Source organism: Barbus barbus (genome assembly GCF_936440315.1).
Source record: "Barbus barbus genome assembly, chromosome: 7".
NCBI classification, from domain to species: Eukaryota; Metazoa; Chordata; class Actinopteri; order Cypriniformes; family Cyprinidae; genus Barbus; species Barbus barbus.
In genome coordinates, this window is record NC_136735.1 from 34,000,381 (window position 1) to 34,122,276 (window position 121,896).

Genomic DNA, 121,896 nt, shown 5'->3' on the forward strand with positions numbered 1-121,896 from the left:
TGTGTAGGTTCTAGTTCAAGCACCCAGGATTTCTTAAAGAAATGTCAAATGTATGTTAGCATTGGTTAAATGGCTTTTGTTTAAATATTTGTCATATTAACATAGAGATGCTAATTAAAGGTAATAAAAACTAGAACAGTAGCACTGATGACATTTTTGGATTAAGAGAGAAAAATCTAAAAGAATGGACTATAAAAGTTACTGAAATATTCCACTGGGAAAACAACAACAAAAAAGTATTAGGGTGAGTAAATAATGGTTTGAAATATGTATTTGTTCTTTATATTTGTTCCTGTCCTTTTCTTTTCTTGATTGAAGCAGGTATTAAATTGTAACATAATCTGATTACGATGACATTTAAAAACCGACCCTTCAAAAATCATAATTATGTGAAATAATTATGTAATTAAGCTTTCAGAAATCATAAACATATAATAATGATATGATAATTACTATTACCATCAAGAAATATTATAAGTATTTATACACTTATATTAAATTTTTTGTCAAGATTTTATGAAGCCACAACTCTACTTGTATTATTTTAACATTAATATTGTTATACATCTTTACATTTATTTTATTAAATTATATTACTGAATTATATTAACTAACACGAGCACATATATGTGACCCTGGACCACAAAACCAAAGTCGCTGGGGTATATTTGTAGCAATAGCCAAAAATACACTGTATGGGTCAAAATTATAGTTTTTTATGCCAAAAATCATTAGGATATTAAGTAAGGATCATGTTCCATGAAGATATTTTGTAAATGTCTTACCATAAATGTATCAAAAGTTAATTTTAGTAGTAATATGCATTGCTAAGAACTTCATTTGGACAACTTCAACGACAATATTTGGATTTTTTTGCACCCTCAGATTCCAGATTTTCAAATAGTTGTATCTCAGCCAAATATTGCCCAATCCTAACAAACCATACATCAATGGAAAGCTTATTTATTTATTCATGTATAAATCTCAATTTTGAAAAATTGACACTTAAGACTGGTTTTGTGGTCCAGGGTCACATATGGATTTTATATTTTAGAGTAATTTTACTCCATGTCTGTCAACTTTAGCATTTTAAATTATAGAATTTATTTCAAATACACCACCATTGCAAATGTTATATTATTACTATAATAACATATATTACTATTTACTATATTATCACTAATGTTAATTAAAAAAATATTTACTATTATTATTATTATTATTACTACATTATCATTATATATTACATTATCACATAATCAATATCTACATGGTTATAATATTTAAACATTACTTTAAAAAAAAAAGATCAGTGCTATTAATATATTTAGTTTTGTGTATTTTATTTATCTACCAATATACTAACAAGATCGCATTTAAATAATGTCCCTGCATAACTTATATATAACTTTTTTTTTTCCCAGCTAGAATAAAAAAAAAAAAAAACTTTCACTGTCAATTTATTAAAAAATAAAAGTGTCAGAAATGTTTAACTCACATTCGCAGTAGGCCTTTGTAGAAGGGTCGTGTGAAGAAGGCATCCAGCAGGTATTGATGGATAAGAGCAAGACCCAGAATACGACCACTAAACCGAAACCTGACAACAGAACATGTTTAAAACATTAAAACAGACTCGTTCAGTCTATTAAAGAACATCTTATAGGCACAGGCTGATCAAAGCACCATCTAAATCCTCCTTTTAATATTGGATGTGCATCGATCAAAACAAATCAAGCTTCAAATCAGAAGACAATGAGCACTCACCACTCATGATGGTTGTCGACGAAGGCAGACATGGGGCTGATCTGGACGGTGTAGGTGTCATTGGCTGAATACTCAAACAGGCCGTAGTATGGGTTAAAAAGCTCCCGAGACACCAGAAAGAAAAACTCTCGTGAAGGGCCACTGTAGTCCAGTCTGAACGGGAGCAAAATTAAACCAATGTGTTCAAAATCAAAAGAAAAAAAAAATTAATTAACACAAAAAAAGGAACAATTATAATACATAATCATTGAAATGATGATGATAATAATAACAATCTTCTTATTATTATTATTATTACTACTACACAATAATAGGCTTTGAATATAAGACTAACTTATTTTTGACTATTTATTTTTTAATTAAGCATATTTTTATAATGGTTGTTATAAAAGTCTGGTTATGTTTTCAAATTATGGAAACTCTGACCCCTCTTCTCCAACAAAGCTGACGTAGAGTTTACTCCTCTGTAGATCTTTGCGAGAGTAGCACATGATCTGATTGAAGGCGTCCTCCAGTAGATGATCTCTGCGGATTATCAACCTAAACAAGCACAAGTCAGCATGAGTGTGAAAATGTGTTACAAATGAAGACCTCAGGGTACGGTACACAACAGGCTTACTTGACTTTGCCTGGACCCTGTGCGTAGCCTTTAGTCTCCAGTTTACGATAGAAATTCCGAAGCTTGGCTTCAAAGTCCCGTTTGTATGGTGCAGGGGCCCGTGCGTTGGCTCGCTGTGTACCTGAGAGGGAACAAAATCAGTGACTTAAAATTAGCATCTTATCAAACATAGATACATGTGTAGAAAATGTATAGATTATACAGAAAAAATCAGGTTTTATTTGTCAAATCTAATGACAAAATTGAGATGTATATATATCAGATGTTTCTCCTAGAGCCAGACTATTTAATTTAAACAAACAAAATGATTAAATATTGAGATCACCATCAAATATTGCGATACTATACAAGAGCAACCTCTGAACTATGAAAATATCCACTGGGAAAATAAATACATTAATAAATACCACCACTACTACTACTAATAATATTATTACATTATTATAATTATTATTATTATGATTATATGGGACAGGGTTAAAAATGTATTTGTTTTCTTGAGATATTAAAGAACAACCTTTGAACTCTAAAAATATGTGGAGGGATAAATAAATTAAATAAATAAACTAATAAATAAATTAAATAATTAATTAATACCACTACTACTACTACTACTACTAATAATAATAAAAATATTAAAAATATGTGGAGGGATAAATAAATTAAATAAATAAATAAATAAACTAATAAATAAATTAAGTAATTAATTAATACCACTACTAAGACTACTACTAATAATAATAATAAAAATATTAAAAATATGTGGAGGGATAAATAATTATTATTATTATTAAATTGGACATGGTCCAAAGCTACTTCATTCTTTAGTATAAGTCCAGTTAAAAGTTTTCTATTCAAGCAAAAAAAATAATTGAAAAAAAGAGGCAGACTTCGCAGAACTCCCTCTAAGCAGTGAACAGTGTAATCCCTCAGTGTCAGCGGTGACTAAAGTCAGATCATGTTGAGTTAGACCATGATTCCCCTCTGGCACCGTGATGTCCGTCACACTCCAAACAGACTTGTGAAAATCAGAGTGTCAGTATAACGGTTAAAAACCAGCCTGCAGGGATTAACCAGAAACCCTGGACTCCAACTACACATCAAATCCCAAATAGCGGATTTGATGCTTTGGCAGCTAACTGGAAAAAAAATACCCAAGAAATCTGGTCGACTGCAACTCTACAAGCAAACCCAAGCAATGCTGTGGAGCCATTTGCAATTATGATCATCTTTTCAAACACTATTCATAAATGTTTCTTGAACTGTTTTTGATGTGACCGAGAGGAACTGACCAGGAGAGTTCTGAGGGGAGGAGACCGGAGACCCTCGAGGTGACTGACAGTAGCTGGGGTGCAGTAAGGCATGAGGTGGCACATACGACATCACTTCCTCTTCAAACAAGCTACAGCAAGAAAAACAAAGATTGTTAGTGTTTGGGGGCAAAAACCTGTATCCTGAAAAAAACTAAACAAAATGACTAAGATAATTTACCTGAGGAGCCAAATTTGCTTCATTGAACCACCTTGATCATATTTGCTAAATTAAATCTAATACTTGTTTCTTACTAATTTTGGGGTGCTGATTCCAAAAATATTGCCTGTTTTGCTAGAGCATGCCTCACTTGCTCATTAAATATGTGCATTTTGTAGTATTTTTGCTTTTGATACTCATCTTGTATTGTCCCTTTATCACCAGACAAACTGCCACAAAGACACGAGTCCTGTCTGCCTCTGAGCAAGATCACAACTATTTGTTCAATTCTTAGCTCATTCTCACATATATGCATGATTTTATATGACATGAATTTATATCTAATACTGATTTCAAGGTTAGAATTACGACCAGTGACAGAAGAAAATGCAAACATGACCCAAATGTGTTTCACTGCATCCAAACAGCAACAGAATGTGTTTTAGTTTTGCTTATTTTGTAAAGTTCTTTGCCATTAAATGGAGCTTTTAAACACATTTTTTCACTCCTTTGCAGATTACAAGTTAAATCATACATTTTGAATAATTATTTTTCTCATTAAAATGCATTAAAGCTGAAACATACATAATTTGAAAAATCCTCTTACATATGTTATGAAAGAAACTATACGTGATATTTAAAAAAATATATTATTATTGATATTAACCATCAAATTAGGTAATATTAGGATTTTTTTTTTCAAATCAGTAGAAATTCGTTAATAGAAACTGTTAGATTTGATTTCAGAGAATGTATCAAATTTTGTTTTGAGCTTAAACCTTGCTAAATGTATTATTTCATATTTTCTTACAGCCATTGTAGAAATCACTGGAAAAGTACCTGAGCAAAATCACCAAGTCTGCGTCGCTGGAGAGGCGAGCTAAACCCGACGCTCCTTCATTACGAATAAACTGCACCTTCTCCCTGTAGATCAGAAAAGTCATCATTTTCATAATCAATAGCTCAGGACTGAGGTTTGTTTTGTAACATTTCTGAGTCTCACCTGAGTGAGTGATTCCTAATGAGCTCAGGCTGTCTCTCCTGAAGGATCTCAAATATGTTCGGCTGCCGCAAAAATGCCACGATTTTCTCATTATAGGCTATAAAGAGAGGAACAAAGCAATTGGTCAAATGTCAAACGAAGACTCTTCAAAAGTTATAACACCTTTGTGGCACCACATTTTTATAAAACAATGCATTATGAAAGCTTTAACGAGATGAACACATCAAATTCTGTCTAAAAACTTTCCGATGAAGCTTGGCTTGTAAAGACTCACCAACAGGAACTAAATCTTGACACTGGTTGCGATTGGCTGTGAAGGTGTTCGAGGGGCGTGGCAATACAGCGGGTCCACCATGCCGAGGGTCATCGCCCACCTGTAGCACAAAAACAAAACAGGAAGTGTCCATTATGCACTTCACATCCACACCACGTCACAGAAAGAAAAGACCAGCTTACTGCAGAAATACAGTATGTATTGAATCACAGGAATAAATGCCTTTCCATTTGACATGTATATATATATATATATGTAAAGTCATATTAAGTTTTTTAAATTAAATTTAGCTAAATATATATATGCATGTATGTAGGTATTAGTGTGTGTGTTTGTGTATTAATGTATGTGTGTGTTTGTGTGTGTGTATATATATATATATATATATATATATATATATATATATATATATATATGCACACACACACACACATACATACATATTATATATATATATATATATATATATATATATATATATATATATATATATATTAGTGCTCTCAATCGATTAAAAAAATTAACTAATTAATCACACATTTTTCTAAAATTAATCGTGATTAATCACGCTTAACCCCACCTAACATTCAAGTTTTTAAATAAACAATCTTCAAATGTACAATGTACAAACAACATAAAGACAGTATATTTGTAATATTTCTTTAATGGTATCTTTTTCATGATTGAAGGCCAGCATCACTGATATCAATACTACTGATGTCTCTATAAAAAAATTATTTTGGCCCACTGAATATTTAACCATTGACTGTAGCCATTCAGCATTACAGTATAATTGAGAGCTATCAATTTTAACATTTATTAGACTTAACGTCTAATTTAAGTGAACTTAAAACAATCTTCACATTAACCCATTATAATAAATGACATGTTTAGCTACCTGTGCCCTTCAGCAGAAATATACAGAAAATTAATACTTACCAAACACTAAATTCTAGATGAACCCCTTAAAACTATAAAAGTTATTGATTTGCTCTTTTTTCTTTTGTTCTTGGATTAATAGACATCACAGCAGCTGGTTATTAACTTATTTGCCTGCTATTGCTTTAAAAGATGCTGCTGCTGAAGGTGATGGGGATCTGACATGCATCTTATTTTCTCACAAATCTCTTTACATTTTCTGACTCACTTCAGGTCTGAAAGTCTCAACTAATGAGCGGATGAGTTGAATTGGGTATTTTAGATGAGGGAGACAGTGCTAGGGTGCCTCAGGACAGTTTTTAAAACCATTTCAGAGACATGTACTTAAATGTGACGCATATATAACATAGGCTATTGCATGCATGCACACAGTTTAAGGCAGCTTTAATCGCCTTTTTGGTAACTTCATGCCTTAACTGACGGCATAACTACGACATTGCATGCACGTAGTTTCTTTCGCTGTATGATATGAAATGATATAGGCTACAGCGCGCACCGGCACCTAGTGCGTGCATTTGAAGAGTGCGCCCTACGAGCACAGTATCTTTTACGCGCTTGTTTGACTCGCGTCTGGCGTGGAGGCGACATATAGAGCACGTGTCTGAAACTTCTCCCGTTTGATGTGGTCATAAAGACATTCTGCATCTAAATAAACGCAATCCTTTGCAAGAAAAAAGAGACAGAGGCAGCAGTTGCGAATGAGGTGGCCAACCCTAGCCCCGCCCCTGCGTTATTTTGCGTTAATATTTTTAACGCGTTAATCTGAAAATAATTAATAGCATGCGTTAACGCGCTAATTTTGACACCACTAATATATATATATATATATATATATATATATATATATATATATATATATATATATATATATATATATATATATATATATATATGTATATGTATATATATGTATATATATGTATATGTATATATATATATATATATATATATATATATATATATATATATTAGGCCTGTCAATTTAACGTGTTAATTAATTAGTTACTAAAAATAACGCAATTAAAATATTTTAACGCAGTTAACGCACTGGCCCCGCCCCCAGACCTGTACATCATCTTACATTGTTGACAAATATGATGCAGGACAACAACTCCATAAATGCAGTTATGCCCTAGAATTTAAGATATTGGTGCAAAAATGCCCCTGTATGTGTTTCTGTCTAATATTTATATCATCGATATCACAGGAGCGGTGAGAACAATATCACTCGAGTGCTGACTGTCCTGAATATCACGAGTTTAAATGTGATTTTATACAACAGTTCAGTAAATAAGAAGTTGATATTGTGTTGTATTTTACACACAATATTGTCTGTTTTTGCTCAGTTTCACAGAGAACATAATTTCCTTTAAAGCCATAGCAGAATTGTCCGTCTCCGAGCAGCACAGCGGTGTTTAGTTTCTGAATGAATCGTTTTGAACGAATCATGTGAATCAATGATTCAAAGCCCCATTCATAAAGAGAGCCGTTTACTGAATTCCTGAATGAATCAACTGTTTGAACGAATTGAATGAAGACATTTACCACCACCTGCTGGCAGATTTAGTTTCTTATTTAGAGTAGGCCTATCATTTAATTAATAATAATATTAATAACAACAACAATAATAAAAATATTAAAGGTATAGTTCATATAGTTCACCCCAAAAATTCATAAATAAATTCTGTCCTCATTTACTCATTTACTCACTCAAATCTTTCTTTTGTGGAACATAAAAGAAGGTATTTTGAAGACTGTTGGTAACAAAGCTGTTTTAGTTACCAATGAGTTTCATTGTATGAACAAACAATACTGAGATGTTTCTCAAATGATCTTCTTTTGTGTTCCATAGTTTATGTTAGGCTGTTGTAGCCTAAATGCTTATGTGTAGTACATTTTTTGTTGAATCAAATAAAATATTTCTAAAGCTACAATTTGTAATGTCTACTTGATACTTTCTCATTTAACACAAAAATAGCTTTAAATAATATTTTGCGGGTATTTTCACAGTCAAATTTATTTTGTGATTAATTGCGATTAATTCATCGAAACATCATGCAATTAATTAGATTTAAAATTTTAAATAAACTGACAGCCCTAATATGCATATTAAATATGCAACAATGTTTATAAAACATTAACTGAAATATTATACGCACACACACACACATTATCATCTTCAAGGAAAGATCGGTATATTAATTAATTAAGCTGCGACATTGTAATTTTTGTGTAAATACTGAATTACGAGGCTACAGCTGCTTTTGCATAATTCACTGGATATTTGCTCCCTAGTGAGTGTACTTTAAAGATGAAAGCTTCATTAAGGGCCCTCTGACTAAAGATCTGACAGCTCTTTTGCTAAAACTGAGTAGATTGTAAAACTTTCCTGGCCTTTTTCCCGAGGAGTTTATATGAGAAGGGGGACTTTTTTAATTAAGTGGGCTAATTTGCATTTTTATGTTATGAAGGCACAGAGGATTTAAAGATTAGTGGAATAATATTTAGACACAATATTTCTACATGCATTCACATATGGCCCACTGACAAACGCACACACACAGGGGACTGTGGGTGGACTGATGTGAAAATGACACAGTGCATGCTGGGACGCAGCGGAGGCCGACGCTATGAAATTAATCAGCATATCTAAAGAGGCCTGAGAGGGCGATCTGTTCTCCACACGGCCACGACGTGACAGAGGATCAGATTCCCTAATGAGAAACCTGCTGAGAATGTTTTATGATATAAAGATTTATGTGAAACTGCTACAACTAAAAAACCATTCATTAGTATATCTGGTTACTGTCCCACGCTGCTCTTAACATTTTAATTAAATATTAAATATTTTTTGAATGAAGTCTCTTACACTCACCAAGGCTGCATTTATTTGATTAAAACAGTAATATTGTGAATTATTTTTACAATTTAAAATAACTGTTTTCTATTTTAATATATTTTAAATGGTAATTTATTCCAGTGATGTACAGCTGAATTTTCAGCATTATTACTCCAGTCTTCAGTGTCACATAATTCTTCAGAAATCACTCTAATATGCTGATTTGCAGATCAAAAACATTCTTATTATCAATGTTGAAAACAGTTGTGCTGCTTAATATTTTTGTGAAAACCACGATGCATTTTTTGAGGATGTTTTTTTTTTTAAATAGTAAGTTCAGTAACATTTATTTGGAATCAAATCAATCAGTTAATCAGAGATCAATTTAATGCATTCATTTCCTAAAAACAATACAATTTGTAAATGTATTTTACATTTTTGCAAAACTAAATTGGTTTCTAGGGTGTTGTGAGTGTTTGGTCAAATGAAAAGGCTTAGGGTTAGAGGTTTATTCAAATCCCTTCTGCAGTGATAACTGGTGCAAACCATGTGGGAGGAGCTTTCATTCTAATCTGAAGCGTCTGATTGGAGGAGGCCTCTAGTGGCATGTGTCTGGAAGGCTCACCAGGCGTCGTATGCTCACCTCCCCTGCACTGTGGCTGCGCTGGCGGCTGAGGTGCTGGCGGTGGGCGAGGAGGCTGCTGGGTCGGGCACTCTGCAGCGGCAGTCGTGGGTCTATGAAGGAAGTCGCCCTGCAGTTATGGTCCACAAAGAAAGGCTGAGGAGAAGACATAATCATGTCAAGCAAGAAAGTTGAGGGATTTAAAAGAACAAACATGACGCTTATATTCATGCTGAAGCACTTACATGAATGCACCAGTAAAAACACTAACACATAAAATATTTACAGTAAGTGTTACGGTTGTACGTTTAAAACATATTTTAAACATTTATCTGCGGTATATCTGCTTTCCTGCTAAGCTTCCATTATAAGCGTATTACTGTAAAGCACTTCCCGACAGATCAAACTGATTTTACGTGGCAATATATATCTATTACAGGGGACTAAATGTAAAAGGAGTCAAACACAGAAAAGAAAGATATAATTATGTACATTATATACGGATGTTAATATTATACATATATATATATATACACATATATATATATACACATATATATATATATATATATATATATATATATATATATATATATACACACACACACACACAGTATATACAGGTGCATCTCAAAAAATTTTAATATTGTGAAAAAGTTTTTAAAAAATTTTAACTTTTTTCAAAAAGTGAAACTTTCATATATTCTAGATTCGTTACATGTAAAGTAAAACATAAAAAAAAAAAGTATTAATTTTGATGATTAGAGCTTATAGCTCATGAAAGTCAAAAATCCAGTATCTCAAAATATTAGAATATTTCCTAAGATCAATCAAAAAAGGATTTGCAAAACAGAAAGGTTCAAGTTCTTTAAAGTATGTTGATTTCTGCACTCAATACTTGGTCGGGGCTCCTTTAGCACAAACTCCAGCATCAGTGAGGAATGGCATGGAAGCGATCAGCCTGTGGCACTGCTGAGGTATTATTGAGCCTTCAGCTCGTCTGGATTGTTGGATCCACTGTTTCTCGTCTTTCTCTTGAAAATAACCCATAGATTCCATATGGGGTTCAGGTCAGGCATGTTGACTGGCCAATCAAGCACAGTACTATCATGGTCAGCAAAGCACTTGGAAGTGGTTTTGGCAGTGTGAGCAGGTGCTTAAGTCCTGCTGGAAAAGGAAATCAGCATCTCCATAAAGCTTGTCAGCAGATGGAAACATAAAGTGCTCCAAAATCTCCTGGTAGACGGCTGCATTGACTTTGGACTTGATAAAACACAATGGACCAACACCAGCAGACGTCACGGCACCACAAATCATCACTGACTTCAGAGACTTCACACTGGACTTCAAGCAGCTTGGATTCTGTGCCTCTCGAGTCTTTCTCCAGACTCCAGACATTGATTTCCAAATGAAATGCAAAATTTACTTTTATCTGAAAAGAGGACTTTGTAGCACTGAGCAACAGTCCAGTTCTTTTTCTCTGTAGCCCAGGTACGATGCCTCTGACGATGTCTCTGTTTCAGAAGTGGCTTGGTAGCCCTTTTCCTGAAGACGTCTGAGCGTGGAGACTCTTGATGCACTGACTCCAGCTTCAGTTCACTCCTTGTGAAGCTCTCCCAAGTGTCTGAATCAGCTTTGTTTGACATTATTCTCAAGCTTGCGGTCATCCCTGTTGCTTGTGTACCTTTTCCTACCCAATTTCTTCCTTCCAGTCAACTTTGCATTTAATATGCTTTGATACAGCACTCTGTGAACAGCCATACCTTTGAGTAATGACCTTCTGTCACTTAACCTCTTTGTGGAGGGTGTCAATGACTGTCTTCTGGACCATTGCCAGTCTTCCCCATTATAGTGTTTTCAAAGAACAAAAGATACCCAGAAATTATATTGTAAGGATGGTCATTTAATGAAACATTCGAATATTTTGAGATACTGGATTTTTGACTTTCATGAGCTGTAAGCTCTAATCATCAAAATGAAAACAAAAAGCTTTTGAAAGTTTTACTTTACATGTAATGAATCTAGAATATATGAACGTTTCACTTTTTTAAATAAGTTACAAAAAATTACTTTTTCAAGATATTCACATTTTTTAGACGCACCTGCATATAGGATGCATTTATAGAAAAAAATGTATATACTGTATATATTTCAAATAAAAAAATTTACTTCTTAATTAATCAAAAAATCCTTAAAACAAAAATACAAATTGTTTCTTGATTATAACAATAAGTGTTTCATTTAAGTAGAAAACATTTATTTTAATAATATTTCACAATATTACTGTCTTACTGTATTTTTAATTTAAATAAATACAGCCTTGATGAGCATAAGAGCCTTTTTTAAAAAGCATGAAAAAAAAATCTTACCACTTTTTGGCTTTTATGGCCAAAAAATAAATCCCATTTTATTTTATTTAGTCAAATTAAAAGCAGGGGGTAGAAAAAATGGCTGAAAAGAGAGACAGAGACAGCGATACATAACAAAGAATGCAGAGAAGATGTTTCCAGACCTTTCCCGTGTGGTCGTGTTTCATTTCCCAGCCCCGCGGGAGATCCAGCTGTTTGTTGGCGAACATGTTGAGGAAGGCAACCAGGTCTCGATTGTGCTGGTAGCGCTCAAAGTGGTGCGCGTCCCGTCGCACTTTACTGATCATGTGCTTTAGACACGTGTTACTTGTAAACATGCGGTAGGCACTCTGAGAAAGAAAAATCAACAGACAAGAGTGTTTCGTAGTGTTTAAGTAATGCTAATTGCCTTCTAAAACAACAATATAACATGTTACTTTCGAAAGTAACGGTCACCAAATTAATGATGGAACCAGATGATGGCTTTGTGAAAAAACACCACAACCACAAAATTCCTTCAAGGGATGGAAAATTTGCTTGTGGTAAAAAAAAAAAAAAAAGGGTGAATAATTAATGTGTTTGGAGACTAACAGGGTTGGAATGCAGTACGGAGAAGAAATCCGGGCTGGTGAGAAACTTGGCGGTGGGGGACTGGAGCAGCAGAGACAAGCGCGAGCGAGAGCTAGCGGGTCCAGCCGCGCCGTCCCGACGGTACTCTGAAAAAGAGGACAACCATAGTGTGATGTGTATGTTGGCTTAAATCAAAAGATCTGTTTTTCTCTATTGCATATTTCCTTCTATCTAACTAAGCAGACTCATCTGAATGCAGCGCATGTATGTGGTGTGTGAGAGAGTACCAGGTATGGAGGGATGCAGCAGGTCGTTTTCGTCTGTAGGCATCTCTGCAGCTTGTTCGTCTGTCCTCTCATTGGTTATTGTCCTCCGAATACTCTGATACCTGAACAAAACAAAGAGATACATTTATTGGTATTTTTATTCATTTTTTCCACATGATAATATTTTTACATTTATAATTGTACTTTATCATTCATAATTATATTTTGTTGCTTCTTTAATGTATTTATTATTGCTAAATTAGTTATTTCTATTTCAGCCTACTCTACCGTTTTAAATTAATAATGAAAAAGTAATAAAATAAAATAACGAAAAATTAAGAAATCATACATGTTAATCATATATGTAAAATGTTATTTTTAAAATAAAAAAGAAAAAATACTCTATATAATAAATATGGATATTAAGATATAATAATATATGTATATATTAACACTTATTCAACAAGGATGTATTACATTTATAAGAAGTTACAGTAAAGACGTTTGTTACAAAAGATTCAAATTTAAAAATAAATGCTGTTTTTATTATTCTATTCTACTGAAGAATCATGTGGTTAAAATATTACAGTTTAAAATATATATATGTGTGTGTGTGTATTTATATATATTAGGCAGCACATGTTTTTTTTTAAATATATAAATTTATTAAATAAAAAAATTTAAAATATTGATGCAAACTTGATTATAAGAAATGTTTCTTGAGCACCAAAACAGCATAATAATATTATTTCTTCAAGGTAAACACAAGTCATTATAAATATTTTATTTTAATTTAATTTAAAGCAAATAATACTGGCAAATGAAATGAAATGAAATTAAATTAAATTACATTACATTACATTAGTGCCCAACCTGTGATTTAGAAAAATGTATGTCACAAATAGTTCTCGCCAGTCATGACATTGCATTTTGCATTATTTTTCGCTGAGAAGGAAATAGTCCACATACTTTCCTAGACTTACAAAAGCTTGATTTCACTCTCATTTTCACTGACATTTTATGCTTGGCGAACTGTTCACTTTGGATGCTGTACACAGCTATGCTACAATTGCTTTTGCGAGTGAAATGCATGCTAATAAAGCACAATAACTTGAAATCAAGTTGAGGGCGAGAAAGCGGATGAGAGAGCGAGAGAGATGTTTTTAAAGAGCTGTTTTTCCATACAAGCGAGGATTAACAAATGGCATTTCGGACTCCCGAGATAAATCCCGAGATATTGGAACTTAAGGTCACTGTGTTCTCAAAACTTTCCTCCTATCAGAAGTCACTCTAATCAAGGCTGATTTCATGCCATCTTGACAGATATCTGCTGGTGTAAACATACTGACCTTAGGTTGAGCTGCTCCATCTGCTGAATGGAGTTGGATCTCTGTAGGACCTGAGGTGCAGGTGGAGCAGTGGGCCGCTGCCAGGTGGTGGTTCTGTTCACATGATCCACATAGAAAATCCTGCCGTGACTGTCTATACGAGCTTCCCAGTCTACAACATACACATTTAAAGTCCACTTATAATGTTATAATCAAACATAATAATATAATGAGCATCATTTCAAATTATCAAAAAGTGAATCAAATTTTCCATGATTATTTCCCCTTTAGGACAGGCTGGGTGAATCTCAAACAAAGATAAAAATATCCTCTCACTTGGTGGAAGAGGCTCGTCTACTCTCTGATAGCGGCTGATGTCGTGACGGACTGAAGGAAGAGATCTCACTGCCTGATGACCGTTCACTTGAGCACTGGCTCCTTCAGAAGAGCAAAACTGGTTATTTGTGTTGTGAAAGATCAATGAAAACATACTGTACATATATTACACACAAATTATTCATAGAGTCTCATGTTATTCCTATTATATAAAGCCAGCCATAAAGTTAATTATATTTTATTTGAATAGAATTAATATTTGATTAAAAATATGTTGACTTTTAAAAAATGTATATTTTACATAGTTATTTAATATATTATTAAAATATAATATTTTCTTTAATTATTATTATTATTATTCACATAATAATATATTTAACAATAGAATAATTCATTATTATTTCTCTTTATTGTAATATGTATATTTTTCATATATTGTTATTTTTGTAGTGTTGTTGATATACTATTTTATATTTTTATATTATAAATATTATATTATTAATCTTCCTAATATTTAAATAACAATATATTTTAATAATAACAATTATTATTTTAATTTATGGTGACATATTAATTTTGTATATATGTTATTAATATTATTATTATTAACAACAACAAATCAGATATGCTATTTTATATTTTAATATAATAAATATTACTTTTAATACTAATATTATTCGTTATTAATAGTATTATATAATATTTTATTTTAATAATAACATCGTTATTATTTTTATTTATTGTATTTATTACTATTATCATCAGCATTAACAACAACAAATTCATGCTATTTAATACAAAAATCATATTAAAAATGTTCTTAACAGTTATTAACAGTTCATATTTATTTCAATTAATAAAAAAATATATATCAATATATATTACATCCCTTTAATATTATAATATTATTTATTATTATATCAATGCTATCTTTTTTATTTAATGTGCAGAAAAGTTATAACTGATGGTAAAAGCTGATGGAGCACTGTCATAAAATTCCCTTATCCCATCCTATTGCTGATTTAGTATATAAATAACACAGGAAGTTACCTGTTTCTTCATCTGTTACTGTGGCAGCCTGTTCTGCGTCAGCTGCCCTTCTCACTTCATTGGTTAATTCCACCCCTTCAGCCTGTGATGCGTTCCTTGATGCTTGCAGACTCTGCCTCCTCTGCCAGATTCCGGCGTCTTCCTCCTCCTCATTGGCTGTCTCGCTGGAGTTCCCCTGCTCTGGCTGCTTAGCTGCTGTGGCTCCGCCCCCTTCACTAGCTGCATTACTGGCAGATGCTGAGGACTCTGTGACTGTAGCGGCCTCTGATGATCCTTCATCCCCAGTGACCGCCTTGGGTGCAACTGCTTCCTCATCCTGGAAAAAATGGATTAGGTGTAATGATGCAAAGGAAGAACAACATTACAATACAAATTGGGATAATTATGATGATGCCAATTATTATTATTACTTAAAATGATGGCTGAGATATGTAAAAAGATGCAGTTTTATGCTTGAATCAACCAAATAATTTCTACTTAAAATAAATAACTTAATTTATGGAATATATTTTATTTTCCATGCAGGTTTTAAACAGATAGATAGATAGATAGATAGATAGATAGATAGATAGATAGATAGATAGATAGATAGATAGATAGGTTAAATGAATAGAATAGAATAGAATAGAATAGAATAGAATAGAATAGAATAGAATAGAATAGAATAGAGCTGCCAGACCCTACAGACCTGTATTTTAGGAGCTGGCCGCTGAGAGCTGCTGGTGCTCTGTGTCGAGTCTCCAGAGGCAGCAGCTCCTTCCTGACCGTCCTCTGCACCTCCATTTTGGCTCTTTGTGGTGCCACCGCTCGACCCCGATGCCGTGGCCTCCGTATCTGTGGCACTGCTCGCCGCTTCCAACTCAAGCCTCTCTTTGACGGGACCCTCCCCTTTGTCCTGTTCAGAGGAGGTATGTCTCTCAGGCCGCTGAGCGCCATTGGTCAATGCTGGATCCCGGGAGGCATGTCCCTCCTCGTCTTCATCAGAGTCTATATGTAACATAGCATTGAGGCGTGTGTCGGTGGGGAAACTGGAGCGGAGTTTAGGTGAGGCAGCCCCAAGAGGTCTGTCTCCAGGGCCCTTAGGGGCCTCAATAGCATCCAGATAGTCGTTAAGCGAGGCCTGACGATGAGTGTGGCCCGGGGTTCCTTCAGCCAAGTCTGGGGCCCCGTCTCTCAAGAGCCGATCCTCATCAGGGTCCATCGTGCACTCATCAGTCCTAAAGGTATCACCGTGAAGGGACCCTTCAGAGCCGGTGGGCGAGGGGCCCCTGGCCATGTGGGTGGAAGGATGCAGAACATCCTCGTCGTCCGATGGGCTCCCAGGATCTCCATTCATAGAGGAGGCTCCCAACAGAGATCCAATGGCATCTACAAAAGCATAATACTTTTATTCAGCAAGGAGACATTCAATTAATTAAAGACATTTATAATGATACAAAGATTTCAATTTCAATTAAATGCTGTTCTTTCGAACTTTCTATATTTATCAAAGAACCCTGAAAAGGGATCTTGTGAGGCATGACACAAGGGGGACACAATAAACCCCCCTTAATGAAACTGGCAAGGATGTAACTGTAAAAGCTGTACAATGTTAAAGGTTAAATTGTTGTAAAAGAGTTTAGCCTGGACAGGAGGGACAGAAATAGAAAAAAATTGTTTCAAGTTATAAAAAAGTAAAAACTCTGCTACACCATCATTTTTTTTTAAAGACATTAAAAAAGGTGATATGCATCACATTGATCAAAAGTGACAATAAAGACATTTGTAATTTTACAAAATATATAGACATAAAATTTGTAGTTGCAACAAATTTCCATTTCAAATAAACAATATTTGTTCCAAAAAAAAATCTAATATTAAGCATCACAACTGTTTTCAACTTTATAATTATAATAATAATGAATGTTTCTTGAGCAGCAATTCAGCATATCAGAATGATTCATGATGATCATGTGACACTGAAGACTTGAGTAATGATGCTGAAAATTCAGCTTTGATCGCAGGAATACATTTTATTTAATAAAATACATTAAAATAGAAAACAGTTCATTTAAATTGCATTAATATTTCACAATATTTCCATTTGTACTGTATTTTGAATCAAATAAATGCCGCATCAATGAGCATAAGAGGCTTCTTTCAAAATCATTTAAAAAATGTATCAACCCCAAACTTCTGAGTGATACTGATTGTATAAATAAATATACTGTAATCAGTACCTTCATGTCCGTTGGAGGTGATCTCCACCCTAAAGTGAAGCTGTCCACTCACATGTTCTGTGGGCAGACGACGACAAAGCGTATAGCTCACATGCTGTTCCCTTTTTCCCCAAAAAATAAATAAATCACACAGATAAAAATTATTTTCTTGCAATAAAATCAGTTTGTAATATTGTTAATAAAAAAGAATGCATCTGTATAAATAAGTTTATACAAAGGTATTGTTTTGCCAATTAACACATATACAGTATCTAAGTAAATAAATACAGTATCTACCTCATCTTAGGATGTTCTTTTTACAATAATATTTACCTCTTAAAATTATTACACAAGTTATGTTTACATAAACATCTGTGGACAAAAATGAACTGTAAGATACTTGAAGGATTTAACTATAGCTATATTTCATTAGTGAATACTGACCCGGCTGTATGTCTCTCCAGCAGTCTCTGCACTGGCATTGTCAGCTGACCTAAAAAGCGTTTGATGATCGGGCGACTTTTTGCAAATTTGTCCTTGACCTCGATTTCCAAAACGTCCGTCATCAGAGCAACAAAAGTGTACTTCTGCAGACCAGGAGAAAAGAAATGTAGTATGAAAATTAAGGTTTACAGATATGTTTTTGTGCAGGGGAATGAAATAATAATTAATCTTACAGTATATTCAATCTTATATTATACAAAACTTTATTCTTATTTACTTTAAATATACCTTGTGGAAATGTACCATGGTAGAGTTCTTAAAAGTACCTTGTAAATACATTAATATGGTTATCATTTAGTACCTTTCACTATGTTTTTATTAAAAGAAAATAATTTACATTTAGAAGATGTTACCAACATATAGTGCAGTAATTTCTGGAGAAATCTGAGGTTATGGGTTTGCTCAAGGGCACTGTGCTTTTACTGAAAACTTCTGGTTTCATAGTCACCCCTACTTGGTTACATCCCATTAACTTCTCAGCTCCTCACAGTGGACTGACAGCAGGGACGTCACCCTGCAGCATCCAGAGGTGAAGCGCTGAAGAAGTGAACACAAACAGCACACCTCATTAACCACCCCAGTCCATGAATTACCTCTCCGTGCCACACAGGGTTAGTGGTGTTGGATATGATGGAGGTTCGTCTCTCCTGGCCGTGGTGAGTGAATCTAGGGAAGCCGTTCCTCTTGCCTGGATGAATGCTCATCTTCAGATAGGGGTCCGGATTAAAAAACATGCCCTTCTTCAGACCCTGAGCCCTGATATCTGCAATAAACACACACATAAGGTGAGCAAACATGCTTGAAACATGCTCCTCTGCACTAGCAGCTCATTGCCACAAGAGGGCAGATATATAGAGGAGTTTTCATTAAGAAGACAACGCATCAATTTATGTCAGATTGTATATTTCGGTTAGAATGAGATGCATTTCAAATCATTGTAAATTTGTCTTAAAAATTAAAAACATTAAGCCAAATTATCTATATTACTTGGTGCATGAATAGTTTTTTTGTTACTAAAAAAGATTATTATTATTATTATTTACATGTAATGCATCCATTATTACAGCAATATACTATTTGAAGTTGTGCATTGCAATGATTTTACCATGGTTAATGAAGGTTTGGATTGTAAAAAAAAAAATCATCACATTACTGCCTATCAAAGGGCTTTTAGCTTACAGAATTCATAAATGTATAAAAAATATATAAATCGTTCTTACCTGACAGAGTAAAGCTGACCAATTTCCTGCAGTGTTCGGTGACCGACTGTCCATCCACCTGCCCCTCTCCCCCGACCTGTAGAGGACAGCACACATTATGATAGAAAAATATCTCAGTTTATCTCAAATATTGAGTTTGACTGAGATATTAATACTATTACAATTTTTACATATAGTTTTTATTTTTATTTTTTTAATTTCTATTTTTTCTGCTTTCATTTTAATTTTAGCTTAAGCAATTTTGTTGTGTTTCTACATCTATATTATTATTTTTAAAATTTCAGTTTAAATTTTAGTTATTTTAGTACATCCAGTTAACCTAAATGGAAACCACAAATGCTGCTACGGCAAAAATTTTCTTAAATAATATATTAATACTGTATAATATTTTATTTATAAGTAAATTTTTATTTTATTTTATATAAAAAAAAATAATATATATATAAACTCTAAGCAGAAAACTAAAAATAAATAAATAAAAAAAAAATAATAAAAAAAAATAAAAAAAAAAAATAAAAAAATAAAAAAGAAATATATATATATATATATATATATATATATATATATATATATATATATATATATATATACACATATATATAAATATATATATATATATATATATTTATTTATTTATTTATTTTTATTTTTTTTTCTGCTTAGAGTTTATAACGCCCGGAAAAAGCAAGCCAGACCTGGATTAATATCTGAAATCATATCGAATAAATAGTTTCTGGCAAAATATCACACAGAGCTGAAGTGATTACAATAAAACTGTGGTAATCTGGCATTAAACCACCATTTTAATACAATAACTGAATAAATAAATAAATCTTGAAGGAGAGTCCATTTATTTAATAGTTATTCACAATACTCACATATGCATTAAATATTTCTTCCATATATTTCTTCATTTTAATATATTTTACAGCTACGCGTTCTGGTTGAAACTACGGATATCATGTTAAATTTGAAAGAGCTTCAGGAACATGGTCGTGAATAATTCAATGATGTTATAATGTTCCTGCTCATTAACGTGGCAGTGTGTGATTTATGATTACAGACTCTCTCGTTCAGACACAGAGCCCAAACATGACGACTTCTGAATGATGGTGAGACTGAGACATTATAATTTCCATATGTTAAGCCAATGCACATTAAACTCACATTAAGTCAATTGTTTTGGGTGTGTATTCACTCAGAAACGTGTTCTGCATTAATACAAACCATACAAAGTAGCAAGCAGCAAGAGTAATTTTATCAAAACGTCATTTTCAAACTATAAGTTCAGAATTCAGATCATGTTCCATTTGCCTGAGGAATCACAGTTCCTTGTTTTAGTACATCTCAGATCACGGTCACATGATCAGACATATTCAGTCTCTTTTCAATAAGCTCAGTGATGCTCATGTCACAGAGGGTGGAATGTGCCCTTTGCACTAGTTCTGTGGCGTCGTGTCGGCAGCCCGGTGCTAAGCATATCAAAGAACGCTCTCTACTTCCTGTGCATTCCCTGCATGCCTGTGAACATGATACGTCTCTGTGGAGTTCAGTCAAACTCCAGCGCCTGATAATGGAGCTTGCAGACATGCAAGCAGAGAAAGACTGAATTTGTCGGTTCGAAGCATTATAAAATAACCTATATGCACAAACATCAAATGAATTCTGTATTAATGCAATAAGTTAATTTGTTGCTCAAGAACCATAAACAGCCTTTATAATACTGGTTGGACTAAGTAAGTATATTTCTTGTAATTTAATTACACTACTTTTTTTTTTTTTTTTAAAGAAATTAATATTAAATTGATCAAAAGTGACAGTCAAGCCATTTGCAATATTACAAATATTTCTATTTCAAATAAATGCTGTCCTTTTGAACTTTCTAACTATCAAAGAATCCTCAAAAATGGATCACAGTATCTATAAAAATATTAAGCAGCAGTGTTTTCAACTCTAATTTTCAAGACTAGAGTAATGATGCTGAAAGTTCAGCTTTGCCTCATAAATAAATGACATTTTAAAATATATTAAAGTAGAAAACTATTCTTTTAAATTATAATCATATTTAATAATATTACTATTTTTACTGCATTATTTATTTATTTCAAATAAATGCACCATTGGTGAGCAGAAGAGACTTCTTTCAAAAACATTACTGAGTCCAAACTTTGGAATCAACAAAATCTATTTAAAATACAAAATATAAAAAAATTAAATATGCATTGTTTGTTGTTACATTTAACTACATTTTTAAACATCTATTCATTAGTCAATATAAAAATGATTTATTTACATTTTTAGTTTTTGGATTAATAAATTGTCAGTGAAGCCTCCTCCATACTTTCTGTGCTACAACTCGAAAATAAATCTATTTGTTGTCCCTTTTTGTTATTTATAACAAAAATAAATATAATGTAAATATAACAAACATGATTTGAATCTTGGCTCTCCAAGTAAGCACCACAGCTAGTGTGTTGGAACATATCCATTAACCTCTAGGCCAGAGCTCTGACGCATAAAACAACTAAAAGAGGGTTAAAAATGGGGACAAATCTACTGTTATGAAAACATAACAGTATTCCATTTCGATGAGTAATGCTTTCATGTGTTTCTCTCAAGTTCATGTGACAAAATCACTTTTAAAAGATATTGTGAGTGAAAATACTCCTTTTAAGCATAATTCAAAGAGTGCCTGATCAACAGCAGCATTTTGCAGCTCAACTAACACTTTTAAATCCAAAACTCAACACAGACTTACTGTAGCTCCAGGGTTTTTGACGGTGATGCAGGGTGTCGTGGCCCTCAACGCTCCACTCACTCCATGGTAATATTTGAAACTGATTTTGGTCTCAGCTGAGAAATATAAACACAAGATCATGTTTCTCAAATATTTGAAATATAAACAACACATATCGCCATTATTATTCTCATATAATAACATTTTATCATTGTTTCAGTCTCATGTTCATAGACCATCTAATCCATAATGAACACAAAAATGCCAAGAGCTTTCTCAAAAGGCAAGCTGTAATCTGATTGGCTGGTTTTATGTAATTCCCAGGAATCAATGTGCACAGGATTTATCAGTCTGCCGAGAAACAGAATGGTGTTTTCAAGTTCATAGGCTGCTACACTGAAAAAAAGAAAGGTATAGAAACTATTTTCAATCATAAATTGGTTGTAAATAAGATATTTACAAATAAACAGCAAGGAACACATTGAATTGAATTTACAACTATGAAAAAAATTACAGTGGACATTGTGCATTTCAAACAAGATACAATCAGGATTTTTTAAAGTTGTTAAAGTGAATAAGATCACAACTATTTTCCTTATTTCTCAATTTTATATCTGTTTTCAGCTTTACTTGCTCCTAAACATCACAAAAATACAATACAATACAAAAATATATACTGCGGTGCACAGGTGTCCAGGACATGTTTGTGTCCCTAGCATTCAAACATTGTTTTGTTTTTACATAATGTATAGAGGCAGATTTATCTCAAATTATTACTCAGGCAAAACTCTACATATCTACAAAACTGGTCAAAAGTGTGGGGTATTTTTGAAAGAAGCTTCTTATTGTCATCAAAGCTGCAATTATTTGATCAAAAATACAATAAAAAATGATTACAATTTAAAAAAAAGGTTTCTATTTTTGAATATGTAATTTATTCCTGTGATGCAAAGCTGATTCTTCAACATGATCCTTCAGAAATCATTCTAATATGATGATTTGCTGCTCAAGAAACATTTCTTATTATTAATCAATGTTGAAAACATTTGTGCTGCCTAATATTTTGTGTAAAACCATGATATTTTCTTTCTTTCTTTATATATGCTGATTTAATATGGTGATTGGATAATCAAGAACATTATATTTATTACTAACTCCAAACTTTTGAACGGTAGTGCACCAAACATTTGATCCCAACAACTTTACAAACATTGTCAAATCCAAACAGAAGCCCTGCTCCTTGAAAAAGAAAGTGCATATTTTTCAAAACTCTCACGTACGCTCCATGAAGTACGGTCCGGGCTCCAGCCTCCAGACGATCTGGCCCCTCTGAGTGCCGTTCACCCCGCGGTTCTTCGAATCCCAAACGTTCGCAGGACACGTCTCATCTGTGTCGGCACAAAAACTGTGTAAATATTTGTCTTATACATAAATAAATGACTGCGAGGAAAGGCGTCCACCGGGAGTCAATAGATCTCATTATAAATGTGTGGCTGTGAAACAGCATAGGGTTGGCTGATCGATTGTGCCACACCTCAGGCCTATTCTCTCAAGGGCTTAAAGCCTTTTCTAAGGGTCTTGAGAATAAACAAATGGTAAAGTGTTTGTCCTGAAGGTAAGGGACCATGTTCCTAGTTGATGTTTCCTGTTCCTTAACTCCTCAACTCAACATGCCCCTGATCAAACAAACCTCCTACCTACATCTGTTTGGCTCTCTCAAAAATCCTACTCCATACAGAGAACAGTAATATAGCTCAATATAATCATGCATGCATAATAAATAGAAGCACAAATGCACCATAAAATAACTATACACACACACACACCAACAATACTGTTGTTATGCATCAATCAGCATTTGCAACTCATTTTAGAATTAATCTTATTAACGTTACTGTATGTATAGAATTACTATTAATACTATATATAGTGTTAATAACAATGAATGTCAATAATGTTAATATTAATTATACAATATATCTATATATTTATATCTGCCGCTCTATGAATAATAATAACATATTAATAATAATAATAATACAAAAATACAGAGTATAAATGTGTATTATATATTTATATATGAAATCAACACATACAATCTAGCTTTTTTTCAATACAGAAAATTATTTTAAAAAATATTACGTTTAATCAGACGTGTGACAATAAATGTATACTGATTAATCTCGACTACAAGTAGAGCATCTAGTGGCAAAGTATAAAGAGGGCACTAATGAATTGATTGGCAGTGATTCAAAGCAGACAGGATGTATTGTGGGTGAGCTGAGTCCATGAGCACATTAGCTTCAATTTCCAGTCTGAGCCTTATAATCAATACAGCCCCATAAACCAGAGACCCAATGACCCACTGCTGATTATCTCTCTGTGAAACAATCTTTTTCCCCTTTCCGCCCTCTAATTCTGGACAAACAGTATCTGAACAAAAGAGTGAATAACATCTAATGACAAAACTCCCAACTAAGCAATTTGTCCACATGAGGGAGAATTAGGCCTTATTAGGGCAAGTAGCAAAAAATGTGATGACTAAAATAAAATAAAAATAAAAAATAAATAAATAAATAAATAAAATAAAAAATTAAATAAAATAAAATAAAATAAAATAAAATAAATAAATACAATAAAAAATAAATAAAAAAATAAAATAAAAATAAAAAAAAAAATAAAATAAAATAAAATAAAATAAAATAAACACAAGGAATCTGATTTTTGCAAATTTGATTCTTACCCTCATTGTATATGGTTTGAAACTGGATTCAAATAAATATTTTTGGAAAAGTATTTCAGATTTGATTTCAAAATTACAGTCCAGACAGTAAATCCTAAAGATAGGATTTGAAAAGCAAATCCGAATACTGTGGAAAAAAAGCTTCAAGACATGCTATATACACTAAATAAACAATCTGACATTTACATTTAAAAACCTTCCCAAAAATGATTATAATAATAAAAGTGCATGTATGACTCGATTTAAATTTTCTAACTCCAAGCTATATATCTAATGCAGTCAATGTTAAATATAGTCTATAATGTAAGATTTTAGTGAGATGTGAAAATCCTTCTATGCATTCAGGAAAAAAAACAACCAAAAACAAAAACTAGCAAGTAGCACAACATGATCCAGAATCCATTTACACAAACATCCATGTCTATTTAATTGTTGCCATTGACTTCCATAAAAATTTTTCCACACTATGAACAAGAGGCAGACATTCAGAAGTGAGTTTGCCCTGAAGAAAGGTTTACAGCCCCAGTTTCTCTCTAGGTGTGACGGCAGCTAGTGATCAGTAATTGTGGGACACTCTTCATTCTGTCAGTCCCTCAGTGAATAGACCAGCCTTGTCTACTGTGATCTACAGCAGCTCACCTGAAACTATATCACAGCGCTGACACTGGGCCTCTGGTACTGAACGTCTAAAAGAAGCCACAATTCACCCGACTGTGTCACATGACTCGCGTAAAAATCAATCATCTCTGACCTTGCATCATCCAGCTTCCCGGAAAAAACAGTTAAATGCCTTACTGTAAAATCAGGACATATTCTCAGCACACAATCAAAAATAAGACAAATAAACAAAGATAAAGCAGATTAATTAAATGTTTCATGTGTTAAATATAATTTGACATACACAGATGTCTGTGACTCTTGTTTGTCAATAATGTTAAAAAAGACAAATTCATTCATTAATGTAATGGGGGAAGATGCTTTATTTTGGAGGTTTTTTGCAATCCCTATTTTTCTTTAAAAAAAATAAATTTAAAAAAGTACAGAAAAGGAAGTAGAACAAATATTACCATGATAATGATATGATATTAGTTTAGATTTATTTTATCATTTATTTATTTTTCTTTTTTAGTAATGTGAAGATGATGCACTTAATTTGTCACATGACAATAATGTCATAATGCAAAAGATGGTAATAACCACAAAAACAGGATTTAATTTCCTTATGGAAAATATAATTTCATATTTCTTTCATTTCACTTTGGGCTGAGATATAACCAAGTATGCTGTTGTTATAGGTTTTGTGACGAGTTCAATCTTTTCACAAAAATTAATGAATACATTAAAATGTAATGCAGTACATCTGAAGAGGATGTATTACTTTTTACTCACCCTCAGGCCATCCAAATGTTGATGAGTTTTTTTGTTGTTTTTGTTGTTTTCATTTGAACATATTTGGTCAAATTTAGCATTTTTAGAATGGGTGCCGTCAGAATGAGAAACTGTTTTTTATAACAGTTTTTGCTTGTAAAATGTGCATATCTCTCTCCTGATTCAGACTGTATGACTTTTTTATTGGGGGAAGCATTATTATGGACTTTGGTCAGAATCAACTGTTAAAACATCTTAATGATGGATTTGGTTCTTACAAACACACAGCCTTTCGCTTCACAAGATGTTAACTGTTGGACTGCAGTCGTGTGGATTACTTGTGATGTTTCTATCAGCAGTTTTCTGGTCTCTTCTGGTTCTTTTGTGAGCAAGTGACGTAATGATACATTTCTCCAAATCTGTTCAAATGAAGAAGCAACCTCATCTACATTTTGATGGAATGAGGGTGAGTACATTTTCAGCAGATCTAAATTGCTAAATTGCTCTAACTATTGCTTTAAAGGGATATTCTGTCATCATTTACTCACCCTCAAGTAGTTCCAAACCTGTATGAATGTTTTTGTTCTGCTGAACACAAAGGAAGATATTCTGAAGAATGTGAGAAACAGAGCAGTTCTGGGGCACCATTGACTTCCATAGTATTTTTTTTTGTCCACTATGGAAGTCAATGATGCCCCAAAACAGCCTGGTTACACATTTTCTTCAAAATATCTTCCTTTGTGTTCGGGAGAACAAAGAAATTCATACAGGTTTGGAACTACTTGAGGGTGAGTAAATGATGACAGAATTTTCATTTTTGGGTGAACTATCCCTTTAAGGCAGTTGTTCTTTTTGTGTGTAACACAGGTCATAAATCAGGACCTGGTCACTCCCGTGGGGAAAATAAGACTGAATGAAACGGATCGATGGCTGGCACAATCCCTCAGCGGAGGCCTTTCTCTGGGACAGACCACAGAGGAATTGCCCAGTCCTGATCGATGGCCTCATGAAGCATAGTAGTATGAGGGATCGGCTTTCACTGACCATGACCGTCAAACAGATCCTGAACCCTGCGCTCACACTACTGTACATAACACAGATTACAGCAAGAATGAGAATAAAATCTTGTTTACTGACACTTGTACTATATACAGTATAATATACTTTATATTTGAAAAAAAACAAGCAAGTTTTTGTCAACTAATCATGAAATCTTATACAAACAATATTTTTTACTATGCCTGAATAATACACGAGTAATGACTGCATGCTGTTGAGTGGTTTTATGATATTAATATTCAGGTCTCTATATAGGACTTGGGTCTCTTCAAAATACTTTTCACCTGATTTATCATTTGCAAAATGAAAGACAGATCACAGAAAAGTAATAGCACATTGAGATGCCAATTCCAGGTATCATTACCGTTAAATGCTCCACTAAATTCCCACTTCCAAGAAGCTAAATCTATAGAGATTGTATTTCTGAAGCCTTGATCAAGCTTGATTTGATTCAAGCTAATGCTTTACTTAAGCTGAGAAAATTCTATAACGTATCATTTTTCTTATATGCAAGAAGGACAATTTCACTAGTTTACATTAGAACCATAACAAAAATGCATGGGTTTTTATGGGTGCAATTTAAAGAAAAGTGATGCCAAATGGATTAGCCCATCACACAATACTATTTTAATTAATTAACATACAGAGGAAACAGGAAGAAATAGCAAACACAACAATGTGTCCCACTTTACCTGCAATTACTCTAAATGATGTCTCTGAACATAACAAATGTGTGTATAATTCACTGCAAGTCAGTGAATGGTTAATTGTATTGCAGTTGCTCTTATAGTCTGTATCTAGGGATACTGGTGGGTTGAGTTTGTTCATGGTTGGTTGGTGTCTCTCTCATGGGACACATTTTGCTCATCCTCCCACCTCTCCTCTACAAATCAAAACTACGGCAGTTATGGGCTCTCAAAGCCATCAGAAATAGTGCTGAGTAACTAGATTCAACCGCAGGTGCGGAGGAGAGGACCAGATAAAATGTAGCTAATGACACAATGCAATTAAGCCAGAGTCAGCAGTTCATCATTTTCTCATTCACTTTGAATCACTTGCTTCATCAACATATTAAACCCACACAGTAGGTCACAGCTGGGCTGGGTGGCATAACAGTATTTACTGTGCATAGAAATGTCTGCTTTATATTACTTTGTTGAGTATAATGAAAGTGATTTAGTTTAGATGTAGCATGTTGCACATCTAACATTCAGTGTGGACACAGTGTTCACTTTTAGAAATATATTTTGGTTGCATCCATTATATTTTGGTTTAAGTCCAATCAAGTGATAAAAAACACCTTTCACACACCATATATCTGTCAAAACATGATTAAATGATGAATAAATTTTGGATGAATCTGGATTAAATCAACAGTAAAACTCCATAGCAATAATCTATCATCTAAAGAAGAGACTATGTCCTTTTTCGACATTCAAAGCCAATGTTGGGGATGAGTAATGTGCAAAAGTATTTTTCTAGATAAAAGACTTAAAAAAGAAAGAAAGAAACATAAAATCAAAACTGCAGAATTTACTGCCTTGGTGCTTAGTTTCACTCAGAATTACATTCGATTATGCAAGTAAAGTTTGTTGCTAACAACATTTTGTTGACTTCAAAATATACATAACAGTATATTATAAGTAACAGTATTTAAATATACGTTTACCTTCCATTTAAAGGAATTACTTTCAATAGAGAGTTTTCCCAAACCCCAAAACATCTTACCAATGTGGTACAGCCCAATCCAGTCAGTGGCATCCACCTCCTCCTTGATGTCCCATGAGATGACCAGGTTTTGCCCTCGCCCAAGCGTGAACTGGTACGTAGAGGCCGTTAAGGAGGAACGGCTATCCGATGTCACCAGGTCCGTGTCACTGTTGGCCCGCTGCAGGCCCATCGGTTCGGAAGCTCCTCCTCTAGAGCTTCCCCCATTCCCAGTGCCACCCTGCGCCGAAAGGCTGCGGAGGTTTTCCGGGCTCAGCGTGTAGCGCATGTGCGGGGTGCGCCTCCGCACCACCAGGAGATGTTCACGGGCGGTGGTGGTAGTACCGGTGGCCATGGTGACTTGGGTGGAGGGGTGGGATGTGTGGTGTGGGGAAGGGGTTGGGTGATAAGGAGGGGGAGGGTGGGGGCGGGAACGGGGAGGGAGGACTGCCGTGGCCAGTGAGGGGCGAATGGTGGAGGTCGGGATGAGATGGAGGTAAGAAATAGGTGCCAAACGGCCAAAAAAAAAAAAAGGGGGGGGGGGGGGGGGGGTGCTGAGATTTGGGTTCAGTCCCAAGACTGGCCTGTTGACAAAAGCCCTAGTTAGCAGAAGTTTTCTCCTTCCTTAAGTTCTCTGAAAGTGGCATCTAATATCATGAGTATATGTATTTGACTTCTGAAATTCCTAACGAGGTATCTTAAACACAACTAATTCAGAATATTGTGCTGGTTTTTGGGCCTCAAAGAACATCTAGTACCAGTTAGGTCTCTCAAAAGTTCATTTTCAAAGTCTATATCGTGGAAGTCATGCAGAGGTTGTTTTTGGATGCCAAGTGACCTTAAATCAAGGTTGAGATTTGGGTTTAGGCCCAAATAGGCCAACAAAACCCACTCACAGCACTAGCTGATGAGGTTTTCTCCTTTTCTAAGTTCTCTGGAATTGGGGTTTGGCAACTAAACAGACGATTATATAACCCACTTCTGAAATACCCAACAGTCTTGCATTTATGCCTTTGAGGTATCAAATAAGCATCCAATCCAGAAAAGAAAACCCAACTCAAAGGCTATCGGATACCAGTCAGGACTCTCAAAGGTCTCAGATTCTCAGAGGGACTAAAGCATTGCAAGACAAAAATTAACTGAATACAAAAACTTTCTCAGTATCATAACAGTTTCTGTCCAAACCATCTGGTATGGACATTACTGCTTCCTTTTGTTTAATGCAGGCCGGATTGTTCCTATCCATTTGTAGTAGCCATAGTGGAATAAAAATTGGATTTGGGATGTAAGGAATCTGATCTTCACTTTGTCTTCAGGTCCAGGAGATTGTTTGAGACTGTGTGGGATTCCACGCTGGGTTTTGGTCAATGGGGCAGGTACCAGCGGACAGAAAGGCAGGATGAGTGATCCCTAAAAGAAACAGGAAAAAAGGAATGTTGTGAATGGGTAGAAATACAGATTTTATGAATTTACTCAAACCCATTTTGAACCAATTTACAGGGGTGTAAAAATGACTTCAGAAAGCTGGCAGCATCATTATTCTATTTTTACACAGAGATTGGTAGTTCTATTTGTAAAATCTGTTGACTTTAGCCATTTTTGTTTCATTATATACCAACGGTGACACCTCAAAAATGGCAAAAAGCACTTCTTTTGCTTCGTTTGCATGCCTGTAACTCAAAAAGTATTAAAGATATCTTCATACCCATTTAGATTCTGTTTCTTAACAAGATTTCCTTTTGGTATCTTCATTTTAAAGGCCCTCAGTGGTTTAGGCCCAGAGATATGGAGATCTCAATGTGGCTCTATGAGTAAACTGGACAATTGTACACATTTTCAGTGGTAAAAAACCAAATGTGGGTCACTCTGCATACAGCTGATACTTTTTTATTTTAACGAGTAGTATCTGAAGAACAAATAATGTTAAAACTAGAAATGTATCTCGTGATTTTCTATCAACACAATTGCACAGTGCCAAAAATATTATTTTTCTAAAATTTGCATGTCTCTAACATATAAATATATTTTTAAAATATATTTTAAAAGTCAACAATAAATTAATTGTGCTGAATTAACTTCTGCAACACTGAGTTTGAACTTCATAATGAATAATGAATTTGAACACCACCCAGGAGTTTTCCTGGGTGGTGATGGCGCAGTGGATAAGACACATGCCTTTGGTGTGAGAGACCCGGGTTCGAATCCACTGTGAGACACCAATGTGTCCCTGAGCAAGACACTTAACCCCTAGTTGCTCCAGAGGCGTGCGACCTCTGACATATATAGCAATTGTAAGTCGCTTTGGATAAAAGCGTCAGCTAAATGAATAAATGTAAATGTAAATGTAATAATAAAATCCACAGCAACAGCAAAAAAAAAAAAAAAAAAATCTCATAATACTGCCCAGGAGCATCACTGGGTAATCCTTTTTTAAACCCTTTTTTATACTTTGCAGATTACACTACCTTTCTCCTCCCATTTCCCCCTCCCTTTATCTCTCTCACAGTAAGTCCTGTTTTCTAAAAGCGTAGATAAGCGTGCATCTCCCCAGCGGCTCCTAAATTAGATGTTTCTGCTCGAGTTGTCGGCGCAGATTTACAAAAGGGTGTGAAACACAGAGCGAAGCGGCCTGCCCAGCTTACCTCAGCACGTCCTGGCCAACGACCAAACGCAAGAGCCTTCTATACTACTGCCAAAATCATCCACGAGCTGCCTCTCTGTATCTGTAGGCCAGTCTGCAGGCACTGCCTCATCCCAACACCTCGTTCTGAAGTAAATACCATTAAATGTGAATGTGGTGATAAATCAATACCATGGTATATCAAAGGTATTGCATCTAATACCAAAATACGCCACTGCTTTTTTTTTCCCCCGTAAAGGGACTTTTATGCTGCCTATAAAAAGAACCAAAGAAGCTCTGGCTTATTTCTAAACAATGAAAATGTTTAATTTCTTAATTTTGTGTTTTCAAATACACCACAAGTCATTTGTTTTTGACAGAGTGAAGCCATTGTGATAAACCGCTGTGCACTGGTTTAATATGGATCCAATAACCCCGATCTAGAGAAATGAAGAGAAACAGAGACAGATGGAGCAACTAAGAAACAGAAGAGAAAGCAATGAAACTCAGGAGAGAAAGTGTGATCGAGATCAGACGGTGCAGCGGAAGTTACATAACTACAGTGGAGACAGAACAAGAGAGAGAGAAAATGAAAACCATATATCAGATATGACATAAGAACACAAGCAATGCATTAGATCAAAAACATTACACTTTAATGACATCTGGAGCCAAATGCTGTTTGCACAGTGAGGCTGGTGCAGAGAGATAGTTCATCCCCCAAAAATGGCATTATTTACTCATCATTTACTCATGTTGTTTCAAACCTGTATTTTCTGTGAAACAAAAAAGGATGTTTGAACATTTTAGATCTAATGAAAGCGCATGAGGACTGGCAATGTCAAGCTTCAAACACGAAAACTGTCATTATTCACTGAAAATTTACACACTTGCCTTTGCTCTCCTTGGTACATTCATGATTGTTCAAGAAATGTAAGCAAATCATTATTTTAAGACTTGTTCTTGTTGGTAAATTATTCATTAAATGTACAGAACTGGTTATCACGATTTGTTCACAAAAATATTTGTAATACATCATGTGACACTGAAGACTGGAGTGATGATGCTGAAAATTCAGCTTTGAATAACATGAATAATTTACATTTTAAAAATATCTAAAGATAGAAAACAGTTATTTTGAATTGTAATAATATTTCACAATATTACTATTTTCACTGTATGTTTTGATCAAATAAATCAAGTAAATAAACTTCTTTAAAAGACAGTCAAAACATTTTTGAACAGAAGTGTAATACTATTTCTACTGGCAGTTTAGTTAACCATGTGAATACGCTGTTGTAAATGTGACTGAATAAGTGAGCAATAAAAAAAAAAAAGAAAATGGACAAGTGAGGCTGTTGAGCAGGAGTTGAGAAGGTCCCACTGGGCGGTCTGGTGCTTATATAACTGCCATGCTGTTCACTCACTCTCCCACACATCTCTGCTGCATTGTTTAAATGTGTGACAGCAAGGAACTTTCCTGGGAAATGTCACTATCAATGAAAACGGGAAGAAGGGAGGTTGAGGGGTGACAGGTGAAGTATGTTTACCTTTCAGTGAAGCATGCGCGTTTGTACTCTTACTCTCAAGAGCGCAGGATCGCTCATGCTGTCAAACACAACACGCAAGCCAGTCTAAATGTGCTGCAGTACACTTGGCTGGATGTGGTGACATTCAAACGATGGTTAAAGACCTTAAAAATCTCTCTTTTATTTCAATTATATTTTCATGATGACTATCTGTTGTATTTACCTAATCGTCAGTCAACAATGATTCAATTACAAATTTCTTGTATATCAAAAAAGCAGCAAATTTAATTTTAAACAACATTTTCCACCCTCTCCAAGCCTATATGAGCTTCTTTCATCTGCTGAACACAAAAGAAGATACTTTGACCAAACAATTGTTGGTAGTCAACTGTTTGGTTACCCACAATCTTCAGTATATCTTCTTTTATGTTCAACAGAAGTCAGAAACTCATACAGGCTTGGAACAACTTGAGGGTGTGTTAATAATTTTTCATTGTTAATATAGATACATATTACATTCACCACAGCTTTTCAGACGTCACACTAACGCGCTTGCGACGTGTTGCACTCCCCGACAGCATCAGATATTTCAAGTTTTTTTCTGTTCTTACCTTTTTTACAGCTAAAATTAGCCCTCGTCACAGTTATGCAAAGCTTCCAATGAAACTTTTCATCATTACTTCAACAGCTCATCTGTACGCCGCTGTCAGAGCAAATCCTCAGAGGAGCGACTGCTCTATTTTACAACAGCTACAGCAGACAGTGGAATGCATTGTTACACGTAGCTCATGCCCATTCAAATGGCATGTTAAAGATAAATTAATCAAATTATCTGGCCATTGGTTAGTTAAACTGTTGGGAAACCAAATATTAGATATATATGGTTCTGGAAAGCTGGTGTAAACAGAATTTCAGGTCTTGTGAACAGTGGTCAATAACTGCCCGATTAGATGTCCAGTAAGAGTTTCAGACACAATCTGAAATCGATGATACCACAATAATGTACAACAAAGTGATAGCTTATTCAAATGGTGACGCACTCTCTGCAAAGCAATGGGAAGTACTGATACCAATACTAACAAAACATATATGCATGAACTTTTTAAATTCAGCAGCTATTTTATTTTTTCAAAATGCCCATTGTTGCAAGAAGGGATGTGCACTAAATAATTTCAAAATCAACTACACTCACTTTCAGAGGTGGGTAGAGTACCCAAAAACTGTACCCAAGTAAAAGTACTTGAAGAAATATTCATAGTGTGATATTCAAAAATATTGTCATAGTGGTATCATGTACTGTAATCGAATCTATACATGTGGAACCGACAGCACATGCGGTGCTCATCTAATAAAGATCTCCATAGCTACCAAACCATAGGCTTTGCAGATTCAACTGACTGTAGATCCAAAGCCATGTCTTCAACGCTCTTGATGTTCTCAAACTTTCTGTTACAACTCTGAGTGAGAACCGCTTCAGACGACTCCGCGCGTGCGGCAGGGAACTGAACGAATCATTCGAACTGATCGTGAACAGATTCACTGGTTTACCAACTGGTTTGATCAAGCCTTCGAACAGAATTGACTCAGAAGAAAGATTCATTCACGAATGGGCATCGCTCATTGCCCAGAGAAAAGTAGACGGCGCGTTTGGAATAAACTGAAGGATTTTTAATTTGTATTGCATTAAGATAAAGTAACGAGAGGAGCGTCGACCACAGTAACGAAGAAAATCTCAAACCAAGGCCTGTTAGCCACCATACATTTGGCCTGGCATGCCATATCACAAGAGGAAGAAAGAAACAGGGGAATAAAACATGTAATTGAAACATATTTTCATTTATAATTCATATTTTTAAATTATATAATTCATATATTTTAACTTTTTAGTTTATTTTTTGCACTGAAATGTAAAAATATAAATTTTTTAAAATCTTTATTTTCAAATTATTATTAATATTATATATATATATTTTTTTTTTAAGTAATACATTTTATTATAATAGAGCTGACTGTGATGCAACATTTACTTTTGGCCCAGAGCCCTCAAACAAGTTTTATTTTATTTTTAAAGGGGACATTGGATACCCACAAGTTGGTATGACTCTTTAGGCTGGGTCTTCATGAAATGTCTGTAACATACTTTTGTTAACATTGCTAAATCATTTTAAATACCATTTTTACCTTGTCAAAAACCCCTCGGTTCACAGCAAGCCGTTTCGGTGCATGTCTCTTTAAATGATAATGAGCTATTGCACGCCTCGCCCATCTCTTCCGCGGGCATTTCGACACAAGACAAGCAAATTGCTGCCTTGGACTCCATATATGGCTTGAAGGTGGTCTTATTCAAATAGCTAGCTATCTACAGGTGCATCTCAAAAAATTAGAATGCTGTGAATTTTTATTTACAATTTTTTTTTGTAACTTATTTCAAAAAGTGAAACTTTCATATATTTTAGATTCATTACATGTAAAGTAAAACATTTAAAACGTTTTTTATTTTTTTATTTTTTATTTTGATGATTAGAGCTTAAAGCTCATGAAAGTCAAAAATCAGTATCTCAAAATATTAGAATATTTACATTTGAGTTTCAATAAATGACTATCCCTACTGTATAAATTCTGGGTATCTCTTGTTCTTTGAAACCACAATAATGGGGAACACTGCTGACTGGGCAAAGGTCCAGAAGACAATCATTGACACCCTCCACAAAGAGGGCAAGTCACACATTACTGAAAGGGATGGCTGTTTACAGAGTGCTGTATCAAAGCATATTAAATGCAAAGTTGACTGGAAAGAATAAATTGGGTAGGAAAAGGTGCACAAGCAACAGGGATGACAGCAAGCTTGAGAATACTGTCAAGCAAAGCTGATTCAGACACTTGGGAGAGCTTCACAAGGAGTGGACTGAAGCTGGAGTCAGTGCATCAAGAGTCACCACGCTCAGACGTCTTCAGGAAAAGGGCTACCAAGCCACTTCTGAAACAGAGACAACGTCAGAAGCATCTTACCTGGGCTACAGAGAAAAAGAACTGGACTGTTGCTCAGTGCTCCAAAGTCCTCTTTTCAGATAAAAGTAAATTTTGCATTTCATTTGGAAATCAAGGTCTGGAGTCTGTAGGAAGACTCGAGAGGCACAGAATCCAAGCTGCTTGAAGTCCAGTGTGAAGTCTCTGAAGTCAGTGATGATTTGGGGTGCCGTGACGTCTGCTGGTGTTGATCCATTGTGTTTTATCAAGTCCAAAGTCAATGCAGCCGTCTACCAAGAGATTTTGGAGCACTTTATGTTTCCATCTGCTGACAAGCTTTATGGAGATGCTGATTTCCTTTTCCAGCAGGACTTTAGTACCTGCTCACACTGCCAAAACCACTTCCAAGTGGTGTGCTGACCATGATAGTACTGTGCTTGATTGGCCAGTCAACATGCCTGACCTGAACCCCGTATGGAATCTATGGGATATTTTCAAGAGAAAGATGAGAAACAGTGGATCCAACAATCCAGACGAGCTGAAGGCTCAATAATACCTCAGCAGTGCCACAGGCTGATCGCTTCCATGCCATTCCTCACTGATGCTAAAGGAGTCCCGACCAAGTATTGAGTGCAGAAATCAACATACTTTAAAGAATTTGAACTTTTCTGTTTTGCAAATCCTTTTTTTGATTGATTTAGGAAATATTCTAATATTTTGAGATACTGGATTTTTTACTTTCATGAACTATAAGATCTAATCATCAAAATTAATACAAAAACACTTTGGAAATGTTTTACTTTACATGTAATGAATCTAAAATATATGAAGGTTTCACTTTTTGAAATAAGTTACAAGAAAAAAACTTTTTCACAATATTCAAATTTTTTGAGATGCACGTGTATGTAGAAACTGGTTACAAATTGAAACAGTTTCCTGGATGACACAGTTTCAGACTCAGACAGTCCATATCAAACTGGCTGTGTGTTTTCTTTTCAGCTTTTCCGAGCTGGAAGACATGCCAGAAACCTAACTAAAGGCAAAAAAAAGCTAGAAAAGTCTGATGTCCCCTTTAAGAGTGTAGGTAATTGGTGGACTGCATGAAAGACTCAACTATTGGTTATAAGTGAGTCCTGAATAATTAGGCTGGTTTCAGGTTGACCTGACTCAGATCATTTGCGTTTCTTAGAAACCATTTAATTAAGTACCTTCTTGCTTTCAAAGCAGCTTAATGATGCTCTGAATCATTCATACAGAATGCTGTGGTAATTAAACATTTTACTATTTTTACATTGACACAGGATCTTAATGGCATCGTTCACACAAAAATAAAAATTCTGTCATTAATTACTCGCCCTCATGTCGTTCCAAACCTGTAAGACCTTAATTCATCTTCGTAACACAAATTAAGATATTTTTGATGAAATCGCAATGCAACTATCACCAGAAAGGTAGTAAAGACATTGTTAAAATAGCCCATGTGACATCAGTGGTTCAACCATAATTTTGTGTGCAAAGAAAACAAAAATAACAACTTTATTCAACAATTCTTCTCCAAATCACATCTTCCGTCATTATTGAATGCACCTCTGCACTTAAACAACACATGCATGTGATGCTGCTGACGTAGAACGTGCATGCGTTGAGCCTTGTTTACGTGCAAAGGAAAGCAATGCACATGCACAATGGCGGAAGACGTGATGGAGAAGAAGCATTGTTGAATAAAGACGTTATGATATTTGTTTTCTCTGCGCACAAAAGGTATTGTAGCTTCGCAAAATTATGGTTGAACTACTGATTTCACATGGGCTTTTTTATCGATGCCCTTGCTACATTTCTGGGCCTGGAAACATTTCAGTTGTGTTGTTGTCTATGGGGGATCAGAAAGCTCTCGGATTTCATCAAAAATATCTGAATTTGTGTTCTGAATATGAACAAAGGCCTTATGGGTTTGGAACGACATGAGGGTGAGTAATTAATGACAGAATTTTCATTTTTGGGTGAACTAACCCTTTAAAGATGCAACTCTAATTAGAATCCTCTAATTAAATAAACACTTAAATGTGTACACTTAAATGTTTTCTAGTCTGAAAGAAGACGTTAGGGAAGCAAAATAGCCATTATATATATATAATACATAATGAAATAACCAATATATGCATTAAAACACAAAAATACACTTTTCACATACTAATGAGTACTGATGAAATACAGAAAGAAAGCCTTCAAAATTCTGATGCAGTTCCATTGTCCCTCCCGTGGTGCCTTTCCTTTCCTCTTAAACTCATCAATTAGTCTCAGATTGCTCTGAGAGCATCACAGTAGGTGTTGGTAGCAGGTGAAACTAAATAGGATCAAGAGGAGTTTCACACTACCAGAGGAGCTGACAGGAAGTGTTAGACATCTCATTCATTATACTCCTCTGATGTGAGCGCTTTATGTGATGGTCAGCAGGATACCTTCACACCAGAGCACCCCACACTGAGATGGCTGGGATACAATCAGAAGGGTGAAGTTTTAAGGGAAAACTAGGTCAGTCATTTTCCTGATGTCCCACACATAGCAAAACTACACAGAGCAGGACTTTGAATCTATTTAAAAACATGCCACATTTACGAAGTCCCTGGATTTGCTTTAAACACGACAGTCTGTCAGTGAAAAACAAGCAGTGTTGCTACAGATATCAAAGCTATATGATTAAAGGGGTCATCAGATGCCCATTTTACACAAGTTGATATGATTCTTTAGGGTCTTAATGAAAAGTCTATAACACACTTTGGTTAAAATTTCTCAATGGTAGTGTAAAAAACACCTTCTTTACCCTGTCAAAATCAGCTCTGTTTACAGCACGCTGTTCTAGTCCATGTTGCTTTAAATGCTAATGAGCTCTGCTGACTCCGCCCCTCTCTTCCGTGGAGTGACTAGCAGACCATAGATATGTGTAGATTCCCTATTCGACCGCTCCAGATACATTGACGCGACAGCCATCTTGCATTCACCATAATAATCAATGAATATTCAAAGATATACAAGCGTATAACTTGCTGTATAGACACACAGTCAATGCGCTCAAAGATTCGCAGACCATTCCAAAAATGGCAGATGGCTTATGTATCGCGGCCCATAGAAGCAGTCGATAATGAGGAATCTCATTTTTGGTACAAAATATGGTGATTGTTTAATATTGTTTTTAATTTTACTGTGTATCTTAAAGCATAACTACTTTTTTTTTGTAAAATATGCACAAAAGCATCTACCATCAATTAACAATGTCAGAGCTCACAACAACTCTGTCTTTAACAAGTTATAATAAAAAAAAATACCCTATTCCCAATGAAGAAAATTATTATTATTTTTTTAAATTCTAAAACATCACTGCTGGACTTTTCAAGCCATGCAAATATAATACAGATAGGCAAACTTATCAAAATACATATGCACATAGCATAGGTCTATAGGTCACTGCTATTGGTATCTATGCTTACACCTTACCCCTCCATCCATCCACTAAGCATAGTCCATACAATTTCAATTGCACCAACAACCTAAAGTAATGGGGGAGGGCAATATTTGCCTTCAGTAGAAAACAAAAACCATAAAAGCTATGTTTTCACTAGTTTGCCCAATAATGCAAACCAGGACTTCAGATAGTTTGTGATAAACAAATCAGTGTATACTTCAGCTCACTGACAACATGACTGCTTCGACATGCGAAGCTATATGCTAGCATGCTAACTGGCACACATACAGTAGGTGTGCGGCTGATCGCTGGGTGAGGATTAGCGGGTGAATGGGTGGATTTAGCAGTGACAGAACTCTTCTATTAATCCCTGTATTACCACGACAGTCTCATCTCATTTCTGTGGCCTGATCGGCCCTCCCTCCATCTCTCTTCACAAACACAACTGCACAGACTCCAATCTGCAGCCATCTCATATTTTATATCTGTCTGCTCCACCTGTCCTTCTGAGATTTTTCATTACGCTGTAATTTCTTCCTAACATGTTTTTCCTAGACTACACAGCATATGTCTCTCTTATCTTTTTGGATTACAATTCACTTAATCTTTCTCAAATAATAAACAGCATGTCCTCTTTTTTATGCTTTCTTTTGTGCATTACTATTGTAAATTTTAGGAGTATATGTCTAAATATATCATATGCATCCAAATTCTGAGTTGTAATAGCTATAAATTGCTAAAAATAGTTTGTTCTTGCAAAACATGATGCGACGAAGCTAGGGGGAGTGTTGTGACTGTTAACTAAAAACAACTATTAAAATCATTTAAATAATGGAGATCAACCTGAAAGAATATATATATATATATATATATATATATATATATATATATATATATATCATATTGCCATGGCAAGTAACTGAAAAAAAGTACTAAAATGACTAAAAACTGAAATAAAAACATTAGGTAAAGCTATATAGAAATACAAAAACAGAAAATATAGAAAATATAAATATAGAAAAAAAAAAACAGAACTAATAAAATGACAAAAGCTCATGAAAAAAATACTAAAACTAATACTAAAAATTATTGTGCTAAAACTAAAATGATTAATTAGTAAAATTAAAACTGAAAATATAAAAAAAGATTAAAAAAAAAAAAGTATTATATAAATAATGTAGTAGCATATAAATTATACTAAATAATACTAAAATGATCTTTTAATAAGTGTCTGGCCCAAGTTATAATGATATTCTGGAAGCTAGATATGACCACACACACACACACACACACACGTGTGTGGTCATATCTAGCTTCCAGAATATCATTATAACTTGGTATATCTAAGAATAATATATAAGTAAAAACTGAACATCTAAAAAAAAATGTAACTATGAATAAATACTATAATGTTATATAAATAATACTAAATAATACCAAAATAATACTAAAATGCCACAAAAAAATGTTGTGGGCGGTTTCAGAAGAGTCTCTGGCCCAAGTCTTGATGATACTCGGGAAACTAGATGATTAATAAATATATGTAAGTTATGTTGTTCGCAAGGTGATATCTGTCTGTGGCTGTTACTCTGCCAGGAACGGGCAGCTCACCTAAGATGCATTAGCTAATGATCTTACATCCTGTCCCCTCCTCGGAGCACTTCCTCCCGAAGCCGTTCAGGCAGCGGATGACTGACTCAGCGCTCCCGGTCTGAGGCAACACGGCTAAATCCTGCCTAATGCCTCCACTGAAAGACCTTACCTTTGAACCTCAGAGCACTCAGGCCAAACGCTGGCCAGATGGGACGACACACGCACCACGCTAAACTTAAAAATGGCCACATAAACTTACAAATTTACCATGGTAACCATACATTGTACACCAAAATATTATAGTTAAATTAAGTCATTGATATTACAGTTTAAATAAAATAAAATTAATAAAACAATTAAAATGAAAATAAAATTTTAACATAACAACTTAACTTAAATGGTTAGTTCACCTAAAAATGAAAATTCTGTCATTTATTACTCCCCTCATGTTGTTCCAAACCCATAAGACCTCGTTCATCTTCGGAACACAAGTTAAGATATTTTTGATGCATTCTGAGAGCTGTCTGATCCTCCCATAGACAGCAACGTAATTTACACGATCAATGTCCAGAAATGTAGCAAGGAGATCGGTAAAATAATCCAAGTGACATCAGGGGTTGAACTGTAATTTTACGAAGCTGCGAGAATACTTTTTGTAACGTGGAGAAGACAAATTTTTGGGTGAACTATCTCTTTAACTAACTTAACTTGACCATGGAGAACATCATTAGACAACAATGCACTTAATTGTATTGAATGTGCACTTGTAGTGGACTTCAAATCTTTAAAGTATATCTAAAAAAAACCTGTACTTGCAGTTAATATAATATTAAGGAAACAAAAGGCCACTTAAGTGTACTTAAAGATGTTCCTTGACACACTTGAGTAAGCATTTTAAAAAGTGCATTTTGTAATAATTTTCCTTAAAATATAAGTTTTACTTTAAAGTACAGTTTATATCATTTTTAATAATCTTGTCATGCTTTAAAAAAAGTACACTTATTTTTGATGTGTTGGACAACATACTTAAATATTGATTATAATTTTAACTGTAGTCAGTCAGTGGATATGACATTGAGAGTTAAAATATTTTTTCTTTTAAATACACAATGTAAAATTTTGAATAGAAATGACATTTAAGCATACTTTAGTTTACCATTAATGCGTATTAAGCAGTACACTTTAACCATTTCAATCAAAATAGAATTATGAAATTACATATGAAGATGTACTTAAGTCCTACTTATGTGGGTCAAAAAACACTCTAAAGTTCATTTGACAGCATTTAATAACTTAAAAACTATAAAAGATTTTCATTTAAATGTATACAACATACAATTAAGTGACCAAAAACATGACATTTAGTTTGCACTTAAATATGCTGTTAAAAGGACAGCACATTATTTATATGTGTCCTTCTTTTTCACAAGGGTTAGGATAAACCTATAGCTTAATTACAACAAATAAAAACAAAATGACCAAAATAACTACTAAATCAATAGAACGTACATGTTTTTCATCTGTTATCAAGTCATATTACAGCAACGAGAGCAATCACTGTATAGTTATTCAAATAAACTCCAGCTGCTGATGCTTTAGCATCACATTTTCTGCCTGCATTTACATTTCTCAGGTCAAGTGTAGATAAGCTTGAGTTTTAGAAAACATTCCCTCAAAGCAGACTAGCCCCCACACTGCAACACCCCCTATCATTTCACTGTTTATTTATACAGCGTTGAGGGTGACGCTATTTATAGACGAGCCAGCACATCCCGGCCACTCAGATGCCAAAGCACTGACCCATATCTAGACGGGTTTCTGCATGCCAGCTGGCGTTCACAGCCAAACAATAGGCTAATGTAGCATGTTAACACACTTCCTAGTGGTACTAATGTCCGTTTATTAATGCATACTGTTATTATGAGTCACCATACTGCCTGTTTAGCATGACGGAATGGATTTAACTGGTTTGTAATGTTTTTACAGATTTCTATCTACTGCTACAACAAAACCTCAGAGTAACTGTGAATTAGCAAAAGACAAAGAATGAGAAAAGAGGATAAAAATACACAAATGAGAGCTCTTTAATATTTCAGTTGCAGGGTTATTAGTAAATTAAAACCATTAAATAACTGAAACCATTAAATAAATGGAATAATAAAGTTTAAATTAAGTCAAATTAAAGATAAAAATCTTAAACTTATATTTTAGCTAGGCCATGATGCATATTCTATTTCGGGTACAGAGTGATGTAAGCTGTGTGTGCGGTATGCACTCTGCTCAAGGAAACACCAGGAAAGAGCCTTGACTTCTTCCTGTGATTGCTCTGTGCACAAAAACACACAGTCAAAAATAAAACACAAATTAAGCTTACATGGTTAGCACAATGACACAATGACGTTGTTCCCAGGATTCAACAGCAAACCGGATCATGTAAACATACAAATGCACAAAATTAGACACCAACTTACAATGCATTTGATGCAAGGAATGTCTTACTTACACACACTTTCTTGACATCCAACCAGTAAGGCATCAGACAAACATGCATTTTACGCCCAAATCAATGCTAACACCAGTGTTCAGTATAATTACTTTTATAGTACTTTTATAGTTTTTATTAATAGTTTGTATTGTTTTTTTTATATATATATATATTCACTTTCACTTCAGACAATCAGTAACATTTAAAATACAGAGGCCACATATACTGCATAAAAAAATTATATGAAATATGAAAAATGTTCAGTGATTTCACACAGATCTTGAAAATCTTTGCATATTCGCTTAAATTGGAAGTTTCATAAAATGACAACAGAACAAAAAATATTTCAATTGTAGATCATTTATATTCAATGACCTATTTTTACCTTAAATCAAATCTACCAGATATTGGTTTCAAAGCAGAATAAATCATCTCATGAGGCAATCTGACAATCTTAAACTCATCTCAGGAAAGGCGCATGTAAATACTGTTTTTTGGTTTTGTTTTTTCCCCCCGCTTATTATCTTTATATGACTGAGAGATTTGTTCTCAGCAGAAGAAACAAAATATATAGTCAGACAACATAAGCAAAATCTTGCATGCGAATCTGAGTTTTTGCCTTATAACCAAACAAAACAAGCCATTTTTTGTTTTTAATAAAAGTATTGCTCACCAAGTCTGCATTTATTTGATAAAAAATACAGTAAATACACGAAATGACTAGCAACATGGGCACTATCTTCTGTAATACATTAGAAGCTGTTGCCCCCCTCAAATTGAAAAAGGTTAGAGAAAAACTTACTGCGCCACGGTACAACAGTTATACCCATTCTCTCAAGAAAGAAACTCGTAATCTTGAGCGCAAATGGAGAAAAACTAATTTAGAAGTTTTTAGAATTGCATGGAAAAACAGTATGTCCAGCTATAGACAGGCTCTAAAAGCTGCCAGGGCAGAGCATATCCGCAAACTCATAGATAATAAACAAAACAATCCAAGGTATTTATTTAGCACAGTGGCTAGATTAACAAATAAACACACGCCACCCGATCTAAATATTCCCTCACAGTTTAATAGTAATGACTTTATAAATGTCTTTACTGATAAAATAGATAACATCAGAAATACAATATCAAATGTAGATTCTACTGTGTCTAGTATTTCAGCTTCATTCATCGCACCCAAAGAAAAACTGCAGTGCTTTACAACTATAGGACAGGAAGAGCTAAATAAACTTATCAGTGCATCTAAACCAACAACATGTCTATTAGATCCTGTACCCACTAAACTACTGAAAGAGTTATTACCTGTAGCAGAAGAACCGCTTCTCAATATTATTAACTCATCGTTATCTTTAGGTCATGTCCCAAAACCATTCAAGCTGACGGTTATTAAGCCTCTTATTAAGAAACCACAACTAGATTCCAATGAACTGGCAAATTACAGACCCATTTCAAATCTTCCATTTATGTCTAAAATTTTAGAAAAAGTTGTGTCTGCTCAATTGTGTTCCTACTTGCAAAAGAATTATCAGGTTTCAGGCTGCACTTCAGAAACTGCACTTGTTAAAATTACAAATGACTTGCTTCTTGCTTCAGACCAAGGCTGCATCTCATTGCTAGTATTACTTGATCTTAGTGCTGCGTTCGACACTATAGACCATGACATACTCATAGATCGATTATTCAAGGGCAGGCTTTACGATGGTTTAGATCCTACCTGTCCGATCGCTAGCACTTTGTTCATTTAAATGGGGAGTTATCTCAATTATCACCAGTAAAGTATGGAGTACCACAAGGATCTGTCCTAGGTCCTCTGCTATTTTCAATATACATGTTGCCCCTTGGTAATATTATTAGAAAATACGGGATTAGTTTTCATTGTTATGCTGATGATACTCAACTATATATCTCAACAAGACCAGATGAAACTTCTCAACTATCTAAGCAAATAGATTGTGTAAAAAATTTAAAAGATTGGATGACCAATAATTTCCTCCTATTAAATTCAGATAAGAGAGAGATATTACTTATTGGACCAAAAAACATTACACAGAATCTCTTCGATTACAATTTGCAACTAGACGGATGTACTGTTACGTCCTCTAAAGTCAAAAATCTGGGTGTTATATTAGACAGCAACTTGTCCTTTGAAAATCATATTTCCCATGTTACAAAAACAGCATTCTTCCATCTTAGAAACATTGCCAAGCTTCGAAACATGCTACCTGTTTCTGATGCAGAAAAGCTAGTTCATGCATTCATGACCTCTAGACTGGACTATTGTAATGCACTGCTAGGAGGTTGTCCTGCATCTTCAATAAACAAGCTACAGATAGTCCAAAATGCAGCGGCTAGAGTTCTTACCAGGTCAAGAAATTATGATCATGTTACCCCAATTTTACAGTCTCTGCATTGGCTACCTATTGAGTTCCGTATCATTTACAAAATATTATTACTTGCCTATAAGGCCCTAAATGGTTTAGCTCCTGCGTACCTAACTTGTCTTCTACCACGCTACAATCCAACCCGCTCCCTAAGGTCGCAAAACTCTGGACTTTTGGTAGTACCTAGGATAGCAAAGTCCACTAAAGGAGGTAGAGCTTTTTCACATTTGGCTCCCAAACTCTGGAATAGCCTTCCTGATAACGTTCAGGGTTCAGACACACTCTCTCTGTTTAAATCTAGATTAAAGACACATCTCTTTAGCCAAGCATTCACATAATGCATCTTATAATCTTGTACTGCAGTTATATCTGATTAAATGTACATTATTATTATTCTTTAGCTTGGGTTGAACAAATCATTTTTGCTTAGATGGAACAGCAGCTACGCTAATTATGTCTCTATTTGTTTCTCTGTTTCTGCCACGGGAGTAACATCCCATGGTAACTAGGAATTACAGAAGCTTCAGTCTGGATCCAACCTTTAAATGATCTGAGATGACCGAACACCTGAGAAAAGATAATGCCAACCCCTCAGAGGACCTCAGAGGATGCCAATGCTCAGACAACATACAGAATTACCAAATTTTGCCATAAGTTAAATATATTAACCTTCTTATAACCTTAGTTTCCTGTTCACACTCACTGCATTTGGGGTATATATGACCCCAAAATTTAAAGAATGATTGTGAAAAAAATGTACATTTTTAATAGTACATATAATATATTATTTTTTTTGTTTACTTCTCATCTGTACAGTAATGCTGTGTTTTTGGATATACAAAGTACTTTTGTACCTATTTACCACACAATTCCTCAACTATACCATTAGCTTGCATGTAAAATATTATTTTTTTATGAAAAAAATACTTAAACAATGATCTAAATTAAATATAAGTTGTTTCTGGATATTGATCTAGGTGTTAGCTGTACAATTCTGCCATCTGTTGGTCAAAGACAAACCTTTAGGAATTAAAATTTAAGAAAGAAATTGTATTGTCCATAGATACCCAGAAGAGGGCAATAGAGATCCATTCATTTTACTGGATGTAGCCAACTGCTCATATTATAACTTTTGTGATAGATTTTGTGAATTTATACATGTATAAACATTATTAAAGACATTAAAAATAAATATTCTTTCAAATAGTAGAATTTTGGTCGTTTTTGAAGCGATTTGAAATGTCTGTTTTTACAAAATACCACAGAAATTGCCACATAAGAAACACCTAAAGGACAAGACTTAGAATCAGATTGTAGTTGAATATTATTTATTTTAATGAACCAAATGTCTCAAATGGCTCAGAGTCATCGCCCTCAGTGTCTTCCAGGCATGATTCAGTTTCACTTGAATCAAGCAGGCAATCTAAAGTCTCCAGGAGAGTGTAACGCTTTGCCATACTGACACAGAATGAACTGTGTGACACCAAAGACCCTCTTTTATACCTTTGGTGTGGGAACTATTTCTTTGTTTTCAAAATAAAGTTGCAGCTCTTAGATCTCAGAGTAAACTTTCTCAAAGTTGAACAGGTCAGTTGCCTTTCATCTCTCCCTTGCTCTCTCTGTCTGTCTGTCTGTGTGTGTGTGTGTGTGTGTGTGTGTGTGTGTGTGTGTGTGCGCGTGCGCATGTGTGTCTGTGTGTGTGTGTGTGTGTGTGTGTGTGTGTGTGTGTGTGTGTGTGTGCGCGTGCGCATGTGTGTGTGCATTAGGTCTCACCCCTTTTATCTTTGTTCTGCATTTGTGGCTGATTTTATTTGGCTGTGGCAGTCATACCTGTCTGTGTGTGTGTGTGTGTGTATGTGTGTGTGTGTGTGTGTGTGTGTGTGTGTGTGTGTTGAGTGAGCATGTCTTTTCTACATTGCATTTTTGCTCTAGTACCAGGCCTTCATTTCTGTGTGGAAATTTTCAGATTTATGCTGGAATTATTGATTTTATTTGTCAATTTCTAAAAAAAATGCTTTCAATTGGAGTCACACCTGTGTGTGTGTTTGTGTGCGTGAGCATGTGTGTGTGCAAGTGATCATGTTCGTTCCACATTACATTTGTGCTCTAGTACCAGGACTTCATTGTGGTATGGAAATTTTCAGGTTTATTCTGGATTTACAGATTTTTTTTGACAAATGAAAAATAAAAAACATTTTTTTTTTGATTTTCCCATTCATTTCAATGTGGGGTCATATTGACCCCAAAGGTCATGAGTGTGACTTTTTTTTTTACATACCTTTAGAACAACCAAATCAAGCCCAGTTTTTTTGTGTGTGTATGGATAGATAATTTAGAAAAAGTCACAAGATTTTATTCCACTGAGATAAAGGGAACCATTATTTTTAACTAAAGAAAAGTCGCTTGGGGTCATATTGACCCCAGAGGATAACTTAAGGTTAAGGTTCTGCAATATATAAATATATTGTGGAAACTTAATTTCCTGTAGAGCTGCTTTGCAACGATTTGTATCGTAAAAAGCGCTACACAAATAAACTTGAACTTCAACTTGAACCTGATTAGACGCCACACATGGATTCTGCAAGCTAATAAGGCCAAGTCAGGTCATGCTAATGAACCTCTGGCAGGCTTGGTCGGTTTCACCTTACATGACTTTGACAAAACACTTGACAAAGAACTGAGAGTCAGAAAGATGGAATTAAAATGATGGGAAGTTGTAATGCCTTCATCAAACATGGTTAGTTTGATTCATCGGTCAGAATTTCCTGCAGTATTTCTGTACTTTAAGGCCTTTCAGCAACTCTTAATACCTGTTCCTGACTGTAAATGTTTCAACCGTGCATGCTATTCCAAATAAAAAAAATAATCTTTCATCAAAACATCCTATAAAACAACCTTGCTTTTCCACTCACTAAGGCCTGAAGGATCTTACATTTTATTATTATCATGCTCTGTGAGTTGAAAATTCACCATAGTGCTTGCAAATGACTTAACAGTATGTTGACTTCATCTAAAGTATATCATCAACTGTAACTTTAAAATAACATTACATAAATTCCTCATCAATGGATGCCAGTCTCTCAGTGGAGGGATACGAAGTAAAACTATGCAAAATGCAAATATCCTTGCTAACCCGAGTCAGAATGTAAACACATTATCAGTTCACTTGATCATTACCATCTCGACCACCAAGAGTCAATTTCTCTTGTCCACAACTAATTGCAACTACTCAGGCAATACAAAAGTAAACACACCCAATCAAATGATTTGTCACGCCAATAAAGTACAATGAACTGAGCCAAACTGATTCCTTTAGACCATTATTGAAAGCTTCTATTGTCTGTTCATCTCTATAGCCCTCTCAAACCATATATTATTGTCCAGTAATGTCAGATTCTATCAGTCTCCACCTTTAGCTTCTGCTATTCAGCCAAGACTGTCTGATCCGATGTCCAATAACATCCCTACCCACAGAGATGAATCAATGCTTAGATGATTTGATCAAACATTGCAAGGCCCAGACAGACTTTTTTTGCATTTCAGAGCTAAACTAAGCAAATAAATCTGAAGAGTTTAGCTATTTTATGAGTCCAAAAAACACTATGGGAATTTCATGCAAAGCAGACTGTACTTCACAATGTTTGGGTGGCTCTCAGAAATGAATCTGCATGGATATGCAACCAATTGAGCCTGTTAAGAGAGGCAAATATTGGATTGAACGAGAACCAGGCCATCCTGAAATTGAGTCTAGGCGAGGTATTAATGACTGAGCCACCAGCTTTAACTGTGTCATTTAATCCACAGATCACATAGATGGTCTAAATAGTCCTGAAGTGGGATTTTGGAGCTGCTCTTCAAAGCAAAGCTTCGTATGACCTCATTACTTGTGATGAAAACTAGTCTTGGAAACTTTCTGTTAGGCGTGTCTGAATGACTTTAAGACATTTTAACTGCAATACAACTAAAAACACATGTTATCTGATTCAACAACCAAAACTCACAATGTAAAACCAAAGGAATGCCAAACAACTAGGATAATCCAGACCATGTGGCATTTAAGGTGCAATTTCCCTCACATGCAGATCTGCAGTACACTTAACCAAAACAGGTTTTTACAACCAGATGTGATGAAAGAAGCATCAAGCTCTAATGGGAACATTATATTCTACTTTATAGAACTCAGTAACACAACTGATCTGAAAACCTACAAATAACCACCAAAAACTATAAAGAAACTATAAAGAACCATATAGACACAACTCAAGAACCATACACAGCAAATATTGTTTTAGAAGAGGTTTCTTCACGGAACACAAGAACCACTGAAGTATTTGTGCCTATTGTATAAAATAACAATGTAGATTTGATGTATAAAAACAAATTCTGAATCAACACTCTAAATAAATGATGCTGGTTATTACACATTTGTCACCCTGGAGCACAAAACCAGTCTTAAGTCGCTGGGGTATATTTGTAGCAATAGCCAAAAATACATTGCATGGGTCAAAATGATTGATTTTTCTTTTATGCCAAAAATCATTAGGATATTAAGCAAATATCATGTTCTATGAAGATATTTTGTAAATTTTGTAAATCTTAATTTTTGATTAGCAATATGCATTGCTAAGAACTTAATTTGGACAACTTTAAAGTCAATTTTCTCAATATTTTGATTGACCCTCAGATTCCAGATTTTCAAATAGTTGTATCTCGGCCAAATATTGTTCTATCCTAACAAACCACACATCAATGGAAAGCATATGTATACAGCTTTCAGATGATGCATAAATCTAAATTTTGAGAAATTGACCCTTATGACAGGTTTTGTGGTCCAGGGTCACATTTGTATACCGTGTTTATTTTTAACCACTACAATGTTCATGCCACTACCAATACGTTTTGTCAAAAATCCCAGTTGAAATCTACATCAGTATTGTCAAATGAATCTGATGCTTATGTGAGGCAGAGATTTACTCTACATATGCAAGAAAATAACCAGCTCTCAACCTAACACAATTTTTTTTTTCACTTTTAGTCGGTTCAAGCATATGCACACATGAAACCCTGAAACCAAAGGGGCCAAATTCTCCAACATTGAATTCTAGGTATATTAAAGCATTTAAGCAACAGTAAACACAACATATTTAAATAGATTATATAATATTAATTTTGTTTCCATATTCTAAGGAATATGTGCTCATTATAATGCATTTACCATTTCATCAAAACAATGGATATGTGCTACACTGGCAATCAATATTTTAGTAAACAAGTGCATAAAAAACAACCAGGTAGTAGGCTAGTTCAAGCATAAACACAATAAATCTTGGCAGTCTTTTTGTGGCAAATGCATAATAATGAGTGTATTTTGATGCACCAGGAAAACAGACTTTAAATGCACCTTGAACTGAATGTCAGAATTTGGCCCTTAAACGCTACAGGTTCTGGGTGTCTTACAGGCTAGTTGGGTTAAAGGATAAACACAAGAGAAAGCCAGAACCTGTGGCATTTAAGGGACCGATTATCTGACATGCAATTCTAGACCTTTAAAGTGGTGCATATTGAACAAAATGTTTAAGTAATACATTTAATATTGAAATCACGTAGTTTGGAATTTATTTATTTTTCATAAGAATAAATAGCCAACAATAATGTGCAGATTGCAATGCCAGTATATATTACTACAGAATGAATGCATTTACTAATTCAGCAACTCATCCAAATTAAATGCATATACAGGTAAACACTGTCACTTACCGTCAAATAAAGGCGATGATAAACAGACGGGGATGCTCGGAACAGCTGATGTGCGCAGCCGAGGGCCTCTGTGAGGGTCCAGCGCGCTCCTTCCTCCTAAACCATCCGTCTTAGCGCGACCGAACCTCTCCGAGCCCAGCCCAGATGATATCTACTGCGCAGCGTCCAGCCGCGTTCATCTCTTATTCATTTACAAAGAGCCCCGGATCCGCTCAATGCCACTGAAAACAAAAACACACGCGTGGCCGGGTGTACAGCTTCATCTGAACGCTCAAGAGATGCGTCCTGGTGAATGTTGCTTGGCATTTGTCTTGGATTAATTCCACGGTCTTTGCGTCTGCTTTTGTTTTGAGCATCCGCGAGCTCACGAGAGGGAGGCGTTCACTCACACTGTTGTGATGTTCGATTCGCCAACGAGTCAACCTGCTGAACCGGTTCTTTTGAATGATTCGTTCTAAACGATTCAATAGGCGGCTGTTCACACAGAACTGGTTCAAAGTCTTTAGCCATTACGAATCTTTTCGTAGAAGACTGAGAGTTTAGCTGAAGTTAAATAAAATAGTCCTTAAAGTGTGAATACTTGTGGAAACAACTTGTTGAAACACTTGTGAAGACTCAAAGGATTCATTGAACCGTTTGCTTGGACACGGTTCATCGTAATGAATCACCCAAATGAACCGATTCAATAAGGTGAACTGATTCATTTCTCACAGTGGGGGGTGAACAAGGGTGGAGACGAAGAAAAAAAAGCTTAATTTGCTTATTAATAGAGTAGGTCATCTAAAAATTAAAATCTGCTGAAAATTTCCTGACCAAAACACAGGTTTTCACTTCACAAGGCATGATAGATGGACTGGAGTGGTGTGGATTACTGTGATGTTTTTATCAAATGTTTGGACTCTCATTCTGACGGCACCCATTCACTGCAGAGCATCCAATTGTGAGTAAGTGATGATCTCTAAATTTCTCCAAATCTGTTAACATTAAGAAACAAACTCATCTACATCTTGGATGGCCTCAGGACAAATACATTTTCAGCTAATTTTCATTTGGGTAAAGAACTGTAATAAAATAATTACCCTTACAAAGTTAGACAACCTAAGGCTGAATTACTTACAGAAAGTATGAACAAAGTCTGTTTAGAGCTGAATTAATTTCCACATTAGGGATTTCCATATCTTAACTTTCCTATATCCGTTACTTAAATGCACATAAACACTCAAACTCTGGCTATAAGATTATAATAAAATACAACACCGTGTAATGAACTGCAAATGTGCTTTGGGTCTCCATGAATATTTGACTAAGCTGACATTTGTACTGTACTTTAAATTCTTTCATTTTTTGTTAACTTATTAAAATTTAAAACTCATTCTTCATCAAAACTAACACATAAATCAAACTTGGTACAAAGATATAAGAAATTAATTTATTGAAAAAAAAAAATTACATTTATAAAAGCAACTATAAACCTTAGTCTGTTCAGACAGTACAGTAAGTATAGATGACATGGCGGGCCATTTCCTTATTACCACTGGACTGGTATATTAGGGATAGGTTGTAGGCGATCTCTCTTCTCAAGTCCACTTGATCATCATCAATCCCCTTCAAATGACAAGAGAAATCATTTAGATTTCACAAAGCATTTAAAACAGCCTATTAATATGTGGATAAACACACACACAGTACAGAGCTTTTGAATGTGTCTCTCTCTGTTGAGAGAATTTGTGAGGTCTCTGTGATGATTTATGGATGCATGTTGGATCATACAGATATTAAACTGAAAGCATCTTACCTCCAGTTTGAGTGGGGGGAAGGTGAGGGCTTTCTCATAGTAGTGAATGGCTAAATGACTGAGTCCAAGCTGGTGTAAAGCCCGACCGATATTATACAGAGACTCTTGACAATGACCTCTGAGATCCACATAGCGCCACAGGAATGAGAAACCCTGACAAACAACCAAAATATGTGGTATATGTGCATACCCACAAATCCATTCATCTATCTAAACAGGGACCTCTGGTTAAAATTACTGTTTTTATTAATTACTTATTTACTATTACTACTAGTCATGAATTGAAATAACTCCAAACGTCAAGGAAATAAAAACATACTAAATTTTGCATAGCTAAAATGAAGCATACTTTAACCATACAATTAAGAGTTTTTGCATCGTGCCATTATTTTTTATGACAATTAAGCATCTTTGCCCCATGAATTCTAATTACTGCAACATGTCTGGGCAGTAAAATACACATAAAAAAATAATTGAATAAATAAATACATTTTAATAACTTAACCTAAAATAAATCTGTAATACAATGCTTTTAAAATGTTAATTTAGCAAAAAATGAAAGTGTAGAATGTCTTAAAAAATACTAATAAATGCTAATGACATGATATATATATATATATGATATGATACATAGAATTTTATCAGGTCCCACTTTATATTAAGTGGCCTTAACTACTATGTACTTACATTTAAATTAATAATTTGATACAATGTACTTATTGTGTACATACATGTTTTTACATTGTACTTATATTTTTAAAAGTACCTATATGTAATTACATCTGTCATTCATTTCTGTAATTGCATTTATAATTACACTGTTGACCCATCCCTTACCCCTTAACCCACCCTTAAACCTACCCATACCACCAAATCTGTCCCTAACCTTACCCGTATCCAACCTCAAAGCAGCAAAAGTGTTTTACAATACAATATGACCACAATAAGTACATTGTACTTATTTTTGATGCAAGTACATTAGTAGTTAACGCCACCTAATATAAAGTCTGACCTTTTATCTTTCTAATACAAAAACATTTTTTCATTTATAGAATTTTATAGCATGTTCTAATAGAGCTAACTTACTTTGCTTCTAAAAGTAACTAGTTTAGAAAAACGCACATCATACTGTACCTGCACAATGAGTGGATGCCTTTTCATGACAAACTTCTGACAGGCCATATGGAAGAACGTGAGACCAACAACCATACTATGAAGAGGATGATCAGGCTGGTTTCTGAACGCTTGCATGTACTGACCTAACCAGTGAAAAGATAATAATAATAATAATACTAAACAATTTTTAATAGTACAGTTTCCACCTGTTATGTCATATGCTCAAACACAAATCAATTATACAGCTACCTATGACACAGTCATGTGCGAAACCTAATAATAAACACCGGAATTGTGGGATAGCAGATGTCTAAGCCATACCAAGTGCATGTTTGAAAGTCCCAGAAACCAGCGAGGTGTGTCCATTGAGAAGGTAGAGCGCATGGTTATCGGGATGTTTGAGCATGAGACGCAGACAGAAACGATGATGTCTGGCATCCTGAGAGTGCAGGGTAACCTGATTAAACACGTTCCACAGCTGAGTCCGTTCCACATTGTCCATTAACATCAACCTGCAACAGATATATATATATAAAGTACTTAAAGACAAGTTCTCTATTGAGAAAGAAGCCCAAATGGTCACTTAAAGCCACTTCTCAATCAAATAAATAGCACTTTGTAATCAAATAAAGAAACCTTTAGCCTCAAACTTGATTTTCAACCCAATATTCCTCAAGGAGAACCATTTCTCAGATATTAGACTTGAGGTTATCTTGAGATTTATATAAATATATGTTGCCCCTTGTGTGAGTTTATGCAGTATTCGGCTAATTTGATCATGGTTTTATGCATTAAACTCAATCCCGCATTTCCACCAAAACTGTATTTATTTTGGTGGTAAATGTGGGATTATTTTAAACAGTATGTATTTTGTTTTTAAAAACTGATTAAATTTATATACATGAAATAAAAAGAATGAATGAGAAGAAAAAAAACGCAAAATCACAAATACACATTCAATCAATTAAATCAATAAATATGTAAATAAATAAATAAACAATCATTTAAATAAAAAATTTAATTAGTGGAAAATGCAGGATTTTGTGTTTTAAACATGATAAGACTATGGTCAAATTAGCCAAATACTGTATAAACAAGCACATAATTTTTTTATAAGTTTTTAAAAACACAGAATAAAAATATCATCTTTAAATTTTTGCAGGATTCTGTGTTTTAAGCATGGTAAACATAAAATTAGCCAAAATACTGCATAAACAAACCAGGTTTTGATTTCTTGGCTGATTTTATTTAGGATGCTGAATATATAGACAGATTTAGCCGACCTTATATAGTTGTAAGCTTTGCGGAAGTTGTGGTCGAGGAAGGCGGCGGACAGGCCGAGGTATTCCAGCTCTTTGCGCTTCACACGGTCGTCGTAGAAGGAATAGTACTCTAAAGTGGAGTCCACTAATAACTCGGCCTCAGCGAAGCGCTTCACCTCACACAGAACGGTCAAACAGCGCTGTAACAGCTTCCACCAGTCGTCTCGAGAGAGGACACTCGTCTTACCTTAGAGAGAAAGACACTGAGATACTTAGCTGAAAAGGTAGGATGTTTCAGAGAATTAGCAAGTAATTGCATTTAGATTTAAGTTTAAAATATTTGTTGACTTTAAAGAACCAACAACTCTGTTTTAGTCCCTCTAAAGCTGGTTTAATTTCAATTGACTGCTGCTGGATTGTAGTATGTAAATATTATTGATCATAGAATTCATTATGTGAATGGCACAATGAATGAGTGTTACTGTAGTTAAATCTGATGTGCTTTACCCGTCACATCCAGATACGCTGCATCCTGGTCAACAATCTCGGTCAGGTTGTTGCGTGACACTTTTATAAGCTTCAGATGTTTGACTCCAGAGGATGTGTCAGAGACGACACACACCTGAGCCCTCACCATCGCCACCTTCACAAAACAGAAAACACAACCACATCACAAACTTTAGATGAAGAGAATTAATTTCGTGAAAAATGTCAAGTCTCCTAAACCTGGTAGTCAGAGAGCAGGAATGAACTACTAGCTCTTTAAGAGTGGTTGACTACAAATATTAGCTGGGTAATCGATTACACACTGATAAAGACTGATTCAATTGTATACAGGCCGATTCATCAGATATAGTTCGATATAAAATGATTATTCAGGTATAGACAAAATACAATAGCAGACTATTAACAACAGATTTAATGTGCGATAGTCTTTCATTTTTTTGTATTTTTGGAGCCTAGGTGTGCCAACTTTTTTTCAGTTTTTCATATACAAAATATGAGAAATACGGTATGCCTATATTAAACTGAATCTGACAATATACAGTGCCCTCCAAAAGTATTGGAAGAGTAAAGACAAAATTGCTCTGTTGGCTGTGGAGTCGAGACATTTACAAATATGATTAAAAGATGAATAAGAGACAAAACTACAAAATGTTTCATTTTATTATTAGCCGTTTCAACACATAGATGTTTTACCAGCTAAGAAGTTCAGCACTTTTAGAGTTCATCCCTCTATCTGATGAGAGCATAAGTATTGGAGCAGTTGCCTCACAGGTCTTTCTAAGTGATCAGCTGTGTCCTGTTGCATTAATTCTTCAGATATTAAAAGCAGGGAATGTGTCGTATCAGTTATATCCATTACTTCTGTATTCTGAATCTTGCATTCGATGATGACACACACAAACCAGGATGAAGACGAGGGAGCTGACTTTGAGAGAAAAGCAAGCAATTTGGATGCTAAAAGAAAAGAGGAAGTCAATTAGAGCTATACCAAAAACAAAGGGCATGGAGAAATCAAGAGTTTGGAAACCACCAGCAACCAACAACTACCTGATCGGCTGAGAAAACAACATGATGACAGACAAATCATAAAAGCTGTGAAAATGAACCATAAAAGACATGTCTGTAAAATCACCAACAACTTCCAGAAAGCTGGGGTGATGCTCTGACAATCTACTGTCCTCAGGAGACTTTGACACAGAATTACAGATGCTACACAGCAAGATGCAAACCTCTGACCAGCACCAAAAATAGAAAGGCAAGATTAGAGTTTGCAAAAAAGCACAAAGGTGAGCCAGAAGAGTTTTGGAACTGTGTTTATGGACCGATGAGACAAAGATGAACCTTTATCTAAGTGATGGGAAAGCAAAAATGTGGAGAAAAAAAGAAACTGCAAATGATCCCAAGCATACAGCCTCATCTGTAAAGCATGGTGGAGGTGGTGTCATGGCATGGGCGTGCATGGCTGTCTCTGGAACAGACCCTCTCAACTTTACTGATGACTTAATGTATGATGACCGTAGCAGAATGAATTTGGAAGGGTACAATCCATCTTGCCTACCAATATTCAAGAAAATGCCACCAGATTCATTGGGAAGTGCCTCATATTGCATCAGGACAATGACCCAAAACACCCTGCCAGTTCAGTCAAGGAATTTATAGATTCCTTTTTTTTTTAGATTGCCCAAGTCAATCTCCAGATTTAAATCCAATTGAACATGAATTTCACCAGCTGAAGAGGAGAGTAAAGGCAGAAACTCCCCAAAACAAGCAACAATTGGAATTGGCTTCATTAAAGGCTGAGAAAGTATTTCAAAGGATGAGACCAAGAGTCTGGTGATGTCTATGGGTCACAGACTCACTGCTGTGATTGTGTGCAAGGGATCGGCAACTAAATAATAGCTTTTAATCTTTTATATCTGCCTTATGTTCAACTGTCCCAATACTTATGCTCACATCAATGAGTGGGATGAACTCTAAAAGTGCTGTTTATGTTGCGATTTATGTACATCTTTGTTGTTATGGAATTTTATTTTGTATATATCATATTATACTTGCTACAAGTCACAAACTGCTCTCTTTATATCATCATCAGACATTAAGCACAGTCAGATTCTGACCTTCAGGAGCATGGACAGCATGGTCAATACAGTATCAATGTAATCATCAGTGCGTCCTTGAGAATGCAGAAGAGTCGAGCGATGCAGCAACAGCTTCAGTTCCTGAAAAACATCACACACATAATCATACACAAGCTCAACCCTGTATCTACACCTGCAAACACAACACTAAATCATGCACACACCTGCTGGGCTGCAGAAGAGTCCTGTGCAAGGGTTTCAGCATCATACATGGGCTCCAGGGCCTTGAGGGCCATGTTGGGACGTCCCAACTGCTGCTGGAGGGTGGAGAGGGCCAGACGCGCATCTAGATGGAGTGGAGCCATTTCAACAACCTTACTGTAGCTCTTTGCTGCAACCTCCAAATGACCAAGCGCCTTTAGACACTCTGCAAACAAGCAAATCAAGATGACATTTTAAGTCATTTAACTATTATAATAACAATTTATTTAGTGCAATAAAGCATGTAACCTGCATGTCGGAGCCAAACGACCGCTAGGTTGTATCTCTCTGAGCAGACGAGGGCGGAGAGCAGAGGCAGGGCAGAGTTATACTCGCCCTCTTCCATAAAAGCCTCGGCCACATCCAAATACAAATCGCCCAGCTCCTCCGGGCTCTGCTCCATCAGTGACGTCAGCATGGGCTAAAGACAAAATGTCACAGGCGAGAAAATCAAATATGGATGAGACATCGGTCGTCACATTTATTCTATCATTTGGAAGAGGCAATTTGTTCATTTTAAGTGTTAAAATGTTAAAAAGTTTCGGTTACACTTTATTTTAAGGTGTCCTTGTTACAGTGTAATTATATACATTTAAGTACTGAGTAATAATAATTAACTACATGTACTTACTATATGGTTAGGGTTAGGATTAGGGTTTGGCTTAGGGTTACTTGCATGTAATTATTATAATAGTAAGCACATGTAATATGTGTAACAAGGACACCTTAAAGGTAAAGTGTTACCAATGTTTCCTTCTGAATGTTAAAACAGCATTAAGCAGTTATTTGTGAGTATACACAACTTAAACTAAACACAAATACGATGCTTAAAATAGTGTTGGTTTGCAAATGGTATGTTTTCACAAGTGTTTCAGTAGAAAACATGTATTTAAACAAGGTGAGAAAGATTTTTTAAATACAAAACTGTTTAGAAATCAACAATATTGTTCAGAAATCAGTTGTACAAATGAGAGCTTGTGCATGTGTGTAAATGTACTTACATCCAGAGGTTTGATGACGTTCTGGTGGATGAGACACACCATCATCTTCACTCTGATGTCGATTGGAACATCATCAGGAATCACCACCTCTAAAATTTTACCTATGCATTTAAAAACATGTCATCAATGTGATCATAATGCTTTTCTCTGATTAATGTTATTATCAGCCTAGTCCTGCCAAACTAACATCTACACTACAAAGGCTGCATAATATAAAGCACACAATGAATAGAAAAAACATACTATTATTATTATTAAACATTTATTTGTTTTCATTATCATCATCTGTGGTAATACACATTATGACAGAACATTTATATTTTTGTTTTACCTTTTTCCTCTTCAGAGTCTTTTTTCTGCTCCTCTCCTTCTGTATCTTGTGCAGGCGTCTGGTCAGCCGTCTCAGTCTGCGTCTCTGTCTCCTTCTCTCTTTTCAAAACAATGCCACAAAACTTCACCAGCGCCTACAGATGCACACATTTTAGCATTTACATTAAAAAGAGTACAACAGAGGGGAAAAAGGTGAGCCACTTAGAACGATCTTGCATCAATTGTGAATGACGACATGAGATGCTACAGCAAAAAACAAACAAACAAACAAGGTATTTCTTTATTCAGAACCTCTTGAGCAGTTCCCAACTTTATTAAGCAAAATGTAATAATGAATTATTATTTTTTTTATTACATTACTTTTTTGTTAATTTTATTGCAGAATAAATCATTTTAATTGTTTTAATCATTTTAATCAGAATTGATATTTTATTTTTTACATTATAAACAATGATATTATTACAACTAACACATAAAATTACTACTATTAATAAAAATCCATGCATTAAAATTATATAAATTGTAAAATATAAATCATAACTAACAATAACAGAATATTATTTTTATGCAAGTGTGCATTGACATAAAATTTTATTTATTTCATATTTCTTTATTCATTACTATTTCTACTATTAATATTTCTTTATTCATTATATTTAATTACTACAGTAGTTCCCAACTTTAAAAAAATATGAGTCGTTTAAAGACTCATTTTAATATATAATATTGGATTTAAAATATATATATTACTTTTTTGTAAACATTTTAGCAATTTTATTGTGAAAAAAACAATTATTTCTAGTAGTTCTATAAAGGATATAAATAATCTTCTTACTCTGAGTTCTGCATGTTTTCATTACGTGTCTTTTTTCAGCTGTCCTCAATTACAAAGCCAATTTAACTTTAGCTTTAGCTAACTGACAGTTACATAATGGCATCATGTCTTATCTATACCCTGTTCTGCTCTCTATATTTCCAGTATTTGCCACTGAAAAGCCTGCCAGTCTTTTCTGACCTCACCTCCAGAGCTTTATCATGTTGGTGATTGGCTATGAAGAGTTCAGCAGCCATGTTGACACACTCATGTGAGACCAGTTCAGGATGTCTCTCCAGAGCTTCCTCCATGACTCCTATAGCAGACAGCAACTCATTGCTCTCATAGTAACTCCTGAAATAAACACATGCACAGTTCTGCGGTTACAAATTATACAAGCAGAGATATGTACTTTATGGCTTTCAGAACATGTCATGGCATTAATGGCACAACCATGAGCTCATTAACAAGTCAACATATAAACAACAATATAGATAATAGCAGAGGCCACTTACATGTGAAGCCTTAAAGGTACAGTAGCAAAAATAGTTGATTTTTAAGGGTAAGCGAAAGGGTGGAATATCATGAAACTAAATTATGGTGCAAAAAACCTTGACTAAGAAAAGATGGGAGCATCTTACTTAGCCATGTCTCGTGAGAGCTGCATGAACTGTTCTCCATCGGAGGGTGGCAGCAGGCTGAGGATGCGGCGATACCCGTCCATGGCCTGCTTGTGCTCTCCGACCTGCTCATAAAGGCTCGAGCGCTCCCACAGGTACTGAACATTACTGGGGTCGTATTTAATCGCTGGGAACAAAACAGTAGCAGTCATGTCCTTTAAACACATTTGTGCTAGACACATTTCACAAAGGCATCTCAGTACTTTAACATCTGCTGAATTAGAGTCATGTGATGGCCCGTTAGTCAACAGCGATACACTACATCTCACTGTATATTTTTACACCCAAACCAATTATTTTAAGAAACCATTTCTAAGTGATGTGAAGAAGAGAGAGATTAGACAGACAGACATATATTAATATTCTACAGTTTAATTATTAATAATGTTTATATAAATACACATACTACCATTCAAAAGTGTGGGGTCAGTAAGACACTTATTTTTATTTTTATAAATTACTACACTTTTATTCAGTAAGGTGACGGTAAATTGAGCAATAAAGACAGTAAAGACATGCATTTGCATTATTTGAAAAATAAATAAATATTTAACATAAATGCTGTTTTTTTTTTAAAAATATATATATATTTGATTTCCATAATTATTATAATTTATATGCCACAATAAATCAATACAAAGTAATAAATAGCTATATTCATCTATAAAGTAAATTTTTTTTTTTTTTTTAAGAATCTAATGCTTTTATTTAGCAAGGAACTTTCAAATAATTTATGTTCTTTTGAAAATGTATCACGGTTTCCAAAAACACGAGCAGCACAGCTGTTTTCAACAATAAGAAGAAATGTTTCTAGAGCAAATGATCATATTAGACTGATTTCTGAAGGATCATGTGACACTGAAAACTAGAGTAATGACGCTGAAAATTCAGGTTTGATCACAGGAATAAAGAATAAATTACATTTACTCTAATAATGCAATTACTGTAATAATTGTTCACAATATTACATTTTACTGAATTTGTAAGCAAATAAATGCAGCCTTGGTGAGCAGAAGAGATTCAACACCTTTGAATGGTAGTGTAGTTATTAGGCCCTCAACTAAAGATTTTTCTGGTCGACTAGTAGTCATTCATTTGAAGCATTAGTTGACTAATCACACGTTTATTAATAAACCATTTAAATCATAATAATGAGCCTTTAATTGCCTACGTAGCCTAATAAGGGCTCGCACGAAGCTTGCACACCAGCAGAAGTAATGATTATGAATGTGTCATGGAAAACAGTAATGAGGCTTCATAAACATTTTAATAACTTATTGATAAATTAGTGCTTCTGCCTTCTCGGTTCAAGAGATGAAGTTGATGACACTGACTCGTCATCTCCCCAGTAGTGGATGCACCTGTATGCATTTTTCATCTGAATTACATAATCTAAGAATATTTGTATTCCATTTGAATTGGTTCAATTGAAAGTAGACATTTCACTCTCTATAGATAAATTTTTTTATGTCTGTAAGGCACGGAGTTTCACACACATTCCTCTACATTTTGGCCATGTAAAGTTGCTGCTACTTACATATTTGAGGTTCATAAATGATAGGTGAGCGTTTGGATGTCCTGCTTGATGTAGCCTACTACCTATATTACCACAAAGACCAGCTGTTAACGATCTATCCGCGTCACGGATTGCATGACTTCGCCAATGTGGATTGACCAACATATTGGTCAACTAAGCCTCGTCTGGTCGACTAACGGTTAGTCGACTATTAAGGGGCAGCCCTAGTAGATATGTATACAGACCTTTAGTGTAGCAGATGATGGCTTGCTTGACGTTGTCCTGCTCCAGGGACATGTCTGCCAGTTTGACCCACTCCTCACAGTCACTGGGGTTCAGATGAGCAGCGATCAGTCCGAACTGAAGCGCTTTCTCCATGTCCCCCTGATCCTCATGGATCATAGCCAGCGTGGAGAACGGCTCGTATGCCACAGGAGCTGAGAGAGATGAGGGTTTATTCTATGACACTGATTAATGTGCAGAAATCACTACAATTAAAACACTGTGTCTCTTTTTGTTCGAGTGACCCAGGTCAACTTTTGTTATTGCACCAAATAACTAAAACAACAAAACTCACCTTGGCGAATGATCTCCATGCACATCAGGATGGCATCCTCCTTGTCTCCTCTAGCGTAGCGGATGTTAGCCTCTCCCATGAGTCCTCTGAGAGCCCGCGGTAACTTACTGCGGTGACGTCTCTCCTAAAAAAAATAAACAATCTAGTGTGCTTAGAAATAAAGTGAACATTTGAGCAATGCTTCAAAATTATCATGATCAATAACAGAGGTTATTGAGACCTGTAGGTACTTCCTAGATTACTAGAGTATTTCCTGACTTTATTTAGCAAAATATAATGAATAAATTAATTTAACTAATTTTAATATATAATATTAGATTACTTTTTTGTCAAATATTTTATTATTTTTATTACAAGAAAATACACATTTAAACTATTTAACTCAATTCAGCATTTTTTAAATATATTTCAAATAACAATAAAACTTATTTACAAAAACAAAAGGATTAATCAGATAAAAATAAATGAATTAATCTTATAAAATCATAACTAATCATTACAGAATACTAATTATATGCATCAAGTGTATATAAATGTAGCAAAAAACATACATAAAAAATAAATGACTAATTTTTGTATATGTTACTAGATCAAAATGTATAATTAGATCATCCGTTTTTTTTATATTTTTTTTATTTTATTGTTATTGATTATTATTGCTGACCTAGCAGGGCAATCTACCAACCTTCATCATCTTCTTATTCTCACGGTTCAGCTCCATTTCTAAGGCAAACACATCTCCGGGTGTGACTTCATTGTCGTCATTGTCCTCTTCTTCTTCTTCATCATCATCCTCATCACCGTCGTCGTCGTCGTCTTCATCCTCCTCTCCAATGTCTTTCCACTCCATCTTTCCATCTTCATTATCTTCATCCTCCTCCACACACTCCTCCATTCCCTCTCCGATCATGGAGGCAAAAGCTTTCTGAACAGATGGACTGACTCCTTCTGTCGTCTCTGTCAGAGATCACACAAAATACTTGTGATGTGATGTTGTGTGACGCCGAATATTGATTCCCACCTGCCTCATTCAAATGCTCTTGATGTGTTCGCCATACAAGAAAGAATATGAAACTAAAATCTGATCTATCAGCTGTCAGTCGACCAATAAATCCTGGGATCAAAAAACACAGTATTGTGTTTGAGGTTCATAAGATTTTTTTTTTTTTGTAAATTAATATTTTTATTCTATAAGAATGCATTAAATTGATCAAAAGTGAGGGTAAAGACATTTATAATGTTACAACAAAAAAAAAATTCTCCTGCTTATCAAAAAATCCTGAAAAATGTATCACAGCTTCCACAAAAATATTTGTTTTAACAGTTTTATTAATATGAAAAGTTTCTTGAGCAGCAAATCAGCATATTGTGTGACATTGAAGTAATGATGCTGAAAATTCAGCTTTGCATCACAGGAAAAATTACACTTGAAAACACATTAAATTAGTAAACAGTTATTTAAAATTGTAATAATATTTCAGAATATTACTGTTTACCCCAAACTTTTAAATGGCAGTGTAATTTATAAAATGTCCAATTTAACACTGATTTAACATGCACGATATTCTGAGAATGATGTTTAGGTTGTTATAGTTATATAAGTTAGAGTTATATTTTGTTCTCTATGAATTCTACCATACGTTTAAGCGTCAAAGAGCCACATAAATCTCTTATTCCTCTGCACACCGGTTCACAACTGTGTTATTAAAGATAAACATATGATAATCTATATCATATTTATTCAGTTTGAAAATAAGGCTAAGTATCTATTGCAATCGGCAGCATGCATATTATTTTGAAATTTATAAATTAGATTTTTGGTTGCAAAATGATCTCATATTTCATTAATTAAATGAATGTCTAATTTTGAGGTTATATTAATGTGTTTTGTTTAGTTCATATTGATCCGATTGCATAAACTGCTTAGTCTAGACTTACGAGTTAGTCATCTATTATTATTACTTCTTCAGAACTGGTCATACCTTTAAGTCAGTCACAAAAAAAGTTAGATTAGTCTAATTTGAATCCAATAAGTAAGCTGATCACTAGTTCTTAAGTCTCAACATAGGGGTTCTGTAGTTAACTGGTCCATTGTAAAACTGTGAGGTTATAAAAATACCTCATTATTAATTTCTATCCCTTTCACCTATAGTATGCATGTGATATATCCACCTGTTTGGGGGTTCCATGTTTCTGTAGCACTTGGTTTTGAAGTGGACTGATCAGCAGCTTCATCATCATCATCATCTTCATCATCATCATCTCCCTTCTGCTCCAGAAACACAACATGAGTCACATACTGCTCCATAGTACCTCAACAACACCATGGAGCATGTCCAAATCACATAACTGCTTAGTGGACACGCAGTATATATGCACTGTACATACATTCATATAGATGCTAGAATAAAAGCGGAATATTATCACCTTATCCTTTGCTTTTCTTTCCTCTCTCCGCCTTTCAAACTCCTCGAAAGTTATCTTTCCTTCTAAATAATCATCCAATTCGGACATTGTAGAAAATAACTAAGTTCATTGCTTCATGTCACATATAGAGTGTAAACATTACTCTGGGGCACTGCACGCTTCCTGCAGTTCTGCCTTTCAGCCAATCAGAGAGCTCATATTCTTCTTCGACGGTAAACGAAACACAACCACATCGCCATCAAGTGTCAAAGGAAAATAACGCAATCCAATTTTATTTTATTTTTTTACTTTGGGGAAGATAACAAAACATATTTTTTTATTCGGTATATTTATTATGTATATATTTATATTCAAAAAATCTATATCATATATAAATAAATGCATGGGTGTGCATTTATATATACACCGTACACACACATATACTGTATAAACAGCACTAATATGTATGTACTATTATTATTTGGCTGAAGTCAAAATAAAACCAATGGAAAAAAAATGTATTAAAAAATTCACTTCATATTTATTCTTTCATTGATTTCAATCTCTAGGTGGTACATAACCGTACAATATTGATATTATACATCAATAAATACTATGTATCATGTATGCATCTCTGAGTAAGATCACAATGTCCTCCATGCATGAGGGGAAATGAAACAGTGAATTTCACTCTGTTTTTGGACTGTTGTTCAGTATTTCCTGTGTTGCAGTGGATTCCTGTGCTGGAAAAATGAGCTTTTGTAGCATTTTAATCTTCTCTTCCTCAGTTTTAGAGTTGAGCTCAAGGAGAGGAACCTAAACACATGAAACATATGAGGAATATTATTGAGAATGCAATACTGAAAACCAGAGATTGAATGGTTGGTTAAATCTCTAGTTGTTCATAACACCATATTTCTATGACTAAATACTGCCTAAGTATCAGGTTTTGGTGGAATTATTTAGTGTATATCTGAGGAATTGAAAACAAAACCTTACCAAAACAGGTTTATAACCAAGTTTTTCAAGATGGCGAAATTTAATAACCAAGCTGCCTCGAGGATGTGTTGTACCGAAGCAAAATGAAGTATGTGGGGCGCAGACCACCGCAATCCTGAAATAAAGGACAAAGAAGAGATGCAAAATGTGCTACTTTCTAGCATTCATCCAACATCTAGGTATGTGTGAGATCAGCATGTGATTCTTCATTTAAACATCACAGCTGTCTTGTGTTGTGTGTTACCTTTGGGCACAATCAGGTGACCCAGAATCCTCTGCACTGAGGCCCCAGGTTTCTTCTGCTTGATGAGGCAGTGCAATCACGCAGTCTAAAGCAAAGACAAGACAACATTTCAAACAATATGCACACAGTCGTGAAATGCCACAACAGCCACAATGTGACATGTTTCTAAGTGAAACTAATTATTCAGGGGAAGTCGTGGCCTAATGGTTAGAGAGTCGGACTCGTAATCGAAAGGTTGCGGGTTCGAGTCCCCGGCTGGCAGGGATTGTAGGTGGGGGGAGTGAATGTCCAGCGCTCTCTCCACCCTCAATACCACGACTGAGGTGCCCTTGAGCAAGGCACCGAACCCCCAATTGCTCCCCGGGCGCCGCAGCATGGCTGCCCACTGCTCCGGGTGTGTGTTCACGGTGTGTGTGTGTGTGCATTTGTTCACTACTCACTGCTGTGTGTGTGCACTTGGATGGGTTAAACGCAGAGCACCAATTTCGAGTATGGGTCACCATACTTGACAATACGTCACGACTTTACTTTTTTTTTTTTTACTTTACTTTTTTTTTTTACTTATTCAGTGGGAAATGTAGGGATTTGATTGATTATGCTAAATAAGGTATATTAGCTTATTAATTTATATGATCATTTTATTATATTAATATGTAATGTACATTAAAAACCCACTAATTGTTTTATGATTTGTTAGTTATTAGATCATTTTACCCATCAGTATAATTTATTTCTATTCTATTCTGTTTTATCAACATTTCATTGTTGATCATTTTTATTTTATTCTATTTTTTAACATTTAGAACTTGTTTACACTTGTATTGTAATTATATTTCACAATATTATTGATCAAATAAATGCAGCCTTGGTGAGCTTAAGAGACCAAATTTTGCAATTTTATTATGCAAATTAGATCAAATTTCTTGTTTTTAATCTTTTCATTTTGGAGTTAATTTGGCCTGGGCCATGTTTTCTCACAATTTATTACAAAACACTTTAAATTGCATTTGATTTGTTTGAAAGGTGTTATATAAATAAAGTTTGATTAATATTATTAAAATTGTACTTAGTTTGAATCCAACTTCCTTACTGTGGCTTAATTAATTAATAGCAATATAACACTAAGCTTGAACTTTTGATAAACATAAACCTGCACAGTAACATGAGGTTGATCTCACCAATGAAATAAATGCTCTGCTCCAGCACACTGTCCTGAACAGCACCATTTCCCACAATGCTCCTGACTGCACTGAGCACTGCCTGGTTGGCTGTGACCGCAGGAGGAGGAATGGAGATGTGCAGGTCTGGGATGGAGGTCAGGGAGGGCGGCAGCTGAGGTTTATCCAGTCGCAAACAGAGATCCAACGTGTGCAGCCACCTCTGAATCTTATCCGACTGTTTGCCTGTGAGGACACAGGAACTGGTCACAGCTGAAGTGTGATGGTTTATGGTTGAAGAAAGAGAAAAAGTGGAGATACCAACCTTTCTCAAGGAGCTGGTCCAGTGTGTCCTTCTGTAGCAGTTTCTCCAGTGGGGTTTGGGGGAAGTGCTCCAGCAATCCCAGACAGTGGATGGCTTTCAGTAGGTCTGTGGGAGACATCTTTGGAAGGTAGGACTCCAACACCATTGTTACACTGGCCAGAAACCTAAACGAAAAGCAGCATGTGTAACTGATAGGCTATGATTTTAACTGTAAAATGATGTGCAACATTTAGAAATCTTCCCAACCCCAAACTTCTGAATGGTGAGTGTTAGTGTTTAAGAATCAAAATAACAGCTTACTGTGTTTTTTTCTCTTTCAGGTCGTGATTGAGGAGCGAAAAGACTTTTAAAACAGAAAGAAGGTCTTTCAGGGTCAGACTGTCGGCCTTCTGAATGATTCTCTCTGCAAATGCATCCAACAGGACCACAGGTCTGAACAAGAGATTCTCAAATGTTACTAGAAAGAGAATCACCTGGAAAACATAAAAAAAAATTAATAAAGAACAAAAAACAATCCTGCACAGTTTACTGCACTAAAGCTGATTCTGTAACTCGTCACAGACCACTAATAATAAGCACACCTTTCTGCTCTGTTAAAGGCAGGAATACACCAATATATTCAGGCCAATGATAGCACATCATTTTTATTATGGCCAATAACTGAAATCGGTCAAAGGTTCGGGGTTGGTAAGATTTTTTAATGTTTTTAGAAAAAGAAGACACTTGTGCTCACAAGACTGCATTTATTTAATTAAAAATATTGTGTAATAGTATTATCATTTAAAATTTATTTTAATATATTTAAAAAATATTATACATTTCTGTGATCAAAGCTGAATTTTCAGCATCATTACTCCAGTCTTCAGTGTCACATGATCCTTCAGAAATCATTCTGATATGCTGCTCAAGAAACATTTCTGATTATTAATGTTGAAAACCATTAAAAACGTTTTTTATTATTATTATAAATAGTCACTTTTTGAGTGTAATTGCTGAATAAGTTTTAAATTCATTATCAAAATCAATAATGCTTATGCCAAACTTTTAAAGTCGTGTACGTGTATGCTGCTTTATTTAAAAACACTATTACTACTAAATATACTAAAATAAATCATATTTCAATTGAAATTAGGCATTGTTTTTTCGTTGTTTCTTTTACAATAACAATAAAAATCTATTATATTCTATTAAAAGAAAAGTCAATGTGCAAAAAAAAAAAAAAAAAAAACATGGGCAATTGTTTGGTACTTTTATAACCTGAGATTTAATACTAGTCTAATAAAAATGTGAGTGGTGCTTGACTCACTACCACACAAAATACTGTGCATTCCTCTTTAAACGTACAGTTCATTTTCACATGGATCAGTTAAACTGAAGGCTTAGATCAGTAGATATCACACCTGTTTGTTGGACCACATATCAAATGTGTTGGCCATGTACTCCGAGATGGAGCTGAAGAGGGTGTAGTTCCTGTAGTGAAGCTCATGGCAGGACTTCAGTACCGAAAGAAGTCTATTGAAGGGAAATTCATGCACGTTTTCTGCAGGAAGCAATGAGAAGTAATGCGACAGTTATAGGTCTAATCGTTTACTGTAGTTCTGGGAACATCTGAGAGGATCACGCTCATTCTCACCAGCTATCTTCTTGCTGCAGACATCCAGCAGAGGTTTGAAGTTCAGGCCCATGGCAGCCAGGCTGGAGAACATGTACTGGGTGTTGGGTGGACAGAACTCATCTGCCAATGACAGAGCTTTGGTCTGAGGGAGAATAGATAAGACACTACTTCATTCTGACATCTGTATATGTGGATTTAAATTACAAATGCAATAAAGCCTTGAAGGGTGTTACAAACTCAGCAGCATCATTTCTCCTTTGATAACTGTATACAAGGGTGGCATGTGTCGTGTTTTTTTTTTTTTTTTCATTTCAAAATACAAGCAATTTTACTTTGCATAAATAAATATTTAGACATCATGGTAATAAAAATGGTTTTAGTGTTTGGCTTAGTGTTATGTTAGAATCATTATTATACTCTTATACCTTTTGCTCTTGAATATTTTTAATTGTTTTTAGCTTGATTTTTTTGTTTTTCATTTAAGTTTTGAAATTTGGTTGTATGCATTTGTCATTTTTATTTAATTTCTTTATTTTAAAATGTGAATAGGTAGTATTTATAAAGTTTTAGCTTTTAGTTTTGGATCTGTTTTTAGTTGTTTTAATACTACAATTGATTGCTTCTGATGTCCTCATTTGTAAGTCACTTTGGATAAAAGTGTCTGCTAAATGACTAAATAATAATAATAATAAAAAAATAGCAGTAAAAATTCAACATAATATTGAGAATCTAATGTGAATTACAATACTATGAATATAAAATAAATAAGTTAATTAAAATGTAAAATTATTAATAAATATTACAAGAATATATACAGTTGTTAAGGAAAATAAGCAATGATGCTAAAAAAAATCCTCTGCAATGATAGAAAATATCATTTCTTGTTTTTACCCTTTTGATTTGTGTCAATTTGACCTGGGCATGTTTTTAATAAGCTTTACATAAAGAAAATTAACTGAGAATCCGTCAAATTGTACATTCGATACATTTTAGGCGATATTAAATTGATTGTAATCTAACCGCCAGCTCTTTCTTCAGAAGTATCGGAGAGTTTTTTCCCACCGCGCGCATCATGCTCTGCAGAACAACCACATTCTGGATCTCAGGAATACGGTCCTTCAGCAACAACCTTCCAAAATCAGAACACAAACTGATGAAAACATACACACAGATGTATAATTTCATATTTGGGCTGTAATCATTTTCAAACCTTAAAGCCTCTCTCAGGGCCTGAACGTTCCTGCTGTTCTCCATCTCCCGAATGCAGGAAGCCATCACCGAAAGAGACCTTGTATCAAACTGATTCAGCCGCTCCTGGATGGGGCAAACAGAAAAAAACAAGGTCAGTTCAGTAAATACTTCATAAACACATGAACTTAAATACAACAGAAATAAGATGCATTGAATAAAAGTAGGAATATTAACTCTTCTATTAGAAGAAAGAATTAATTGAAAATGGGTACTCTTAAAGGGATAGTTCACCCAAAAATGAAAATTCTGTCTGTGAAGAGTCAGAGAGCTCTCGGATTTCATCAAAATATCTTCATTTGTGTTCCGAAGATGAACGGAGGTCTTACAGGTTTGGAACGACAGAATTTACATTTTTGGGTGAACTACCCCTTTAAGAATATATTAAACACAGACACAGAATTGTGAAAATTATGATTTAAAATATTACCGTACATAAATGTTTTTTTATAATTAAGTATATGAAGAGTTCTGTTTGAAATTTTCTTCTAAAATTAGCATTTTTATCAGACTCCTATGTGTAGGTTCAGTAGTTTCACTTTAATGGCAATGAATAGGTAATTTTCATATATATACAAACACACATTTTAACATTTTTTTTATTATTATCAATGCGGAAAAGTGTTGTGCTGCATATTTTTGTGGAGACATTATCATTCAAACCTTTGGGGTAAATAAGATTAAAAAAAGAAAAGAAAAAACAGGAAAAAAGAATATTTCATTCAGCACACACACATTAAATTTAACTAAAGTGTTTTTTATTTTACAAAATATTTATATTTCCATTTCTTAGGAACTTTCTATTCATCAAAGATCCTGACAAAAAAAAAAAAACGGTTTAAACTAAAATTAATTGGCAAAAACTGTTTTCAACTTTGATAATAGCCTAATAAGAACCATTATTAACTGAGCACCAATAATAACTGATAATAATAGAGCAGCAAATCAGATTATAAAATTAAAAAATCTGAATTATTCCAAACTTTTATTAATCTATTTATACAATCAGATATTTTTTTAACTATTACAGCATCCATGATTGAGATTTAATGTGAACAGATTCTCAGGACGTCACTCACCTGTGTGACACGCAGCAGCGTCTGCACAACTCGTGTGTTTTGTGCAACTCCCAGGTTGACGATGGCCAGCAGACTGTAGGCCAGATCGTCGCTCCTCATGCACCAGGCGTCAGTCACGGCACGTTGACAGACCTCCTCAAACACCGGGTGCTCAAACATCAGCTGCAGCTCACAGCGCCGCTGCTCGTCCGTCATCCTCTTTGAGCTCTCCCACATGCGCGAGAAGATGCTGCTGATGTGCTGCTGCGATGCTGGGAACCGCTTCAACGTGTCCAGCACATCCGTGGGGCACGAACAGTTCTGCAAATGTATGTAGAAAGGAGTCCTTTCTGCTTTATCTGAGAGTTCGCTGGTCTCTGGAGAGGCAGCAGCTCGTTTAATCTGAACATTAAGAACGTCTTCTCCACTCTGACAGTAATACCGGACTTGTTTTAATGCGTGTCCTTGTGTGCTATTTCTCTCCAGCTGAGATGACACAGCAAAGCTTCTGCTTTTATAACACAAAGACGTCTGTGTTCTTAGAAAAGAGTCACATTTCCACAGCGGCGTGGATCTCAGAGCACATCTGAGCATGTCCAAACCTGATTTATACATACTCATATTATCATCACAAGGGCACGGGGTGATTCTCCAAAGCTTCAGACAAAGTTTAACCTGTTGCAACAAATGAAAAAGTCAAATGCAGTTACTACAGTTTGTGTTACTACTGTAAAATCATCATTTAAAAAAAAACAAAGCAGTACTTTTGGCTCAATTGTAGTGTATTTTGGCTGAAACTGATCTTACCGTTTATTTGTTTTATATGTGCTCTCATTTTCTGCTAATGCATCCGACAGGGTCACAGGTTGGATGCAAGATCTTGATATTTTACTATAATCAGAGAAAAAATTAATTAAATACATATTTGTATGCACTTATCTGTATGCCCTACTGCAAAGAAAATACAATTCCTTGTATATTAACAATCAATATATTAATATACAGAATTATATATTGGGTTAATACATCCTAATGTTTGCCATTTTATATGCAGTAACTAGAAATAGAAATGTTTATGATATAAAATATGGTGTTGTGTGTGTATAAATGTATTTGAACATACTATACACCATTGTTATGCCTTATTTGTTATTTTCAGCATGTTTCCGTATATTATTGCTTCGTAAGGGTGACTGTATATTTTTATAGGCCCCAATATTTTTTAACCATAATAATCAAACGCATTTATGCATTGAACTTAAACTAAAAAATGTTGAAGTTTGCTAAAGACATATAATAATTAATACATAGATTTACTCAAGAAGCGAGCATCAGCTTGTCCTTGCACAGAAACCTTGGAGAAATGCGCCGCTATAGCTGTATAACCCGGGCAGTGTTTACACGTTTGCGGTTAATTATGGCACAGGTATGTATTTTAAGGATCTTGTAAACTTTAATGATCACAATGTAAGGATCTTACCCTTCATTTGTGGTCTTCACGTGTGTGTAGCTCTCACTGCGAGCGCCGCCATGACAGAAACAGCGCGTGATTAACGTTAGTTCCGCTTGTAGTATCGCGTGATTTCCACAATAGTTAAATAAACACCGGTATAACTTGTTTAATTTATGTAATATGTAAATTCTTATTTTTGGACAATTTATAAAAATGCAGATTCAAAAACGAAAGCGAAATCCGAAATGTTTATTCTGAGGAACCTCTTTATGCGGAACACACTGTTACCTGGCAACCGCGGACGCGCTTGTGAATCAAAACATGGCGAAATTTGTTCTTGCAGGTCTGTCTGTTTGTTTGGAAATTATAAGCTGCATTTTAGCAATTGTTGTGTTTTTTTTTCTTCTAGCAAAGCCCCTACGGTATTTAGATGCGTGTGGTCTATCATGTCACATTTTAATGCTATAACATGATCTGTGTTTGTCAGGAAAGGCTGATTGTCCTTATTATGCGAAGGCTGAGCTTCTGGCTGATGTGCTGCAAAGAGACCTGCCTGATTTTCACATTCACAAGATCTGTGTGCACCCCAGTGACTGGGAGGTAAAGCTGAAAGGTTCATGGAGCTCTTTAATAATTTGCAGCTTTATTTTTGTTTCATGTATGTCTTTCATTCATATTGAAGCATTGTTTCTGTGCAGGAATGGTTGGAGGATGTCTGTGCATCAAATGGCTGGGAGCATTCAAGCTCTCCTCTCGTGTGGAGAGAGATGATTGATCGTGGAGGGAAAGGCCTGCTGCTCGGAGGCTTCAGTGATTTCCTTGAACATGCTCAGGTTCGCATGGGATACTAAAATAAAACAGCAATCTATTTATCTAAAAGTAATTTCCTTCTGCAGAAAATACAGTATAAATTAGGGTTTTTCTCAATCGCTTTGGCTCTTTTTTTTTACTGTTTTAACTGTTTTAGCTGTTTTGTGGGACAACTCTATTGCATGTCTGAAAAATGTAGTAACCCACCCAGAGCATTAAATTTGTGCTTCAAAACCTGGTTATTATGTCAGTACAATGGCTAATGCCACCAAAATGAAGTGTTTTTGCCATCGTGTGAGCCACACTAGTTACAAAGTTTATTTGTTTTGGTACCAAGTCAAATAACCCTGGAAATGTTTCTTATACACACATTTAATTTTTTTCTACTTTTTTGTTGACACTGTTTTGTCTAGCTGAATGCTACTGTGTATCACACTAAACAACACTAGGGGTTTTAACAGCAGGTAAAAGTTTACTATGAAAAGTCAATATTGTACTACCCAGAAAAAAAAAGGAAGATTTGTATGTGTACAGTACATTTATTTACATTCCATGTCAGACATTTATGAAGTATGCATGTATGGCAGACATATTTTGACATTGAATGAATCGTGTTGCATGTATCACATGATAAATTATCACAGAATTAAGAGAACAAATAACATACAGTAATTAATGCATATACATACGTATATGAAAAGAAATGAAATTTTAGAAAAGAATGCATTTTAACCAGAATCTGTCTCCTTGAACTAATGTAGAAACGGGCATCAAATTTTTATAAAAAGACTGAGTTTCATTCTGACTCCAAATTTATTCGTCTCATGATTGAGAGACATCAACTTCCCATTGGGACCCATTTGAGAATTGATAAAAAATGTAATAGTTCTCTCTGGGTGCTGTGCAGTGATATTTTGCAAAGAACATGTGCCAGGTTTTATTCCAGCTCTAAATTAGTGCAATATATTAATTTAAGACACAATTTAAAATTAAAGCCCTGTAGCTCATATTGACCTAAACTGCATTAAATCAGAAACTGATCAGTGCCCAGAGACCAATGCAACATGGGATTTAATTTAGATATTGCATGTGAAGATTATTACTTTTGTCCTCTCCTGCAGGGTTACTATGGCATCGCTTCAGATATGAACTCTGATCTGATGATAAAAATTTCAGCAGAGAATCAACAAACTAAAGAGCTGTGCATAGAGGAGGAAATCCACCGACAAACGTCTCTCAGACCTCTGCACATCTGGATCAGCAGGTGGATGTTGTTTTATCAGAATATTTTCTTATTCCATAGACGCATGACGTTTAACCTGACAAAACTCTCTTTCAGTGCTCTGAACCCCATCTGCTACAGCCTCATTCCTCAGTTGTTCTCCCCAGGGCTGTTTCCAGGTCTCCCCACCTACAGCCTTCACCTCATGGATGCTGACGGCTCTGAGGACATTCTACAAGGACTCAAGATGGAAACAGAAGACCTTGCCCTACATCGGCTACATGAAGTCACTGTCCATTCAGACCAGACACAAGCATTTGAGGAAGCCCACTTCATCATTTTTCTGGATGACCTGCAGCCTTTGGGTGAAAGTAATGATGAGCAGGATGACAAGGACCACACGGTGAGCCGGGTGGCAGAACGTTTTGGTTGCTATGGGCAACTCATCGAGGCGAATGCAAAGAAAGACGTAAGGGTGATAGTAGCAGGAGACTCCTTTGTTAATCTGAAGTGCTCACTGTTAATTGAGAACGCACCCTCTGTTGACCCACACAACTTTGTGGCGATGACAACACAACTAGAATGTGCGGCGAAAACTCATCTTGCTCAGAAGTTGTCAGTGAAAACAGCAGGTAAAATAGTAGTTTTTTTAAATGTTTTGAAATTTGAAATTCAGTTGAGTTTGAAACATTTTGAAATTATTCATAATTATTTATATATATATATATGTGTGTGTGTGTGTGTGTGTAATCTGCTATTATTATTTTATATTATATCATATTTTATTATATTGTATTTTTATTTTTTTGTTATTTTTATAATGTTATATTAGATTTTTATTATTTTAATAATTTTTTTTTTTTTTAATTTAATAATATACTATTATAATAATACTATAATAATAATAATTGTATGGGTAAATTATTAAAATACTTATAAAAATAATTTGAATCAATTTTTAAATCAAATATTTATGTTTGATTGTTTATTTTCCTGTCTTTTGATCTCTATGCTTAAATTTGTTGCAGACATCACTAATGTGATTGTATGGGGAAACATCAGTGGCAGTTTCCATATTGACCTACAGAGGGCGAAGGTTTTTAGATATGATGGCGCAATTTGGGGACCAGATGGTTTTTCTCAGCAAGTCATGGAAATGATTTACGATTGGTAAATATCATTGTGGTGCATGAATCATATAAACCATATGGCTCTTTCATGCAATTCCATTTATGAATCATAATAAAGGGTATCAGTAAATAAAAAATCTGACATAACATGGTTAAACTAAACTGGCATCTTCAAGAACATCACACATGCATGTTCCAAACATATCATAAATAGTCTAAATACATGTTTTATTTGCTACTCGTGTAATTATTGTTGTTGTTTTATAAGGAAATGGCTGCAGACAGATTTTATGAGTTTAGTACTTAAACACCGTACCACAATTTCATCAAAGACCAACAAAGCCACAGCAATATCTACAACAAATGGAATAATGACCATTTTAAAGGCTTGGAATAATGATGGATCTCCAGAGGACGTCTTCTCATTGGGTGTAATTAGTACAGGCAAGGCTATCTGAATCATTCTCAAACATGAAACATATAAGGCTATATACTGTATAATGTATATTTTATATGATAGGTGAATGAGCGTGACTGACCTTTGTAAATCTGCAGGGCAGTTTGGGATTCCAGCAGGTTTGGTGTTTTCTATGCCTGTGAGCTTCAGGGACGGCTGCTGGTCAGTGCGCTCAGATGTTACCGTGACAGATGAGTTGAGGCAAAAACTTAACGCTTGTGCTGATGAACTTAAAATGGTAAGGACATAAAGTCAAAAAATGTTAAATGACAATGTAACATTATTTTGTCCGATTACAAAGTTTTTAGAAACAATCAGAAAACACATGATCGGCTTTGATAAGATTGCAATGGTTAAAGTTGTTTAATGCATTTAATTTGCTTTAGGAGAGAGACACTGCTGCTCGAATACTGAAGATGCATGACGGACTTCAATGACTCACTCCTTCAGTAACATGACACATCATTATTCTAATCAGAACACCTTTTAAAGCTATATCTGGGTTAGTTAGCATCTGAATGCTTGAAATGACAAGTGTGATGACCTTGGCATATAAAAATGTTCAGCTCAATTCGTGAAAGGTTTCACAGAATGTGGGAATATTGGATGGTAAACGCAAATCTTGAAACATTTCTTTTGTTAATCTTTTCTACGTCATTTTTTGCTGAAACCATCTGCTAAATGCATAAATGTAAGCATACATTCTCAGAAAGAAGGTACACAATCCATCACTGGGACCGTATACCTTTTCAAAAGGTATATGTACCATTAAGGTACTAATATGTACCTTTAAAGTTCTTATATGCAGCCTTTAGGGGTAAATAAGGTACAAATGAGTACCTTTTGAAAAGGTACTGCCCCAGTGACAGCTTTTGAATGAGAGGACTTCAAGTCAAAAATGTTGAAAAGCTTTGGATTACAGGAATAGATTTGAATAAAAAAAATTTTTCAAAACCTGTGCAACCTTGCCGCTACCCACTGTGGGGGAAAAAAATGGTAGAAAAACAGAAAAGGTGCTGGTAATTTTATAATTTTTAGTTCACAGATATTTCCATTAATTCTAAAATACAACATAATACAATGCATATTCAAAATTCATATTGGAACCTATTTTACAGTCTTTTTTTGTTGTTTATAATGCCAGGGCATTGCTGTGCTGTTTTTAAGGCGTTTTGAGAGTTTTAGTGTGTTGCTATGGGGTTGCTAGGGTCACCTAGGCGGTTGCCCAAGTAAAATGGACCCAGAAATCTGAATCTTCTAAATGCAGCCTGAAATCACCTTCCTTAAAAAGCATCTGGCAAGAACACTTACTTGCCATTTTCCATTAATATCTTAGACCTCTGTAATGTTTCCATCCTCGGAGATTTATCGCCTCCACTTATCGAGATTACAGTCACCTCTGACTATAAGCAGTGCGACCATCTGCCTTGGCTTCTGCTGCCAGCTCACCACAGGCCTTCTCACACTGGCTGTCGATATGGTACCTTCGTAATGCCTGGCTTTCTCTCTCGCTGTTCTCAGAGCACAGTCAGCAGATATTTAATGCAAAACATAAGAAAACACTAGTCTGCACCATCCCGTTTCTTCCCCCAATGTCCACTGATTCTGAACGTGGTAAAGAACCCTTGTTGATTTTCATATTGGATCCCGTTAAAATAGCGTTAATAGTTATGATGATTGAAGTTATCTTTAGTTATCATTCTGGCCTTAAAGGAATTAGGTTTTTTTTAATTAATGGGAGCACATTTGGAGAAATATAGCATCACATCACTTGCTCACCAATGGATCCTCTGCAGTGAATGGGTGCCGTCAGAATGAGAGTCCAAACAGCTGATAAAAAATATCACAATAATCCACACCACTCCAGTCCATCAATTAACATCGTTTGAAGTGAAAAGCTGCATGTTTGTAAGTAGAAAAAAAAATCCATCAGCTGTTCTAACTTTAAACAAAAAAATCCATAACGATTCCTCCAGTGAAGAAGTCCATCGTCTGTTGTCCTCTCACATCAAAACTGTTTTGGACTTTTAATTTGCAAACAGTGCTTGATCAGTGCATATTTCTCTCCTGATTCAGACAAGATGAAATTTTTCACTAGAGGAAGCAATATTGATAGAGGACTCATATTTTAGCTGGAAACAAGTTTAAAACTTGATGGAATTATTACAAACGCACACCTTTTCACTTCAGTAGATGTTAACTGATGGACTGGATTAGATGTGTGGAATATTGTGATGTTTTTATCAGCTGTTTGGACTCTAATTCTGACGGCACCCATTCACTGCAGAGGATCCACTGGTGAGCAAATTATGTCAATTCCCCAGATCTGTTCCGATTTGGTTCTGAAACAAACTCATCTACATCTTGGATGGCCTGAGGGTGAACTGTTCTTTTACACCAGAAGTGTCTAATGATCTCTAATCCCTCTATAGTTCACAATTTACAAATCGGTTCGATTCAGTGAAAACAATCCCTGTTTCCCAACAAAACCGGTTATGGGTGTATATTAGAGGTGCATGGAGGTGCAAGTCAGAGTAACAAAATGACATTCAACAATACATTTTGTAGTTAAATGCTCTTTTTTTTATAGATCATAAAGCAGTAACAGCATGAGCAAAACACAATCACTATTACACAAAGATAACCTCTCTGTAAATATCTGAAAACACAAATCTCTGCGCTCTGGATCAGATGTGGTATCTACAGGAGAAGGGGCAAAACGCAAAGCAACAACACTGAGTCCTAACCAAACAACTGAGATGCGACAAACAGTTCACATTGAAATTAAAAATACAATCACAGCAACGCAGAACATATTTGCAACTATGTGGCGCAGGATTTTAGACCAATCAGATTTTACAGTGGGTGGGGCTAGAACACAATTCTAATTAAAATTGATTTTTTTTTTCCCACATTATGACTGGTTAGGACACAGCGTATAATAGTGTAGAATAACTTTTGAATTTAAAGGAATGTCAACCTGCCTCCAATCAATCAACAGATCTGTAAAACGTCCCATGTTACAGGCCTTTAAATATATACATTGTTTTTACATACACATTTCCAGTTTAAAAGATATTTCCCTTTAGTATGATTAATAATTGAAAAATATATATATATATTGGATCATAAAATCTTATATTCTTTCAGTGTCACATAAGAAGTTACTGAGACCTTTGACACTAACATGAAGAGAAATGAATAATCAAATTATTTTAAAATAATCCCCAATTCTAGAAATACCTTGATGACTTATTGCGAACCTCTTGCAAAGATGCATACAAATAAGGCTCTCAAATTAGGATTCCCCTCTTATAAATGTTAATTTCAATTAAAAATTGGAAAATAATTCAGTCAAGCCCATGCACAAAATCTACCCAAATTCGTAGTTAAATTTGAGTTTATCATGTAAATTGTATTTCAAGCAATCTGTGAGCTCTTGATGTAATTTGTACAATGAAACTTCGTTCAAGAGTTTGGAGTCTGTAGGATTTTAAAATGCTTTTTTTTTTAAGTCAGCTTTACTCTACAGTGTCACATGATCCTTCAGAAATCATTCCAATTTGCGGATTTGCTGCTCAAGAAGCATTTATTATTATTTTTAATGTTGAAAACAGTTTGTGCTGATTCATATTTTGTGGAAATAGTGATTTTTTTTCCCCCCACAATTCTTTGACTAGAAAGTTCAAAAGTACAGCATTTATTTGAAAGAGAAAACTTTTAATTACTTTTAATCCATTTTATTCTTTAACTCTTGCTGCATAAAAATATTAATTCCTTTAAAAAAAAAAAAAATCTTACTGACCCCAAACTCTTGAACAGCAATATATTTGGCATGGTTATGAAAATCCAGAAGAAGTCCTGCAGATGTGCACACAAATAATAGTTAAACAATGCAACCAATTATAATACATTGAGCCTGAATAGGAGTTAAACTTCTAATTTTTTACAGGAATACGGGGGTCAAGCACTAACAACAGGGAACTTTTAGCTAAGGTGTGCTACACTGCATTCACAATCTCCTTTGTGCGACAAAAGTACTTTAAAGATTACATCCTCAAAAATAAGTAAATGGCACAATCCAATATTGATTTCTCAAAACGATTTTTAGTATTTGCATTGCAATTGCAATGCGCTAAACTTTTTAACTTCTGTCTCCCAGAATATAAATCTTCCAGCTTTATTATTTATTTGAAATGTATTTAATAGTAAACTATTCTTCACTCTAACCAATTTGAATAAATAAAACCATCCGCTTCCCAGGAATATATTAGTTAAGCTATATGATTATGAAAAGAAATCTTTAACATAACCAACTTTTCACTGAGAATTGGCATTGATATCCTGCTCATCCTCTCCTTCCACACAAAACCTCCCAGCCCTACGAGCAAATAAAACTTCTTCCCATAACCCGATGCATTAAACCTTATGACAACGGTCAGCGTGGGATTGATAAACCAGAAGGCTCGTGTCGCAGACATGTGGTCTTTGTCAAAACATACATACAGTAAATGATTAAAACTAAATCTATTTTAAGCTGCTTTTGAAATCTGAGTGGCTGGATTTGAGGCTGAAGGCCATTTGGATGTCAAAAAACTCATTACCGTCGCTTTTAGGATTTGCGTCAAACGTTTTGGACATTCACCTGCTCAGGAAACAAAAGCCCACCAACAATCACAGTGATCTCACTCCCGAAAACAACAAAATAAAGGCATAGCTGACCGCAACATTCCCTTTCACGAATCATTTGTGTCAGTATATGGTATCTACAAGGACTATAAATAAAATAAACAGTTTAGATGACATGAAGCTAGGAATCCTGCTGGTCTGCGTGCTGCTGACTGCTTGGGGGCGTGTCTGTGGAAGCCCCGCCCACGTCCTGTCCATCAACACCAAGGCCCAACCCCTCATCCATTTGTTCCAGTTCGCTTTGGTCCAGAAGCTCAAAGTCCTCTTCCTCGGCGGGTACGAGCGTGACATCTGGTTGCTCTTCGGTGCTTGCTTCGGTGACGTCGATGTCCTCTTCCTCTACGCTGGCTTCCTGGGTGGAAGGCGACTCGAGGGGCGATTCCATCGGGCAAGGAGGCGTTTCGGTGGGAAGAAATGAAGCCATTGACGAGCCCTCGCTGGCCTCGGTAGACCGCAGCAGGGCTGAGAGAGTGTTCTGTACTACGGTAGAGATGGCCGTGCTCACTATCTCCTCGCTGAGGGCTTCCAGGGACCGAGCGGGTCTCGAAACGCCCGCACCCAATCCCCCTCCCTCTTTTTCAGTACCCACAATGCTTTGGTCCGCCCCCGCCGCTTGTCCGTGTCCGTTGAAGTGAGTGTTGACAAAGTGTAGCGGAGATGCTAAGTGCTGGATGAGGAGGCTGGCCGGAGACAGCGGCTCCTCCTGGAGCTCGGATCCGGATGCTCCTGTCTGCTCGGACCCGAGCACGCCCAGCGGGAAACGGAACAGACCCGGTTCAATAGAAGGAAGCTCGTCCACCGATGGGAACTCTGCTAGGTCTCTAGAGAACGCCTCCTCCGGTTCACTGTGCACGCTCTGCTGATCCAGGTCTGCTGATGAAAACACAGGCATTTCTGGAGTAAAACCATTAATAAAGTAGAAGGTAAAGGCTTTTTCAATGATAAAATAATTATTAAGCCATTCTTGGTTGAACGTGTTAAAGTGACATTCTTTAGAAATTATTTTCTCAAATTCAAATTACACCAAAAAGGTTTTATTTATGATTTCACACATGAATTTGAATTTGTGCAAGAACGTTTTTAACATTCGAAGTTCAAAAATTTGAACAAACAACAGAAATATGAATTTAGCTGACACCATTTGCATGAACTACACAAAAATTTGTTGCCTGTGTTTCATAAATAAGGCTTTTTTTATTAGCATACGGTCTGGAATAGCAGAGCGTTTTCGCAGCATGGCATTTAATGTTTCTAATATATCTGCATTTTAATTTTTCGTTTATTATTGCATTATATAAACATTTTACCACTTTTTAGGTATAATTTGACAGTTAAAGAAAACATTTTTAAATATGTTATTTTAAATAATGTTGAGATACGACTGTTTCACTGTTTAAATTTTTTTTGGAAAGAAAAGAATACTTTCATTCAGCAAAGATAAATTAAATTAATCAAAAGTTAGAGTAAATACATTTATAATGTTACAAAAGATTTCTATTTCATATAAATGCTGTTCTTTTAAATTTTCTCTTCATCAAAGACTCCTGGAAAAAAAAAATGTATCATGGTTTCCAAAAAACAAAAAAACAAAAAAATTAAGCAGCAGAACTGTTTTCAAAATTGATAATAATCAGAAATATTTATTGAGCAGCAAATTTAAAGACTGCTGATAAATGTGCTTTGCAGGAAAAATGAGCTCAGAGGAATGCATTTCATTTTAAAATGTATTCAAATAGTAAGCAGTTACTTTAAATTCTAATATTATTTGCAATATTACATTTTTTACTGCATTTTTTATCAAATAAATGCAGACTTAGTAAGTATAAAAGACTTAAAAATATTAATAAAAAACATTTAAAAAAAAATTATAGACCCCATGTAAATAATGTCTGTTCAATGTTTGTCATCTGTGGTACTGATCCACTTCTTTTAATCAGTCTGACTAAACTACAATTTTATTAAAAAAAGAAAAAACGTTCATGCACATAAAAAAGCACCTTCAGAGACGTCTGTGAGCTGTGGTGTGGTGGCTCTGGACACAGAGAATCCTCCACTCTCCAGTATAGATGCCTCCTCATCGGACAGCTCGGAGTCTGTGATGGCCATCGCCAGAGCCGTGGTCTTCACATCCACCTGATCACAGAACGAACCAATCAGAGACCGGAATTACACTACTGTTCAGTGAGAGTTTTTGGAAAGAAATTAATACTTTTATTCAACAAGGATGCATTAAATTGATCAAAAGTGACAGTAAAGACATTTAAAATATTACAAAAGATTTATTTTTTAAATAAATGCTGTTCTTTTGAATATTCTATTCATCAAAGAATCCTGAAAAAAGGATACAACAATATTAAGCTGCACAACTGCTTTCATCATTCATAATAATGATAAATGTTTCTTCTAGTGCTGTCAAATGATTAATCGCTCCAAAATAAAGTTGTTTACATAATGTGTATACTGTGTAAATGTATTATGTATATAAATACACACACATGCATGTATATTTAAGAAAAATATGTTATGTTTATACATTTCAAATATTGATATATAATATCAATTATATTCATATACAGAAATATTTTCTAAATATATACTGTATGTGTGTGTATTTATATATACATAGTAAATATACACAGTATACACACATATATTATGTAAAAAAAATTAACTTTTATTTTGGATGCGATTAATCGTTTGACTGAACTAGCTTGAGCAGCAAATCAGCATATTAGAATAATTTCTGAAGGATAATGTGACACTGAAGACTGGAATAATGGCTCCAGAAAAAAATGCCTAAAAGGTTTAAATATAGAATTCAGCCCCTTTAAGATGGGATACACCCCTCACCACCAAACATGAAACTAACCCCCCTGTATCAGGACACTCACAGTAGGGGCGAAACATGACAGCTCCTCCTCGCTCTCGCTCTCTGTCTCTGCCCTCGGCTCATCACCCTCTTCCTGCTCCTTCTTCAGCTCTGCACACACACACACACACACACTTCTCCTGAGCGCAGTCTAACAGGAAGTGACACATTAACAACCTGGTTTGCAAAGAGTCTATAACTATGATATCTGTAGAAAGAGCGCATAATATACTGGCATCAATATTCAACAGTTTTTATTGTTATTATTAGTCCGATATTGAATGCAGATAATATTAGGGATTATTTATTCAGGTTCAAGCGGTAAACTCATGCCAGATTTATGTAATTTTTTTACTGTATCTAAAATGACTTGACGCCTGATTTCACTTTAAGCATGAACATAGTGGCAAAAAATATTAGACATATCATATTTATTATCAGCCATTACATAATTGTCTATAAAATAAAATGAGTGGTATAAAATGTGTATATATAGAATATATAGGATTATATTTACAACTAATGTAAAACAACAATATTGTGTTTATTCTGGGTTTTGAAAAGTTAAGTTAGCAAGCTAGGTCAGTAAATAAAGGCAACGCTCTCACTTCTCTTGTCGTATTTGCGGCGCTGTGTGTCTCCTTTCATGCTGTAGTCGAGTTTCATCAGTATGGGCTCCAGTCCGGTGTACATTTTCTGGATCAGCTCGTGGTAAACCACCAGCGGCCACAGCAGCACACTCAGCACTAATGCAGCACAGAGAGAACACTATTAACCTCTGCATATACAGGACTGTTCAAAAGTTTGGGGTCAGTAAGAGTCACTTTTGATAAGAAATTATACTTTTACCCAAAAAGGATGCATTCAACTGATCAAAAGTGACACATAATGTTACAAAATGTGTCCATTTCAAATAAATGCTGTTCTTTTGAACTGTTTTGAACACTGATAAGAATAAGAAATGTTTCTTGAGCAGTAAATCAGCATATCTGAATGATTTCTGAAGGATCATGTGACACTGAAGACTGGAGTAATGATGCTGAAAATTCAGCTTTATTAAAAATATATTAAAATAGAAAACTCAAATTTGTTATAATATTTCACTGTATTACTCTTTTTATTGTATATTTGATACAATAAATGCATCCTTGGTGAGCTTTAAAAAAAAAAACAAAACAAAAAACACTAAAATAACTCTTATTGACCCCCCCAAAAAAACCCTACATTTAGATAACAGACATAAAACATCTTAATAATCCTAAAGTAGCTGTTGTTCTTTTTCCAAAATATGACCTGGATATGTTCCCTATCTTTTTTAATTAAATTCATTCAAAAGGACAACAGAAAATACATTGCTATAATATATTTTTGACGCCAGTTTGAATTGTTGTAGTATTTAGTACAAATACATTTCTGTATTTAAATATGCCTGTATTTTTTAACCCAGCCAATCAGAAATGCTGTTAATATATTTTTCCTCTCTAGAGTGATATATTCAGCTTTATGTTGCTTCATTAATTTATAGCAATGCAAAACACAGCCGGAGTGTTCTGTAAGTGCAGAGGTGGACTTGAATAGCTGTGTGTTGTGCATTTGAGATGCTGGTGCAAAAGAGCAGCAGTGTGTGTAAAAAGAATATATGGAAATGAACAAACACGTTTGCTCACATATGATGTAGGAGATCATTATCCCAGGAATGTAATGTCCAACCACGGCCAGCATGAAACATCCTGAACACATCATGATGCAGAACTGATGAGGAGAAACAGAACGATTGATTAGTAAACGCTTTCTGGAAATGAAATCTTTGAGGTCAATAAGATGTTTTAATTAAGTCTTTTTAAGCTCATCAAGGCTGCATTTATTTGATCAAAAATACAGCAAAAACAGTAATATTGTGAATTATTGTTACAATATTACGTCATTTTTCCCCCTGATGGAAAAGCTGAATTTTCAGCATCATTACTCCAGTCTTCAGTGTCACATGATCCCTCAGAAATCATTAGAATATGCTAATTTGCTCAAGAAACACTTATTATTAATAATGTTGAAAACGGATGTGCTGCTTCATATTACTATGAAATCCATGATAAATCTTACTGACCCCAAACTTTTAAACAGTGAAGACTTTTGAGAAATAGAAAACATTTCAATTCCAAGACAAAAGGAAGAAAGTAATCCAGGTTTTGAATGACACGAGGTTGAATAAAGACGGAATTATAATTTGTGTGTTATTTTGAAACACATTTCAGATATATTTCGATGATAGAATCTCTCTCCTCACCTTGCCGTGGTTTTGCTGTTTGTACTGAAGCATTTCTTGGATGTAAAGGCTGAAGGTGAGGTAACTCTCGGCGAGATGATGGCTGAGCTCCTCGACGCTTAGCAGACGTGGCTGATCGGTCAGCGCTTCTCTGTAACAAGCATGCACAAATGAACAGTCAGGACAAATTTAAACTAATTTCATATGGAAGCAAACTTGGGATACAGCATATGAAACAATTCTGAAAGTGAGCAGTGCAATCACATAAGGGACACATACCGCTCAATGACAGACGGCTCAGGATGCCACACTGTAGAGAACACAGGAGCAAACAGTGAGTGAGAGCAAATAAAAGAGGCTCCTGCAATAAACTATGAATGCATGGGCCTCTGAATGGTACAATATTCAAGAATTTCTCATAAAAAAAATACATTTTGATCAAATCAAGCTGAATCCCTCCTTGTTTTGTGAAAACACAGACATGTTTTACAAAAACGGTATCTCTAATATTTATGTCTCTTCTGCTCACCAAGGATACATTTATTTAATGAAAAACAATATAAAAACAGTAACATTGCGAAATATTAGAAGAATAATCAAATCTAACTGTATTCTACTGTACTATATTTTAAAATGTAATTTATTCCTGTGAAGCAAAGCTAAATTTTCAGCAGGTTTCTTCTTATAATTTCTTATCGGTAATGAAAACAGTTGTGCTGTTAATATTTTTGTGGAAAAAGTAATACAGTTTTCAGAATTATCTGATAAACTAAGTTCAAAAGGACAGTATATATTTGAAACAAAACTATTTTGTAGCATTATAAATGTCTTTGTCACTTTCAATTAATTTAATGTCCCGTTGTTCAATAAATGTAATTTCTTTAAAAAAAAAAAAAAAAATCGGTTTTGAAATTGGATGCATATAGTTGTGTACTACTATTGACTATTGTTATGTTAGGGCATATGAATAAATAAATAAATACATATAAATAAATACATATATATATATATATAGCCCTCCATAAGTATTGGAACAGTAAAGACAAAATTTCTCTGTTGGCTGTGGAGTCAAGACATTTGCAAATATTATTAAAAGATGAATATGAGACAAAACTACAGAATGTCACATTTTATTATTGGATGATTCAACACATAGATGTTTTACCAAATAAAAAGAACAGCACTTTTAGAGTTCATCCCTCTCATTGATGTGAGCATAAGTATTGGGACAGTTGAACATAAGGCAGATATAAAAGATTAAAAGCTATTATTTAGTTGCAGATCCCTTGAGCACAATCACAGCAGTGAGTCTGTGACCCATAGACATCACCAGACTCTTGGTCTCATCCTTTGAAATACTTTTCCCAGCCTTTAATGCAGCCAACTCCAATTGTTGCTTGTTTTGGGGAGTTTCTGCCTTTACTCTCCTCTTCAGCTGGTGAAATTCAGATTTAAATCTGGAGATTGACTTGGGCAATCTAAAAAAAAAGGAATCTATAAATTCCTTGACTGAACTGGCAGGGTGTTTTGGGTCATTGTCCTGATGCAATATGAAGCACTTCCCAATGAATCTGGTGGCATTTTCGTGAATATTGGTAGGAAAGATGGTTTTGTACCCTTCCAAATTCATTCTGCTACTGTCATCATACATTAAGTCATCAGTAAAGTTGAGAGGGTCTGTTCCAGAGACAGCCATGCATGCCCATGCCATGACACCACCTCCACCATGCTTTACAGATGAGGCTGTATGCTTGGGATCATTGCAGTTCCCTTTTTTTCTCCACATTTTTGATTTCCCATCACTTAGATAAAGGTTCATCTTTGTCTCATCGGTCCATAAACAGCTCCAAAACTCTTCTGGCTCACCTTTGTGCTTTTTTGCAAACTCTAATGTTGCCTTTCTATTTTTGGTGCTGGTCAGAGGTTTGCATCTTGCTGTGTAGCATCTGTAATTCTGTGTCAAAGTCTCCTGAGGACAGTAGATTGTCAGAGCATCACCCCAGCTTTCTGGAAGTTGTTGGTGATTTTACAGACACGTCTTTTAGGGTTCATTTTCACAGCTTTTATGATTTGTCTGTCATCAACTACTGTTTTCTCAGCCGATCAGGTAGTTGTTGGTTGCAGGTGTCGCTGGTGGTTTCCAAACTCTTGATTTCTCCATGCCCTTTGTTTTTGCTATAGCTCTAATTGACTTCCTCTTTTCTTTTAGCATCCAAATTGCTTGCTTTTCTCTCAAAGTCAGCTCCCTCATCTTCATCCTGGTTTGTGTGTCATCATCGAATGCAGGATTCAGAATACAGAAGTAATGGATATAACTGATACGACACATTCCCTGCTTTTAATATCTGAAGAATTAATGCAACAGGACACAGCTGATCACTTAGAAAGACCTGTGAGGCAACTGTTCCAATACTTATGCTCACATCAGATAGAGGGATGAAACTCTAAAAGTGCTGAACTTCTTAGCTGGTAAAACATCTATGTGTTGAAACGGCTAATAATAAAATGTGACATTCTGTAGTTTTGTCTCATATTCATCTTTTAATCATATTTGAAAATGTCTCGACTCCACAGCCAACAGAGCAATTTTGTCTTTACTGTTCCAATACTTTTGGAGGGCACTATATATATATAATTATTTTATATGTACATTTAGTGGAAAATGGTGTGCAAAGCATGCCTTGAAATCGTATCTAGATTTTTACTGCTTTTTAGTTCTTATATTAAACCTTTTAAATCTACTTAAACAACCATGACTAGATGACTAGATACATTTCAGAGCAAATACATTTGAGTGACATAAGCATCCTCAAAATGCTGCAAAACACAAAATACGTTATATAAGCTATACATCAGCTATATTGCCCAGTCCTATGGTGTATATCTATGAACTGTATGTGTTGCTATGAATCAAATGCACAATAGTCTGCGCATGCATTACCAGTGATCTGTGGCAGCTTGTCTTTCCATCTCTCCAGTAAAGTCAGTCCAATGAGAGACACACTCAGGAGGAACAAGGGTCTCAAAGATGTGGATGACAGGAGCCTAAAACACACATACATCTGTTTAAACATCACAATCTGCATCTAATCCATTTATAGAAACAACCTATGACTCATTCATATGACAGAAATAAGTCGTGTTTGTCACATCCCATATGGATATTTAACACAGTTCCTGTGTACTAACCGAAATGTAACTGTGAACTGTAACTAATTATTTGCAAACAAAGGTACTGATTTTGGAACATTATGGAAAGATATGTTTTATATACTGGGTATATAAAACTGTGTATACTGTTCATACACTATATTGCCAAAAGTATTGGGTCACCCCCTTCTCATGAACATGTTTGACTACTTTAGTAATTTCTATGAGTACAAATCTTAATGTTTAAGCATATAATGATATTCTAGGGAATTGTGTGCTTCTAATTGTATAGCAACAGTTTGGACAGAACCCTTTTCTATTCTAACATGACAGTGCCTCTGTGTATAAGACACGGTTCAAACAGACATGATTGATTCAGTCAGTGTGGAAGAACTTGACTGGTCTGCAGAAAGCCAAGTCCTGATCCCAGCTGAACACCTCTGGTGTGACTTTATATGCAGACCTTGAGCCAAAAACTCATCACCAAACACCAATGACTTGTACATAAGGGTGCTGTTATTTTAGACACATCCAAAACCGTAGCAACAGAGATGGAAACATAATTCATGTATTTAAAAATTGTATTTTCTTGTTGTCTCTTTAATGTTTTTTAAGGGAGTCTCTTCTGCTCATCAAGGCTGTATGTATTCATTTGTTTTTTTTTTATTTTCTTATTTTAATATACTTTAAAATAGAATTTATTTTTGTGATGCAGCACTGGATTTTCAGCTTCATTACTCCAGTTTCCAGTGTCACATGATCCTTCAGAAATCATTCTAATATACTGATTTATTATGAGTGTTGAAACTGTTGTGCTGCTTTATGTGTTTTCTTTGATTCTTTGATGAATACAAAGTTAAAAAGAACAGCATTTATTTAAAAAAATTAATTTTGTTCTACAATATACAATGCTGTTCAATAGTTTGGGGTCAGTCATTTTTTTTAAGAAATTAAAACTTTTATTCAGGAGGGATGTGTTAAATTAATAAATGTCATAGTAAAGACTTCTATTTTGAATATTAGACCAATATTAGAAATTGCAATAAGATTTCACAATATTACTGTTGTTTCTGTATTTTTGATCGAATAAATGCAGCCTTGAGGAGCGGAAGAGACTCCCTTAAAAAAACATTAAAAATCTTACAGATCCCAAACTTTTGAGCAGCAGTGTACACACACACACACACACACACACACACACGTTGGTTTATGTGGTTTATGGGGACTCTCCATAGGCGTAATGGTTTTTATACTGAACAAACTGTGTGTGCTATTGCCCTACACCAACCCTACACCTAAACTTAGCCCTCACAGGAGACTTTGTGCATTTTTAGATTTTCAAAAAAACACCATTTAGTATGTTTTTAAGTCTTTTGAATTACGGGGACATAGGCAGTGTCCTCATAAACCACCTTCATATTGTAATACCTCTGTCATACCCATGTCATTATACAAATTTGTGTCCTCATAAACCACATAAACATGCACACACACACACGCATACACACACACACGCACACACACTGTGGCAGTTCCACAATACAGTGATTTTAGACAATAATATTATGGTAAAATAATATACATATTTATGTGTTAATTCAAGATCTGTTTGCAAAATTTCAAGGTAATACCACAGTAAATATTCAAAGCAAACATGGTATTACCCTGGTACTTGTCCAATACCATAATCATGCATTACCATGCTTTTTTTGTTTATCATAGGTTTTTATACATATCAGTGTATTCTTAAACCATAGAGTAGTACTATGGTATATATCGAAGTACCATGGTATTTCTGTCTGATACTATGACTGTACCTGTCATGGTATAGCACAGTAATCATATGGTAGTATTATGGTAAGTACGTCCAAAAACCCAAAGTAATACCATAGTATTACAGCGGTAATACCATGGTATTTCGATGCATACAACAGTATCATTACCATGATATTTACATGGTCGCCCAAAAATACCATGGTAGAATCCAAAACCATAGCACATGTCCGAAAACAGTAAATTAACAGTAATACAAGAGTATTATTCGCTATGCAACGCGGGGGGACTTCGACCTGAAGCGGCTACTAACGAGCAGATTAACCAGAACTAACTACTGGTCAGGATTAACACCGTCGCTTACAAACGAGCAGCTTTATTCGCTCGTGTCTCACCAGAACAGCGTGTTGAGAGCCAGCGCGGCGATGATGCTGTACAGCGGCCTCTCCCACACCAGCAGCCGCTGCACGCAGAGCACCGCGGGCTCACACTGCGCCAGCCAGCCGCCTAGACGCTCCCGCAGCCGCCGCAGCTCCGGCTCATCCTCGCCGCCGCCGGGCGCGGGGAACCAGGCCTCCAGACCCGCCGAGGACACCGAGGCCCGTCTGATCGCCATTCTCACTCGTCCAGCGTTGTTTGTGTGTGTTGATGACGGGGTTTGGTCAGGAGGGGCGGCTAGGCGAGGATTATTAGAAAAAACAGAAACACACCGTGGATCTTAGAGGCTCTCACAGAGTCACGTGTTCAGTGTTTACTGCGCCCTTGGATGACATCTGCTGGCTGCACCACAAACACACGCAATACAATTAAACTAAATATTATTTATTTTTATTGACATATTTAAGGCACACATACAATACAGTATATAAATATTTACATGCATACATGTTATATATCCTCCTGACGACCAGGGGGGAAAAGTTTTGTGAATGTATCATGTGTATGTCATTACATTGTTTAGAGCAGTAATTCTTAAAGTGTGGTCCGCGAAAAGATGACCTAAACTAGGCAAGGGTTTATAAAATCGTCACTTATTTAAGTAGATTTTTAATGCACTTGCCATTCTGTTTTAATAACGTAAAAATGGATCGGTGGCTAAACCAAAGAGGAGTCAAAAGAAAAGATCAAGCGTCCACTGAAACCAACAAAATACAGCACCACAAAGGCCCACTGAAGCCATGACCACTGGCCACCACACTCCCGCAGACCACGGCGCGAGCCATGTGAGAAAGCACAAAGATTGTACAGATAAACCAGTGTCATTTTCTGAGAGAAAACGTGATGAGCTTGAGCGACACATGAGTAAAAACACCTCAGTTTTTTATGCCCGGTGAAAATGCAAAGGCTACTGAGGCATCATACAAAGCGTCTCTACTCGTTGCAAAAATGGGAAAACCCCATTCAATTGGACAGACTCTAGTTAAGCCTGCTGCAGAAGGTATGGCAAACGTAAAGCTAGGGAAGAAAGCTAATGATGACATGCACAAAGTACCACTGTCCAGCGACGCATAACTTCAATGTCCGAAAATGTCCAAGAGCTGATCACACGATTACACAAGAGTCCCTTCTTTTCTCTTCAGCTGGACGAGTCCACGGACATTGGTAACGAGGCAAATCTTCTGTTTTGTGAACACTCTAGCGGACTTTCTTCTCGAAACTGAAGAGACCCTGGGTGACGACACCGTCACAGCCATAAAGGAACATCTACAAGGCCTTCACATGCAGCTGCATACTTTCCAGAGCTAGATGTAGACTTTGAGTAGAAATCCATTTGGTGACATCATTGAGCAATGTACCAAGCTCTCAATACAAGAAGGCAATAGTCTTGTGGACATTGCATCAGATGGAGGTCTCAAAATGTCATTCAAACAGCCCTTAACAGACTTCTGGGCTCAGCTCCTCCCTGAACATCTAAAGCTTGCAGAATCTGCCCTCAAAGTGCTCATGCCCTTCCCAACTACATACATCTGTGAAGTTGGGTTTTCCACACTGGTTGGTCTGAAAACAAAACAGCGCAACAGACTAAATGCGGAGCCTAGTATGAGACTGAAACTCTCCTCTTTGGAGCCAGACATTCAGAAACTGATGTGTGATAAGCAGCACCACTCTCTCATTAACATTCACGTTAAGTTTTAGATCCACAGATCTATTAGTTTTGTAATGTACTAGTTTTTGTTTCATGTGTAAAATCCCAGAAATTTCAGTGATATTGGACATTAAGGGGAACATTTTATTGTTACCATATTTACAACCATAGAGGTCCTTTACCCACCACCTCCGTTTTAAACTAATGGCTCTTTGGGATGACATTAAGTGGGACCGGCTGTTACAGTATGTTTAATTGCAGTTTTTTTTCACATGTGCAGTTTGTTGTTCATATTAAGCTGCAGCTCATTTCACATTTACTTTTTCAAATGAAATAAAATTCATATAATAATTTCTGATCATATCATTGCATTTGTGTTTGAATAATTAGTTTTTGACTGGAAACAGTTGCATATTAAACATAAATGTAGCTTATCCTTCCTATTTTGTTATTTTTTGGGGGGCGTGTTAGAGTGGGATTCTGTTAGGTGGTCCTCAGAAAACAATTGGAAGATAAAGTGGTCCTTGGGCTGAAAAAGTTTGAGAAACACTGGTTTAGCGCATTAGAAAAATAAAATTTTATTATTTTAATATATAAATATAACATATTTTTCTTAAATATATACATACATAGCTATCTAAACTTAAAATAAAATTATATTTTATTCATTAAACAAAATCTGTAATATATATATATATATATATATATTACTTCCTTATAAGCTTATTTGTTGAGTAGGCAATCAGGCAAAGAACGAGCACAAAGAAATGTTTATTAGAAAAACAAAACATGATAATCTGACAATACATTTCATAACGTAGCACAAAGGGCAAACTAGATGATCAATTTGATCAAAACCCAAGCCCATGTGCTCAATCATACATGAAAACAAAATGCAACAGTTTCCTGCCAGGACTCTTTTATCATAAACAATCTCTCAGCTAAATGAGAAATGTGTTGCTTAATATATTATACACTCTATGTAATCCAAACTGATCATATTTTACAATATGAATGTATTGTATTGTATGTAAAAAAGAGCTCCTTTCTTCATTCTTGATCGCGGTCATACTTTATATGCTTTAAAAACCTGAAACAGGATTAGAGAATACACTTACAAAAAGTAGCATGGTATTACCATGCTTTTTTGAACTAGATAATACCATAGTATTCCTACTTTGAAGTACAACAACAATATCAGCACAGAGAGGACAGGTCAGGACAGTGGCTGTGCTTCCAACCACACTGGTGTTAAATGACTATAACAAAGGGCCCCGGGTCACGTCCCTGACCCACCAGTGTGTTCTCAAGCATTCAAATACTCATACAACCAACAAACAGGTCACGCACACGCTCAAACATGCAGGGAGAACTCTAGTCATCAGCAATTTTATATCATTAGCATTGCATATGAGTGTTTTCAGTTATTGCTCACTGGTTGTGAATACATAAAAGTAGAGAGAAAATGCATCAGCATTGTAGAGACTAAAATGTATTAGGTGTGGCTGCGATTCATGGCTGCTGGAGCTTTACATAACAGAAGATTTAGCACGATGTCATCAAATGATGCAATATACAATAATGACTGTACTGATTGCATAAATAAAGGCACATGAGACTGTGGGGTAATTTACAGTACTAGTGAAACGTTTAAACACACCTGACTGAATCTGTGTTTCTCATGATTGCATGCTTTATATTTAAATGCTGGAAATGTGTTTTTTTAGACAAATATAAATTATTGTAGGATTTTCAGATTTTTTTTAACAATACATAATTATAATGTAATTTTATATATTAGCAATATAATAATACAAATAAATAAATAAAACCAAAAATGAAACAAAATAATAAAATAAGCTCAACAAAATGGCATATTATAAAAATGACAAGCAAAAAAATAAAATAATAAAATAGAATAACATTTCAAATAAAAATACAAAACAGAAAAACAAAATAATAAAATAGTGTGTAAAAGATCCCACGATGCACTTCTAATAAATAAAAGATTTTCCTTTTTTTTTTTGGTCACTACATAATTGCATTTCTCTTATTTTATTGTTTTGATGATTTTACTTTTGTTTTGCGTTTGGTGTGTCTAAACTTTTGACTAGTACTATGCGCAGTAGCATAGTAGTGCAGTGTTGGCAAAGCTAGGCTAGGAAGGCAGAGTAAAGCCTACCTGGACACTAGTGCTGGTTAGATGAGGTAACAGGAGAAAACATATCCTCTCAGGTTAGGAAAACAGAGCATCAATACCTGCTGGAGATAAAACTACGGCCTGCAGCAGGTCTGAGAGAGAGATTATTCCCCGAACCACATCTTCTCTGTCCACAAGCACCAGCCTATGAACCTGCACACAGAACCAAGATTAAACAGCTCAGAAATAAAATGAAAAATAATAATAATAATAATTAAATACATTAAAATTAAATAAAAATACTTATAATAATAATGACAGCAAAAAATAAAATTAAACGATAAATAAAATTAACATTTGTTATAAAAAATCGAAAAATGAATGCAAGTTTTTGTCAGTACTAATGTAATAATGTCATAATTTAAAAATATTTTTAATATAAATGTATCATGTAAAACAGAGCCATTTTTTCCATGTTAAATACCAAACAAACCATTAAAACATCTAGAATATAAAATAAAATAAAATAGAGCAAAACTACATGGAGATATGCAAAGGATCAATTTAAATACATTTTTAATTTCTAACTAATGAGATCGGCCTCGGTTTAGAACGCACTTCCTTACCTCTGCCTTGACTATTCTGTCAATAACAGTTTCCAAAGTCTCGTCAGGGTAACATTTAATGACTCCTTCCACATAACAGCGTCTCCTCCGCACGGCCTCCTGCATGCTCATGCTCAGGTTATTGTAGGTTTTCTGCGCTGCAAGATTCTGCCAAAAGAAACGCTGGCAGTCAACCATACAATGTATCACCATACAAGATGATGCTTACAAGTTCCCTCAATAAGCCTTTAATGTCTGAAATTAAAAAAGGAGAAGAGATTCTCACAATCACGTCAAATCTGGAATACAGGGCGACCACCTTGCCTAGAAAAAAAACAGAATATAGTAAAATAAGGAAGTACAATATTCTGTTTTTGTCCTGTAACATGACTTATTTTATAAGTTTAAGTACTGCTTTAAGTACCATCGTCATCCACTACTGGGAGAGCGGACACACGTCGCTCAACAAACACAGAAAGTGCATCGTACACAGTGCCCGTCTGTGAGACAGTCGCCACGTCTGTGAAAGTTCCTATTCCTGCATCTTTAATCTGCATCTTCAAGAAGCGTGGCTTGGGCACCGAGGCTCCCTAAAGAGCAAGAGAAAATCAGATGTATACACATTTATAAACATGCTGAGCTGTAAAATCATGAGTTCAAGTAGAATTAACGATTTGATTTATTCATCTTACAAATATATGAAGGAACTTGAGGATTCTCTTATGGGTCAGTATGTGAAGGACATTTCCAGACTCTGGGTCAATGACCGGCAGCCGGTGGATTTTGTGTTTCAGTAAAGAGTAGACGGCATCAAAGAGGCTGTGTACAGACAGAAAATATATATATATATATAAATACATATTATAAATATATACACTTCTGTTTGTGTTTGGGCTTTTTTTTTTTTTTTGGAAAGAAATCAATACTTTTTTTTCAGCAAGGATGCATAATATTTATCAAAAGTGACAGTAAAGACTTGCTGTATAATGTTTCAAAAGTGTTCTATTTCAAATAAATTGAACTTTCTATTCATTAACGAATCCTGAAAAAAAAGTGAGAAATGTTTCTTGAGGACAAATCATCATATTAGAATGATTTCTGAAGGATCATGTGACACTGGTGTAATGATGCTGATAATTCAGCTTTGCAACACAGGAATAAATTGCATTTTAAAATATATTACACTAGTTTTAAATTGTAATAATATTTCACAATTTTACTCATTTTTTGATCAAATAAATGCAGTCTTTTTCTTCCAAAAACATTTAAAAAATCTTACCAACCTCAAATTTTGAATGGTAATGTAAATAGGAAAATCAATGTAATCTAATTATGATTACTGTATAATTACTCTGATGTATAACAACCACCCAGAAACTCGACAGCGCCAGTAAGATTAGCATAAGCAATATTTGTCATACCTCGCATCCGGTGTGATACTGATGAGACATTGATCGTGATATTGCAGATAGACGTCTACAGAAAGAGAGAGCACATGACAAGACAAAAAAATCAAATCTAAGTCGTTCATCTCAAGTAACACCGTGCAGTAAATTTGTCCTGTAATCACACAATGACAGCTGCGTGAGATATATTGAGCCCTGTGGAGATACAGGCAGCCTGATAATGTTTCAGTACTAAATATGTCAAGCTAACATCTGTAATGTAAAGAATGCTTATTAAAAAATTAAGCAAAGCATCTTTTTGGGGCATCACATTTGTCAAGGTCTTAAGAACTTTGTTTAATTCAGTGAAACACTTTACATTTTGCATGCTTTAGTAAGTCAAGCCCACTGTCTTTTAGAACTTTTTTTGATTTTATAAAACTGGTATATGATGTATGATGCTGTATATGATAGATGCGTATGGCATCCCAACATCATCTGTGTAGTTCAGATTATTTACTTTGAAATGAATCACCTCTCCATGTCTCAATCTTGTGTTCCTCCAATTCATAGATCTGAACCTACAAGAGGAAGAAAGTAACTATAAAATATATAATAATTATACAGTTTATATAAATATAGACTACTGTTCAAATGTTTGGGGTCAGTCATATTTTGTAATGTTTTTGAAAAAAGTCTCACCAAAGCTGCATGTATTTGATCGAAGATACAGTAAAATTCTGAAATATTATTTCAATTTAAAATAAACATTTTATATTTGAATATATTTTAAAATATAATTTATTCATTTGATGCAAAGCTGAATTTTCAGCATCATTACTACAGTCTTCAATGTCGCATGATCCTTCAGAAATCAATATCTTATTTGCTGCTCGAGAAACATTTCTTATTATTATCAATGATGAATAGTTGTTCTGCTTAATATTTTTGTACATTTTTATGTTTGTGATACATTTTTCGGTTGCACTTTATTTTACACTATGTGTACTTGCATGTACTTACAGTGTACTTACCTAAGAAAGTACTGGTAATATACATGGTAAAAATTTTTGAGTTCTCTCAACTTATTTTTGTAGGAGATTTTCAACTTTTTGTTGTATGAACTTAAAACAACAAGTTAAGAAAACTCAAAAATCTGCTGAAGATGGCTGCCTTAAAATTTTAAGTTGGCTCAACTTTTTTTTTTTTCGTGTATAAGGTTACTACATGGAGTAAGTAAGTTAGTAAAGTTCAGGGTTACTACCTAGTTATTGTAATTACTATAATATGCACTTGAGAAACAGGACAGTAAAATTAAGTGCTACCCATTTTTCTTTAAGATTCTTTGATGAATAGAAAGTTTAAAAGAACAGCGTTTATTTGAAATAGAAATATTTGTAACATTATAAATGTCTTTACTTGATCAATTTAATGTATCATTGCTGAAAAGAGTATTAAATGAAAAAAAATTAAAATCTCAGTGACCCCAAATTTTGTATATTTTTAATCTAAAACTCATATATTAACAAATATATATAATTTTTTTTTAGAATTATAGGCATATAAATAAAATAATTGAGGGGTAATGAGAAGACAGTATTTAGACAATCTAAATAAAGTCTTTTTTTATTGGGAAATTTAATTTATTCTTTAATTGCTGCGGAGTTGACTGATTTACATTTAAAAGGCTTTTTTTTATTATTATTTAAAGGCTCAAAATATCGGGTTGAGGAAATCATTTGCATGAAAAAGACTGAGGCCGAATACTATTTCAAGTCACTTTGTTATCATCTACCAAAGAAACAATATCTGTCTCATGCAGCATTATGCGGCAGTCAATGCAAAATCAATATGATTCAAACCACGAAGGACAACGCAAGGTGATCATTAGAGAAGAGGCAGAGATCGCAACCCACCATAGGTGACCTGTAATACCGATGAAGAATATTGATGAAATCTGTGATTGTCAGCATACCTGGGGAAAAAGGCAAGGGAATGAAGGAAACAGGAGAACAATTGAATATAACAAGCACACAGTCTGATCAGTCTTACCCACAAATCTCTGCAGTTTGTTGTCCCATAAAGGGGCCGCTCTCAGGCCATTCGCAACCAAAGCAAAGAAGGCCTTCTTCACCTGTATCGATACAATAGCTGCGTGTTCACCTCCTCTAAACAAATATTTTTTAAATTAAATCAGAAAAATGATTGCATCCCAACCTGCAGAGTGGTGTCAAAAATGACTAGTTTGCAGCTGGTGGGGATTGCATCATAACAACAGTGTTTCTTCATGAAGTGCATATAAGCTTCTGCATTTGGATCAGGGTCTGGAGAGACATGAACCACACCAAACAACACCGAATATTGAAAATACAATATGTAAATAAATACCCATCATCAAACAGACTTTATGAAATGTGCATTGACCTACCTATGCTGTTCATTATACAGTCCTCGTGGCAATCGTCCTGTCAGCAACAAAAAATAATAATAAAATAATGTTATACTCATTGGACTTCCAAACCACTTTGGTTTTATTATATTAAATTTCCCAGAAAGACAAGGTAATACCACAGTAGTACCATGGTAGTTTTGTAAATAACGGTAAAAAAACATTGCATCGCCACTTCTACGAATTGTTTACGTTTAACTCAGTGTCTTGCCTTTATTTTAACGCATGCATTTGCTTCATTTACCTGCCGTCTCTTACCTGCGTGCCAGCGTCCATTTGTGCGTGTGCACTACAGTCCAGCTTCTCCGCGCGCTGCGCGTCTCCGCTTCCTGCGCATGCTCGTGGATCCCGCTATATTAGGATCAGGTCGGTTATTTAAGACGCGACGCTCCCTCTAAGCGCAGTCCGACCGGTGGACAGACAAAGCGACGGCGCAGTGAAGAGAAGACCACCTATTTTAGGATATTGATGTACGAGTCCGGTTAAAAGCGGTGTAAAGGTGTCTTGACGGCCCGCGGGAGCGCGCGCAGCTTGTTCCAAATATAGCGCGTGGCCTGTGTGATATGCGCGCGACCGCCCATTCCTTCATGAAGGGTCCAAAATTAACTTACGCCACGCCTTCCAAAGTCCAGCTAAGACAATTCTTCAATATTACTCGAAATATGTAGTCATTAAACCGGTTTTAATATCATTTCGTTAAAATAAAATGTTAAACAAAAAATAAACGTTCAGTGCAGTTATCCTTACATGCAAGTAACCCTAATTCTAACCACATAAGTGCATGCAATCAATTTTACTCAGTACTTAAATATATAATTACACTGTAACAAAGACACCTTAAAATAAAGTGTAACAAAATAATTAAAAGTAAAAATTTGAAAATTACTGAAGTTAAAATGAATAAAATTCAAAATATGAACAAGTTTAATAGTATATCAGTGACAACACTAACTCTGGTTTAAGGCAATATACAATCTGCATGCTTAAAACATTTATATTGCATCATACTGTAAAAACCATCAATATAAAAAAAAAAAGATACGAAAGTCAAGACTGAGATTAATATGTTTTTATTCTTTTCATTGTTGCAGCTGTATGTTCTTTTATTATTTCTATACAAAATGTACAAAATTGGGACAGAAAAAAATAGTTAATAGACTTTGGAAGCCATTAACAAATAATGGTGGATATGCACGAGATCATTAAATCAGGTACTTTTATGTCCAAGTCTTAATAATAATACCATTTGCTTATTTACATTGTTTAAAAAACATCAAATAAAGCCAAAATTAAATTCATTCAAGTCCAGCAATGAATGCAAATCTATTAAATTATCCTGTTCTGCAATATTTTACTACTTGAGGATATCAAAATATTGAGGTTTGTTACTACAAACTAAAGCAATCCACGATGAATGAGGACGAGGACGTGGTATGGCATCAACTATCTGGCCATTACAAATTTGAACTAAATTGTAAAACTGATCCCTTTCTGTTTTTCTCCTACCCTTCCTTTCTGAACCAAAGTGAACAAAACCAGGCTTAAATTCAAACTATTTCCCAACAGGAAGGAACTTCAAAACAAAGCAGTCCTCCTCAGGACATTGGCATGTTGCACAAAACCATGCAAACTATTCAAAGCAAGAACACGCACTTCCGTGAATAACAGCAGAGCCTTTTGTTAACTTACGTAACTACTTCCCATTATTTTTGCTTGGATGCTTTGGAGGTTTCACGTAACATCTAAAACCAACCAAACTAACCCACCCGGAAAGTGAAAGAAAAGAAAGCCTGTTCATACTGCATAAGCACACACTGCATCACACATCAAAATTCACTTCTGTAATAAACCTCCTTACAACCATCTCCCCAACATACTGATATCCCACCACAACCTGGCTATAACCAAGCCATTTGGCTGGTTCGTATACAACATTAAAGAAAACTGAGAGAGCTGACTGCGTATGTAAACTTTGCTGGTTTTATTTCGCTTTAAGACTCATCTAGCCGGGCATGAGAAGAGATGGCGATTTCCCAAATGGCAAAGTCGTCTCTGGGCAACATCTTTGAAATGGTGGCATGGAGGTAAGATGGGGGTCTGAAAATATCAGGCTTTCACTAAATGGAGCAACCCCAAGCCAAAGTGCTGAGAGACGAGCATACCACGGAGATGAAAGAGGCGCCGAGCCATTGCGAGCTATTGCACACTGAGGGAAACTGCCCATGTGACTGTGACAGATCACTTCAGACACCAAACAGTCTTGTGGCTGGATGTCCGACGAGGGGTTTGAGTAGGAAAGAGCAGAGATGATGGAGCCCCAGAGACAAAGCACCATATTCTGATAGGACGAAGAGGTAGAACCCTGCTGATCTGGCAGAGCGGTGGGCCGCGGCTTCAAGCTGTCATTGGTCAGGACGCAGCAGTGGAGGTTTGAGGATGGGCGCGGCGTGTTCAGCAAGAGCTCGGGGAAAAGTGCTGGTGTCTGAATGGATGTGTGCTTCATCTGGTCCAAGTAAGTGCGGCTGGTATTGGGAAGATGGCCAAGCTGGTGGATGACGGCGGAGGAAGCGATGAGACCGGCTACGCTAGTCAAGTACAGGAGACCCAACATACAGGTAACCTGCAGGGGAGGTAAAGAACACAACAAACGGTTAAAGATAGCACTGCTATCTGAAATTTAGTAATAATAAAAATTGTGTCATTATAACATTGTGACTGTAAAATATAATTAGCATTATTTTATATTGGTACATAACCACAATTTTACCCAAATATTAAATAAAAAATGTAATTCTCCAAATGTCAGATTTACTGTTTTGGTGACAATGTCCAGTGAGATGTCAAAACAGGCATCCGTCATTCCATATTTGAATAAAATAATATTTAAAAACAGCAAATAGGGAAAATTTGGGAATAGGGAAAAAATAGGGAATACAGTGTACATCATATGTATTTCGGAGTTTATATGGATTTAACTGTGATTATTGACCTTGGTAAAGTGCTGGTAGATAGCTGATAGTGCTTCCCTCCAATTGGTTTGCTCCAACAGGACGCAGAGATCCGTGTAGGTGAACCAACCTCGCTTCATTCCTTGTCGCTCCGCAATGCTACAAGGACAAAAATATTGATCTTTTTAGACTGGAACATAACCAAACAACAAAACAAGCATGTGTAAGGGCCTTGAACTTTTTCATATGACACACAACTTAAGAGAAATGTACTGCTAATCCAACACACTCTGATAAACAGATTAGACTGCAAAGGGCAACCGTATTAAATCCAAGTGAGTCACTGCCCAGTAGGTAATTTAAACAGGTCATGACAAATCATCCTTGATTTTTTAAAAAGAAAAACAAAGATGAATGCTGTGCCTCCTTAAAGGCCAGTAGGAGTGTTCACTTAAACCCATGTGACTCAGTATAATTTGAGATGTACTGTTACGACACAGTAGTGCATGTTAACCAACCTGCTTTCCACCTGACTGAGGACTTTAAAGAAGTCACTGGGCTCGGTGAAGAGGTTCCAGTCCTGTAAATGAGAAAGATCTTGTTGCAAATCAATTTCTATAAAAAACTCACAACCAGAAATGCAACCTACTCTAGTATTAGCTTTAATAAGTGTGTATAAAAGGACAAAACAAGACAAAGCACTGTAAAAGGCCATAGCTCTTTAGAAAGATAGAAGAGAGTCATGCTTACGATCGCATTGAGGAAGCTCATCTCCAAAGCGTTCACAGTCTGAACATCCAGCTTGGCCGCAGTGCCCCATTCATCGTTGAAAACCTCCTCCTCTTCTCCTTCATCATACAAATACTTACTGGCAACCATCTGCAGATAACATTAGAAATTCAGAGAAGCAAATAAGGGTATTAAAAGTTAGTAAAAATTTAAAATCCTTGGATGTGCATACCATGGATATCAAAAAGAGGTCTGAGGATGAGATCTGTTGCAGGTATTCGGGATTTCTATGTCGCAGTCTTTCAATGTATATCAAGGCCAACATCATAGCGCAGGGAGATATACATGCTTCCCTGTAACAAAACACTATTTGAGATTAATTCAGTGATAATGCATCATACACAATATTTATTAATGAGATTATATTTCGATATCAAAGATTTAAGGCGATCCTACCTGGCTACGTGTGCAGCGTATTTCTTATGGAGTTTCCTTATGGGACTTGGGGCAGATTTCTGGAGCAGTTCCACAGCAATATCTAGAGGAAATACAATGATGAGTGATCATGCAGTACTGAACACACAAATAACACATAAAATAAACTGTTATAGGAATAGAATATGTATGATGAAAAATATATATATATATACCTAAACATGGCCCATTGGCCCTATCTGGGAATTCATTGGTATAGAAACTTTGCATGACCCAAAATATTGTTATGCTATGACAAAGTATTAATATGAGCAATATGTCTCCCCGGTATTTAATTTTAGACTTTGAACTAAATTCTAATAATTGTAAATATGTGACCCATGACCACAAAACCTTACGTCTTAAGTAGCACAGGTGTATATGTAGCAATAGCCAACAACAAATTCTAAATCATCGATTTTTCTTTTACGCCAAAAATCATTAGGATATTAAGTAAAGATCACGTTCCATGAAGATTTTTTGTAAATTTCCTACCATAAATATATCAAAACTTCATTTTTGATTAGTAATATGCATTGCTAAGAACTTAAGGCGGCAATTTTCTCAATATTTAGATTTTTTTGCACCCTCAGATTCCAGATTTTCAAATATCTCGGCAAAATATGGTCCTATCCTAACAAACCATACATCAATGGAAAGGATTCAGATGATGTATAAATCTCAATTTCAAAAGATTTACCCGTATGACTGGTTTTGTGGTCCAGGGTCACATATATGTATAAATAATTAAGCCATAATAAAATATGCCTCAATTATCAAAATAATACTTAACATGCATATATATATCTCAATGTCAAATCTTTTTTTTTTTTTAAGTTTAAAGCCAGATTTTTGCTCCAAAGTGAAAGTTGTAGAAACCAGACCATTAATTTTCCTTAACAAAATAAATATCTAAATAGAAAAATTAATTTCTTAGTTTCTGCATGTTCTAATGAATGACATCTTGATTCTAATAAAACCAAGAAACAGGTTTGGGTTGTCTGATAATATTAATAATAATATCACCTTTTTTGTCTCTTAGAAATGCACATTTGATAGTAGCTTGAGTTAGGATGCAGAGGTAAATTTTTGTTTATTAAAATCAGTAACATCTGTAACAATTTTATCAACCACAGCGAACAAAGCAATTTTGTCTTTACTGTTACAATACTTTTGGAGGGCACTGTCTGTCTGTGTATGTATTATATATATATATATATATATATATAAGGGGTGTGGACTCGAGTCACATGACTCGAGACTTGACTCTGATTCGAGTCCCAAATTTGATGACTTGCGATTCGACTCGACATAATTAAAAAAAGACTTTGACAGCAATGACTCGAGACTTGACTTTGACTTGAGCCCTGTGACTTGGAAAGACTTTATAATCAGATCAGCATCGTTATCACTCTAGACGGGTGCAGCGTGCTTGGCTGCACTTGACTGGCAATAAGCCAGAGACTGCGTTCAGGGAGCGCTTAATATACAGTATTTGCTAGTATAAATTAATGGAGTAATAGCATAACTTATGACAAAAGAACCGAGATATGAAAAAAAAAAAAAAAAAAAAAAAAAAAAAAAAGACATGATTCGTCTAGCTATCTCCACTCATGAAAAGCGTTGCCCTGCCCGTTTGATCGCCGCCCAGCAGACACACGGAGCGGGCATGAGAAACAAGAGGTGCGGCTGCAATCACTGGTGCTCGCCTCCATCATCACCGTGACCGCTGCTGTTAAATGCTAAACCATGAGTGACAGATCCGCATCCCGCCATGACCCTCGCAGCTCTGCCAACTCCATATGCTTTCATTTTCATTGGTAAACACCTCTCCGAGACCTTTTTTTTGGTCAATTATATTTTTTTTGTCTCCACTGTTTTTGTGCAATCAGTTGCACATTTTAATTGCATGTGCATTTTATTTTATTTAAACCTCCATTAAGTTTAAAGTTAATCCGTAATCAAGATTTAAATCTGAGTTTAAAGTTATGGTGCAAATATTACTTAAACCCAGGATCAAAATGATGGGTTAAAATGTAAACCTGCTTATTTTTAAAGGTTTAAATTTTGGCGCAAAATAATTGTTAGATAAACCTTGATTTAAGCTAGGTTTAAAATTAATTATTGCAAAAAAAATAGCTATAATTTGAAGGCGAAAAAAGCAGCAGTTGGCCTAATGATCATTTAAAATTTAATTTGAAGAAGTGTTCTTTCACAAAATGATTTGTGAATTGTAGTCCATTTATAACTATAAAATATACTAAATTTTCCTCCCTCTTCACCAGGCACTCATTTCACTTATTTCTTTCGGGATAAATAATTGAATTCACATGTTGTAAATCAGTCACATTGCCCCTAAATTTAGCGATCAACTATGCATATTATAAACTTAACATTTAACGTAGGCCTACAAAATTTTGTCTTTGTTACTCTTAGTTATAAAGAATGGTAGCACAGCATTTTTTAATGTCTTTTTTCCTGAGTTTGTCTGCATCCATATTGCACCTTTCCTCTCACATGTAAAGTATGGCAGCAGTTATTTCTTCTAGTTCTTTCTGCTCACATGTTTTCATTGTGGTTCCAAATAATGGCTCATTGGCTTAGATATAACACCTAGAAGCATATATTCTTCTTATGCACACATGCAAAATATTGCAGCTGTTATTTCTATGAAATGATGTTGTCTTTGCTATTCTGTTACTAATAAAATAGGTTTTTTTCACTGCTTGTCCTATTTTGGCACAATCCCTAAATTAAACTTGAGTAGTTTTACTAAGGGCACCCATCTCACATGAAATTAAACTATGTAAAACATATTCTACCCGACTTCCTGATATAAATTACTATACATTTGATATGGTAATTAATACTGAGACACTAATTTGGGCAAAGAGCACTAATGACTTGTTTAAGACTTGAAGCTAAAAGTTGAGGACTTGCAACTCGACTTGGACTTGCCTATTTTGACTCGGGACTTGAATGCAAAGACTTGAGACTTACTTGTGACATTCAAAACAATGACTTGGTCCCACCTCTGATACACACACACACACACACATACATACATGTGTATATGTGTTATATATATATATATATATATATATATGTGTGTGTGTATCTTTTATTTTTTGTAAATACGGGCATTAAACCAGCAGTTTGGTGAAGATAAATGAATGCAGTAGTTGTTGACTCACCGGTCATGGGACACGAGAGAGCATCCAGAGGGCTGTCAGAATCAAGACCATAATACAGTCGTTTCCTCACCGTCTCTGACCACTGCTCGTGTCCAGGCAGAAACTGATCACACAACACAAAACACATGGTTTAAATATCAAATATCTAAACAATAAACTTAAAGGAGATCTATGAAGACTGTGTAATATCATTAAAGCAGAAACTTCACTATGTTTTGTGTATTTCCTCTCAAACCAAACACTAGGCCTCAGAGTGAGCCTCGGACTCACGTAGATTAATACTCACAACAAACAGTTACTGTCTTACAAACTCAAATACAGAAGATATTTACTGTATTTAGGAATAATTAGTTTCTTTCAGACTAAATGTTCTGTGCTTTAAATGAAAGAAGACATTAAAACGTATTTGAAGTTTTTACATAAGTCAGTTTCGCGTGAGTTTCTCAGTCACCCGCCAAAACACCAGCAAAACTAGAACAAAAACACCGGCGATACTGACCGTAAACTCCTGGAAGTCAGAAAAGGTGAAGGTTCGCTCGTCAAACAAATCGCCAAAATCCATTTTGGGTCTCCAGCATTAATTTAAAAGAACTGAAAACACAGAAAGCCGGAAGGAAGGCGTCGTGGAGTCGCCCTCTCTCTCTTTGCCGTGACAGCTGCGTCGCGACGTATTCACAAAGTATTACGTAAGTTACGTAAGACAGTTACGTAAGACAATGCGCTCAGCTGCGTAGGGCGAGACTACTGGACCAAATATTTTTATGGTGTAATTTAAATGTTTTTCAAACAGCTATATAGTTTATCGCTGTATATTTCTGTGCCAAGGCTATTAAAGTTAAAGTCCCACATTACAACGTTGTACATGTTACTTTTCTCACCGCTATTTTTGATGGACCAATCTCAGTAGTTTATGATTACTCACTATGACGTTTTTAAATTAATTTATTTGAAATCGCGAGATTTCTATTTATATGTCAAGTACTTCGCAGTAATAGAGCCACAGATTTAAACGATTACATGTCAGGTATGTAAAAATATATTTTTATATTTAAAAAAATATATAGTTTTTTCTGTTTTTGGCCCTAAAGCGCCCCCTAGTGTAAAAAAAGGAAAGTCTCTAATCTAATACAAACAATACAACAGTAATAAACAAAATATTGTTTTATATATATATATTGTGTGTATTTTTATTTCTAAACAAAATATAAAGGAAATACGTTATAGCATTTTAATGCACATACAATATTTTACGCACAAAATCACAAAGAGCATATTAATATAAACATATTCCCTTAGTTGCCTTTATTGCACAATAAAATACATACAAAAAAAATCACACACCTTATCCATCCTGTTATGACTGTCAAATTCTGTCAGTTGCTATTCCTCCACCCGTTCTTTGAATAATCATTAAAAAAAGACGACTAAAACACTTCTTTGTCTGGAAATCTACATAGTACAGCAAAAACACACCCAGATGGCTCATTTCAACCTTGTCCCCTGAGTTTAGTGCAAGTCCTATAAAGTGAGCAAGCTCCTATGTCCCTTAAACTGAACTGAAGTTGTACAGTATTGCATTGCATCGAAGCAATAAATATCACTCCACACACACAACATAACAAAATGACCTTTAAGCACACAAATGATCATAAAGTAAAAAAGTCAGACAAATGTGCACATATCAGAAACTAACATGAAAACTGATTGTGGAAATGACCGCACCCCTGCCTATAACCTAGTCCTAAATTTAAACTAAATCTTAGTCTGTATTGTAATAAAATTTCAATGTGTTCTGATGTAGATCATATATACAATTACAATCAGTTGCCGAATGTTCAGCAGAGCATCAGATAAATCTACTGACTGATTAATATAAAATATCCCCACTGTACATTCAACATAATTTAAGTTAATCAACCATAATTGTCAGAGCATTACTTTATTCTCTTTCAGTCTTCTCTCATATTCATAAGCATTATAAATGCAACGAGTGAAAAATAATTGCAAAAGGAATATAAAAATGACTTAAATATCTCATAAATAAATAAATCCTTAGGCAACATGGATCACTTTTAAGAACTGGCAAAAACAATACGATACTAAATCATTATCGTTCTAATGTCAAAACAGCATTGGACGAGCTTAAAATGAACACGAAACCAGATTTGATTGCACGTCTCATGTGCCTAATGTCCCTTATGTCCTGCAGTGGTTGATTGTGGCTGTAGTTTCTCAGATTTCCTGTCCTTGGTCTCGGTGTCAGAGGCCGAGTCCGAATCCTGCGCCTGCTGCTGTTTGAGCCACATGTCACCGTACAGGCCTCCCTTCGCCAACAGCTCATCATGCCTACCACAAACAACAAAACCAGACTTTAAACCACATAGTTCATGTATTAACTTTGTCTACATGTGTGTTCAGTATACCAGTAAATAACCCCACCTTCCTCTCTCCACAATCTGTCCATCACGGAGTACAAGAATCACATCGGCTCCAATCACAGTCGACAATCTACAATGTGCAAATCAATGATGGTGTTATACAATAAGAAATTCATGACTTGTTTGATCACTATAGTAATTGATGGAAGATGATTTGAGTAAAAACATCTTTTAATTGATTTAATGATGTGTTTACCTGTGTGCCACCACAATGGAGGTTCTGTTGGCGCAGACTTTAGCCAGTGAGGCCTGAATATTTCGCTCCGTCTGTGTGTCTAGAGCAGATGTGGCCTATAGGAAGAGTAGAAGATGAGGAAATTAGTCAATCAAGAAAAAAGTACTTTTTTGTCTTTTACAGTGTTTTAATCACAACAAGACAATTGCTTGCTTGTTTTCTATTTCTGTCCAGTACCGCTCACTACAATTAATTGAACAAAAATAAAAACAGTAACATTGTGAAATATTATTACAACTTAACAGAACTTTCATAAGTGGCATTTATTCAGGATGTTTCCATAAACAGAAAGTTCAAAAGAACAGCATTTATTTGAAAGTGAAATCTTTTGTGATTAGCATATTTACATTTTTATTATCAAAGTATTAATTTCTTAAACTTTCTTAAAAAAATCTAACAGACTCCAAACTCTTGAATAGCAATGCAATTGCACAGCATTATCTAATTTTGAAACAACTTCTCAACAAGAAATCATAAAAGCAAAAGGCAAGGGATAGTTCCCACATTGCGTATGCATTCTCCCATAATGCACTGGTGATGCCGTACCTCGTCGAGGAGGATGATCTGTGGCGCTTTGAGGATGGTGCGAGCGATGGCGACTCTCTGCTTCTCTCCTCCGCTCAACTTTAGCCCCCTCTCACCCACCTGAGTGTCATAGCCTACAAATAAATATTAATTATGAATATCAGCTATATTATCTAGACTCAAAATGGATGGCATACTAGTGTTATTTTAGTATCACTGAAATACCATTATAGTATCCAATTAAGTTTTAGTTGTGTTTTTTGTTTCAGTTTTAGTTATTTTAGTAAATCAAGTTAAACTAAATGATTTTTACAGATGCACATTTTTATAAATGTCACATTTTATATATTCATTGACTACAGTTTAAATATGATTCTATGCTGCAAAGATGTAGATTTTGTATACATGGTTCTCACCCTCCGGGAAGGTTATGATTTTGTCATGGATGTCAGCGGCGATGGCAGCCTCCTCCACCTCCTGGTCAGAAGCAATAATTCGACCGTAGCGGATGTTATCTCGAATGTTGTCATTAAACAGGACGGTATCCTGAGGTACGACGCCAATGTGAGCGCGCAGAGAGGACTGCTTCACCTGAGACACAACCAGACATGCCACATTTAGTGCAACATGACAGGAATTTAAAGGTAATGTTTGGGTGCCCTTTGTTCTTGTATCAATGGCAGGTTTACCTTTGAGATGTCTTGGCCATCTATTTTTACACACCCACCCTGAACGTCATAAAAACGGAAAAGCAGACGGATGATGGTGCTCTTTCCTGATCCAGACTGCCCGACCTGAAATGAACCAAAAATGATTTCTTTTTCTTATTTATATATATATATATATATATATATATATATATATATATATATATATATATATATATATATATATATATATATATATATATATATATATATATATATATATATATAAATAAAAAATGTTTTTATATTTTGTGGAAACTGCAATAAGTTTTTTTATTTTTTGATGAATACAAATTTATATAAAAAAGTCTTCTGTAACATTATAAATACTTTACTGTCACTTTAATTAAGTATAATGCCTCTTTACTGAATAAAACTTAATATATTTTTGTTTTTAAAAAATCTAGATATACTCTATATGCTTGAATGGTAGTATATCAGGATTTGCACAAAAATATTAAGCAGCACAACTGTTTTCCACATTGATAATAGGAAATGTTTCTTGAGCAGCAGAGAATAGAATAGAATAGAATAGAATAGAATAGAATAGAATAGAATAGAATAGAATAGACTTACAAGTGCAACTGTTTGTCCAGGGAGAACGGTAAAAGAGACGTCTTTTAGAATCTCCTTGCTGCAAAAATATCCAATTCTGAATATTGCTTATTTGTGACACAAATTACTCTAATAATAATAAAATAAAATATAAAAAACAACAGAAACGAATATGACTGAAGCTGCTCACCCTTGGGTGTAGCTGAAGAAGACGTTCTCAAACTCTACTTTTCCCTGGCTGTAGTCGAGGTTTCCTGCGTTGACCTCATCCTTCACCTAAATCAAATCATCATGTCTTTAATTATCCCAATACTTCTGGGAAATTAATTTCAACGAAAAGCCTTCCACTCACCTCCTCTTCCTCATTAAAGAGCTCGAACATGCTTTCCATATCAATAAAGGAATTCTGGATCATTCTGTTAGAGGAAAGATACACGTTTACTGTTCGTTCTGTTTAAAACTATATAGTTATCTATACACAGATGACAAAAGCTTCCTGCCTGTAGTATGTTCCAAACCAGTTGAGAGGAGTGTAGAGCTGGATGATGTACGTCCCAAACAGCACATAATCTCCGACCTGGAAGACCGTGATGAGTTACATGTAGTTCATGTCAAACAAACAAACGCTTACAAAAATCTCTGCTTGTTCGCTGCTCATTGAAATCATTTATTTATATTGTTTTTTTTTTCTACTTGTTTTATTGCATTTCACTTTAAAAGATATTAAAATGACATGATTTTTTTCTGTATTGGTTTGATTGTTATGAACAGTGAACTGTGAGCATGAACTCACATGTAAAAATAACATGTAAATAATATGACAATAGCATTTCAATCACAATCTCATAAATCCCTGGTTGGAAAAGTAATGTAGTTAATTAGCCAAAATCTAGGCTGTTTATGAAGCAACACTGAAACTTTAGAAAAGAGCAACATGTAATTTAACTGATGTGCTGTTACAGGTGCGCATTTATAGGCTGTTTTACAATGATTTTGAATGTGGCTCATCCAATCAAATTGCAAAGTCAGAAGAACTGTCCACTGTATACATATACACTACTGTTCAGACATTTGGAGTCAGTAAGATTTTTGTTGTTGTTGAAATGCATCTCTTATGATCAACCAGGCTGCATTTAATTGATTAGAAATACAGTAAAACAGTAATATTATGCAATAACGTTTTTTGCTATTTAAATATACATTTAAAATGTAATAATTTTTTCCTGTAATGCCAAACAGAATTTATTTGAGTTAAAGAATGAATTTAATTTAATGCATCTTTGCTGAATATTCAAAATCTTTTAAACAGTTGTGTACATTTATGTTCCTTCTTTCTATTTAATTTTTTTTAATTCCTGCTATAAACCATAGATTATTTGATGGCTTCAGAATGATCAACCAGTGCTCTGGAGGAGTCCTGACTGTTCGTACCTGAAACTTTCCCTCTGTCACGAAGTACGCACAGAGCAGAGATCCGGTCAGAAGACCCAAGCCGATGATGAGGTTTTGTGTTTGATTTAAGAGCGCCAGAGATGCGTTGGTCTTCCACTCCGATACCTGAGCAAAAGACAAAGTGGCATTTATTTATTTTACTGTGAGCTCTTCAATATTAAATTAATTTCAAATCAATTGCCTATAAAATAAAGATGAAATACAACAAATGTTGTGTGGTGAGCAGAGCAGAGCATATTCTTAAAGATACCTGATATTTCAAGATGGCATCCTCAAAGCGACCCACTTCATAACTCTCTGCATTGTAATATTTCACCTGTTGACAATATCATAATTTAATGACAGCATATGCAATGCATATTATGTGTATTATATTGCGTAGCACAAGTGTAATATTTCTTGTAACACACATTCTGATGCCTTAGTCAAACAAACTAAAGCCATACCGTCTCAAAGTTCAGTAAAGAGTCCACAGCTTTTGATTTGGCATTGTTATCTTGTGTGTTCATATCTCGTCTGTATTTGGTTCTCCATTCAGTGATAACAATAGTGAGAGCTGACAGAGACATAGATAACAGCAATCAATCAATAAATCTAATTTAGTTTAGGTATATTCAGAACTGCTGTACACACTTTTTGTGCAGCCTGCAGTATATTGTTCACTATTTTAAAATAATAATTTTTATTCATAAAATCATAAAGTGACACCAAACAAGCAAACTGCATAATGAGATTAACTGACAGTGCTATTTTAGTATTATTTATATACTAAAGTATTTTTAATAATAGCTTGAATTTATACTGAATTCATATTTTCCATTTTCATTACAATTTTAGTATTTGTCATTTTTCATATATTTTTTCCCACATCTATTTAGCTTTATTTTTATTTCAGTTTTACTTTTAGTAATTTCAGTACTTTAACTTTAAATGTGAAGGCAATATTTCTAATTTGTTCATTTATGTTTTTAAAGTTTTTCATCTAATATTTATATTTTGTCATTTTAGCTTTATTTCAATAAGTGAAAATGATTTTTTTAGTTTTTAGTTAAGCATTATGCAATGGTGTGACAAAAAATATAGCATAAATGTTTGCATACTGCATTCTGTTTCAGATGCTACACTTACAGAAGGCAGTATATATTATGTTCTGCACAATATGCCATCATACACCCTAGCCATTATCCCAACCTCCAATTACACACCCAAACCAGCTAGACAAGATATTCAAATTTAATTTGTGTAAAGACTTTGGTTACAGGACAATAACTCCATACACTGTAGTTATTCCATTACTTAACGTTTTAATTTACTTAACCAGAATACACAAACAAAAAAACTGAAAAGAAGCAACTACAGTATCTTCAGCAATGTGTGTGTGTTCATGTATTCACATTTAGAAATGACCATTGTTAGATACTTACTGAGGTAGAGGGCCATGCAAACGAAGACTATGAGACCAAACCAGGCATTGAAATTGGATATGAAATAGATAATGGCGATGACAATGTCAGCAATAGTGGGGAAGATGCTGAATACGATGTAGCTGTCGGATTAAACAAAAAAAAAACAAACATTTATATATATTTCAAGATAATACATACTGAGACCACTTTTACTGCACAAGCTTACTATCTGTACTTAAGTTTTATATGCATGAATGCTAATGCATTCAAGATTAATATTGCACACTGACCTACTTGACCTTGTTAATACTTGCATTCCAGTGCTTGAGATAAGAAGGTCAGTGGTATCAAGATGCAGTTTAATCTAAAGCTAATGCTCATTTAAAACATTTTTTAGCTCTGACCTCAGCAGGCTGTTGATGGATGAAGTTCCTCTGTCGATGCTTCTCAGGACGTCCCCTGTGCGGCGGCCCAGGTGCCAGCGCAGAGAGAGAGAGTGCAGATGAGCGAAGAGACGCACCTGGACCACGCGGTTAGTGTACTGCTGCACTCGAATCCACAGGAACGAACGCATGTTACTTACAAACCCAGACGATCCTGCAGATGGAATCAAATGGAGATCAGATTGTAGTCGAATTCTAAAGGATATTCCACGTTACACTACAAAGAGATTAAATTGGGAGATGTTCCCTCACCAGCTCCACCTCCCTGCAGGAACTTCAGGAACGCATAAACACATACTGTAGTCGCCAGAGTCTTCCAGGAGCTCCCATCTGTCAGCTGGTTCACTGTTACAGGAGGAAATCAATGTGTTAGCACATAAAAACAGAAATTCATATACATATATATACACCTATATAAACACATTATCATAGTTTATTCGCTATAGCAAATGGTAATAAAATTGGAGTACACAATTAGATAATATTACCAATTTAGGTCAACCAATTACCAAACAATGCTTAATTTTGTTTATTTATTACACAATTAACAAAAGCAAAAAAGGCCTCTAACACTAGCTTGCTTTATTATTTTTCTGTTCTATCGGTTTTCTTTTTATTTATTATATAATTTAAAAAAAACTTGCTAAGCTGAGACTTATCATTGCTCTTTTGTTAATTTTAATTGCTTCCATTGTCCTCATTTGTAAGTCACTTTGGATAAACAAAATGACTTAATGTAAATATAGCATGAATAATTGATTCTTGACTAAATAAGAGTCTTATTCTGTACCTATGTTCTTGTAGTAGATGGGCACAAACACATTAATGGCGCGCTCCACTCCCAGCATCCCGAGACAAAGCAGAACCAGCAGCTGGAGCAGGACGTTGCCTTTAGGCCACATGTACGGCAACAACAGACGCACCTTCTTCCCAAAATCTTTCCATGCAGACTGATTCTCAGTAGAATTACCCAAAAGAGGCTGAAAACATGTAAGAGATGCATTAATAAGATTAATTACTATTACATAAGTAAGATTTGAGAGTGAATGTAATGTCTTACTGCTCCGTGCTCCACATCTCGCTCGTCTTCATTGACCAGAAGCATGTACGGTCGGCGTGGCAAACCTGGAGCTTTGAGGCCTAACAGGAACAGCAAACCTGAGCTGAAGTACCGCACCAGCCAGAAAGCAAACTCCATCTGCAGACAATGATATTATGTACAGAATGATAATGAGTTGCTACTGTTTGTATCTGCTTCAATCATACATCTCTCTGATATCATCTAAAGAGTAAAGAGTGACATTACTGTAATGCATCTCACATTTTGTTTTAGTCATCAGCTTTTAAAAAAAAGGTCTTCAAAGTTTTCAGATTTAAAAAAATAAATATTATTACGTAGCATGGATTTGATTGCAGTTGATCCAGTGTAGCTGACTGAATTTGTCTTCTGTAATTAGTGAGTTACCAATTAAAACAATTGTAGCACTAATAGGAGGCGTTTAACAAATTTAAAACAAAGCACATACAAAACAAACAGTTTTAAATATGAAATGTTTTAAATAAAATTAAAAAATGGGAGTTATAAATAAATAAAGACTGAATTTTAGATTTCAGTTTTACTTAACATTTATAATTAAAAAAATGTATAATTATTGATAACGTATTAAAGGTTAATTAATAATAATTAATAACAGAATATTTAATTATAACACACACACACAGCTATTTGATTGTCCTGAGATAATTACAATGCTAAATGTAATAATAATAAGCTGTATACAAAGTTGTACAAATTAACTGCAGAGAAAAAAGCTCAATTATTTTAATTTTATTTTATTATATACATTTGCAAAGCTTTTTTATTTGAAAACTTTACTATTTTTGTAAATTCTTTTTTAGGAAAATCTGGCCAATTAATTGCCATTTTTACAACATGCACTCAACATTCAATGTTTACAGCAAGACTAGCAATAAGCAGAGCGAAACTTCCACGTCATGAAGTGTCACAATCTGTTTTCTGATTGGTCGATCTTAGACAGTTGGTGTGTGGCTAATACAGGCAGGAAGGCAAGCAGCTAGAACTAACCATGACTCAACAATATTTCCACGTCACTGTCTACTATTTACAGACACATAATGACTCAATATTATTTTTCAATGACCATCAAACTTGACAGAATTTCAGAGTCATTGCGGAGTTGTTAAACCTCATCTGCTGGATCCTGAAACTTTATTGTAAATAAATAATCATTTCACACTATTACCATAATCCTGAGTCATGGTGTGTGAGCAGGATTCCTACATCTGACATCACTTTCAAACACTTCAGAACAATGGCATCAGTACAATGTATTAAAAAACAAAACTAAAAAAGTACCCAAAGTACTAAAATCTGGAGCATAACTTAACATAATTCAATATAAATGACGTTAAAGAGAGGTAAGCCATTACTTTCCACTTGGTGGATGATAAACAGGCAAAAAATCCCCTATCCTTACATTAATGCAACATATTACCATATGCAAATTTTCATTAACATAAACAATCACACACACACTTACCTGTTGATCAGATGTTTCCAGAGTCCACCACCACTGAGAGCTCATCCACGACACAAACGCCAGGTTTTCAGCCGCAAACGCTACAGCCCAGTACAGCAACAGTACTGTACTGTGTCCTCTGGTTCTGTCCCGCACCAGAACCCTCCTCCTCTCCAGACGCAGCAGGGCCACGGCCCAGATCCAGCCCAGCATGGAGAGACAGCCGTACACAACCACGTACCCCGGCAGCTCTCCGCTCCGAGCGATTCGAAACACCATCCAGCCCAGAGCCTGCAGGACGAGCAGCACCGACAGGCCCACCTGGAGCCGGTAGAGTCGAGAGCGAGGGATGAACTTGGGCTCCATGGCTGTGCCGTAACGGCTGTAGCATACGCACAGAAACGTGCCAAAGAGGAAGGAGAGGGTGAGGAGGACGGATGGCACCAGGGTGAAGTAGAAGCACAGAGTCAGACCGCCCTCCACCCAAACCTGCTGCATGGAGACCCCCGCTTCACAGTAACTCTTCATCTCCACCATGATGATGATGATGATGATGATGGACCCACACAAAGAATATCTGGAAAAAACTATACAGTGAAGAAACCTGATCAACTTTTATTTCCCACAACCAAACAATTCTATGGTACTGTATGCACTCCATATTCACAAACTATCATGTGTACTCCAAGGTATTTACTATAATTTACTACATGTGAAAGTGGGAAATGTTGTATTTTATAGTACATGTGCAAATAAATAATTATGATATGGTGCATGTGCAAAAACAGTATATTACCATAGTAAATGTAGAAAGTACTGTGTCTGTATCAGCGTTATTATAGTTAAACTATACTAAAAATAAAAATCATAAAGAAAAATCATTACTTAATATTAAAAAATAGCTACAAGCATTTCCCATTTTCATTTAGTTTAATATGATGTACTTAAAAATAATGTAGACATTAAAAATAACTAAGGAAAATGGGGGGCAATGCTGAAGTTTTCTTGTAAAATTAATGTTATTTCACTTTAATGGCAATGAAAAAAAACCTATTCAAGTAAAATTACTGAATTAGGAGCCTGATAAAAATGCTCATTTTAGAAGAAAATGTAAAATAGCACTTAGATGATTTTGCATAACTAATGCACCACCATGGATGGTAAATTGCATGCATAACATTAAAAATAACTAACGTTATATATAACTAATACACCACCATGGATGGTACATTGCATGCATAACATTAAAAATAACTATATATAACTAATACACCACCAAGGATGGTACATTGCATGTCCGAAAATGACGGTTCTTCTTTGTAAGAGTCATTTATTACATGCATATCAAAGTAACATAGTATTACGATGTGATAGCACGCGCATATAAACTTGTGTTAGGCCAATAAGATTATAAACTAACCTGTTTCAAATGTCACCGAGGTGCTTCTAGTCCTTGAATAATTATCCCCTCAGATGAACCTTAGAGCTGGTAAATGCATTAATCGTCTGCGTTTGGTGTATGTCCTTGCAGCCATAAACTGCTCCGCCATCCATGACTTACACAATAACACCGGGACAGACCGACGTCACGCCAAACACCGGGGTTGATAAGACCTGCGGACTTCTCGTGGTCCCAGCGCTCTAATCACACGGTAACGCGCTGTCATGGGAAGCGTTACTTTTCTCAGCGCTAATAAGAATGGTCCAATCATAGTTCGCTGTGATTAATGAATGATCGTTTTAAAACTAATCAGTTTATTAATTGCGGCTGCAGTGGATTTCCACTGTATGTAAAATAACAAATGTTAGGATCAATTGACTTTAAAGATTATACATTTTATACGAAAATGTTTACGGTAAAACAAAAAAAGTCCTAAGTTTTGAATGGGAGTCAATGGAAGATTAGGCTTTCAGGGCAGCCGAGCGCCCCCTAGAGGAAGAAACTCTTTTTTTTCTTTTTTTCTATGCTTATTTTATTATTGCAAAAAAACAACAACAACAACAACACGATAATTAACATTAGGAGAAAAAAGAAAAGGGGGACATACAGACATCACAAAAGCTAATTAGAACAATACAAAGGTTAACAAAATATAACACTTAGACATCATAAAAATGAATGATTCATGTTATCTTTTTCTTAGACTTTATCGTTTAACTTGTACTTTATTTATTTATTTTTGCTCCAAACTGGAAATTTCCCAGCAGAGGGCAGCATTATACAGGCTATGTTTGAACGAATGCAGTATAGGCCACTTACACTACACACTACTACCTTATATTTTTGGAGGTATGTGCAGCAGTATAAATAAAATACATTTATATTTGGCTATCTAATTAAATAATGAGTAAACAACATAATTGCTGACATCACTCGCATTTTCATCCAGATATTCCATGCATACAGAACAATCAGAGATTGTGCATAATATACTGTACATACTACCACACACTGTAACAATGGTAAGTGTAGCTCTGCAGTGTGCTTTTGTGAACACAAGCTGTGTCTTTGTTTTGCATTGTGCTGAGGGTAGGTCAAATTTTTACTTCATACTTCTGCACACTTTACAAATGAAAAAAAACAACCTTTGCTACTCTATTTGTTTAATTCCTTCACATGGTTTTGAATGTGCGTGTGTTTTTAGTTGAATCACACAGGTTCATATTTTTAAAAAACGAATTAATCAACAAAGTTATGAAATTTTGTTTCTCAAAAGCAAAACCAAGACATGAGGGACATGTGAGACGTCCTTACTAGAATAAAGAAAAAAAAGATATGCTCACACAGAGCATTTTTGAAAGCTGTGGGGAATTACAGTGGATTTTGGGCATTGTGTGTGTGTGTGTGCATGTTTATGTGGTTTATGAGGACACAAATTTGTACAATGACATGGGTATGGCAGAGGTATTACAATATGAAGGTGGTTTATGAGGACACTGCCTATGTCCCCGTAATTCAAAAGGCTTAAAAACATACTAAATGGTGTTTTTTTGAAAATCTAAAAATGCACAAAGTCTCCT

General features: G+C 35.1%; 8 protein-coding genes across 25 annotated transcripts in view; 1 reads left to right on the top strand and 7 right to left on the bottom strand.

Moving 5' to 3' along the window:
- The window catches only part of hecw2b (HECT, C2 and WW domain containing E3 ubiquitin protein ligase 2b), a 35,196-nt gene extending 5,867 nt beyond the window's left edge, over positions 1 to 29,329 (bottom strand). The window contains exons 1-23 of one of the 2 annotated variants that reach the window (XM_079420641.1): positions 28,986 to 29,329; positions 23,368 to 23,475; positions 22,109 to 22,203; positions 19,351 to 19,426; positions 18,724 to 18,893; positions 18,071 to 18,213; positions 17,648 to 17,748; positions 16,117 to 16,796; positions 15,429 to 15,744; positions 14,379 to 14,480; positions 14,064 to 14,214; positions 12,736 to 12,836; positions 12,470 to 12,594; positions 12,043 to 12,228; positions 9,552 to 9,686; positions 5,131 to 5,230; positions 4,857 to 4,953; positions 4,694 to 4,777; positions 3,676 to 3,785; positions 2,384 to 2,504; positions 2,191 to 2,304; positions 1,765 to 1,917; positions 1,499 to 1,597 (exon numbers count right to left, since the gene is read on the bottom strand). In XM_079420641.1, the coding sequence (XP_079276767.1) occupies positions 1,499 to 1,597; positions 1,765 to 1,917; positions 2,191 to 2,304; positions 2,384 to 2,504; positions 3,676 to 3,785; positions 4,694 to 4,777; positions 4,857 to 4,953; positions 5,131 to 5,230; positions 9,552 to 9,686; positions 12,043 to 12,228; positions 12,470 to 12,594; positions 12,736 to 12,836; positions 14,064 to 14,214; positions 14,379 to 14,480; positions 15,429 to 15,744; positions 16,117 to 16,796; positions 17,648 to 17,748; positions 18,071 to 18,213; positions 18,724 to 18,893; positions 19,351 to 19,426; positions 22,109 to 22,203; positions 23,368 to 23,475; positions 28,986 to 29,319 (3,701 nt within the window). In that variant the 5' untranslated portion in view covers positions 29,320 to 29,329. Of the gene's footprint in view, positions 1 to 1,498; positions 1,598 to 1,764; positions 1,918 to 2,190; positions 2,305 to 2,383; positions 2,505 to 3,675; positions 3,786 to 4,693; positions 4,778 to 4,856; positions 4,954 to 5,130; positions 5,231 to 9,533; positions 9,687 to 12,042; positions 12,229 to 12,469; positions 12,595 to 12,735; positions 12,837 to 14,063; positions 14,215 to 14,378; positions 14,481 to 15,428; positions 15,745 to 16,116; positions 16,797 to 17,647; positions 17,749 to 18,070; positions 18,214 to 18,723; positions 18,894 to 19,350; positions 19,427 to 22,108; positions 22,204 to 23,367; positions 23,476 to 28,985 lie in introns of both variants that reach the window. The other variant, XM_079420640.1, reaches the window with a different exon arrangement.
- Positions 29,330 to 53,163: 23,834 nt separating this feature from the next.
- On the bottom strand, positions 53,164 to 66,295 carry LOC306872565 (general transcription factor 3C polypeptide 3-like). Its single transcript, XM_079421172.1, has 18 exons — positions 66,124 to 66,295; positions 65,869 to 65,965; positions 64,382 to 64,653; positions 63,697 to 63,820; positions 63,365 to 63,556; positions 61,565 to 61,730; positions 61,130 to 61,277; positions 60,111 to 60,243; positions 59,780 to 59,880; positions 59,028 to 59,199; positions 58,742 to 58,944; positions 58,557 to 58,658; positions 56,440 to 56,575; positions 55,954 to 56,179; positions 54,992 to 55,182; positions 54,689 to 54,813; positions 53,555 to 53,707; positions 53,164 to 53,364 (listed from the first exon to the last, which is right to left on the bottom strand). Exons 1-18 carry the CDS (start codon positions 66,208 to 66,210, stop codon positions 53,242 to 53,244), a joined length of 2,751 nt encoding a protein of 916 aa, XP_079277298.1. The 5' UTR covers positions 66,211 to 66,295; the 3' UTR covers positions 53,164 to 53,241.
- A 324-nt stretch (positions 66,296 to 66,619) lies between these two features.
- Positions 66,620 to 74,300, bottom strand: fastkd2 (FAST kinase domains 2). The gene is made up of 13 exons (XM_079420843.1): positions 74,229 to 74,300; positions 73,556 to 73,639; positions 72,770 to 73,423; positions 71,653 to 71,756; positions 71,463 to 71,571; positions 70,461 to 70,584; positions 70,228 to 70,367; positions 69,128 to 69,300; positions 68,828 to 68,991; positions 68,524 to 68,748; positions 67,346 to 67,430; positions 67,102 to 67,216; positions 66,620 to 66,918 (listed from the first exon to the last, which is right to left on the bottom strand). Exons 3-13 carry the CDS (start codon positions 73,367 to 73,369, stop codon positions 66,790 to 66,792), a joined length of 1,968 nt encoding a protein of 655 aa, XP_079276969.1. The 5' UTR covers positions 73,370 to 73,423; positions 73,556 to 73,639; positions 74,229 to 74,300; the 3' UTR covers positions 66,620 to 66,789.
- A 197-nt stretch (positions 74,301 to 74,497) lies between these two features.
- On the top strand, positions 74,498 to 78,779 carry mdh1b (malate dehydrogenase 1B, NAD (soluble)). 2 transcript variants are annotated; one of them, XM_079421140.1, is made up of 9 exons: positions 74,498 to 74,544; positions 74,689 to 74,801; positions 74,900 to 75,034; positions 76,133 to 76,275; positions 76,351 to 76,865; positions 77,262 to 77,403; positions 77,632 to 77,807; positions 77,919 to 78,058; positions 78,207 to 78,779. In XM_079421140.1, exons 1-9 carry the CDS (start codon positions 74,523 to 74,525, stop codon positions 78,255 to 78,257), a joined length of 1,437 nt encoding a protein of 478 aa, XP_079277266.1. In that variant the 5' UTR covers positions 74,498 to 74,522; the 3' UTR covers positions 78,258 to 78,779. The 2 variants fall into 2 exon arrangements, with proteins under 2 accessions (XP_079277266.1, XP_079277267.1); XM_079421141.1 differs by having other exon boundaries at positions 74,503 to 74,544; positions 74,689 to 74,814; positions 78,207 to 78,770.
- Positions 78,780 to 80,384: 1,605 nt separating this feature from the next.
- On the bottom strand, positions 80,385 to 93,322 carry retreg2 (reticulophagy regulator family member 2). Of its 4 annotated transcripts, none has more exons than XR_013784459.1 (10): positions 92,960 to 93,322; positions 90,583 to 90,686; positions 87,921 to 87,951; positions 87,663 to 87,792; positions 87,046 to 87,130; positions 85,987 to 86,124; positions 85,401 to 85,489; positions 84,507 to 84,642; positions 81,656 to 83,382; positions 80,385 to 81,303 (listed from the first exon to the last, which is right to left on the bottom strand). XR_013784459.1 is itself a non-coding variant. In XM_079422219.1 (9 exons), the coding sequence occupies exons 1-9, from the start codon at positions 93,178 to 93,180 to the stop codon at positions 82,631 to 82,633; spliced, it is 1,686 nt and encodes a 561-aa protein (XP_079278345.1). In that variant the 5' UTR covers positions 93,181 to 93,302; the 3' UTR covers positions 80,385 to 82,630. The 4 variants fall into 4 exon arrangements, 2 of the variants coding, with proteins under 2 accessions (XP_079278345.1, XP_079278346.1); XR_013784460.1 differs by having other exon boundaries at positions 81,656 to 83,379; positions 92,960 to 93,271; XM_079422219.1 differs by having other exon boundaries at positions 80,385 to 83,382; positions 92,960 to 93,302.
- A 2,080-nt stretch (positions 93,323 to 95,402) lies between these two features.
- prkag3a (protein kinase, AMP-activated, gamma 3a non-catalytic subunit) lies at positions 95,403 to 101,790 on the bottom strand. 12 transcript variants are annotated; one of them, XM_079420957.1, is made up of 13 exons: positions 101,488 to 101,789; positions 101,209 to 101,245; positions 100,998 to 101,104; positions 100,833 to 100,914; positions 100,697 to 100,755; positions 99,316 to 99,361; positions 98,817 to 98,871; positions 98,088 to 98,214; positions 97,820 to 97,985; positions 97,682 to 97,719; positions 97,417 to 97,563; positions 96,910 to 97,003; positions 95,403 to 95,740 (listed from the first exon to the last, which is right to left on the bottom strand). In XM_079420957.1, exons 1-13 carry the CDS (start codon positions 101,503 to 101,505, stop codon positions 95,733 to 95,735), a joined length of 984 nt encoding a protein of 327 aa, XP_079277083.1. In that variant the 5' UTR covers positions 101,506 to 101,789; the 3' UTR covers positions 95,403 to 95,732. The 12 variants fall into 12 exon arrangements, 8 of the variants coding, with proteins under 8 accessions (XP_079277083.1, XP_079277080.1, XP_079277082.1 ...); XM_079420954.1 differs by having other exon boundaries at positions 101,474 to 101,789; XR_013784409.1 differs by having other exon boundaries at positions 95,404 to 95,740; positions 96,833 to 97,003; positions 99,301 to 99,361; positions 101,488 to 101,537.
- A 341-nt stretch (positions 101,791 to 102,131) lies between these two features.
- Positions 102,132 to 109,257, bottom strand: cnppd1 (cyclin Pas1/PHO80 domain containing 1). Its single transcript, XM_079420550.1, has 8 exons — positions 109,074 to 109,257; positions 108,575 to 108,677; positions 105,363 to 105,444; positions 105,139 to 105,259; positions 104,928 to 105,056; positions 104,696 to 104,757; positions 104,219 to 104,336; positions 102,132 to 103,849 (listed from the first exon to the last, which is right to left on the bottom strand). The coding sequence occupies exons 1-8, from the start codon at positions 109,134 to 109,136 to the stop codon at positions 103,232 to 103,234; spliced, it is 1,296 nt and encodes a 431-aa protein (XP_079276676.1). The 5' UTR covers positions 109,137 to 109,257; the 3' UTR covers positions 102,132 to 103,231.
- Positions 109,258 to 109,853: 596 nt separating this feature from the next.
- Positions 109,854 to 120,504, bottom strand: LOC306873328 (ATP-binding cassette sub-family B member 6-like). 2 transcript variants are annotated; one of them, XM_079422554.1, is made up of 20 exons: positions 120,296 to 120,504; positions 118,897 to 119,462; positions 117,396 to 117,533; positions 117,126 to 117,315; positions 116,588 to 116,680; positions 116,297 to 116,489; positions 115,911 to 116,032; positions 114,933 to 115,042; positions 114,737 to 114,802; positions 114,466 to 114,591; positions 113,535 to 113,611; positions 113,387 to 113,450; positions 113,225 to 113,310; positions 113,056 to 113,113; positions 112,462 to 112,566; positions 112,189 to 112,363; positions 111,794 to 111,906; positions 111,209 to 111,303; positions 111,014 to 111,082; positions 109,854 to 110,920 (listed from the first exon to the last, which is right to left on the bottom strand). In XM_079422554.1, exons 2-20 carry the CDS (start codon positions 119,410 to 119,412, stop codon positions 110,761 to 110,763), a joined length of 2,556 nt encoding a protein of 851 aa, XP_079278680.1. In that variant the 5' UTR covers positions 119,413 to 119,462; positions 120,296 to 120,504; the 3' UTR covers positions 109,854 to 110,760. The 2 variants fall into 2 exon arrangements, with proteins under 2 accessions (XP_079278680.1, XP_079278681.1); XM_079422555.1 differs by having other exon boundaries at positions 118,897 to 119,452; positions 120,296 to 120,474.
- Between the last annotated feature and the right edge of the window lie 1,392 nt (positions 120,505 to 121,896).

What these genes read in the sequence shown, in the direction of transcription:
- LOC306873328 (XM_079422554.1), bottom strand. Translation starts at nt 119,412, where the DNA reads ATGGTGGAGATGAAGAGTTACTGTGAAGCGGGGGTCTCCATGCAGCAG. An exon ending in TCCATCAACAGCCTGCTGAG is followed by an intron (nt 116,033 to 116,296) that starts GTCAGAGCTAAA and finishes TTAATCCGACAG; the next exon opens with CTACATCGTATTCAGCATCT. An exon ending in AGATCATCCTCCTCGACGAG is followed by an intron (nt 111,304 to 111,793) that starts GTACGGCATCAC and finishes CTCTTCCTATAG; the next exon opens with GCCACATCTGCTCTAGACAC.
- cnppd1 (XM_079420550.1), bottom strand. Translation starts at nt 109,136, where the DNA reads ATGGATTTTGGCGATTTGTTTGACGAGCGAACCTTCACCTTTTCTGAC. An exon ending in TCTCTCGTGTCCCATGACCG is followed by an intron (nt 105,445 to 108,574) that starts GTGAGTCAACAA and finishes TATTTCCTCTAG; the next exon opens with ATATTGCTGTGGAACTGCTC. An exon ending in TGAGCTTCCTCAATGCGATC is followed by an intron (nt 104,758 to 104,927) that starts GTAAGCATGACT and finishes TCTCATTTACAG; the next exon opens with GACTGGAACCTCTTCACCGA.
- prkag3a (XM_079420952.1), bottom strand. An exon ending in AGTATCACACCGGATGCGAG is followed by an intron (nt 98,215 to 98,816) that starts GTATGACAAATA and finishes GTCTGTACACAG; the next exon opens with CCTCTTTGATGCCGTCTACT. An exon ending in ATTCCAGATTTGACGTGATT is followed by an intron (nt 97,564 to 97,681) that starts GTGAGAATCTCT and finishes TTCTTTTGGCAG; the next exon opens with AATCTTGCAGCGCAGAAAAC.
- LOC306872565 (XM_079421172.1), bottom strand. Translation starts at nt 66,210, where the DNA reads ATGTCCGAATTGGATGATTATTTAGAAGGAAAGATAACTTTCGAGGAG. An exon ending in CTCTCACGAGACATGGCTAA is followed by an intron (nt 61,278 to 61,564) that starts GTAAGATGCTCC and finishes TGTTTATTTCAG; the next exon opens with GAGTTACTATGAGAGCAATG. An exon ending in CGTTTGGCTCCGACATGCAG is followed by an intron (nt 58,945 to 59,027) that starts GTTACATGCTTT and finishes GCTTGTTTGCAG; the next exon opens with AGTGTCTAAAGGCGCTTGGT.
- fastkd2 (XM_079420843.1), bottom strand. Translation starts at nt 73,369, where the DNA reads ATGAGTATGTATAAATCAGGTTTGGACATGCTCAGATGTGCTCTGAGA. An exon ending in CGCTGCTGCGTGTCACACAG is followed by an intron (nt 71,757 to 72,769) that starts GTGAGTGACGTC and finishes TGCCCCATCCAG; the next exon opens with GAGCGGCTGAATCAGTTTGA. An exon ending in GCAGAGCATTTATTTCATTG is followed by an intron (nt 67,431 to 68,523) that starts GTGAGATCAACC and finishes TCTTTGCTTTAG; the next exon opens with ACTGCGTGATTGCACTGCCT.
- mdh1b (XM_079421140.1), top strand. Translation starts at nt 74,523, where the DNA reads ATGGCGAAATTTGTTCTTGCAG. An exon ending in TGCACCCCAGTGACTGGGAG is followed by an intron (nt 74,802 to 74,899) that starts GTAAAGCTGAAA and finishes GTTTCTGTGCAG; the next exon opens with GAATGGTTGGAGGATGTCTG. An exon ending in CTGCACATCTGGATCAGCAG is followed by an intron (nt 76,276 to 76,350) that starts GTGGATGTTGTT and finishes ACTCTCTTTCAG; the next exon opens with TGCTCTGAACCCCATCTGCT.
- retreg2 (XM_079422219.1), bottom strand. Translation starts at nt 93,180, where the DNA reads ATGGCGATCAGACGGGCCTCGGTGTCCTCGGCGGGTCTGGAGGCCTGG. An exon ending in CAAGCTGCCACAGATCACTG is followed by an intron (nt 87,952 to 90,582) that starts GTAATGCATGCG and finishes TGTTCTCTACAG; the next exon opens with TGTGGCATCCTGAGCCGTCT. An exon ending in GCTCACAGACGTCTCTGAAG is followed by an intron (nt 83,383 to 84,506) that starts GTGCTTTTTTAT and finishes TGTTTTCATCAG; the next exon opens with CAGACCTGGATCAGCAGAGC.